This window comes from Pteropus medius, unplaced genomic scaffold (assembly GCF_902729225.1).
Source record: "Pteropus medius unplaced genomic scaffold, Ma_sr-lr_union100, whole genome shotgun sequence".
Lineage (NCBI taxonomy): Eukaryota > Metazoa > Chordata > Mammalia > Chiroptera > Pteropodidae > Pteropus > Pteropus medius.
The window spans coordinates 400,025-530,694 of NW_024344197.1; the positions used below are offsets into that span (position 1 = coordinate 400,025).

The 130,670-nt window shown below is 36.0% G+C and overlaps 2 protein-coding genes across 3 annotated transcripts; both read right to left on the bottom strand.

Annotated features, from left to right (window-relative positions):
* Positions 1–4,884: 4,884 nt before the first annotated feature.
* LOC120607121 (rho GTPase-activating protein 20-like) lies at positions 4,885–102,875 on the bottom strand. The gene is given in 16 exon segments (XM_039868718.1): positions 4,885–5,584; positions 5,586–7,551; positions 8,584–8,698; positions 9,806–9,991; positions 15,954–16,220; positions 17,563–17,756; positions 34,665–34,853; positions 37,504–37,570; positions 40,231–40,308; positions 43,229–43,313; positions 44,265–44,306; positions 56,354–56,503; positions 60,272–60,436; positions 69,076–69,158; positions 98,365–98,503; positions 99,072–102,875. Coding segments are annotated over 15 exon segments (3,690 nt in total). The 5' UTR covers positions 98,377–98,503; positions 99,072–102,875; the 3' UTR covers positions 4,885–5,493.
* Positions 102,876–103,021: 146 nt separating this feature from the next.
* LOC120607115 (alkylated DNA repair protein alkB homolog 8-like) lies at positions 103,022–121,123 on the bottom strand. Of its 2 annotated transcripts, none has more exons than XM_039868712.1 (6): positions 120,842–121,123; positions 118,151–118,407; positions 111,612–111,761; positions 110,073–110,605; positions 107,924–107,981; positions 103,022–103,852 (listed from the first exon to the last, which is right to left on the bottom strand). In XM_039868712.1, exons 2-6 carry the CDS (start codon positions 118,379–118,381, stop codon positions 103,781–103,783), a joined length of 1,044 nt encoding a protein of 347 aa, XP_039724646.1. In that variant the 5' UTR covers positions 118,382–118,407; positions 120,842–121,123; the 3' UTR covers positions 103,022–103,780. The 2 variants fall into 2 exon arrangements, with proteins under 2 accessions (XP_039724646.1, XP_039724645.1); XM_039868711.1 differs by having other exon boundaries at positions 103,022–103,899.
* Positions 121,124–130,670: the final 9,547 nt, after the last annotated feature.

The window sequence follows — 130,670 nt, forward strand, 5'->3', positions numbered from 1 at the left end:
CTTTCTGTTTCAAGAATCAAAGATGACTTATAAAACTCATGAGAAATATTGTCTATGATTATGTACTCTTACTTCTACTTCCTGTCGTCCCTTCTGCTTCCCAATGCTCCAGATTTTCTTCTTTTAGCTTTTAATCTCTGTTTATAGAACTTCCTTTAGCTAGTTATCAAGTGTATGTGTGCAAGTGACACATTTTTAAAAGTTTTCCTTCATCTGAGAATGTCCTTATTTCCCCTTCTTTCATGGATAGTTTCATTGGACAAAACATTCTGGGTTGACAGTTCTTTCAGCACTTGAGAAATGTGCCACTTTCTTCTGGCCTTCATAGTTTCAGATGATAGATCCGATCATGTAAATTGGTGTGCCTTTATAGGCAAGTTGTCATTTCTGATTTCACATTTATTTTTGTCTTTAGTTTCCAAACATTTAATTATGATGTGTTAATCCAGTTTGGGTTTCACTTATCTTCTTAAATGTATAGGTTTGTGTCTTTCATTAAATTTGGGAAGTTTTAACCATTGTTTCTGTGACTACTGTTTCAGCCATACCCTCTCTCTCACCTTCTGGAAGTTCTAAAAAGTTAAAACGTTTGTTATTGTATCACAGGTCACTGAGGCTCTATTTGCTTTTTTTTGGGTCTCTTTTCTATGTTCAGACTGTGTAGATTCTATTTGTCCTTAAGTTCCTTGATTCTATCCTCTGTCACCTCCACTCTGCCATTGACTCCACACAATGAGTTTTTAAATGTGTTGTATTTCTCAGTTCTATAATTTTCAATTTTTTTTTTTTTGTATAACTTCTATTTCTTTGCTGAACCTTTTTTTAAAATTTATTTCAAGATAATTTGTACTTGGTTGTTGACACATTTTTAAGATACATGTTTTAAAATGATTTTTAGTTGTATCCTGGACATTTTGTCTTTTCTGTTAGGAGACTCTGGGTCCTATTTAAATCTTTTATTTTAGTAGATATTCAGCTTGTTTAGCTTTAGCACACAGATTCCTTCCTGTAATTGGTGGTTGTGGGCCCAATGAGTTTAATTTCAGAGGTTTTGTGGTGCAAATTTGATCTGTTCTCTGCTAGAGAGACCTTTTTGTCTCATAGCCTGAGACTGCCCTGGCTTGATGATTTTTGCAATGGGATCTTTCCTGTCCAAGCTATCTGGCCGTCCCAGTGTCTTTGGGTGGGAGAAGGGAGACTTAGGCTTGTTTGGGCAAAGATGCTTCCCAGGTTGAGCTGCTCATTGTGGTTGAGTCCCTTTTTCTTTTATTGCCTGGTCACTTGACTATCTTCCAGTGGGGGAAGGGAATCTCTGGTCTAGCAGGAAAGAACAATTCTCCTCTTGTCCACTCAACTATCCCTCTTGCTGGTGGTACCTGGCTTACCCAACAGTGTCAGAGGGATTCCAACTGCACTGGGGTAGGAATGAGTATCCTTCAGTTGCTAGGTTGTGAAAGGTCAGGCCTAGGTCACCTTCTATAGGGTGAGGAGAAGTAAAATGCTTCGCTACTGTGTTGTTTCTCCAGTCTTGGGATTCTGAACCAATTCACCTTTCTATTACTTCTTAGGATTCTTCTTTGGTTGTCATTTGCATTACTTTGAGGATTTATGATTATACTTAACTGTATTATTATACTTAGTGGGGAGGAGCAGGGAGATACAAATCTGTACCATTTTGTCAGGACAACATTTTCAGCCCAATTATTTTGACAATTATTATACTTTTCTTATTTTTTTTAAATACTGAATGACTTTCTAAAAGTGAAGATACCTAGCGGAGACACAATAACTTGTTAGGTGTGGATTGAATTCCTGTATATACTTGTGTCTGCTTTATCATAGAGGAAGTGTTATTATAATCCTTATTTTAAGGTAAAAGGGTAAAAAAAAGAGGCTGGGGTCACATGTGGTTCTAGCTGAATTTATCCACTATGTAGGGCTATTGTGATCGTTAAATGTAAAAATACATATGTAATGCATTGATCCTCGGTGCATGTAGGCAACAATAAGTGCCCAATAAATGTTACTGTTCCCTTTCCTTTAACACTGCCCATTTTTTCCCTGAGTTGTTTAAAGTCCCTAAAGACAGAGATGATCTGTCTTTTTTCACCTTGTATCTCTAGGATCTAGAATAGTCCCTGACAATAAAAATTAAACTGAATAGCATTTATATCATTTGTAACACCTCCATCTCCTCCCAGCTATGCTCTTTCCATCTTTCGAATTTCACTGACCTCTCTGTGATTTACTTTCTTGCTTGAATTAGATCATTTTTGGCTTTCCTCCCCCTCATTCATTTCCTATGCCTTTAAGCAATAAGTTTCTCTGTGCTCATGTGTTTTGATCATTTTCTGTTTCCCAGTCATCCCAATGCTTGGGCAAAGATGTAAACTGTTTTTCTCCTGAATTTTAGGCCATACGTATCAAAGCCCCTGTGACCTGGCAGACAAGGAATATTTCTTTACAGCATCCATTTTATTTGACCAGCATAATAGGCCTACCTCACAAATACAGGTTTTTAGCCAATCTATTCACTCCTCATAGCAGACTAAGAGGCTGCGAGAAGTTTGAAATTTAAATCTAAGTTATTGTAATGTAAAATCAACCTAGATGAAAACGATAAGCATTTAAATCTTAATGTGTGCCAAATATGTAATGCATGTTACCATGAAAAATCAAACTCCACAAAACATATTTGCTTTGCTTTAATAAATTAAATAGGTTAGAAAAACAGTGAACTGTCTAAAAGTGGTAGGTGCGCTCTGGCATTGCACGATCAGAAAACACACTGTACAAATTAAGAAACAATATACATCCAATATCCACTGTGTGTATTTCCTTGGGATTTCAAAATGAAATTTTCCAAACTCCACCCCAGAGGCTTCTGCCAATTTTACCACATATCTGATGACATTATGCAGAACAGAAGCTCAAGAAATTCACTACATTAAAAATGAAACAAAACCTACAAATACAAATGAAGGATTTATACTCACGAGTGGCTCAGAAACAGAGTCTGACTCATGATTGGGGTAAACAGTACAGAACTCAATAGTATTCTTCCTTTCAGCAGAAAATTTAGCTTATAAGATATCCTCATAACCAAAAGAGATATTAAAGTTAACACTTCACTAAATTTTATTAATATTTTTTTCTCTGTATTGAAATAAGCAGTTTGCAAATACTTCCTCTCAAGTCATTAAAACATGACCAGTAGGAAAAGTTAAGTCTGAAACTTACCACCATAATTTGATAAAGATACATAACATTCTTAGAAATTCTTTTCAACAAACAAATATGCCATTAGCCCGAGGAAACATTAGATCTTTTCAATTCACTGTCATGTCATGTAAAGTAAAACAAAACAAAACAAAACAAAACAAAACCACACTGGTAGATAATTTCTTGAATCCAATGTTTTTATTCAATTAAGACTTTTTAAAAATTAAAATAATCTCTGTATTTCTGTAAAGTATATAGAGAAATTTACATCAGTGTATGTGTATACTGCCCAAATCTAATCGATGATGTTTCTGATACTGAGGTTGTGGTCTTCATTGCTTAATGAGAATAAACAATTTTTTTGTACTAATGTAGTATATATTTTTGAATCTCTTTGAAATAGTTGTTAAACATACATTGAGTGAACCTCAATGAACTCTGAGTAGGCAAAGATGCAACATTCAAGAGAAACCAGTAATATTTAAAAAGTTTATATGACCTGAGAAGTACTGATATCTGGGTATGTATTGAAGTCAACTGGGTACTCTAGTCAGAACGGTTCAAATTTAGGTAAGAGAATCTCGTACAATCAATTAAACTGAGTTGATGGTTCTTTTGATAGGAGAATATAAAAGCACAATAAAAATAATACCTAAAAAAAATGAAGACTGTATCTACAGCATGACTTGTTTGGTAAATGGAAAGATTAGAAAAACATAAAAGCAAAAAAACTCTTTTTCTAGAAAGATGGACCATGGCCTATGACTACACACTCAAAGTTCCAATTGCACATTAATTACACTTTTTGAAATTTCAAATGTTAAGCAGACACTGAGGTCATTAACCAAAACAATTCTAGAAAGGAGAATATTGCTCCGATGAGGCTGTTAACTCTGGAGGGTGGTATTTTATTTCACAGACAGCATCAGTTTATATATATTCATTATCAGTGCCTTCATAACCAAACGATTTAAAAGTTAGCAGCAGTTTCTGCAAGTACAAAAATACACATGTATTATGTAACATATGGTGGTAAAATTTGTCAGGACATATTATACAAACTCAAAGCTTTTTAGATAAAGCATCAATCTAATATATTATTATAGATTAACAGAGTATAATAAAGTGACATGTACTCTGTGTTCAAATAATACCATGTAATACTTCACAGCAATACTAACAAATACTTCACATTAAGTATTGCAAGAGTATCTAAGGGAACACAGAACATCGGAATGGTTAATTCAGAACTGCAACACCTATTTTCTTCTGTGCTTCGAATTGGTTGGGTGTTTTTCTTCCTTTTATTTTTTATTTTTTTGGTGATTTTTGACTCATCAATGTGGAAAAAAAAAAGGCTAGAATGTTATTTTGTTAAGTAGAGAAGAAATTTATTCCAGAAAGACACTCCAAATCATAAGAGCTTCATTCACATCTTTCAGTGCTGACAGTAGTATTGCCTTAAGGATAAGGGGAATCCCTGGCCTTTATATATTACACTGCAAAAGATGCATATGGAAACTTAGGAATCAAAATACAAAGTGAAGTCTACTTCACATCTGTAACTGAGATGGTTAATATCATGAAGGAGTTCTTTGGACTCAGAGTTCTAAAAGCTAGTTGTAATGCTTAGGGCAAACACAGCCATGTACCTTTGAGGTAGGTAGCACCTATAGCTAATACTGAAAGGACTTCTTAGATCTTACAGAAAACATTTTTTTCCTCTCCAACTGAAAAATGCAACCTTTAGAACAACAGGGAAATAACATTTGACATGAAGTTTCCTGGTGGCTCAGAAAAATAATTTTGAATAAACTAGTTTGTGGGCCTATGGTAGTTTGTGATGTTGAGGACAAACATTCAATCAAAGCCAGTTAACCACAATAAGAATCCAATGTCTACAAGAACAGAAACTGAGCTAATAATGGACATAAAGACAATAATTATTATGACCTTGTTGTATAAAATATCTGGAAAAAATAGCATAAAGATAATCATTGCTAATATTTAGGACAACAAAAGAATTTTCTTTATGGAGACAATTTGGCAAAAAGTTTAGACTAAAACTGGCTCTTTTCCTCTGGAATGGGCTTTTCTAAAGCTGCTTTTTTTCTTTCAGAATTAGGTTTATATGATTCACTATAACAGTAAAAAGAGAGAAAAACTCTTTAGTCACTGTTTTCAATGACCAAAAGTGAATATGTGAGTTCAACACCTAACTCCTTTATAGCTCAGTTTCTGTTCTTGTAGACATTGGATTCTTATTGTGGGTTAAATGTCTTTGGTTGGGTATCTGTCCCCAACATCACAAACGACCATAAGCCCTCAGTCTGAGCTGGAAGCATTACTCAGTTGAAGGGCAAGGTGAGGATTTCACACAAGGCAGAATGTCTGAAGAGCACTGCCCACTACTCTGTCCTTCTTCATGTGACTGCATACAAAGCTTGAGGCTGTCTTCCACCAAGTTGAGTGCTGAGCTAAAGCATTTCTCTGAGTCCTGGCTGGGATAAGAGCTACAGCACTCGGCTGCTTGCACAGCTTCAAGTTCTTCAGCTGCCCTTAGGGGAATATCTTCCTTTTTCTCTTGCAGTGACCTGGCTTCTGGAACACCAGAAGCATGTGGAGGTGGCTCTGTAAATCTTTTGAGAGAAACTATTTTCTTTTCCTCTAGTCCGTATGCCTTTGGTTTCTTTCTGAGGGACCAGTTTTTCAGACTGGCCATGCCATTTCTTAACCATGTGATGGGGTGAAGAGTTACAGAATGTGAGGGACACTCTATGGTATCCTTATTTGTATGAGCTAAGTTGTTGCTGGACTGTCTAGATGAGGGACCAGGCATTCCAGAAATGAGGCTGGAACTGCTAAGGTCAGAAGAAAGTTCCTCCTGTTTTCTTTGAGCCTGAAAGGTGCAATCGATTGGTGAGGAAGTATCAGTGGGTGTAAACACGAAGTGTTCAGAAATCTGGGAAAAAGCACTGTCTTGGGAGCTCACCGATGAGCCAGATGGAGAAGTGCCTGGGGAGGACAAACTGGAAGAGCTAGTGCTTGGGCAAGTGTTTAAGCTTGAGGGTAAAAACTTCTCGGTTGTTTGGTTTACGGCACTACTCTTGCCCACCTCGATACCCATGACCAAACTCTGATTAATGAGTTTTTGCCCCTCCATTTGCAAAGACTTGTGCCGTTTGAGATAATCATCTTCTCTGTCAAAGTGATCAGCTTCATAGCTGGTTTTATGTTGTTTCTTTGAATAAATCCCCCCAAGATGGCTCAGTTTGCAGTGTTGGTCATGAATGATGGGCTCTGAGCAGCGCCGGTGTCTCCTCAAACTCTTGAGGGCATCTGTTGTGTGTGCTGGGGAGTATCCAGATGTACCTGAATCAAATGGCACATTCCTGGGATGGTCATATGAGGACACGTGACTATAAGATGCCACAGAAATGGCCACTGGCTTGGATTTAGAAAAAAGTTTCACATGATTTCCTTCATTACCTGACGAGCTTTTCTTCTTAACTATTTTATTAGTGGCATTTTTCTTGATATCAGTGCCTATGCCTAAATTCTGCCTCAAACATACCTTACTCTCTTCCTGTAGGGGTTGATTCTGCTTCAGATAGTCCTCATCTTCTTGTGAGAGAATTGGATCATAGCTGGACTTGAGTTTTTTTTTCCGATAAAACTCCCTGAGAAAGGAAAGCTTTGAATCTACATAGTTGGTGCTGGGCTCTGAGCAGCGCCGGATCCGCCTGGGGCTTTTTGGACCATCTGCTGCAGCTGTGGACAGGCAGCAGGATGTGCTCATGTTAGCTGAGGGCCTGGCACGGCCCTGCAGTGTGGCGTTTCCATATAGTACTACAGCAGTCACTGGTTTGGATTCAAGAGGACGTTCCATTTGAAAGTCTTCATGTTTAAGATGGTCTAAATCAAGTTCCATTTGAATGTCTTCTGGTTTAGAATGATCTAAGTCAAATTCCATTTGAATATCTTCATGTTTAGGATGGTCTATGTCAAGTTCCATTTGAAAGTCTTCATGTTTAGAATTGTCTAAGTCAAGATCCATTTGAAATTCTTCATGTTTAGAATTGTCTAAGTCAAGATCCATCTGAAATTCTTCATGTTTAGAATGATCTAAATTAAAGTCACTCAGGGTTAAAAGACCTTCTACCTCAGGCTGGTCAAGGTCATAGTCACTAAGGGTTAATACAGAGTCCATGCTTCTGCTTCCTTGACCAAGCTTCTTTATCACATCACTGCATGGAGCATCAACATCCTCATTCAGCTCATTTTCTAAGCTGTCATAGGAGGAGTCATTCATCTGGAAGCAAGGGATATCTGTCGAAAAAACCAAACCATGATTAACATTGTTTCTTACCAATACATGCTGACTTGAAAAAATTATGGTGCTTAGTTTAATTCTCTTTTCATGTTCAAATTCCTGCTCTCAAGAAAAAATGGATCTTTCACATTCTTCTCAATTGTTAGCAAAAATGTAAAATAAAATTGTTATGGTATATTAGATTATCTCAGTTCCTGAAGAAATGGGCTTTTCTTAAGTAATATTCCTCAAAGCAATGAGACACATCATAACATCAAAAAATGGCAAGAAACATATAAAAAAATCAGTGCCACGTACACCTAGGTTCTGAATAAGACTGCCATCTTACGTGGGTATACATAATTAACTGTAGTCTCAGGGTAACCATTTACTAACTCCATCAATTTCTCTTTGACAAAGTTCTTTAATATCCATTACTTATTTAATCTTTAAAACAACCATAAAAGTTAGACATTATGGTTATCCATGTTTCATAGATGTAGAATTGATATTCAGTGGCATAGAATAATTGGCCAAAGGTAACATAACTAGTAATTGGTGGTATTGGAATTCATATTCTGGAAGGTTAAATGTCAAGTCTCCCCCCTACCTCGGCCATGATGCTAATTGTTTTTAAACTGTTTCAAAGTGCCCTAGAATTCTGAGGTGTTTCAGGGACCACTAAGAGGAAGGAGAGGAAGAAAAAGACCAGGCCTGCCTCTGGGTCTTCTATTCCAGTTTTAACTACAGTTGTTCTATATGTATATTAGCATTCCTTGTAAAGTTTTATTTAAAAAAAGGTTAAAACCATCATAATATATCATGCTATCACTAACAAATTCTTGAAGTTTGGCATCTAGCCGTATGCCTTTCTTAACCCCACCAGTGTGAACATTAGCAGGCCTTCTCAGGAAGGAGCCCTGGACCCACTGACTCAACTCAGAGGCTCCCTTCACCTGAGCTTCTGGGCTCTGGGACCACCACTGTCCCAGCATCTTCACAGACATGTGTCTCTTTCTCACAAAAAACAACCCAATTATTCACAGTACCTGAGGCATTCTCTTTAGTGTCGCATCTCATTGAAACCTCCCCCGAGAGGGAAGTGATATCTTCTCCAAATATCCCACAGCAATTTTCAATCATAAATTGAATAAGCTGAGACACCTGTATAAAAAAGGACAAAAACGAACTGCTACTTTTCATATGCGTATCAATACATCACATTTCATATATGAATCCTGATTTTAACAAAAAAAGTGCAAAAGAATCCCTAGAAGAATTCATGTCTACTTTAAAATATACAAAACAGTTTTCTCTAAAAAACTATGATACTCTCAAGAGGAATTTGAGTATAGAGATTAATTTTAATCAGTGGCCTAAGTTATTATTTGTGGCCTTGGCCTATATGCTAACATGTTATACCAATGGCTCTGTTTCAAAAATCAGGGTAGTTTTAAATATTCTCTATAGGGCATTTGAGGTGAAGAAATATACTTTATTACTAAAATCTATAAAGTATCATTAGATAAAGACTTATGAAATGGATTTCTTGCGTAAAAGGCAGTTGCCATAAGCTTGGGAAGAGGGCATCCTCTGTGGATTTATTGTAAGGGAGAGAGATAGTGGGAGAGTAAACTTGCATTTTGCCTGAGTGGGCTCTATCTATGAATTTTCACTAACTGGAGGTGCTTAGGGTAGAGGTAAGATTTCGCTAGGGAGGTTTGTGCCTCCACTGAGATGTACTGGAATCCTTCTGCAGTTTTCCCGCTCCAATAGCTGAGGCAAAGGAGCAGGCAGAATGATGGGCACAAAGGGAAGTAATATCCCTAAACCGTATATTATGTGCCAGGCACTACATGAGTGTGACTTCAAGTAACCACTGTTTGAGCTCTGTATTGTCACTACCTCCATTCTTTAGATGGGGACACTCTGCATTGCTGTAACTAATTTTGCACAATTGAATCTTGGCTTGACTGACTCCAAAGTCCTTATTTCTTTGTTTAAACCATGTCGACTGCTTTCTTATTACTCTATTGTTTCAGTCAGTCATAGTGTTTTGCCTCTTTAAAGGGAAAAGAGAAGTAATCCAATTGCTAGCACATTTCTGCTTAAGAAATATCTTTTCTATAGTCTACCAAGATAGGATAAAATACTTATTGAACTCAACTTTATAAGTTACTTAAAAAAATGTATTTAAGAATTAATTCCCAAATTTTAGGTTCAAAATGGGGATTCAATCTCCCGGGGCATAAAAATAAAAAACTTCATTACCTTTTCTGTAAATTCGCTTTCTAATTCTGGGCTGGATGAGATAGGAGGCCAAAGAATGCCTGGAGCGATACACACCGCTAAATTAAATGCAGTCATCTGATTGGATGAGGACTGTTGCTCAGTGTTGTGTAGTACTCCAAAAAGGTACCTTAGGAGAACAACATTGGCTCTTGGGAGCTGATCTAACTGCTTAAGGACAGAAAAATTTGCTCTTCAAGCCAGACGTTTAGTAAAACATGTGTATAAATAGGAAACCCTCACTTTGGTTCCCCATGGAAAGCAAGAGCATGTTCCAGATATGCAAGAGTTTCAGTTAACATGGCACCATGCAAAATGAGGACTGCTTGTATTTAAAGAGAGAAAATAAGCATAAGGACTTTATTTATTTTGTATGTTGTTTTCACTACCCAATGAAAATGAAAAGGAAAGCAGAAAAATGGCCCATACAAAATGCCACCTGAAATACTTACCTGAAGCTAGTACTACATATTTTCACTTAGGCAAATCCTGTAACATTTCAGAATATTCTCAATCCAAATCCCAGAGAGCTTTCTGATGAAATCAAACAACCATTAAACTTATTTCCAAGCAGCAACACAGGAATTGTGCCTCTTGGTGGGAACCCAAACTTCAACTACTAAGACTTCCAGGTCGGTTTTGAGAGCTTTTGCACTGTTCCACCAGCTTTCAAGGTCCATTTTGTCCCAAATCTCTGATCTTACTATTATCACTTTCACATATAATTAAGCTTCTCACAGTATATTTCCAACTGTTCCTATTTTGTAATCAATGAGATTTTTAAATTATTGAAAATGATTTTTACTATCATCTAAAAAACATATATATGTTGATATTAAAGGATGTTGCTTTTTTCAACAAGGATCTGCAAACTAGGGGAGAAAATCAAGTAATCTGATTTCTGTAGCAGAGAGGCATTTCTTCAGTACAATGAACGGGCAATGAATATAGTTTCATAGGGACAAATTGTGAAAAATATTGAAATGGACCAAAAGATTACTGAGCGTATTCAATGGAAAGTAAGGCTTTGTGTATTTAGCACACTCTTTTGGGTTTTATGATTTATGAAGGCCTTAAGCCTTTGAGGTAATTTTACAACTCTAAGCTGTAGATAAATGATAGCCATGTACCCAACCCTTTTTCATAGAACTGAAAATTCTGTCTGGTGGAGAAACACATGACTTATTTGTGCCCTCCCCCTACCTCCCAATGCCCCAGTGGAGAAAGCTAGTTTTGCAGCTATTCGTAAATTCATTTCAGCATTTCTGAATCAACTACATAAGTTGTGATACTTTGAAATCTCCTTTGAACTGCTTGCTACATGTTATTAGTTTTCATTAATTAATGACTTAAATAAAATCTTTCATGTGTTCATTTTATATTTGTATGAGTCATAATTTTACTTTTTTTTTAAAAAAGAAATCATCCTTTAACAGTAGCTTATAAAGTTTTAGACAATGAGCATGAAGTATAGAATCTGATGTTCATTACCTCCAAGTGATTTCCACCAAAACATAGTGGAAGCAGAGACAGTATTTTGTTACATGGCTTTGACTTCTGGTATCTCCAACACTTGTTTTACGTTCTTCTATAAATAAAAGATGTCTATCAATTGTAGTGCATGGATAATCAATCATTCATATTTGGAAGGTGCTCGAGAAAAAACTATACTAAACAAGTATATGGAAAACATGATATTGGGATTCTTGGGTTTTCAAAGACCTAGAAGTATTGCTTTTCATTAATGGACACTTATTCTCTCCTCTCCTATAATGCAGGACACATGGCTGGTTAAGGTCTGCCAGCAACTTCCCTTTGCATCAGTACAGATGATGCATTTTTTGTGATCAGATTAAAATTTTGTAACTCCCTTTTTTCTTGACACTTTTTCAGAGTTAACTGCCTCTCTGCAGTGCTCCCACAATAACTCGTTCACATATCTCTTTTATAGTACTGATTATACTGCACTTTAATTGTAATATTTGCTTTACCTATATACTCTACCTGACTGTTGGTTCCTTGAGGGAGGAAATTTTCTATGTATGAATTTAGTTGGTGAATGAGATATGCAAGGAGTTGTTTGGTTAGTTAAATATTTACCAAAATTGAGATCATAAATCGTCATTTGGGTTTACAGCATTAGCTATCATTAATGGGTTTCAGCTCCTCTCAGATTTAGACGTACAGAAGGTATATGATGGTCAAGTGGTCCATGTTAACAGGGAGAAAATAATAACAATTGTGAGAGTAACTAGTATAAATCCATTTTTAAACTGGTCTCCATGGATATGATTTTGACAGTCATCATTCCTTTGATAGACAAGCTTATAAAATTTAAATTTTTGAAAGTATTTTTGAGACATGACCAAATTAGAATAATTACCTTTGAATTGTATTTTTTTTCTCTTCATCATTTCCTTGATCCATTATATGGATCCAATGATCATAGAGATCTGATAAAAAAAACCAACAAAAAAACAAAAAAAAAAAACAACAAAAAAGCACTTTCTGGAATACTTAATAGAGAATCCTTGCATAGAAGGAAAAATAAACATTTTAAATCATTATTCTCATGCTAAATATGTAATGGAGAAAGTAGATGAAAGGAAATGAGTTGAAATTTGTTGAAATGTCAGTTAATCTTCCCTTCTTTGGAACACACAGATCTCTATGCCACTTTCCACTGATGTGCACACATCGGAATACATTTTGATTTTTTTCTAACAAAAACCAGAGCAATAATTGGAGTCTGGACTAGAGTGGGAAAGATAGAGGATGACTCTTTTGGGCTGAAACCTCCTGTCTGTGTACATTTTAGCAAACTAGTACAATGAGACAGGGCCTAGCAAATCATCCTCAATTCTTTTTTTCTCCTCTCGATCACTAGTTCAAAGAAATGCATGAAGATATTTATGAAGTTCATAATATCATGATGAGTTATCCAATCATTCTATACATATTCACTCATATATGTGAGGCATCGCTTGAGGTGCTAGGGACAGAGCAGTGAATAAAACAAAGTCCTTGTTATTTTCAAACACTATATTCCAGTGGCATTGGTAAACAATTCCATCTAGAGATACTTAGGGTTCCTCCCTGTATTCCCCATAGATGGGTTCTTACAATTTTGTGGGAGAAAGCCTTTCAGGCAATGGCTGGGCTCTGAGAACCTGGGAAAGCACCCCTATGCCTGATGTACACTAAGTAACATGTCCTCAGCACAGCGTCCTTTCTGGCCTTCCTGACCCTATTTTGCTGAGACCACTGGTGGGGCTGGTGCGATTGAAGCAGATTATGACACAAGCAGTATATAGCCAAGGGTGTTTTTTGTTTGATCTTTGTTTATAAAAAAAGCTTAAAAATAAACTAAATTCTGTTCTCATCCTTGCCCATTTCTGTTCTAAGCCAGCCCTCTCTGTTGCTTTTGGCATGGGATTAACAAGGCTAAACTTGCAATGTCTGATCTACACCTCAGTTAACTTTAGGCAGAGCAAATTCAATTTCATGTCTTAACACTATACCCATGGTTGGCTATCATCTTGCATGTTTCTGTTTTTAACATGAAGACAAGTTAAAGTTTGCAATTGAGCAATTTTAACTCTTGCTGGAAAACCTAAGTGGCAACTCTACCTATGTGCTTTTTACAAAAGGCAACACACAACTTATTACTTATATGTCATGTTTACATTATTACCATGAAAACTGTGATACCTCATTGTTACAGCAGGCTGATTACATGTGTATGTTCACCACTAGCTTACAAGCTCCTACAGGCCATGGGGGCAGACCCTTACTTTATTCTGGTTCACCCAAGTGCCAAGCACAGTCCCAGACACAGTAACAGTAGTTACTGAACCACTGAACCATTGTTATTTGTCACGTTGACAAATATTAATGAGGGACAAGGGAAGTTGTACTAATTACAATAGAAATTCTAAGATAATATTGAAAACCTCTTCGTAGTCATGTCACCAATCATGATACAAGTTTTTAAAAGAGCAGTGAACAAGTAGAAAGACGATCGATTCAAAGTCTTTCTTTGTTCTGTTACATGTTCCAGTAGAAGTGTACCTGGATACTCGTGATTCAGATGTGTCTTCACAAAAGTTACTCTTCTTGGGTAAAGCTATTAAATTTTCCTAATTCCAAACTAATTTTAGTTGCTACACCTACTTTAAAAGTCAGATTTAGAATGGGCAAAATCTGTTATTTAAAGTGGGGCAATGACAAAAACTTTCTTTTTAAATCTCAGTGGAAAACATACCTATGATCTCTCATGAAGAAAAACATCATTAAATCTTAAACCTACAGTGGAAAGATAACTCGTAACATCTCAATGAACTGTCCACAGCCAGAATAAAAAGTTGCAATGTACAAAACCACCATCACAGCTGAGAAAGGATGGGAGCGCTGGTTCTGAATTGTAATCAACAAGTCACATACTTAACTGAAAGTCTCCTCCCTCTAAAGCCAGAGCCCAGGTCATCAGCAGAACTCCAAAGTTCATCTGATTTGTGATTCTTGGGGGATTAAAAATGATCTTTCTCTCAAAGGTCTGATGGATCAAAATTACAGTGTCTCTAGAAATTTTCTTTCAATTATAGTTTGAAGAGTTGAGGTCATATTTATGCAAAACCAGCATAAGTAAAAAATTAAAGGAAAACTTAAGTACCACTTCCAAAGTCTTAAAAATAAGAAACAAAACAAATGTTCAATTTTTTTTTTTTGTTTTGCAAAATGTATCTCCTTTCCTGCAACTAATTGGATGAAATGAGAGTAAAATGCAGTTACATGATTAAAAACTATTTGGAACCAATTTAACTAGACTTTTCAATCATTTGGATCAGTTTTTACTTTTGCTTATTTTTGTACAAGTAATATTTATGCTATTTTAAATACAATCGAACTCTTCTAGAATCCTACTTCTGTGTAACAGCCTTGACAATTTAGCACAAAAGTTTAACAAGTGTGGTGCTGTAAAGAATACCAGAGTAAGGAACATTTTCTAAAACAGAGGCTTTAACTTCCTAAATTAAGAGATAGGAGAAAGCCTCATTATATAATTTTAAAAAAAGAAAACTTCATCTTGTATAGATATTCCTGACATATATCTGGAAAAGACATATCTTTATTATATTCCAGGATTGAATTCCATCTTGTGCAAAATAGATTAGATGACCCTAACTCCAGCTCTTCAGCTCTTTTTAGAGATACTTTATTGCAAAAGCCCACAGCAAGGGTTGTTGAAGAGCAGACATGGTCCATTTCTCAAGAGACACTGACTATGCGCAAAGTCATGAAATGAAATTCTGTAATCAGCTGACCGCCCAGCAGGAGTAGGGCTATGCAAGAGTCTTTTTCACCACATTTCCCTTCATTTGGATTTTATGCTCCAGGCCCTGGCATGCAGGCCCTAGCAAGGTACATTCCCACCCTGCTGAAAGCCTGAGCCAGGTCTGCAGAAGCTACTGCTGGGCTCAAAAGCTCTGTTAAAAGTAGGTTTTGACTACGTTTTCGAAAAATGGGAGGCATTTTCAAGAATGTGGTGAGGAAAACATTTTAGAAGATTTCTAACCCAACTTTGGTTGTGACTAAAGGAACCGTGAGCTGAAGGGAAAGGACCACAAAGAATGTCAAATGCGGGAAGCGTTTTATAAAAGAAGACCCAGACGCTGGAGTCACTCGTACTCCACTTTTACTTCAAAAGGCGTCAGTGGACAGGGGAGGCATGAGGACTGCATAAACGAATGAAATTTTCAGTGGTTTCACTGAGCAAGTTTTTGTTTCTGTTACTAGAAAAATGTTAGTTAATTATGGTACACTTCTTCAAAGTTTAATAAAGTTCATTTTTGAAAAATTTGCCTTTATTAGGAACGTACTCAGATTGTGAGGAAATCATCATAATCAGGATGTTTGTTTTGGTAAACATGATCTATGTGTTTTGGTTGTTTTTAATTTAACTTAATTTTTTTTTCTTTTTTCTTTTGCATGGAGTGGTAGAAGTGACGATGAGAGTGGTGTAGGATGAGAAAACACAAAAAGCATGTCTGGCACACATTTATCACTGGCGGTGGCTTTTAAAGGCCAATGTTGGATTTGTGCAGTGCTTTTAACATCTTTAGATTCTAAATCTATTGTGGTTCTTTGCAGATAGGAATAATGTCATAATGAAAGAAACCAGTTGTCTTTCTCCAGAGCTATACCATGCAGTGGATGAAGGGAGAACTTTTCCTACCTTTAAGACAGATGCTGTCACAAAGACAGATTCACAGTCTAGGTCTACTTCAGATCCCGAATTCAGTTTTTCTTTCAGCTCTCTGCAGGATTTTGCATTAGCTGATAGCCTGAAAATGCCCTTTGTGAGGGGTCCTTTTTCACTAAGATAGCAAAGCAAATCCTATAAGGAAGCAAAGAAAAAAATGGCACTTTACACATATAAGCAATCTCTCAGCTGCCATAGGCTGGGGTGTACTAGGGGAAAAGTACTGAAGGACTGGGGATGGAGGGACTGCTAGAAGGATTAAAGTCTATTTGTTTTTTCGTTATTTCTTAATCTCTTTTCTCCTATTTGTTCAACATCTAAAACACTGTACTTTAAACACTTGCTTTAATGGCATTGTCTTGTTTCTATGAACCAACAACCACTTTAAAATCAAATTTCTCTGACTGCTTCAAGGTCTCTGAAAACTGATCTCCTATCTCTCTACTATTTTCCCATTATTCTCTCATACAAATTCTTTCCCTCAAATATGGAAATATTGTTATTAAACTGATTCTCCACTTGCTTGTCCTTCTTTTTATGCATTTTCATACTCCATTCTACTCTCTGCATTTACTTCCATCTTTTAAAATCAGGCTCAAAAAATCTCCAGGAAGCTTTCTCCATTCCACTCCCTTCTGATCAATCTTTCATTTTGTTTTCTTTCTAGCTATATGTTCTTTGTTTTCAGTGCAAGAAAAGAATGGGAGTTGGAGACAAGCAACCCATGAAATTTAAAATCTGGTTGTAGCACATAATTACTGTGTGATCTTGTGTAATCTTGAGGCTTTAAAAAAAAATTGTAAAGTAGGAATGATGGTGATGATGATAACTATCCTCTCTACATTTGATGTAAAGGGTAAGCAATAAAGTGGCTAGGCTAGTGTCTGGCACTTATAGATGCAAATATACCATAATGTGCCATACATCTAGTATAGTACTTGGAGGATACTGGATATTCAAAAAATATTGCTTAACAGTGATCATTTAATATATCAACTGGAGACAAGGCAAACTCAATGTCTTTCATCTGACCCATTCTATGCAAAAAAAATAACTAAACGCCAGAGGATGTATCTTTATGTGTAAACACTTGGAATACAGATAAAACACATGTAAGATTTTTAAAAAGCATAAGACTGAGGAGTCTCTGCTGCTAAAGTTATTAAGGAGACTTTCAGAACAATGCAGAGTTCAAGAAAAAAATGAGAGAAATGTGAGGGGTAACGTGACTCCTCTCATCTACCAAGCAAATTTCAGATGATCTGAGCAGGCTTATGCAGCTCTTTTCTGAAACCAGTAGACTAAATGATCTCTTCTTCTTATGTCTTCCTTATGATTCTGCAATAGCTTAATCAGATAGTTATTCTTTACAGCAATAATAATAAAGTTTCTCAGCAAAAGTCATGCATGTCTGTATTTCCATTTGGGGATAGACCTCTCATTTCCCACTGGTGTTACAGGACAGAAAGAGACTTACCAAAACAGGTTTGGGCAGATTGTCATTCTCACAAAGGTTTGGCAGAGACACTCCAAAGAGCTGTCCTGGCACAGGAGATGTTGGTGGCACAGGAGATGTTGGTGACACAGGCGAATTATCCTGGTGAGTGCGAGAACGCCGCCAAATGGCCCAGTTTATGATAGATCTTCTTTTAGATGTCTTCTGACCTGAATCTAAGGAGGAAGTGAGATTAGAATAACTAGTTTAATTCACTTAACCTTATATCTACAGTTATCATTTTATAGTAAGTTCATTATTATGGCTCAAAGAGAAAAAGTGCTTACAGATATTCTTTACTACTGTTAGTTCAATCTAAGAAATTTCATCATAAAATTTCATAAGTTAAGAAAGAATTAAATGTTTGAGTTATTCTCCTATCCAGTATGGAACATCACTCGTCGGTTTGGCACTGAATTTTCAATGGTGAAAGAAAGTCTCCCTTACTACATTTACTACAACTTAAAGCAAAAAGTGTTTCATACCAACATATACATTGTCTCACTTGAAAGATGAGACTATGCACACAAGAAAGCTGAAGACTCAGTTAGACCACAATTAAATAGTAAGACAAAGAAAGAAGGAGGAGGAGTAGAAGTAGGAAGAGAGCTATCTCTATTAAGATGTTCTCCTGAAACAAGGAATGCTTTATTATTTGATATCCCACTCTTCTACTGAGGACAGAGACAGGAAACTAACGTTCTACATTTCCTCCCTTTCTTTCCAGCTACAAAGACTTTCATGTACCTTTTCAGTTCTCGACTTAAAAATGCATGTTTAAGGCAGTATGCATGGATGCAAACATGAGTGAGACTTGCCCTTGCCATGGTGAAGTTTATAATCTAATGGGGGAGGAAGACTGGTGGTGGTAGGGGGAAGTAAGCATATTAATCAATAAAATGTCAAAAGGAAGGAACAAAGTACCAAAGGCATTCAGAAGAATGACACAGCACATCTACCCATTAAAAGGGAAGGTGTGATCCTGGAGAAGTTTACATTTGATTTAGATTGCAAATGAAGATTTCAGCAGAGCATCCAGCACTGTCTTGCGTTTACTGAGTGAGCACTCAATAAATCAGTCTTGAACAATGATTGAAATAAGGAGAGATTTAGGTAGAAAAAGACAAAAAGACAACATGAACAAAATAGGCAGAAGGAAAAGAGGTCAACGGAGAATCATGATTTTGTGATATCACGGTGCTAAACCATTTTCAATGTCATCTGTCTCTAATTTTAGCATGAAAGTTCATGGATATACACAGGATTTGATATTTAAGAAAGACAGGTCCTTAAGGTTCCATTTGGACTTCTTTGCCACCTTCCCTAACCCCAAAACATAGACGAATAACAACTATGAACTCTGGACAAAATAATGTTTATAAAAGCATCCCTGCAGGCACTAGGGAGGGACCAAAAGAAGGTAAATACTCGAGGTAAAAGTCTAGCATTTGGCAGATGGAAATGATATAACACTAGGTAGTTTTCCTATTCTTATAGCTTTTAGTTTGAGGACAGGCCCCAGGGTAGTGAAGTGATTAAAATATAGAGAGAAACTTGCATTTTACTGGGTCAAAGAACTAGAGAAAGGAGCTGTCTCAGTGGGGACCAACCACCCCAAGGCTGAGTGACAGCAATCTAAGCTGCAGAGGTAGCCTTACAAGAGATCTACTGCTACTCTATTTTCAGTGTGCTGCTACTACACTAGTTAGTAGATCTTCCTCAAGCTGAGGCAGAAATTTAAAAAACAGATTGGGGATGACTATGTTCACTTAAGGTTATTTTGGATAACTAGTTTCCTTAAGCTAACTAGAGAAAGCCTCCTTCAAACATGGGTATTTAAAGTTAAGTCTTTATTCTAGTTGTGGCTTATTTTATGGCATGGGACAAAGAGGGTAGGAAAGAAAGTGACAGAAGTGTAGACTTTAAAAGCACATTAGTGCACCATACAAACAGTGTATTATAGAATTGTACACTTGAAATCTATATAATTTTATTAACCATTTTAACCTCAATACAATTTAAAAAAATAAATATGCATTAAAATTTGATACTCAAGGTTTGGAAAAACATGGAGTGAGAGATGTCCCCAGATCTCTCCCCTTGAAACAACAATAAGCTGAACATCTAAAACTCAACAAAAAACACCCAAACTGCACACCAGCACTTCTGAGCGTGGGATCTGCACCTAAGAGCTACCACAGGTCAGAACCCCAGGTGGTGCCTCAGAGAAACAAAGAAGCTGCCTCTTGCAGCCACCTGAGCTACCTGTAGGAGGGAGAAGAGAGAAGGTGCGGCGAGTTCCCTAAACAGCCCTGCCTGGGAGAGTTGTGAGTTCCACACAGCAGACAGCAGGGCCCAGTCATCAGGACAGAAAGCAAAGAAGCAGACAGCAGAGAAACAACAAATAATTTTTACCAGCCACAGCTGCAAAACCGAGGCTGAGTCTCAACCCACAACTCCCAACCCAGAGGGACCCTCTCCCCATACCCTCCGAGACCAATCACTGTGGAACCCCAGGGGAATCTGAGCAAACACTGCCTAAACTGTCGCTAACACTGACAGGGACTGAAACTGAGGATAGCAAGCGTGATTAACTATCTACAAGAAAATAAAAAGGCATTTTCAAGGTGTTATATAAAGCAGGGATCCAAGAGACAAACACCATATACTGGAAACCAAAAGAAAATGCCTCCTTTGCAGCAGGCTAAAGAGAGACCTTTATATAATAAATCTTTCTGGGAAAACAACAGAATACACTTCCATTAATGCTAAAGTGGAGAAATAGTACATTGCACACCATGAACAACCAAGGTGACAAGGCATTTCAGAAAAAAAGAGAAAAATCTCTAGAAAATAAACTTACAGATATAGAAATATGCAACTTAAATGACAGAGAATTCATTTCTGAAAAAACTCAGTGAGTTCCAAAACAAGTCATATCAACAATTTCAGGAATTGAAAAAACACCTAGATGAGCAGAGCAAGGAGATTGAAACCCTCAAAAATGACCAAATAGAACATCTGGAGATGAAGAACACACTGCAGAAGTTGAAAAATGAAATAGCAAGCTTGGGAAATAGAGTTGACCAAATGGAGGAAAGGATCAGTTTCTAGATTTCTAGATTTCTAGATTTCGAAGACAGAAATCTAGAAATAAATCAGAAGGAAGAAGAAAGAAACTGAAGAATGAAAAATGATGAAAGAGAAATACAAGACCTAGCTAATACCATCAGGAGAGGAAACAAAAGAGTAATGGGCATTCTCAAAGGCACAGAAAAGGAGCAGGGACTAGAAAGCATTTTCAGATACATAGTTGATGAGAATTTCCCAAGTCTAAGGAATAAGCTGGAGCTTGGAATTCAAGAAGTCAACAGAACACCCAATTATCTCAACCCAAAAAGGCCCTCACCAAGACACATTGTATTAAAATTATCAAAAATCAATGACAAAGACAGAATTCTCAGGGCAGCCAGGGAGAAGAAATCGGTAACTTATAAAGGAAAACCCATTAGATTATCATCGGACTTCTCAGCACAAACCTTACAAGCCAGAAAGGAATGGAACCAAATATTTAAACTATTAAGTGAAAGAACTACGAGCCTAGAATAATATATCCAACTAAGCTCTCCTTTAGATATGAAGGAGAAATTAAGACCTTTCCAGATATACAAAAATTGAGGGAATTCTCCACTACAAGGTCTGCAGTACAGGAAATACTGAAAGGGGTCAGTTCACCTAAAACAAAATGACAAAAAAAATAATACATAATTAGGAATAAAGTGACTATCAGGCAAATAGAAGCAGAGGAGTGTAACCCTTATTAATAACAGGGCATTATAAGCTTAAATAATAAGAAGAGAATTGTTATAACAAGATAGTAATGAACGTTCACCATACATAGGGGCAAATTGAGATAACAAGGACTGAAAATGGGAGGATTCAAAGATCCAAATTCTCAAAGGGTAATGGAGATAAGGCACGCGCAGAAGAAAATGGACAACTGTATATATATATATACGTATATATATAACTATCCGTTACATATTTGTAATGGATACACATCAAAGATTCAGAACTGAAACATATAACATAAAACAAGAAGAACCAAAGGCAAAACCCACAAAAGCCAACCAAAATAAAGAAAATAGAAACACAAGGACAAAGAAGTAATGGAAACACCGAACTACCAGAAAGCAAAAGATAAAATGGCTATAAGAAGACCTCATATTTCAATAATCACCTTAACTGTAAATGGATTGATCTCACCAATAAAAAGGCACAGAGTTTCAGAATGGATCAAAAAACAAAACCCAACCATACGTGGCCTCCAGGAGACATATCTCAGCTCCAAAGACAAATATAGACTCAAAGTGAAAGGGTAAAAAATGATATTTCAAGCAAATGGCATTCAGTGAAAAGTGGGAGTAGCAGTACTATCAGATGAAATAGACTTCAAAATAAAAAAGGTAAAGAAAGATACTGAGGGATACTTCATAATGATAAAAGGAATCATGCACCAAGATGACATAACACTTATTAATATCTATGCTCCCAACCAGGGAGCCTCAAAATATGTAAAGCAATTACTAACAGAACTAAAGGGAGAAACAGACCAAAACACGATCATAGTAGGGGACCTAAATACCCCACTGTTGGATATGGACAGATCATCCAAACAGAAAATCAACATAGAAATCACATTCTTAAATGACACCTTAGACCAACTGGACATAATTGACAATTACAGAGCCTTCCATCCCCAAACAGCTGCTTATACATTCTTCGCTAGTGCATGAAGAACATTCTCAAGAATCGACTGCATACTGAGACACAGAGATAGCTTCAACAAATATGAGGATTGAAATCACACCAACCATATTCTCTGATCATAATGCTTTGAAACTAGAGGTTAACTGCAAAAACAAAGCAGGGAGGACGACAAACACACGGAGATTAAACAATGTACAACCGAAGAATAACTGGGTCAGAGAAGAAATAAAAAGAGAGATCAAGAGATACACAGAAACGAATGATAATGATAATATAAATATCAAAACTTTTGCAACACAGAAAAAGCAGTTGTAAGAGGAAAGTTCATATCATTACAGGCCTACCTCCAAAAACAAGAATGAGCCCCAATAAACAACCTAGCGCTTCATCTTAAAAAACTAGAAAAGGAAGAACAAATGAAGCCTAGAGTCAGCAGAAGGAAAAAAAAATCATCAAAATTAGAGCAGAAATAAATGAAATTGAAAACACACACACACACACACACACACACACACACACACAACTATAGAAAAAATAAATGCAACGAAAAGCTGGTTCTTTGAGAAGGTTAATATAAGACAAACTCCTGGCTAGACTCGCTAAAGAAAAAAGAGAAAGGGCACAAATAAACAAAATTAGGAATGAAAGAGAGGATATCACATTACGACTGATATCAGAAATACAAAGGATCATATAAGAATACTATGAAAAAGTATATAACATCAAATTTAATAACCTAGAAGAAATGGACCAGTACTTAGAAAAATACAACCTTCCCAGACCGAATCAAAAAGAACTGGAAAATCTAAATAGACAGAGCAGCAGTATGGAAATTAAAACAATCATCAAAAACTTACCCAAAAGTAAAAGTCCAGGACCAGACAGATGGCTTTACCAATGAATTCTACCAAACATCCAAAGAAGATTTAATAATACCTATTCCAAAAACTCTTCCAAAAAATCAAAGAGGAGGCAATACTTCCCAATTCATTTTTTGAGGCCAATATTACTTTGATACCAAAATCTAATAAGGATAACACTCAAAAAAGAAAACTACTGACCAATATCTCTCATGAACACAAATGCAAAAATCCTAACTAAATAAGACACTAGCAAACCGAATACAGCAACATATTAAAAAGATTATATACCACAATCAAGTGGGCTTCATTCCCGGGGCACGGGGATGGTTCAAAATACACAAATCGATTAATGTGATACACAACATAAACAAATTAAAAAATAAAAATCATATATGATCATACCAATAGATGCAGAAAAAGCCTTCGACAAGATACAGCATCCATTTATGATCAAAACATTTCACAAAATCGGTATAGAAGGAAAGTATCTTAACATTATAAAGCCCATCTATGATAAACCCTCAGCCAACATTATACTTAATAGTGAAAAACTAAAAACTTTCCCTCTAAGATCAGGAAGAAGGCAAGGCTGTCCACTACCGCCATTCTTATTCAATATAACATTGGAGGTCCTAGCAAGCACTATCAGGCAAGAGAAAAATATAAAAGGCATCCAAATAGGAAACAAAGAAGTCAAATTGTCACTATTTGCAGATGACATGATTCCCTATATAGAAAACCCTAGACTCCACAAGAACACTACTAGAAACAATAAGTAAATACAGTAAAGTCTCTGGATACAAAATCAACGTTCAAAAATCCATAGTGTTCCTATACTCTGATAATGAAGTGTCAGAAAAAGAAGTGGAAAAAGTAATTTCTTTTGCAATTGCAACAAAAAGAATAAACTACCTAGGAATAAATTTAATGAAACATGTGAAAGACCTATATAATGTAAACTACAAGACCCTATTAAAAGAAATTGAAGAATATACAAAGAAATGGAAAGATATTTCATGTTCTTGGACTGAAAGAATCAACATAGTTAAAATGATCATATCACCTAAAGCATTATAAAGATTTAATGCAATTCCCATCAAAATCCCATTGACATTTTTTAAAGAAATAGAACAAAAAATTCATCAGATTTGTATGGAAGCACAAAAGACCCCAAATTGCCAAAGCCAATCTGAGAAAAAAGAATGAAGCTGGAAGCATCATGCTGCCTGACTTCAAATTACACTACAAAGAACAGTAATCAAAACGACATGGTATTGGCAGAAAAACAGACCCACTGATCAGTGTAACAGAATCGAGAGTCCAGAAGTAAACCCATATTTATATGGGCAAATAATTTTCGACCAAAAAGCCAAAAACATACAGTGGAGAAAGAAAAGCCTCTTCAATAAATGGTGCTGGGAAAACTGGAAAGCCACCTGCAAAAGAATGAAACTAGACTGTTGTCTATCACCACACCTCAAAATTAACTCAAAATGGATTAAGAGCCTGAATATAAGACCTGAAATAATAAAATTCATAGATGAAAACATAGGAACTAAACTCAAGGACCTTGGACTTAAGATTTTATGAATTTGACCTCAAAGGCAAGAGAAGTAAAAGATAAAATAAATGAATGGGACTACAAAAAACTAAAATGCTCCTGCTCAGCAAAAGAAATTGTCAACAAGGTAAAGAGACAACCATCCAAATGGGAAAATATATTTGCAAGCAATACCTCCGATAAGGGCCTAATATCCAAAATATACAAAGAACTCATACAACTCAATAACCAACAACAACAAAAACCTCTAATGAAAACACTACAGAGATGTAACAGGAAAGACGTGTAACACGTCAAATGAAATGGTTCTGTTACTTGAATGAAGTGATGGTATAAAGTTTGGTAGAAAAGTGAGACCTTAGCTAAAAAGTTTTTGATTAAATGTGCAGTTCTATCATGTAAATCAGAGGATAGCAAACTACGCTTTGTAGGCCAAATTTGGCCTGCTACCTTTCTTTGGTGAGCTAAGGAAGGTTTTTTATCAGTTTTAAAAGGTTGGAAAAAAATCAAAAGAATTATTTAGTTACAAATAACAATTACAGGAAATTCAAATTTTACTGTCCATAATAGCTTTATTGTAACACTGTCACACTCATTTGTTTATGTATTGTCCATGACTGCTTTTGCTTCATATGCAATGATAGAGCTGAGTAGATTTTTTTGAATTTGTTTATTTAAATTATTTTCAAGTATAAAGTACATTGGTTAGACATCTATATAGTTAATAAAACGATCTCCCCAATAGCTCCTTCCCTCTCCTGTCCCTCCACCTAGCCATCATATTAATGCTAACTGTATTCCCTCTGCCATACTCCCCATCCCGTGACCAGCTAACTACTAATTTGTACTTCTTTAACCCTTCACTCCATTCTCCCAGCACCCCCAAACCCCCACCCCTCTATCCATCGCCAAATTATTCACTATATTTGTGAGTCTGTTGTTAATTAGTTTGTTTTTGTTCCTTAGATTCTGCATATAAGTGAAATTATATGATATTTATCTTTGTCTGATTTATTTCACTCCACATAATAACCTCTAGGTCCATCCATGTCGTTACAAATGATAAGATTTCAATTTTTTAATAGCTGAGTAATATTTCATTGTATATATGAACCATAATTTCTTTATCCAATCATCTGTTGATGGGCATTTAGACTGCTTCCATATCTTGGCTATTGTAAATTGTGCTGCCATGAATACTGGAGTGCATAGATCTTTATGAATTATTGTTTTGGTTTTCTTTGAATAAATATCCAGAAGTGCAATTGCTGAGACAAAAGAGAAAAGTTTTTGAGAAACTTCCATACTGATTTCCATAGCAGCTGTACCAATTTGCAATCCCACCGACAATGTATGAAGTTTCCCTTTTCTCCGCATCCTCGCCAACACTTGTTTTTTGATTTATAGATGATAGCCATTCTGACAGGTGTGAGGTGATATTCTATTGTGGTTTTAATTTGCATTTCTCTGATGGTTAGTGACCTTGAGCATCTTTTCATATGTCTAATGGCCACCTGCATTTCCTCTTTGGAGAACTATCCGATCAGGTCTTCCGCCCATTTTTTAATTGGATTGTTGTTTTGTTGTTGAGTTGTATAAGTTCTTGATATATTTTGGATATTAACCCCTTATCAGATGTATCATTAGCAAATACCTTCTCAAACAGCCAGTTGTCTTTTTGTTTTGTTGGTTTCCTTTGCTGTACAAAAACTTTTTAGTTTGATGTAGTCCCATTTGTTTAATTTTTCTTTTGTTTCCCTTGCCCGAGCAGATATACCCAAAAAGAAATTCCTGTTAGTAATATCAGAGAGTTTATTGCCTATATTTTCTTCTAGAAGTTTTATGGTTTCAGATCTTACATTTGTCTTTAATCTATTTGAGTCTATTCTTGTATACAGTGTAAGAAGGTGGTCCAGCTTTTTTTTTTTTTTTTGCATGTATCTGTCCAGTTTTCCCAACACCATTTATTGAAGAGACTGTCTTTGTATATTCTTACTTCCTTTGTCATATATTAAATGAGCATATAGGCATGGATTTATTTCTGGGCTCTCTATTCTGTTCCATTGATCAATGTATCTGTTTTTATGCTAGTAACATGTTTTGATTATTGTAGCCTTGTAGTATAGTTTGATATTAGATAGTGTGATACCTCCAACTTTGTTCTTTCTCAAGATTGCTGTGGCTATTCGGGGTTTTTTATGGCTCCATATAAATTTTAGGATTATTTACTTGAGCTCTTTGAAAAATGCTGTTGGTATTTTGATAGGGATTGCACTGAATCTATAGATTGCTTTGAGTAGTATGGCCATTTTAACTATGTTGATTCTTCCTACCCATGAACACAGTATATGCTTACATTTATTTGCATCTTCTTCAATTTCTTTTTTTAGTGACTTATAATTTTCTGAAAACAGGTCTTTTATCTTCTTGGTTAATTTGATTCCCAGGTATTTTATAGTTTCGATGCAATTGTAAATGAGACTGTTTTCTTAATCTCTCTTTCTGAACGTTCATTGGTGTATAAAAATGCTACTGACTTCTGAATATTTTGTAACCTGATACTTTACTGAATTCATTGACCAGTTCTAAGAGTTTTTTGACGGAATCTTTAGGGTTCTCTATATATAATATCATGTCATCGGCAAATAACAAGAGGTTTACTTCTTCCTTTCCAATTTGGATGCCTTTTATTTCTCTTTCTTGTCTTACTGCGGTGGCTCAAACTTCCAATACAATGTTGTAGAGGAATGGTGAAAGTGGGCATCCTCATCTTGTTCCTGATCTTAAGGAAAATGCTTTTAGCCTTTCCTCGTTGAGTATGATGTTAGCTGTAGGTTGGTCATATATGGCCTTTTTTCTAGTTCTTTTAAGTGTAAGGTTGAGGTATATTCCCTCTATTCCCACTTTGGTGAGGGTTTTTATCATAAATGGATGCTGGATTTTTTCCAACACTTTTTCTGCATCTATTGATATGATCGTATGGTTTTTATCTTTTAATTTGTTAACATGGTATATAACATTAATTGATTTACAGATATTATACCAACCTTGCATCCCAGAAATAAATCCAACTTGATCATGATGTATAATATTTTTAATATATTGATGAATTCTGTTTGCTAATATTTTGTTGAGAATTTTTGCATCAATGTTCGTGAGATATCAGCCTATAATTGTTTCTTTTCTTCTTTTTCTTTTCTCTTCTTTTTTTTTGTAATGTCTTTGTCTGGTTGTGGAATCAAGGTAATGGTAGCCTCATAAAAAGAATAAGAGAGGCTTTCCTCTTTTTGAATTTTTTGGAATAGTTTGAGAAAAATAGGTAATTCTTCTTTCACTGATAAAATTCACCTATGAAGACATCTGGTCCAGGACTTTTGTTTTGGGGGAGGTTTTGATTACTGATTCTTTCATTGGTGGTAATCTGTTCAGATTTCCTGTTTTTTCTTGACTCAGTCTTGGGAAATTGTGTGTTTCAAGGAATGTGTCCATTTCTTCCAGATTGTCCAATTTGTTGGTGTATAATTGCTTGTAGTATTTTATGATCCATGGTAGTTCTGTGGAGTCCATAGTTATTTCTCCTCATTCATTTCTGATTTTATTTGAGTTCTCTCTCTTTCTTCCTTGATTTCATTAATCTTTTGTATGTTTTTCTAAACTCTGTTTTGTTTATTTCAGCTCTGATCTTCATTATTTCCTTCCATCTATTGACTTTAGGCTTTGTTTGCTCTTCTTTTTCTAGCTCTTTTAAGTGTAAGGTTAGATTGTTTATTTGAGCTTTTTTTTTTGTTTCTTGAGGTAGGCCTGTATTGCTATAAATTTCCCTCTTAGGACTGCTTTTGCTTGTCCCATAGATTTTGAGTCATTGTGTTTTCATTTTCATTTGTCTCTAGGAATCTTTTGATTTCTTCCTTGATCTCACTGATAACCCATTCATTGTTTAGTAGCATGTTATTTAGCTTCCATGTGTTTGTGTATTTTCCAGTTTTTGTCTTGTAGTTGATTTCATTTTATACCATTGTGATTGGAGGAGACGGTTGATATGATTTCAGTCTTCTTAAATTTATTAAGACTTGTTTTGTGTCCTAATATGTGGTTTATCCTAGAAAATGTTCCATGTGCACTTGAGAAGAATGTATATTTTGCTGCTTTTGGGTGAAATGCTCTAAAAATATCTATTAAATCCATCTGGTCTACTGCGTCCTTTAGGCCTATTTTTTCCTTGTTGATTTTTTTCCTGGAAGATCTGTCCATTGCTGTCAATGAGATGTTAAATTCTCCTACTGTGAGTGTATTACTGTTGATCTCTCCTTTTATGTCAGTAAAAATTGCTTTATGTATGTAGGTGCTCCTATGTTGGGTGCATATATGTTTACTAGAGTTATGTCCTCTTGATTTATCGATCCCTTTATCATTATGTAATGCCCTTCTTTGTCTCTTATTATAGCCTTTGTTTTTAAGTCTATTTTATCTGATATAAGTATTACTACCCTGGCTTTTTTTTCATTTCCATTTGTGTGAAATATCTTTCTCCATCCCTTTACTTTCAGTTTGTTGAGTGTCCTTTGATCTGAAGTTGGTTTCTTGTAGATAGCATATGCATAGGTCTTGTTTTCTTATCCATTCGGTTACCCTATGTCTGTTGATTGGAGCATTTAATCCATTTACATTTAAAGTGATTACTAATAGATACATTATTACTGCCATTTTATTATTCATATTTGTTATTTCTATTTTCTTTTTTACCCCTTCTCTTTTTACAGAAGACCCTTTAACATTTCTTGTAATGCTGGTTTGTTGCTGATGAATTCCTTAAGCTTTTTCCTGTCTGGGAAGATCTTTATTTCACCATTTTAATCGAAAGCCTTGCCGGGTAGAGTATTCTCTGTTGTAGATTCTTGTTTTTCATAACTTTGAATATTTCCTGCCATTCCCTTCTGGCCTGCAAAGTTTCCATTGAAAAGTCAGCAAACCTTCTTATGGGGGTACCCTTATAAGTAACTAGCTTCCTTTCTCTTGCTGCTTTTAAGATTCTCTGTCTTTGACCTTTGGCATTTTAATTATGATATGTCTTGGTGTAGGTCTGTTTGAATTCCTCTTGTTTGGGCTCTGTGCTTCCCGAACTTGTATGTTTAATTCTTTTGTCAGGTTAGGGAAGTTTTTTGTCATTATTTCTTCAAACAGATTCTCAATACCTTGCTCTCTCTCTTCCTCTTTAGGTACTCCTATGATCTGGATATTTTATGCTTCATGTTGTCCCAGAGGTCTCTTAAACTATCCTCATTTTTTTAAATTCTTTTTTCTTTTTGTTGTTCTGATTGGGTGTATTTTGCTACCTTGTCTTCCAATTCGCTGATTCAATCTTCTGCTTTGTCTAATCTACTGTTGAATCTTTCTAGTGTATTCTTCATTTCAGTTATTGTATTTCTCATTTCTGTCTGGTTCTTTTTTATGATTTCTATGTCTTTTTTTTATGCTGTTGAGATTCTCGTTCTCGTCCATTCTCCCCATAATTTCGTTGAGCATCCTTATAAGCATTATTTTGAACTCTGTCTTTGGTAGGTTGCTTACTTCCATTTCATTTAGCTTATTTTCTGGAGTTTTCTCCTGTTGTCTCATTTGTGGCATGTTTCTTCATTTTCTCATTTTATTAGCCTCTCTGTGTTCGTTTCTATGTATCAGGAATATTTATTTCATCTCTTAGCCTTGGCCACATGGCCTAAAAAGGAAGGTGTCTGTGTGGCCCAGTGGCACACTCTTCCTGATCCCTTATGCCAGGGGCTCTGGACGTGATCTTTATGTGGGTTGTGTGTGATCTTCTATTGTCACCAAGCCTTTATTGTTGTTAGTAGATCAGTGGATGGGATTAACACTCAGGTTGACTAATTGTGGGACTTGGCTGCACCCACAGGGTAAGAGTTGTTGTGTGGGATTTGCTCTAGCATACTTGTGTACTTGTTGCAACCACCCTTTGTGTGTATCACTAATGGGACTAGTCAATAGTTGCTCTGTTGTGGTCTAGTGCCAGCCTCCAGATGCATTGGTTTTGTGGACCCTTGGCAGGGGCTCCTACATAGACCAAGGGCAGCTACTGCTTTTGATTACTCAGGGCTACCTGGTGAGAACTACAAAGTGATCTGTAGATGGTTGTTGCCTATGCTGGATTGGCTATGATGTGACTCCTTTACACTATCAGACGTAGGTGTTATAATCAGCTGGACTCAGTTGATTCTCCATGTTGATTATTTTATAATTTGGTTGTAATTTCAATGAGAACCTGGGAGGAGACAAACCCTGCTTTTACCTAGTCCGCCACCTTCCTGCTCTCTCAGAGCTGAGTAGGTTTGATAGAGACAACAAGCGGTGCTCTCATTACTGTACATTGCTGCTCCGTGTGATAAACTGCAGTTCTTTGAGTGCCATATCACTCATGATACTGCAACATTTAATATTTTCATTACACATCATGTCTAAACAAGAAAAGAAGATAGAAGTGGACTTCTAATGTTGAGCTTTCAACATCAACATTAAATGATACTTTCGCTAATTATGCAATGACATAAGAGCTGTGAAAAAAGAATATAATATGTGTCATCTTGCCAGACTAAGCACTCATCACTATATTCCTAACTCACAGGAAAACAATGATCAGAAAAATTTAGAATATTTAAAATAAAACATCTCAGCACTACAGAATTTCTTCATAAAAATAAAAAAATGAAAACAAGTCTGGAAAAACATGTAAGTTTCTAAGCGGCTCATTTGTTAGCCATGTAAAGAAAGTCATTCACCAGTGCTGAGTTAATTAAATCTCATGTGCTTGCAGTAGGTGAAGAAATTTGTACAGAGACACTAGATTTAAGACTGTCAGCCTTTTGGTTAGAACAGCTGCTTGAACAGTTGAGGACATTAGAAGTAAGATCAATAGTAGACTAAAAACCAAGGCAAATCATCTCTAGTGACTTTGGTTCTTGATTAGCCAATAGATGTTACCTATATTGCTTAGTTGTTTATTCTGGAAGTCAATGCTTTGTTTTAAGTAACTGAAGAATTAGCCTTCAATAGTATGCATAGAACAGCCACAGGTAAGAGTAGTTTCAGAGACGTTGATAAAACTATAATTTGGTACAATGTGAAGTAGAATGGGCTAAAACATGTTATATATGATGATGGTAAATGTGTGGAACAGAAAAAAAGTATAATTTGTATAAAAGTATAAATTCACAGAGCTTGTGAAAATGTAAAGTGTTTAATGCCTACAGTTATTTATTGTATTATTCATCAGTGGTACTGCATGGAAATTATTTGAATCTACCAGGTGATACTGGATCAGTAGTATCAACAATGAACTTCGCTCATCCTTGTGGAGTTAACTGTTGCCAGTTCTGTGAATTTCTGTTAGAAACAGAAGCCGAATAGCTCAGCAGCAGTCAATTCTATAGTGATATTTGAACTTAAAGCTGAGAATGAAAGTTTTATGATGAATTGCCCTAAACCACAATTACCGAATAGTGAATGGCTTTGGGAATTAGTTTTTGCTGACAATTTATGATGTTTCTTAATGAATTCACTCTAAACGGCAAAGAAAAACAGTGCTTATATACAATTTTTTTTCATTTTGAAAACAACTAACATTTGATCACAAGTAATGCCAAGAGGCTCTACACGCTTCTTGTGCTGTCAAGAGTTAAAACAAGAAGCAAGATCTCTAATCCCATACAAATTATAGCAGGAATATTTTCTGAGCTTGAACTACAGTTCCAGAAGTATTTTACTGACCTCAATGCAAGTGCAAAAAAGATTTCCGTATATAAAAACCTATTTAACTGTACAATTGAGGAGTTTCTACCTAACCTTCAATGGAAGTGACTTATCTGCAACAAAATGACATGTTAAATGGCAAATATTAAAAGAAGAACCTAACAAAATTCTACAAATGCCTTTAAAGAGAAATATGCTCAATTAAAATCATATACTTGTAGAATGATATCAGTATTTGGCAGTACCGAATTGTGTGAAAAGATATTTTCACAGATGTACTACATAAAATCTCATTATAGATCAAATCACTTGCAATCAATTGTGATGACTGGAACACTAACTTTGAACCCCAATTAAGCAAAATGTTATCCCACCCAAAGAATTAAACTTTTCTCAATAGTAGACTTGTAAGACAAAATTGTACTCAATTATTATTAGATATTGAATATCATCAATAAAGAATGTGTGGAAATTTGCTCTTTCTCTTGTTATATAAGTACCTAAATAATATCCTTGATTTTATCTTTTGGCCTGCAAATTTTGCTGTCTGGCTATATATGGGAACAGTCTGCTGATCCCTAATCTAAATGAATGGTTTCCAAAGCAGTTGTTCATCAAAATCTTCTGTATTTAAAAAAAAAATGCAGAACTAGTTCACTTGTAATTTTTCAGTAGCACAGGTGATTCTGATGCCCAGCAAGGCAGGCATCATTGGTCTCTGGTTACTTCATCCCTGATCCCATTTACCATGAATCATCTATAGCTGCAAACACTAGTATCCTAACTTACAATAGGGAGGAAAAAAATTTATTAGCAGAGAATGCCTACAATTTAATTAAACAAGTCATTGGCAAAACTGGGTAAAATTCTTGGGATTCTTGATTCCCGCTTATTTGGTCAAATTAATCAAAATAAAATTCACAAGGGACCAGGAGAAATAGTTTTAAAAAACATGCATAGAAAGCTAGAAGAGTAAAATACTAGTCTCCTAGGCTTTGTTATAAAGGCAATGTTCCCTTTGTATCTTTAATCAGAGTAACAACAGAAATATTAATAAATTCATTTATTCAAAAATATTTATTGAGTTCTTTATGTATATCAGGCAGTGTTCCAGGTGCTGGGAATACAGCAGTGAACAATACATATTTTAATGGATGAAAAACTACGACATCTCTATAATATGACTACAGAATGGCCCAAAGATATGAGTAAACAGGCTTAGGGTCCAAAAACTCAGTTTACCATTGTAGGAGAGAAAACAATGAATGTAAATATAAGGTAAGTTTTTACAGTTGGTGTTGGCCAGATGACTGATGATTTCAATACCGGGTAAAGCTGGATGCGCATGTGTGGGAGTGCATGTATAAAAGAGCTGCCACTGTTCACTGGGTACCTCAGTTGGTTCAGAGTCACAAAGGCAGCTACAGAAATTGAGCACCAAGTTTTTAGTATCTCACTCACACTTGTTGGTATCCTTTTTCTTCTATTTCTTATACAATTTTACTTTCAGACTGAGGGCTTAACATTTAAAACTTGCATTAGGGTAAATGATGGTCCTCTTATGTTGAATATCACTTTTGTCATTCTTTATCACAGGGTGGCTAAGAGATGGCTATGTTAACAGGGAATTCAGATTCATTTAGTAGACTAAGAAGAGTTTTCTGTGGAAATCATCTTAGTCTTCACATACTTATCAGTACCAGGATCCAGAGAGGACATCACAGTCTCCTGACACCCACCACAGACAGCCTCCTTTTAAAAATGTGACTATATAGAGGGTACACATAGTGCAATGTATTACAGTACCAAGAAGGCATTGAAACATCTGCAACATTCATTGCCTGGTGCCTCTGACTGCAGCAGGCAGAAGGTTAAAGGAGAAAGAATAATGAAGAAAGAAGGGACAGACTATACTGCTACTAGCTACTGATTACAAGTCAGTCACACCTGCTGCTGGTTTATGAAACTTTCTTCTAAAACTCCATCTTTCCTTTCAAAACGCTTAGCAAATTCAAATGAAAACATATGTCTCTGACTGCAAGTCTGGGTCTTTGCCTTTGGATTAACTCTGTTTCCAGGAATGAAAACTTCTGCTAAAATAAGGGCTCTGTGAAGGAGGAGAAGCAACTCACCACTCAGTTTCTTAGTCTTAGCCAGGCGGCTGGGCTTCAGGATGAATTGGCACTGCATCTCTCGAGGCAGCTCTTCTAGGAGGAAGGGCTCTCGGAGGCTGGAAGGGCTGGTGGAGTCCTTTGATAACTCTGCCAGAAGTGCAGTGTCTCGAAGATGGCTCATTTTAATTCCATAGGGATATTCATGCCCTACACAGATTAAAATCTAAATGTAGACTTTAGGCTGACTGGTACTGTGAGCACATGTGCTACATACTGGAATGCACTACAGTTTGCTCCTGGGACTTTTGTATAAAGAATCCTTTTGTTGACCAAATGATCACCACACACACTCTTACACTTGGAGACCAGAGCATAATGCAGGTGGCCCTACCAGAGTAGTTTTAAGGAGGTGGGGGAAAGGGAGAAAAAAGCCAATCGTTAAAGCATATCATATTTGGAATGTACAGATTATTCTGTGAGTAGTACAATGCTGAGGTTCCTATGTTCGCATCTAAGAATATTTAAGGTATTCTAATTTTTCCTTTGACATATTAACTATATCTATAAATCTACAGCAAATTCTTGTCTTCTCTCAGCTTCAAATGCACGATTTAAAATATTTACCTTACCCATCACACAGTATTATAAGGATCAAATAAGTAAACGTTAGTGGTTAATATTATTTAGATAAGGGCAAAGTACTATATATTTCAAGCATCACTCATTACTTATTCAACACAAGATGTATGTCTGAAAAAGACATTTTATTACTTTTAATTAGTTACATAATCAGTTACTCAAGAGCATCGGGACTGGTTTGCTTGAGTTTTGCTTCCCTTCCACTGCTGCCCTGAGATTGGTGTTCATAGGCAATAATTAGAAGGAAGACTGCAGGGTATTAATAAGAAACAGAAACAAGATGCAAAAAGGAATCTGTAAACTAGAAAAACAAAACCCGGGGCATCTGACTGCAACATGAATTTTTGCTCTTTAAATAATTGCATATTTTAAATTCAATCTGCAAGTACCACTGTGCTGTAAATCTGTTTTTTGCTGACGTTTTGACCTGTTTGCTTTATTTATTTTTAAATAATTTTTTATTTTTCATTTACAGTCAACATACAATATTATATTATTTCAGGTGTCTAGCACAGTGATTAGACATTTATAGGACTTAGGAAGTGATCACCCTGAGTCTAGTACCCATCTGACACTATACATAGTTATTATAATGTTGTTTACTATATTCCCTATGCTGTACTTTACAGCCCAGTAACTGTTTTCTTAACTGGCAATTTGTACATCTTAATCCCTTCTACCTTTTCACCCACAGCCAGCACTCACTCCTGTCTAGCAACCATCAACATGTTCTCTGTATCTATGAGTTTGTTTCTGTTTTGTTTGTTCATTTATTTTGTCTTTTAAGTACAGAGAATATGTTCTCTTCTATTCCTGATTTATCACTGAATGTAACTCAGTGAACTCTTCCTTTTTCCTCCATCTGGCATACACTGTCAATGTTCCATTAATATCATGTACTACATCTTCCAGAGACTGAGGCAAAAAAGAAAAAAAAAGAAGCTACTATGTCAGTAATAAAACAAAGTCAGTTTATCAAAATAGTAAGCAGCTAATCTAAATTGAAATATGTAAGGCCCATTAAAATAGATAAACAATGAAGAAATGCTGCTAAGTAACAATCATATCCCATGCCCCATGGTTTTTTAGTGAGTTAGCAATAAAGCTTGAAGCTTTTCTAAGCCTGAAAGTTACCATCTACACAGTTTTAATTAAAATATTTTACTAAAATTATTTTAACTATTTATTTGATTTTTAAGCACTACTTTTAATTATTGCTCATTGACATTTACGAAAATAATGTTAAAAAATAAACCAGAAATACAGAATTTTGTCCTCAGCTATGTGCATGATGGCTTGCTTTATTTTAACATATATTTTATATGTATTTTAAGAAAATATATATTTTGTAGAAAAATTTGGTTTTAGATTATTGGGATCACTTGAAACATTCTGAATTACACATGAGTGACCTGACAGGCATTTGAAAGGATTACATGAGATAATGCAAACGATATCCTTTGCATAATGTCTGGCAGATAATAAGGATTTAAAGATGATGAACATTACTGTCATCATTTCAAGATCTGTTAAATACTGTCCCGTATTTTAATTGCTCTATTCGTTAACCATGCTGAACAGCCTTAATTGATCAAAAACTGTTTTTTAGCTAAATGATTTAAATAAGGCGAGATATAACCTATTTACCAATAATTCCCCAAAACAAATGTTGAAATATTTGGCTAGAGAAACAGCAAAGTAAATTAGTGACGTATTAGCTAGTTGGTAAGTCAGTGAAGACTTTTCGGAATCTTCAGGTTCATATCATTTTTTTATGATGTCTAGGAGAGTTCTATGAGAGTAAGAGTCATGATGCATTCTAAGTGGTCTTCCATAGAGGCAACTTATTAGGTAAGAATGGGAGCAGGAAATTCAAGAACTAAATATGAAAAATAAATATACAGGGGTAAAAGAATACCCATATATATTGCTTTCTTGGAGAAAAATATTTTAAAAGGTTTGGCAAGATAGCTCTTTTTGTAAAGTATAAAAGAAGAGAGGAAAATTTAAAATTCTCTTCCTAACTATACCACTAGTTACTTGAGTGAAGAGATATTATCTAGCACATAGGAAATGCTTGATAGATATTTATCAAATGAATAAATTTTATGTAAGATTTAATATTTAATCGTATTTAAGCTTAGGACCATATGACCAGTTCTCTGAGACATTTAGACATCCAATTAAAATGCTATCTAAGATTTTCACTGAAACTTACCAATAAGTGGATATGGTGCCTCTTCTTTGCCAGAATTGACCCATAACTGGTAGTCTTGTTCAGATCCCTAGAAAGAAAAGAATTAACAATAATTCCTTCAAGTTTGGTAACTGAATGAAGTCCCCCTTTTTGGCATTTTTATGTTTGGCAAAAAAATTAAAATGGGGTACTATAAATGCCTTCAGATTAATGTGGGTGGTTGTAGCTTTTGACAACAACAATGCTGATTCCTACAACTCTTCTTCCCCCTCTCTCATCCCCAACAGAATCCTCCGGAATCCCGTCCCCGCCCCCCGCTCCTTTTTTTCCTAGTGATGGCCAGGGATCCAAGAACTGCAATGAAATCAGACTCTCATTATTATAGGTAGCCCATAGAATGTGAAATCATGTATATGCCTTTTCATAAAGGAAGAGCAATTTCCTGATTTTCTAAAAAACTAATCCTGATTTCTGCTATGTCTCCAGATTTCTCAGGGCACGTTGGACTAATCTCCAATATGCCTCTGCAAAGACAACTTTGTTATCCTGGAAGCCACAAACATTATTGTGTCTGTGATGGAAAAGTAAAATCTCAAAGGCTGACTTTTAGCTCAGCTGCTTCTGAGCGGAAGTAGAATGACCAGGAGGCTTTGAGGAGATAGGTAGCTGGCATAACCTGCACTGGCTTTATTTTGGGCAAGTCCAGTCCTAGGGACAGAAAAGACAAGATTTCTGTCTAGAGAATAGGCTTAGTGATGGAAAACGATGGAACTGTTCACTATCAGAATTATAACCCAGCAATACTAAAAATTCTACTTGAAAGAAATAATACTAAATTATACCGACTTGGCTGTATCTGGAGAGGAAAAAGCAAAAAAGGTTTAATGAAGCTAAAACAGATTGGCAATATTAATATTCTTACCTTTATCTTCTGATTAAAAAGTATGACCTTGACCTTACAAGGGAAGGTCCTGGCTATGGACAATCCCCTCTCCCCACTCCTCCAATCTGTCATTTTCTTCCCCATTCCCTAGTCAAAAATTTTTATTGCAAATAAGAGCAATGTAACAAAAATCCTTTTGAAGTCTGAAAACATGGTAATAATCCCTTAGAACAGTGAAAAATATTATATTGAATAGAATTATTTTTGGTGTGAGGAGACTGATCACTTTATCCAAGGGAAAAGGATATTAAAAAATGAGTCATGTCATTAATCTCCCTTCCTTCCCCCTTAAACTACTCATTGTCTTCCAAGATATAATTATTTAAGCTTAGAAATCAATGCACAGATGCCTTCTTTACTCAATGCACATAAATCTAGTTACATCTTAAATACATTATTAAATTTAACTAAAAGAAATCAGATTTCTTACCCTACGTTTTGGTTGCCCTCAATTCCCAAAGGCTTACTATAGCACTGTGTACAAGCAAATCTAAATACAGATAAGACTATGGCATATATTAAAGATATGTCATGTGTCACCTCATAGTAACAGCATGTTATAGAGAATCTCACTCAAGAAATGGTGCTGTTCAAGTGCTTCATTTAGTTTCCATCCTTTTGAAAGTCGTTCCCTTTAATATAAGTATTCGATGTATGTTGTTTATATACCGGTAGGTAGGAGATGAGAACTTTCCAATTCTCTTTCTCTTTCATCCTTAAACATTAAAATCTTCTCCATTAATACAATTTCAAAACCTTGTCTTTGCCCCATAAAACAGAAAGAAGCAGAAGCTAAAAGCAAAACGGGAAAATGTGGTGTGCACACTAAAATTCTTTTTTTTCCTCTCGGCAAATATTTTTTCTTTTCTTTTTATTCACTTGATGTAATTTATATAATTTCCAATTTTACATATTTGACTCCTTTTACCCATCTACCCTCCCCTTTCCCCCTCCCTACACTCTGGTAATCACTAGACTATTGCACATGTCTATGAGTCTCTGCTTATTTGTCCTGTTCATTTGTTGCTTTTAGGTTTATAGCCCACATAAGTGATATCAAGACTATATTTCAGGGATCATTTCTGTAGTTTATTATTAAAATTCTTTAAATCTTGTTTTTTTAATTTTCCAGTTCATTAGAGATACCAGCCATCTCATCTTCTGAAACTGTAGCCAGTAAATACTGTTTCTAGCTATGTGTACTTTATGTAAAAATTCTACTACAGAGCAAATCCTTCAGAATTCATTATCATAAGACTTACTGAATCTTGGGATAGTAAGAAAATAATTAGGTAAGGGAGAAGAACCAGGAGAGGATATGGGGAAAGAATGGTAATACAGTGACAAGTGGGAAAGGAGAAGGAGGTTGAACCTTCCTTGTTAAGAATCTTATAGCTAAAACTCTCCTCCAGTCCTGGGAACAGAAAAGATATATATATATATATACACATATATATATACATATGTATATATGTATATATATACATATATATATACACATATGTATATATATGTGTATATATATATATATAAAATAAAAGTACATGTTATTTTATTATCACCCTAAAATTAAGTCTAATCTTATGCTTTTCAGTTTGCACAGGTTTTAAAATAGGAGTAAAAGAATAGCACCCAATGTTAAGCTAATATCAAGGCTTTACTGTCCTTATTGTCTATATTTTGGGGGACAAAATATAACTTTGGTATCTTTAGTAATCAGGTGTCTTATAATAGAAGAGATAATATTTATATGAATCTAAAGTATCAAAGTTTGTTAATTAAGAATATCTAACCAAGTAACTTACAGTTATCCCTAGTATTGATAGGGACTTGTTGATAATTTCGCTCGCTGTATCTGAATTCTTTATTGTTATAGTTTTAGACTGTAGAAGAAAAGAAAAAGAAATCTCACTATAAATAAAGGATTTTAAAACAGGAAGAAATACTTATTGTTAAATGATTAAAGGCAAATCCTGATTTCAAGTGTTGACAGAGTAAAGCATATAACTTAATTAGAACACAAAACTCTGAATATAATTTACTTTCGTTCCATTATATATGCCTTTTAATAAAACATATCTTTAAAAAAAAAAAAAACCACGTGGCTCACAAATCTAAGAACTTAAGCAGAAAGAAAAAGAGTAAACATATTTCAAAGAAAGTACATGGACCACCCTCTGGACCGAACAGAGATCAGTGAAGTTGATCCTTTGCATCATTTCCATAATGCAATGTGTAATAAAAAAGGGAGAACTGGATCAATTTCTCTTTCTTCCTGAGTACTGTCTTCACAGTGTGGGTTTTTATTTCTTTGCATGGAAAAAGTCAGTTTAGGTAAATTCAAAATAAGAACTGGTTCTAAAAGACATTTTAAGTTTAGAATTTTTAAAAACCACTATTTATTGAGCACTTTCTATACATCAGGCACTGTGGCTATGGAGATTTTTGCTGTTGAAATCCATAGAGGCCTTAAAACCCATGAGTTTTGCAAGGAGGACTGAAAATTTTAGAGAGCTCAATTCTGTTACCAACTCCGCCATTGAATAGGGCATCTATAATAGCTCTGTGCTGAACTACATTAAGAAATTACTACTTAAAAATAGGAAGACACTTTGCAACAAACAAAAGGGGTTAACACGATTCTGAGATGGTGATAGTTCACTGAATTCTAACAGTGTTTAAATATAAGATGATGTTATGCTATCAGAAAAGAAATATTAACAACACATACAGTATTTACATGTTATAATTATCAAATAATCAGGAATTAAGGCTCTGTCCTTGATAGGGCTTAAGTGGCACAAATAAGTAGCATAAATAAAAACAAAATGACATAAAGCCAAAAATGACATAAAACAAAGCAAAGTGAAATCCATTGATAATTCATCACTTATCCTTCCATTACAGTATTATTTCTCTATGAGCCAATTACTTGACATGACAAATTGCCTCTTAAGGTTGCTTGTTAATTGATTTCACATTGTGCTCCTCCTAGTTCTAAGGATTATGCAAAAGTGTCTCAGAACCCAACAGGGAGAGCATAGAACACCCAACTAACACAGTGTTTGTCTTCTATCGGAGTGGCAAAGATGTTTTATATACTGGGCTTTAAATTGAGATATAATTTTATGACAGGCTTCTGCTGCTTCTTTTTTTTTTAATCTGTAAACCCCACCATTTAATTTAAAGAAGCTGTCTCATGAAGTCTGTTGTAAAGTGAAGACTACCCTGTAGTACAAATAATCACTCCCAATGTACCTGGTTTCTAAGATAATTTTTCTTAATATTAGGCACATATGTTCAAAACAGTAATTATAGGATGTGTGTGTTCCCCCGCATGCCTCTCTGGTAGACAATACAAATAAATTTCATCAGCTAGTGCCCTTTGGCCAATAAACAAATAAACAGACAAAACTGAAAATGTGGCTATTTTTTTCCATTTAGCAGAATTCACTGATAGATTGCATATCTAAAGGCCAAGGATAAAGAATTCTTCTCCGTTCATGCACTCCTATTTGGAGGGAATCATTCTCTCTGGATGCAGGGCTCCCTGAAAGGAGACTCTTGGCATGAAGCAACTTCAGAGAGCAAAGGACAGTTGTCATATCATTGTTGATTTAACCAGGGTACCAGTGATAAAAAAAAACCAGCACCCAACCACATTGCATGTCTTCCCTTCCAACGTGAGAGTGAGTCACTAGTCCTTTCTCAAGCACACATTTTCCATTCACTGAAAGTGTTAAAAAAAAAAAAAAATAGTTCAAGGGACTTTCTATGAAAATCCCGAATGTAACCAACTGTCACAACAACTGAATCAAAGCCAGCAGTAAAAAAGTGTTTTGTTTTGTTTTATTCTGGGGGCAGGGGGATGGGCTATTTTGCTACAGAAGATCTCTGCAGTGTTCATACCATAAAAATTTGAGTATTTTTCTCAAGCAGTGACATCTGTTACTCATGTGTGAACATCTGCTTTTGGCCAAAACATGATGTTTGTACTACACGTTTCCCACTCAGGAAACTATTCTGTGTGATCTAGAGTTGCTGTGAAGTACAGCAATGCATAGTAAAAAGAAAAAATATTCATAAATTTCCATTGTGTTCATCACTGATAACGTCCTAGCACTAGTACTATATTTTAGTCATCAAATTACACATAATAACTGGACTTAAATAGACTTCATTTTTATTTGAACAATATAATACAAACTGTGAGGTAGAAACATTCTAATCCCTTAAAAATGTCACCTCTTCCAGCTCATTCATTTATTAGCCAGAGGGATTCAATTCCTAAAAACTCAAAGAATGAAGAACTTTCCAAAACCACTTTCTACTTAAGAAGTGATCTAAGTTGGGAAAAATTACTCAGTACTAATAGGAAATAACTCCTCATGGAAATGGCTTTAGTACAAGCCTTTGCAGCTGTTATTGAAAGGGTCCAGAGGAACATCAGTGCCAGAGGAAAGGAAGAGGTGTCTGACCAGCAAAACTCCTTCCACATGTGAATGTTAAATACTGTGGTCAATATGAATTTCTCTTGCTTCATTTCCTCTAGGGTTTACTTTTTATATACACAAAGACATACACATACCCAGGAAAATGCACTTTCCCACAGCAGTATTTCTAATGCCTACCTTGCATAACACATACACTGCCTACCTGCCTCTCTCTCTCTTCTCTTTCCTCCCTCCCTCCCTCTCTCCTCTCCCTCTCTCCCTCTCTCCCTCTCTCTCTCTTTTTTTCATTTGTGGTGTTCTGCCTTATGCTGGGACTTGGAATTTAATTTTCTGGCTTAGAATCACTTACATATGCACAATTCCCAATGTCCTTGGTGAAGATTTTGAGGGGAATGCTCTTCGGATAGTCCTTTTCTTTCTCTGCATTGATGTATCTAATCAAATGCAATGACAATCCAAAACGACACTGAGTCAGATTTCACAAAAATTGCTTATTTTTATATCAATCTATTTTGCTAATATTTTCAATATACTTATATGTTATTTTTAAAAAGACAGATGGAAGGACTCAGCAAAGTCAGATTACATTATGGGTTGGAAGATAAAAAAACATGAGGATATTAGGCATGGGCACACACACAAAAAATGGGAGATCCATTTCAAGTGAGGTTTGTTTTGAGAAGCATGGTCAGGTTTAGGCACTTCTGGGTGATGTTTTATCCTCAAAGTTTCCCTACCTTCTCTGGACAGGCCCCAAATCTGACTTATGTACGGGAGCACATCTAATATTTTACGAGACCGAGCCAAAACAATGGCCCATCACTATTCATTTAGCTCTCCAGTGGAGTATAAATCTTGGTTATCCCATTGCTTGGGAAGGTAGAGATGGAAGAATGGAGAAAAGAACTAAGGGAATAAGAGATGAACCTAATTTGACCATTTTAGCCTGTATGCTCGAAGGTAGGAATAACAATTGATTTTTGAGGTGCTCAGCAGAAAACCCTTCACATATGAAAACTTAATACATGCTTTGAGGAAACTATTAGCTCTAAATGGTAGGTTGGAAACAGAAAAAGAGATTGGAGAAATTATCAACTAATTTCTATCTAAAATAATCTAACCAGACCTCAATGTTCTCCCTACGAGAAAGTAAGAAATACATGTAATGACAGAATATTACTTACAGTATGTAGTAGCTAGTGTACAGTCTAAACAACAGCTTATTTGAGGATGAATAAACAATTTCTACTAAGGAGAGGGGAACAGTTTGGGGCACACATCTTTGCAGAGAAGGGGAACAGTTTGGGGCACACATCTTTGCAGAGAAGAATTTAATTCATTTAACTACAGGATAGAGATTAAAAATATGGATATGGAAAAAATACCTCTGAAGGAGGGAAAGCCATTCATCCTTCTGTTCTGGAAAACTGCAATCAAATAAAATGGGAGAGAAAAATTAAACCACATAAAATACTTATACTATCATGTTCAAGACTGTCAGGGAACTACCCACAGCCTGTTATGGATGTAGCTGCACACTACTGCAACCTTGGCATTCCTGGATTCTGGAGAACTCTGAAGTGAAAGTTCTCATTAGCAAAACTATATACTCAAGTCTAGTTTTAATTAAACCTCTTGGATGGATCCAAGAGAGACCCATTTTCTTGCTTTCCATCTCTCTATGAGTGCTACTATTAGAGTGGAAGGAATACTTAATTTGGAATTCAAACATCGGTTTCAAGGATAGATGCAAAAACTATATGATCATGTGCAAATCATTTAACATCTCCAAGCTTCAGTGTCCACATCTATACAACTGGGCTAATTATCTCAGAGTATTTTTATAGCTTTCAGTGTCACACAAATAGGAAGTATGTTTAATTTGAGATTAAAGAGAAATTTAGCATTATCAGTGGAAATATCCTGGCCTAGAAACCAGTTTGTTGTCAGGAAAAGAAACATTTATTTCTTTATACATATAGCAGCATCATAAATTGGTAAACTTATTCTTAATCACTATAATCTTCTGATTAAGATCAGTTCATTTACAACAAAAGTATATTAATTTTTCTGCTGAAGTCACTGCTACATTTAATTCTTAAAGTTAAAAATAATTTAAAGTTTATTTCTATATGGCCTTGTTCTTCACTAGGTTTTAAAAGATTATTTCTAGAGTTTGGAGAAACATGACAGAGTGTAAGACATCCCAAGATCTATCCTCTTGAAACAACAATAAGTTGAACATCTAAAACTCAATAAAAAACACCCAAACTACACACCAGCACATCTGAGCGTGGGATCAGCACATCTGAGCATGGGATGTGCACTACCACAGGTCAGAACCCCAGGTGTCAGATGATGGACTTGGAGAAACAAAGCTGCCTCTTGCAGCCACTGGAGCTCCCTGTAGGAGGAGGGGGAGGGGAGAAAGTGCAGCGAGTTCCCCGAATAGCCCTGCCTGGGAGAGTTGTGATCTCCACGTGGCTGGTGGCAGGGTCCAGATATCAAGGCAGAAAGCTGAGAAATGGGGAGGGCAGAGAAACAACAGTTGATTTTTACCAGCTGTGACTGCAAAACCAATGCTGAGCCGCAACTTCCATCTCCCAACCCAGAGGGACCTTCCCCCCATGTCCTCCAAGATCAAACACCGTGGAGCCCCAGGGGAATCTGCGCGAATGCTACCAAAATTGTCGCTAACACTGACAGGGACTGAGACTGAGGGTAGCGAGTATGATTAAACAGCTATAAGAAAAAAAAAGGCATTATTAAGGGCTTTATACAAAGCAGGGATCCAAGAGGCTCAGATGCCACCTACTGGAAACTAAAAGAAAAACACCTTCTTTGCAACAGGCTAAAGAGAGACCTTTATATAACAAATCATCCTTCTGGGGAAAAAAAAAAGTAGAATACACTTCCATTCATGCTCAGGTGGAAAAATAGTCCATTAAACACCATGAACAACCAAGGTGAGAAGACAGCTCAGAAAGAAAGAGAAAAATCTCCCGAAAATAAGCTTACAGACATAGAAATATGCGACTTAAATGACAGAGAACTCAGGATGGTACTTCTGAAAACAGTGAGATCTGAAACGAGTCATATCAACAATTTCAGGAACTGAAAAAACAACTAGATGAGCAGAATGAATTCTTTAGCAGGGAGATTGAAACCCTCAAAAGAAACAGAACTTCTGGATATTAAAAACACACTGCAAGAGCTGAAAAATGAAACGGCAAGCTTGGGAAATAGAGTTGACCAAATGGAGGAAAGGATCAATGATATCAAAGAGAGAAATCTAGAAATAAATCAGAAAGAAGAAGAAAGAAATCAAAGAATGAAAAACGATGAAAGAGAAATACAAGAACTAGCTAATACCATCAGGAGAGGAAACATAAGAATCATGGGCATTCTCGAAGACGAGGAAAAAGAGCAGGGGCTAGAAAGCATTTTCAGATACATAGTTGACGAGAATTTCCCAAATCTAAGGAATGAGCTGGAGCTTGGAATTCAAGAAGTCAGCAGAACACCCAATTATCTCAACCCAAAAAGGCCTTCGCCAAGACACACTGTATTAAAATTATCAAAAATCAATGACAAAGACAGAATTCTCAGGGCAGCCAGGGAGAAGAAGGTAATAACCTATAAAGGAAAACCCATTAGATTATCGTCAGACTTCTCAGCACAAAATTTACAAGCCAGAAAGGAGTGGAATCAAATATTCAAAAAATAAATGAAAGGAACTACCAGGCTAGAATAATGTATCCAGCTAAGCTCTCCTTTAGATATGAAAGAGAACTTAAGACCTTTCCAGACATACAAAAATTGAGGGAACTCTCCACTATGAGACCTGCATTACAAAAAATACTGAAAGGGATGAGTACACCTAAAACAAAATGACCAAAAAAAAAAAAAATACATAATTAGGAGTAAAGTGACTATCAGACAAATAGAAGTAGAGGAGTGCAACTCTTACTAAGAAAAGGGCATGGTAAGCTTAAACAATAAGAAGAGATTTGCTATAGCAAGATAATAATGAACATTCAGCATACATAGGGACAAATTGAGATAACAATGACTGAAAAAGGGAGGATTCAAAGACCCAAATTCACAAAGAGTAATGAAGATAAGGCACACAAAGAAAAAAATGGACAACTGTATGTATATGATTATCATTTACATATTCGTAATGGTATCACATACAAAAGATTCAGAACTGAAGTGTATAACATAAAACAAGAAGGACCAGAGGGAAAACCCGCAAAAGTCAACCAAAATAAAGAAAACAGAAACACAAGGACAAGTAGCAATGGAAACACCAAGCTACCAGAAAGCAAAAGATAAAATGGCTATAAAAATACCTCATATTTCAATAATCACCCTAAATGTAAACGGATTGAACTCACCAATAAAAAGGCATACAGTTTCAGATTGTATTAAAAAAAAAACTATATGCTGCCTCCAGAGACACATCTCAGTTCCAAACACAAATATAGACTCAAAGTAAAAGAGTAGAGAATGATGTTTCAAGCAAATGGCATTCAGAGAAAAGTGGGAGTAGCGGTACTAATATCAGACAAAATAGGCTTCAAAATAAAAAAGGTAAAGAAAGATAGTGAAGGACATTTCATGATGATAAAGGGAATCATGCACCAAGAAGACATAACACTTATTATTATCTATGCTCTCAATCAGGGAACCCCGAAATGTAAAAAGCGATTACTCACAGAACTAAAGAGAGAAACAAACCAAAACACTATCATAGTAGGGGACCTAAATACACCACTGTTGGATATGGACAGATTATTCAAACATAAAATCAATATGAAAATCACATTCTTAAATGACACATTAGACCAACTGGGCATAATTGACATTTATAAAGCCTTTCATCCCAAAACAGCTGCTTATACATTCTTCTCTAGTGCACATGGAACAGTCTCAAGAATCGACCACATACTGGGACACAGAGATAGCCCCAACAAATATAAGAAGGTTGAAATCATACCAACCATATAAACAAATTAAAAAATAAGAATCATATATGATCATATCAATAGATGCAGAAAACGCCTTCAATAAGATAGAGCATCCATTTATGATCAAAACAATTCACAAAATCGGTATAGAAGGAAAGTACCTTAACATAATCAAGGCCATCTATGATAAAGCCTCAGCCAACATTATACTTAATGGTGAAAAACTAAAAACCTTCCCTCTAAGATCAGGGACAAGGCAAAACTGTCCACTATCGCCACTCTTATTCAATATAACATTGGAGGTTCTAGCAAGTGCTATCAGGCAAGAGAAAAATATAAAAGGCATCCAAATAGGAAATGAAGAAGTTAAGCTGTCACTATTTGTGGATGACATGATTCTTTATATCAAAAACCCTAAAGACTCCACAAGAACACTACTAGAAACAATAAGCAAATACAGTAAAGTTTCTGGATACAAAATCAACATTCAATAATCCATAGCGTTCCTATACTCTCTAATAATGAAGTGTCAGAAAAAGAAATGGAAAAATAATTCCTTTTGCAATTGCAACAAAAAGAATTTAAAAACTAGGAATAAATCTAACAAAATATGTGAAGGACCTATATAATGAAAACTACAAGACCCTATTAAAAGAAATCGAAGAAGATACGAAGAAATAGAAAGATATTCCGTGTTCTTGGATTAAAAGAATCAACATAGTTACCTACAGCATTATACAGATTTAATGCAATCCCCATCAAAATCTCATCGGCATTTTTTAAAGAAATAGAAAAATCATCAGATTTGTATGGAAGCACAAAAGACCCCGAATTGCCAAAGCCATCCTGAGAAAAAAGAAAGAGGCTAGAAGCATCACTCTGCCCAACTTCAAATTATACTACAAAGTGACAGTAATCAAAACGACATGGTATTGGCAGAAAAAAAGACACACAGACCAGTGAAACAGAATCGAGAGTCCAGAAGTAAACCCATATTTATATGGGCAAATAATTTTCAACAAGCGAGCCAAAAACATATAGTGGAGAAAGGAAAGCCTCTTCAATAAATGATGCTGGGTAAACTGGAAAGCCACCTGCAAAAGCATGAAACTAGACTGTTGTCTTTCACCACACACCAAAATTAACTCAAAATAGTTTAAGGGACTGAACATAAGACCTGAAACAATAAAATGCATAGATGAAAACATAGGAACTAAACTTGTGGACCTTGGACTTAAAGAAAATTTTATGAATTTGGCCTCAAAGGCAAGAGAAGTAAAAGCTAACATAAATGAATGGGACTACAAAAAACTAAAAAGCTCCTGCTCAGCAAAATAAACTGTCAACCAGGTAAAGAGACAATCTCCGAATGGAAAAATATATTTGCAAGCAATGCCTCTGATAAGGGCCTAATATCCAAAATACACAAAGAACTCATACAACTCAATAACAAAAACAAACAAACAAACAAACAAACAAACAAACGATACAATCAAAAAATGGACAGAGGACCTGAACAGACACTTCAATCCAGAGGACATACAAATGGCCAAAAAATATTTGAAAAGATGCTCAACATCTCTAGCTATTAGGGAAATGTAAATCAAAACCACAATGAGATACCATCTCACACCTGTTAGAATAGCTAGAATCAACAAGACAAGTAATAACAAATGTTGGAGAGGATGTGGAGAAAAAGGAACCCTCATACACTGCTGGTGGGACTGCAAATTGGTACAGCCACTATGGAAAACAGTATGGAGGTTCCTCAAAAAACTAAGAGCTGATCTATCATATGATCCAGCAATCCCTCTACTGATTATTTACCCCAAAGACTTGAAAACCCATATCTGAAAAAATATGTGCACACCGATGTTCATAGTAGCATTTTTCATGGTGGCCAGGACATGGAAACAACCGAAGTGTCTTACAATAGACTGGCTAAAGAAGCTGTAGTACATTTATACAATGAAATATTACTCAGCCATAAGAAGAGATGAAATACTGCCATTTGTGACAACATGGATGGACCTCGAGATAATCATGCTAAGCGAAATAAGCCCGACAGAAAAAGTTGAAAATCACATGATATCACTTAAATGCAGGATATAAACCTAAAAGCAACAAATGAACAGGACAAACACACAGAGACTCATGGACATGGACTATAGACTAGTAGTTACCAGAGGGTAAAGGGGAGTTTGGAGGTGGGAGGGAGACAAGTTATAAGTGGTCAAATATGTGGTATCAGAAACAAATCTAACTATGCAAGGTGAACACACAGTGTAAACATATATATGCCTTACTGTTAAAATGTACAGCTAAAAATTATTGAATTTTGTTAACCAATGTCACCTAAATAAATAAATAAAATTTATTTCTAAACTTCTAATAGAAATAGGAAACCATACTTATTTTCTCATTCCAGAAAAATACAGTTAACAAATATTTGGAATTTGTTTCTAACTTTGTTGCTTAGCAATTTTCTCCATCAGCCATCTCCTGGATTGGTCATCAGAAAGTGTATTACATCTCTTTTGCTAATGGCCATGCAATTTTCATCTTTCACAATTCCTTACTATCTTTTGATGTATTCCTCTTTCCTAAACCGATTTTCTAAATTCATTTATGTTAAATCTTGGATTTATTTAGCAAAAATCTATGTTGAAAAATAGGTAAGTTTTCTTTAGACCTGTTAACTTTTTTCAAAGTAGTTAAAGAAAACTGCCCCTTTAATATAGTATTTTTTTAGCTTTTAACTTTTTATTGACACAAGATACGTAGAGAAAACCGTACAATATGTAAGTGCACAGCTTGAAGAATTTTCACAAACTGAACATACACATGTGACTAACACCCAGATTATGAAACAGAAAATCAATTTGGAAGGTCTTTTGTGCTCCTTTTCAGGCACTAGTTTCCACTATTTTGACTTCTAACAGAACAGAATAGTTCTTCTTTTAGGGTCTTTATATAAATGTAACCATACAGTATTACTGTTTGGTTTCTGGCTTCTTTCAGTCAACATTCTGTTAGTGAGACTTATCCATATTACTGCATGTGACTTTAGATTGTTCATTCTCATTGCTGTATAGTGATCCACTGTTTGAATGTACATAACACATTATTTTGTTCAGCACACATTACTTTAAAAAGAAACAGATTATGAGGTATGTCAGGTTAATTTATTGAGATTGATTTGTGTAGTCTTCTTGTATTTTCCTCTTTCTCCTGCCCTTACAAGAAGAGAAGACTTCTCTTCCTTAGTAATTCTTAAACTCAGGCATTTTTACAGAACTAGAAACAGAAGTATTCCAAAATCAAGGTTACCTTAGAGTTTCATAAACACTCAAGCTCATCAATAGGAACAAGGAGAAGAGAAAGCAGTATATCCTAGAGAAAGGGTAAGGGCAAGGCAGAGTCAAAAGATTCCCTCAGATTTGGGAGGGGATAGATTCTGTCATCCCTGGCAGTGAGCTGGGAACTATATGTCACACTGTTGAGGTGCTGAAGGAAACAGAAAGGCCCCAGAGGAAATGGTTGTGAGAAGCAACTAGGGAGGCTTGTTGCTAGGCACCAAGGTTTTCATAATGGCAAAGACACCTGCACCCCACTTGTGGCAAAGAATGTGCATCTCTGAATGTAAAAGGGCTCTGGGCATAGAAAAAATTATGTCACTGTGACCACAATAGACTGAAAGTCAGAAGCCCTACACCTATTTTGGAGACATCAGAGAAATCTTCTGTATTCTGGTTCTACCCTAAGAAAACAGGGGTTCCAGTTAAGAAAGAAATTTGATTTCCTAACAGCCTGGCAAAATAGGCTCAAGATGGGTTGTAATTTGATCAATAACTAAACAGGCTTTTCTTGAATAAATACCTGTTTGTAGACTAAGATTTGTACTAGGTACTTAAAATATTTTTCTGATTCCTCTTGTAGATAGTGCATCGTCAGATTTAAATATTTCCCGTGTCTTTTGAATAACGTTCCCATTTTACTATACAGCAGGTCCTCAAATAATGTCGTTTCATTCAACACTGTTTCATTGTAATGCTGATGAGAAAAAAAAAAAAACGATTCCTGGTTGGGACCACTGTGTGTGGATTTTGCACATTTTCCCCATGTCTGCATGGGGTTTCTCTGGGTACTCTGGTTTCCTCCCACATCCCAAAGATGCACATATTTGGTTAATCGGTGTTTCTAAACTGTCCCAGTATGAGTGAATGTGGGTGTGTGTGTGTGTGCTCCCTGTGATGGAATGTAGTCCTGTCCAGGGTTGTCGCGCCTGGGACACTCAAATGAAATAAGCAGAATGAAAAACAATTATCTCAGTTGTCTTCATTACTCTTTCTTAAATGTATGTATAGCTCAGATTTATTTCAATGTTTAATAGTAGAAGTGTTTGGGGTCTTTATTTGGAAGTTTGGTGATTTTTTTTTTTTTTTTTTTGTGACCAGAAATATGCTCTAGGAACTTAATTCTTGTTTATATCAATTAGCTGACAGCAAAATCAGTTTTGTCGTACATCGTTCTGCTTAAAGTCACAGTTTCCAAGAGCCTATCAATGACATGAAATAAGCACTCAACTGTACAGTTAATCTGTAAAATTGAGTTGCAGTGCCTATTTTTCCAGTAGATGTAGATTCTCAATTTGTAAATCAAGGTACAAATAGTGATAGAGATATGAAATTAGTTTTGCCTTTTTTGCGAGGTAATGATCTCTCCAGTTTCCCAAGTTAAAGAATGGAAAGTTCACACTGATTGTTCTTCCTCCAGTTCGATTCAATTAGGAATTCATCCCAGATTCTGGCAGTTGTTTGTCAGTCTTGTATTTCAAAGCTATTAGTCTCTTTTTGTTTCTTTATAGATATCATCGTGACTGACTAGGAGAGACTGCTTCTTGAGCTGCTAGCCTGATGGCATTTTAAAGTGACTGTGACCTAGAGTTTCTTAATATTTACCAAGATCTGTACCAGTTCTGATGTTCTTCAACCACCACCTAAAGATCTGAGCTTTCCTCCAATATCATCACACTTCAGGCTGCGAAACTATCAGCACTTTTTTTTTTTTTTTTTTTTTTGTAAGTTCAGTTCTGCATTTCTCAGGGATAATTTTGCTGGAGACAGTATTCTGGGTTGCAAGTTTTTTTCTTTCAACACTTTAACGATGCCATTTCACTGTCTTCTAACCACCATAGTTTCTGATGAAAAACCCACAGTGATGCAAATTGTTGTTCCCCTATATGTAATGTGTTGCTTTTCTCTGGCATTTTCAAGATTTTCTCTTATTTTAAGTTTATAGCAGTTTGTCTATAACATGACTAGGTGGTTTTCTTCATACTCCTGTTTGATGTTCACTGAGCCTACTAAATCAATACACTTTATGTCTTTCATCAAATCTGAAAGGTTTTCAAAGCATTGCTTCAGATAGTTCTTCAAATATCTATTCTGACTCCTCATCCCCTTGCTCTCCTCCTTCTGGAATTCCAATTACATGTATACTATACCTGTTGGTATTTTCCAACAAGTCTCTGATGCATTTTTCACTAAAAAAAAATATTTTCCTATCCTTCAGATTGGAAAATTTATATTGATATATCTTCAAATTCACTCTTTCCACTTTCATTTCCATTCTGCAACTAAAGCCGCACAGAAGATATTTAAAGTTTAAGATGTAGTTTTTAGGTCTAGAATTTTTATTTGGCTCTTAATTTTATATTTTTTATTTCTCTGCTGAGATTGCCCATCTTTTCAGTTATTTCAATAGGTCTTTCCTTTTATCTACAGAGCATAATTACAAGAGCTGCTTTAAAGTTCTTTTTTGCTAATTCCAACACATGGATCACCTAAGGGCTGGCCTCTTTATTCTCTTTTCCTTTTCCTGATTATTGGTATGTAAAGAAGTTTTAGATTGTATTCTGGATATCTGAACATTTTGCCTGATTTCTGTTGTGTTTGTAAAACAGTGCTGATGTTTTTGTTTTAACAACTTGATTAGAGTCAAGCTGCAAACTCTGTCTCATCTGTGGTGAGCAGTGCCTCAGCTGAGTTCTTTTAGCCTTAGCTTTAAGCTCCTCTGAGTCTGCTTCATGTGTGTGCAGTCAGCAATCATCCACAGGCTTGAGCAGAGTCTGTACATAAAGTTTAAAGCTTTCTTTCTCTGATACTCCCCTTTTTTGAGATTTCCTCCCTCATTTTGCTGTGGCGGTGGCTGACCCAGACTTTGTCCTCTGGTTCTTCAGCAAAAAGACTGCAGGTTTTTGTCAATTCAGTTGCCCTCCACCATGATGTGATTGTTGCCTGCCCTCAGCCTAATACCTTAGAAATAGGAAACTCACTCAGAACTGGTGCTTCCTTCAAAGTTTCCATTCCTCTCCAAAATCTCCCAACTTTTGTTCACTTTCCAGAGCCTTCAGGTAGGTGGCTGTATTTCATTCAGAGTTTACAGCAGTTATCTATAGCAGGGGTCCCCAACTGGGCCCCACAACAGAAGATGAGTGGCAGTGAGTGAGCGAAGCTTCATCCGTAATTGCAGCCACTCCCGGGCACTAGCATCACCATCTCAGCTCCACCTCACATCATCAGGCATTAGATTCTCATAGGAGCAAAGGTTGGGGACCGCTGATCTATAGGGCGGTCAGTCTATTAAGACCTCACTCTGCCAGTACCAGAGGTAGAACTCTTAAACCCTACTTTGTTTAAAGTAATCTTTCAATTTTGAAATAACTTCAGATTTTCAGAAAAGTTGTAAAGATAGTACAGAGAGTCCCTGTATATCTCTCACCTAGTTTCAGCTTCTTCTAATGTTATTCTCCAACAATATCATGGCACATTTGTCAAACTAAGAAACCAATATTGGTCCATTACTATTAATTAAACTCCTGACTATGTAGATTTCACCAATTTTTCCATTAATGTTCTTTTTCTGTTCTAGGATCCAATCCAGGATACTACATTGCATTTAGTTATCATGTCTCCTTAGTGTCCGACCTGTGACAGTTTCTATATCTTTTCCTTTTTTTTTTTTTTGATCTTGACAGAAGTGAAGAATACTGGTCAAGTAACCTATAGACCAGCCCTCAATTTGGGTTTGTCTGATGTTTTCCTCATGATGAGACTGGGGTTATGTATCAAGGGGTACATGATATTCACATGATATCACCAGTGATGTTAACCTTAATTAAGTGGTTAAAATTTTCTATTTTTTGAGGAATACAACGTATATAAAACGCGTTTCCACATTTTCCCTTCTCCTTAAAAAACGTTTCATGGAAACCTCTTGATTAAGGATATCATGTAGTCCTGTCCCTCTCGTGAAATTGCTTCCTTTCATCAGTAAGTCCAAGGAGATTAAGCAATTGGAAATGATAATATCTAGAGAAATCTGTCATGGAAAAGAGGATGTGCAGAGAATGATACAAACATACGTTTCTTCTAAATAAGTTCTTAAAAACTTGTGATGGCCAATAGTGCATAACAGAATTTAATGGCATGCCTTTCTTTTATTAGAAGATGAACAGCTTGGAAAATTTCAGTTATCTTGTTTTAGGATAATGCCTGAGGAGTTTGGTGGTAGTGGGGAGGGGAGAAGCAAAACACAGAACATTGTGTGCATGTGATAAACACCAATTCTTTAAGTGGAAAACAAATACTGGCCTTGAGGGTACAGTTGTTCAAAATCAAAGTTATAAGTTTCAGTATGCTCATCTTAAACTGGAAAGTGCCAGTTTAGCATGCTGAGGATAAGAGCACAAAGGTTCTCTATTCATATACTTTCCAACCCTATCCTAGCCCAAGAGTGAGTCTCAGAAAACTAACTTTCATTTCTTGAATCATAAATTTGGTCTTGATTGTCACATCTCTATAGATACCAAAATCAGAACCTGATGTACAATTTAGCCATCCCATTATATCATGACAATAATTTTATTTCTATAGTTAAAAACAATTTCTTTAGAAAATTTGGGAGTATAAAAGTTATTCAAAGTAATTCAAACTTAATTGGACTATTTAATATAATTTCTTTCAGTAAAGGTCTATTTCAGTAGTTTGAAAAGACCAACTCCAAAGCTCAATGTGTAAAACAATACCTAAACATTAGGGAAGGGAATGTTTGGTGGTGGAGGTGGTGGGGGGTCCTGGCACTCTGATAACTATCACTCCTCCATAGTCCTTGAGGTGTTTCAGTAAGCCCCTTTAAAAATCTCAAGTCAACCAGATAAATGACTCCCAAAGTTCTCAGTATTAACCATTACCTTTCACATATTTTAATAAAAAGCTTCTTGGGAGAAACATATGGCATGCAAATGTCTTTATTGAGGGTGTGCCGAAAGATGAGTTACTGCCTGCAAAATAACTCAATCAGAATAAAATATTTTCCTTTAAAACTTAGGAGGACAAAATTTAATTACCGTTTTTTTCTCTCTGTCCTAGAAATTACATAGGTGCCTGTGTTTCACAGTAGCTAACCCATGGAAATACAGGACAAGCTATGGTTCTCACCTGAAAGTGGCCACAAAGTTCACCGTGGGCCAGCCCAAGACAAAGGATTTCATGCTATCGGTGTTACCTCCTTCCATTTCACTGACACAGCTTGCTGTCCACATGTCACTTAATTTTATTTTATTTTTCATCTTAAAGTTGTTGTTATACCTAAAAAGATAAAAACCAAACAGGACTTCTTGTTATTTTGATTTTTAAATTTTATGAGCGTTTCTGTACTTGCGATAAGAGGACAGTTTAAACTAATCATGTGCAAAGAATGTCATTCATTTTTTTCAAAGTTTCTGATTTATTCATTTATTAATATTTGTCTTTTTTAATTTATTTTTAATTCTTTAATGCCACCACATATTTGAACCCTTTTACCCCATCTACCTCCCACCTCCCTCCTCTCCCCTACCCTCTGGTGTTATTCATTGTTTTTATCTTCAGTGCCTACCAGAGTAAACTGTAACATAGTTGGCTACCTTGGCCCAAAAAGACCTTTAAAACATTTGGTGCCTCATGCCTGCATTTACGGCAGCAAATAGTCATAAACTGGTTATTTTACTTTTCTATATGTTGAGCATTGCATTAGGATCAAAATCTTAATTTTAAATTTACTGCAGTTATAAAAAATTAATTCATTTACTATTTATAATTTGCTTACTTCCAAAAAGATTTGACTGCCTGAACAAAAGATTAAATATGCATATTATTTATTAAAATATTTATAAAATTTTCACCTTAACAAAGAGAGAATGGTTACAAGATTTTCTAGTCTTTAGAAGCAAAGGTTATTTAAATTTCCTATCTTAAGATTTTGTTTCCACCATTTCTCCTTATATTCTGGCTGAGAAAAAAAAGAGGCCAATAAGTATTATATTTAAGTAGAGTTGACACAATTAATATTTATCTCTAGGGACCAAGAAGGTGACCTATTTTAAGTCGGCAATGAAATTGCTATTTGACAATTTCTACCTAATTCCCCTTAGAACCCTAAAATTGATACCACCATCTCTCTTGACCTAATCACAGATTTAATGCCCATAATGGACTTGAGGCTTAAATCGGTAGAAGGCACAGAGGAGGATACAGAGAATGCTCAAGGTAACCTGGGTACTTCCTATCATTTGGAACCATTTGTGAAAACACTAAAAGCTAAAATGAAATCAAGTTATTCCAAATGGAAGAATTCCTAAAACTCCTCGCGGAATATTTAAAGCTTAAATTCTTCAGTAGAATTTATAAAATGAAAAAAGATTTCGCAGGAACTACACATGAAAGATAATTTAGATTCAGAGTATCATTTATGCTTCCTGTAGGACACACTTAATATGAGTGTAATAGAAAAGCACATGGTGGCTCAGTGGCTTCTTTCTGTATTTCATTTCAATATTTTCCACCTAATTGTTATGGATCTTTTCATTTTTTTTTTTAATGAAATGCTCAATTGAAGAAAAAATCTTTCTTTTTTTTTTTAAATCTGATTTCCTGATGGTAATTGGGAAATATAAAACTGAAACTACAAATCTTTTGGAAGAAAAGGTATGCTTCCATTTCTGTTTTTACACACTTTGTATTTTTTAATGCATTTCTCTTTCCATATTAGATACTTCAGATACAATGTAAGAACTGCCACATCTGTTGACCTGGAAAGTGTCACTCCAATTATTCTTTCTCAAAATCAAAAAAGTGTCTATATTATCTACTTCCTGATACAAAAAAAAAGGAGGTGTCTAAAGGTGTAAAAAATGACTTCCCTTCTAATGGCTAATTGGCTAATATTTACTGAAAACTTATCATGTACCAGTAAGTGTTATAAATACTTTACACATATTTAGTTTAATCCTCAAGCATTTTAGAGATAAGGAAACAGAATCATAGAGAGATTACCAAACTTACCAAGAGTCAAACAGCTTAACTAGCAGAGCTAGAGTCTTGAACTTGAGCAGGGCTGAGTCCTGAGCTTCTTTATACTCTTAACCACTATAAATCAAAAAACCCTGAATGGGAGTACCTTTCCATGAAGTTTCCTTCAGTGTTTCTATCGTCAGCCTTACTTATTCATCTCTGTATACCTACATGTTCTCTCTCTCTCAAGGAAGTTGTACTCATTACCCTCCACCCACCAAATTAACTTAGATGACTCATACTTTTTAATATCATCAGTGAATGTAGAGATAACTTAAAATAATCTTTTATGAATTGAATCTCTTAAATAAGCACAGCATTAAATCAATTGATATAGATCTTGGCACATCATAAAAATATTTAAGTGGGTTATTTAATTTCCAAATGTATTTAAGTGGACAAAAAGAATGATCTCCAAAGCAGTATGTGGAAAAAAATGGTGTACACCATATGTGAGAAAGAACAACCAAAATAAAAAGTCAGCTATAGAAGTAGATCATAGGCCCAGATTTTGCCAATATAGAAACAGCAATTTTCTAGTGTTAAAGAAACTGTATTTATATAAAAGGTTTTTAGCAAAACAGAATATAGGTTACATGAGACCACTTAGATGCTAGCAATATTCAGAACAATAAATGACTTTGGGTAGGGAACAAAAGACTTCTACTCTAAATATTATCATAATTAAAATAAGCCAGACAGAAAAAGTTGAAAACCACATGATATCACTTATATGTGGGATATAAACCTAAAAGCAACAAACGAACAGAACAAACAGAGACTCATGGAGATGGACAATAGACTAGTGGTTACCAGAGGGTAGGGGGTGGTAGACCAGGTAAGGGGGTCAAAAATATTGTGTTGACAGAAAGAAATCTAACTATGGGAGGTGAACACACAATATAAATATATATTTGCCTTACTGTTAAAATGTACAGCTGAAACTTACTGGATTTCGTTAACTAATGTCACCATAAAAAAAATGATAATAATAAATTTAAAAATAAAAAATAAATAATTTCAACATACGAATAATACTCGTGACTTCTTTTGTAACCTATGGGTTATGAGCAGCCCTGTGGAAAGACCCACATGGAGAGGAACTACAGCCTCAGGTCAGTAGCCAGTGAGCAACTGAGGCCTGACAACATTCACAGGGATGAGCTGGGAAGTGGATTCTTTGGCTTCCATTAAGCTTTGAGATGACTATAACCCTGGTCTACAACTTGACTGCTTTTGAGGGCTTTTGAGCCAGAAGTACCAGCCAAGCCAATCCCAGATTCCTGATTCAGAGACACTGTATGAGATGTTTTTAGTAATAAACTGTTGTAATAATAAACTGTGTATAGTAATAAACTGTTTTGGGGTAATTTGTTATATAGTAATAGGTAATAATTAACACAGCCTACAACCTGATCCTTGTCTATTTCTCCAATATCAACTCATATTACTCTCCTCCTGCTCATTATGCTCTAGTTACACACATAGGCCTTCTTTTAACTCCTCTAAAGGGCCTAACTTTCCCCACTGCCTTTGGACCTAGTGTTCCCTACATGTAGAATGCTGATCCTCTAATATCTGAATGGCTGGCTGCTTTTCAACCTTCAATCATTTTTCCCCCTCGCTACACCTACCTAACATATATCCCATATTTTACTTCATCCAGTACCCTATTTTCTTAGCACTAATCATAATCTATAATTTCTTCCTCCCCTGCAAATTAGAATGAAGCACCAAGAAAGCAGGAACCATCCCATCACATTCTTCATTCATTCTCTGTATTTATTCAGAGCATGGCACAGGGTGAGACCTAAATGAACACTTGGGGAATGAATAAAAATTGAAACTTTTTTTTTTTTGCAAAAGCAAAAACAAAACAAAACACAAACATAGAACTTACTTCAGATATTAGATGGTAATAGAGGCCAGACATTCTTACAGTAAGCACTGAATAGAAAAATTATCTTTGTTAGTGGAAATACAGTTTTGTAATGATAACCAGAGGAGAATGTAGAGTATACTTACTTAATTTGGGCCACAACAAAGAGATCATTGAACAGGAAAAGATGTCGCTCCTGTCTCTCTCGGCCTCTTTTGAGTTCTACCCTGCCATCAATTAGCAGAGTCCTATTAGAGCACATAAATGATGACACAAATGCACATATGTCCATGCTGGAGGAAGGACTTTGCCTGTAATAGACCAAACACCCAGATCTTTAGTCAAATGATCAAATTATAGTTAAGAAATATAAAATTCTGTAATTTTTTTAATGCGATGGCATCATTTCCTAACAGGTCCTCAGTCTATCTCCACACAGTAGTCTTTCACATTTCATTACAAAAATTTCAAACATAAAGCAAAGTTGAAAGTTTTATAAGAAACACAAGTATACCCTAACCTACATTCTACAATTAAAATTTTACTATACTTGCTTTATCATATATCTATCAAGTATCTACCCTTCTGTCTACCCATTAATCCATTTTGTGGCATTTCAGTGTAAACTGCATACAGCAGTACATTTCCCTTCAAATACTTTAGCATGCATATCATTAAGTAGAGTTCGATCTTTATAATTTTGAAAAATGTATGCACAAATCTCAAGTATATATTCCCAGACAAATGTATTCACTTGTGTAATCTAACCCTTATCAAGATATAGAACATTATCACCACTCCAACAGATTTCCTCTGTCCCTTCTCAGTTGTTACATAAATTAGCTGAAGATGGCCTCTGTGTATTGGGCCCTGGGTTGTTTATTTTTTCACTGCAGGCTGAGACTCACTAGCTCAAAAGTCTGCTGAAACTCAACTCAAGTTTTTATATACCCAAGTATTTCAAAAATAGCCCTAACAAGCAGATTTTCAGCCATGTATAACTTGCCTGCTTTGCATACTCCACAAAACTATGACCAACATCTGCTAGCCATTGATAAAATATAGCCTGGTGGTTGTAAGACCCTAAATCACTACCACCCCTTGGAGATCTATGACTCACAGACTCCCCACATTGCTACTGAACAACTTCACCTAGACATGTAATGTCCACGGACACCTTCCCCAATCTCCATCACCTCGGGAGTTCCCTTGCCCACATCTCCTGATGGATGATGACCTTTGTCCACAAGCCTCTATGACAGTCACTCTCATGCTGTGAGGGACCTCCTTTCTCATGCAACTCTGTCCCAATGGTTATGTCTTTGTCCTTGGTCAGCCCCCAAATCCCTCGAATTCCTTACAACAGTCAATCTCCATCCTATTACTCTCAAGGCAATGACTATTCTGACTTTTTTCCCCCACTGAAGATTAGTTTTGCCTCTCCTAGAATTTCACATAAATGGAACCACAGAATGTGTCAGGGTCTCCATCAAGGTATATTGTATAAGAAGCCATGTCTTGTCATCTCAAGTATCTGGTTCTCATGGCAGCCACACTAAATGAAGATTTGGGCTTATTAATGTTTCTTGGGTTTGAATAGTATTGGTCAGAGTGTCTGATCTCCCCTGGGTATACTAAAAGGCCAAGGACCATACGCTATCCTGATAACTCTCTGAGGTAATGCCTGAGTGGTCAGCCATTCTTTCCTCTATTACAGTTGTTCGTAAACCATGGTCCCTGGCAAGCAGCATCAGCATCAACTAGGAACTTCTTAAAAATGGAGTGTTGGCTCAGTATTCTGTATTTTAACAAGCCATTCAGATTCGAGTGCATATTGAAATTTGAGACCAACTGCTCACTCATGACTCCATAACACATTCTGGATCTAACACTCTAAAATTCTACAACTCTGTACCCAAAGTAAGTAGAAGTAGCATACATTTCTGCTTCAAGTTAGGTGAACTTCTGAGAGTTGTTCCAACATTCCTTGTGTTTTTCAAGCTACAGTTACTTTCCTAATATGTAAATACTATTATGCTCAGTGATTACTAATTAAGTACATACTATGTATAATTTAAAGAGATGTATAAGTGAATAACAAGGCAAATAAATCAATCAGGGTCCTTTGAAAGAAAAGGGAATAAGAGTTTCTATGCTTGATATTATGGATTGGAATTAAGTAGAGAGAAAGGCTCATATTCACCATCGCAGAGAAAAATCTTTTCTATTTCAAATTCTTTTGGGATGGGGGAGCAGGAGTGAGCATAGTGGAATTTTTTATTAGGTAGTGATTTTCAAATTTATAGAAAACAAGAATGAAATTTCACTTGTTCTTGTGAAAACTGAGCAAGGACAAGGTTAGTAAACAATGAATGGATGAAGGAATGGCCAAGTTAACATTTTATATAGTTTTAGTTTCTTAGCTGCCTGACAGGAAAGCATTGCAAGGTGAAAAAATCATTGTTTGCATTTTGGTTTTAGGTATTCAATAAATAACTGATTTTTGATCATAATGATAAACCATTAGATAGCAGTATGTATGGTTTAAACTAGGGATCCCCAAATTATTATTCAAAGGGTACAAAAGGAAATATATTAGGCTTTGTGGGCCATATGTTCTCTGCTGTCAACTACTCAACTGTCAATTTAACAAAAAATCATCCATTGACAATATCTAAATATATAGATGTAGTTGTGATCCAATAAAACTTTATTTACAAAAATAGGTAGGCCTGTCTGGGCTATGGTGTGCTGACCCCTGGTTTAAGTAATATTTTTAAAACATTTAAATGCTTAGAAATAACAGTGAATCTGAAGCAATTAGGGAATTAAAAAAAATATATTTTTTGGTTGGGGTTAGCAGAGGCCAAAGGTTAATTAGGTTATTTTATTTTAAATGGCTTACATCCTACTAAATCAATATTTATCCAAGTTTTAAATATTTATCTTTTGACTTTAGGAATTTTTCCTGCAGCTATACAAAACAAGTGAGAAAGATATTTGTTTATGGACATTTGCTGCAATATCATTTCTAAAACTTCCTCTTTATTAAAAACAGTAATAATATAAATATCCATCAATAAGAGACTAGTTAAATAAAATATTGTACCAATGAAAGTTGCCATGAAAAAGACTAGGGGTAGATCGATATGCATTGACCTATATGTACTTTGGAATGATAGCTAAGTAAAAATATTTCAATTTGCAATTATATATATGTTTCCATTTGTGGGAAAATACCTATTACATATTTGCTTTGTGCAATTATGAAATTTTTCTGTAATAATATACCAGAATCATTCATGGTTACATCTGCTGAGTAAAGAAGAACCATATAATAAATACGTGCTTTAAGATATTAAAAAAAAAAGACACCAATAAGTAGGTTGAAATCTCTTAAAGAAAAAAAATCATTAGAGGCTTTGAAATAAAATTTTAAGGACATTTCTGGTTTGATAAAATTATTTTGAATTAAGTCATTTGGGAAATCAAAGAGAAAATCATTTTTTATGAATGCTCAATAGAAAGAAATATTAAAATAATATTTTAATCCAGTATGTGGTTTTTCTATATTGAGATGGCTAAACTATTTGATAAAGTTTAACTTTTATTTTTAAATCCCAAATCATAGTCCAAATTTACAAATAATTTGCTCTGTTACTTATATATTAATGATTGTCTACAGTGCATTAAGCACTATTGAAGGCACTGGGTATATAACACCACATCATGACATGAAATACTTTTAAAAGAAGTAAATATCATCTGTTAGCTTGCAATAAAATATTCTCATTCATCTCTTTTTAATAAAAGTACTTCCAAATTTAGATAACTGAGCTTTCTAGATAACCTGGTTATTTATTGTACTGTACCATAAATGTCTGTATCCTGGTATGTTAGCAGTATCTGACATTTAATAGGCGTTATCATTATTTGTTGACTGAATGTACTACAAACGTGCTACTTAGTACTTAATCATATTATTATCTTTTATGGTCTCTGCTTATGTTGTATCCATATGCCATGTTTTCCCAAGTGGATGGCAAGCTCCTACTGAGCACTTTAATTACACTGTGTAACAAGGCAGGATCCATGTCTTATTTCTGACCCCGTTACTAGAACTACGCCTTGCACAGAGGACTCAGATATTTGCAGAATGAAGAGCTAAACAAACAAAATGATGTCATTAGTTTCTTCTCCATTTACAAAAGTAAAGTGGAAAAAAACACTCAATTTATCACTCAGAATCCAAAACCAAACCGTAAAGGCACTTCACTCTGAATCTGTGTTGTTAATAACACCGGAGTAGGGCACAGGTGGGAAGGGAGGGTCTCTCTTTTGGTGGGTGATTATCACAGGTCCAGTGGAGCACAGGGTAAAGCAGGTAACCAAGTTACTTGAGGGGAGGCTGACCCATTTGATTAGTTGCTCCTCCCGTTCTATACCTAACTTTATGATTGTAGCACCTTTACATCCATGCCACTCCATTTCTAGAATTATTTTCCATTATTGCTCCTAAATAAAATAAAAGAGGAGGAGAGGAGAATTCCAGAAAGATGAATATTTGACCTCATGCAACTTAGTTCATAGGGGCGGAGCTTTGTTCAAGGGATCAAAGTGTTTCGAAAAGTGAGAAAAAGCTAAAAGCTATTAAAAATGACCTGAGCCAACTGTTTCTCTTGCCCTGGTTAACGGATTCTAACTTAGACTCTCTCCTCTCAAAGACTCGGTTTTGTGCACATGTACAAAACCATGTGCAAAGATGCCCAGAGTGGTTTTAGAATTCTAACCCCTGATACAAGGGCAAATCTTTCAGTTTTGCTCCTTACAAAATACTCAACAAATGTTTGCTGAACTGAAATCCAACTAAAGATAAACAAGAAGCATTAAGGCACTCACATTGTAAGTGTGATATAAGATTTTTGTTAAATACAATTTTTAAAAGTATATCAATCTTTATGCTGCCCTGTCACATGATGTCTAACTTTCTCATGTTGAAATTATCAAGCAATCAATCACATTGATCATAAATTAATGCTAACTAACAAATGTCTTAGTTTCTATTTTGTTCAAAGTCTTTTAAAATGTTAGTAATAATTGAACTACTTATAAATAACTGCTGGTGCATGTTAAAGCATGAAACCCACATATTAAAACCTAGACAAAATAAACTCAACTAAAACCAAACCACATTTTGAGTCATTTTAACATAGCTAAAATGACATCATTGCCTTAACAAAGCAGAAAGCACGCACTGCATCTACGGTGGTAGAGCTGAGTACACACACATGTGGCCTAATTTAATTTCAGACTGTGAAAATTTTAGTGCGCTGCTGTAAGGTGTTTTTTATGACCACCATTCAGCACAAGTGCTTAAAGCAATATTCCGTGTCATAGAAGCTCTTCTGGAAAGAGGAGTTAGTGGAAAAGTACTCTACCATTGCCATCATTCTCAATATAATTATAGTGGAGATACATTCCAATGTCCAAAGACACAGCAGTGCAGTCTTCTCTGGTCACCTGAGCCGGGAGTTCCAGGTGTGTACTTTGTATAGGTTGTGTGTGCTCTCTTATTGAGGTTGAGCCTTAGCTGCTGTTTTAACGTCAATGGGAGGGATTGGCCCTCAGGCTTATTGCCTGTGAAGACCGGGCATCTCCATAAGGTTATTCAGAACATGGCTTCCGCCAGAGCAAGTGCTCAGAGATACAGAAAGAGTGTGAAGAACAGTCGAGACAGAAGCTTGGTCTTTTATGACTTAATCTTGGAAGTGATACCCATCATTTTTGTCATATCCTATTGGTTACACAGATCAATCCTGATCAATACGGGAAGGGATTAGACAAAGGCGTGAATACTAGGAGGTGGGATTCACTGAGGCCATTGTTGAGGCTGGCTATCAAAATGACATTATGACAATAAACAGGCCAAAAACCCCACATAAGCAAATGCTCGACCTCTGCCCTGAGAGGGGATAAAAAGGATACTTATTTCTCAGCAGTGTGACAGACACACTCTTGGAGGTGTTTTAAGAGTAGCAGTAAAAGGGTTTGCAATGACTGTTCATACTGTTTCCCATTCTCCTTATGACTGAGTTTGGGTTAGCATAAAGAAACAAAATTGAAGAGTTGGGGCTGGTGGAGGAAGTAAAGGATTCATTTTATATGATGGAAGTATTAGATTCATATTTTACAGAGGAAAACAATGAACTCAGAGATTAGGTAATTTATCTAATGCCATGCAGAAAACCAGGATGGAGACCCAGCACTTGAACAGTCAAAGCCCAAGCATTTCTGCAACATCACAATGCATCCCTGGCATTGTCTTTCTCTCTTCTCAGCAGCAGTAAGCAGAGATTTAAAAGAGAATATATTTTAAGTACCTAGTACAAAGTCTTGAAAACAGCAGGGACACAGTAAACTAATTTGGAGGTGAGGATGGAGATAGGTGAATAGCAACTTAAAAGTGCTAACAGAATGTAATTTTAAACAAAAGTGGGTACATTTTTGTGTAATTTCTATAAGGTGGGCTGAATACCATATCAAAACAAGTGAATTTCTCCCTAAGTTATTAATGAAGAAATATCACAAGAATGCCAACATACGTGGTATTTCCAGGCCACATAAATGAGTTCTTGTGGTATTTTGCTACATGAAATAACTTCCTAACAATAACTCAGAGTCGTTTTGTTAAAAAGAATCTCCCTTTTTCCCAACCCAGAGTTTACAAATAATACCAAGGAAAAGGAAATTATCCTGTTGGCTACTTAAAGGAAGGCAGGAAAGTCAGAAACTACTGTGCTAACTTATTAAGTTCCTATTTTGGTTTGGAAATGGAGTCCCTTGTTCATTTACTATTCATCCAACAAATAATAACTGAACACCAGGTATGTACCAGGCGTTACTTTATTAATAAATGGCAAGGACATTACAGGGAACATGACATAGTGATGCCAATGCAGTGGGATGAGTGCTATGATTATGATGAAAAGATACACAAGGTCCTACAGGAGCATAGATGCTATTTATGAAGGTTTAGAGGATTTCTCAAAGGAAATAACTTTTGAGCCAATGTTACAGAGTATAGTGTGTTTAGAAAACTGCAAGCAATTCAGAATGATTAGAATTCAGAGTATTTGTAGGGAATGTAGTGAAGTCTTTTGATTTGATTTTGACAAATCATAATTATGTAGCTACAGAACTAGAAGTAAAAGGATTTTAACAGATCATAAGTTCAACACCTCGTTTTACTTTTAAGAAAACTAAACCTTCTAATATAGTACACAGAGTCTAACCATGAAGACAATTACTACATGAGGTCAGATTGTCCTTAAACGCAGAAATGAACACCATCGTGTTTGAGAGTTAAAGCCGCTGAGTGCAGCCATGTTGAAAAACCACTAACCTTAGCATGAAAGATGTCACCTGCTATACCAAAAAATATAATCATTACTTAGAGAAATCACCTCCAGCTGATCGGATAGTGTCTACATACCCAAAAAAATAATGCGAAATCTCTAAACTGACTCTCCTTATATAATCTATGGGTCGATCAAAGAACACTGGAGATAAAACTGTGTTTAACACATAAACACAGTTAATTCACCAGTTAACTTTCCCCCTCTTTTAAACCTAGCTCTTATTCATTAAATTCAGTAAAAATTGAAGTACAACACAGCTGTTAAATTAAAGGATTCTTTTAAATCCCTTGCCTCCTCTCTTTACCTCCCCTAAAAAATACATCCTCCTGAGTTTTCTAGGTAATCAAGGTCAAACTGTGAAGATATAATATTCTCTTTTATCCACACTTAATGCAAAAATACACTAATTCAAATAATTCAAAGGTTATTTATATATGGCAATGAAATGTATTACTGTATTATTTACTTGGCAGAATATCTTTCTAATTAAAATTTGATTAGGCTTCTATTAAAAGTCATTTACATCTCCTGATCAACCCAATGACTAAAGCACGTGTCTTTGGGGTAGGGTAGTGGGGCTGCCAGAGTCTGAGAACTTGCTGAGTACTAAGAATGACCTAAGTACTAAGTATTTTGAAAGTTTCATTAACTGTAATTTAGTTATATAATATATTTTGGCATTAAAATAATGCCATGCCTTCATATAGATTTTATGTTAAATCAGCACACAGAAATATCAGATATATCCTCACTTTAAATAAAGGTGATAAGGATTTCTCTTTACATAAAAGGATTCACAGATTAGGGGGAAATCATCACGAGATTCCTCTGAACATAAACTCCTCTGAGTTGAAATGCCATTTGAAAATTAATAAATAAATTAATTATTGAATATCTATTTAATTTCTATACATTATGAAAGATTTCCTTAAAATGTCCATTGAAATAGTATTCAGCTTCAACAGGTGTAATGGTCATGTCAATAGATATTTAGCTTGTTTTTCCATTTCAAATTTCACTAATTAATTCACTAATTAATTTAACCAATAATGCCTAAAAGAAATCAACATTCCACTTTTTCATAATCTTAATCTGAGTATCTTTCTTCAAATCTAAAACGAGTAACAACTTGCCTGTACCCATGCACAGGTATCACCTTATGATAAAAAATAGGCAAACGTTTGTGTATAATCATTTGTGGTGGTTAAAACAATTTAAAAACAATTTTAGTATTATGATTTCTAATTCTTTCTATAAATTTTAACAGTATGTAGAATTTACATTTTTGTGTACTACCTGGTGTGAGAGCCAATTCTGAATCAGTTTTAAAACAATAGACCATACTTACCAGCTCTAAAAGGCTTTATGATTCGCAAAAAGAATAGGCTTTATTAAATAACCTCAGGACAGAAGTCATATTTCCTACTATTAAACAGAGGGATCTGGTGCTGATAAAAAACAAACAAACAAACAACCCACATATAAAAAAAGGTAGCACATACAAAATGTGTAGTATAACGCTTTTCACTTACCTGTTACTAGGCTGTTTTTGTAGGGCTCTATTCAGGGTTAGAGATGGAGCACTCCTCCTCCTTTCAGATAGTGTTTTTATTTTCTGTTGGGGAAAAAAAATCAAAATGAAGACCACATAGCTTATAAAGAAAGTAAATGCCAATTTTCAATCCAATTCAGTAATTTTTCGCCTATCTCTGCCTATGAAAGAATTTGCAATCTCATTATGGAGATAAAATAATAACATCTAACAAGAATACTAAGTGTCAAAAAGTGATATAGACAGAAAATAAGCAGGTTAAAGACTGACCACAGTATTTGAGAAGAGCAATATCACAATTATTATCATCTTTGCAGCTAACATAAATATTGCATATTATGTGTCAGGCCCTGGGCTAAAGACAGAACTGTGTGATCTCATTTATACTCCAAAATGCATCAAAGTCAGTTCCATTATCTCAGGGTAAGCCCCGAACTGGGCTTCAAGAAAAGACAGCATTTGAAGAGAACAAGTAAAGGGACAAAAAAGTTAAAGCAAAGGATGGAGACTAGACTCTAACACATTTAATAGATTTGTAAATTAAATTATTTATACTTTTGTGAATCACTCCTTCAAATAAATATCTTTGCTATAATTATTAAAAAAAACAACTTTTTTTTCTTTTGTAAGTGGTACATAAACATAGAATTGACTAGATATTTCTGGTACTCTGTATCAGAAGACTTCAAATTTGTGGTAAAGGCGGTAAAACAACGAAGTTCTGAATTTAAGACATGTTTTTACTTTTGGCTCACTTTCGTCTTTCTGTGAGACATCTACTTTGAAATAAATAATAAACGAGAGCATCACTGTAATGCAGCAGACTGGGCACATGGCTAGTAGACATTCGACCTACATGCCGGACCCTGGTTCTACTACTTGACCCTTCAGAATCGTCTCCATAAAACTGATACCCATGACAGGCTATAGCAACTGAGAGAATGTCTAAGAGTCATGGCTGAACCTCTCCCCTGTTCTAACTCTATCTCTAAGCACAGAGAAGCCCATGGTCAGCAGTTCCAATCTTGACAAGACTAGCTGTAAGGGGGTGAAGCCAAGGTGACTCTCTGAATGACCTCCCGAAGATTAAAAAACTCTTTCGGATACAATTTCCATGGGAAATAACAGTTACCAGGCCCATGACTGTTCAAAGCTGCTTCGCTGCAACGACTGACGCACCATTAACAGCTGCCACACTGCCACGAATAAACGGACCAACTGACGGTTCAACACTACGTTGCCACGACAACGGCCAAACATCATCATAAAGAAACAGTGCATGAAGCCTTGATCCCAAGAACGAGCCAAAGCCCCTTGCCCCAGAAAAAACCATGAAGGTTCCTACTCCATGTTTACCGAAACCACGTCTTCGTTTCTACTATCCTATTTTAGCCACCTCTCCACCGCTAAGGGAGGAGACGTTGATCCGTGAGCCGCGCCCCCACTTCTCTGTTCTCTGGGTATAGAATAAAAACGTGATGTTAACGCTCACGTTCGGTTTCTGATTGGCTTCCCAACACACCCAACAGAAAAAGAACCCCATCTTGAATACTAAAAGAGGGGTCTTTCGCCCACTGGTAACAAAATGACATAACGGTCCCACCTACTACAGAGAATCGTACTAAGATTATGTGAGAGTCCACTGACATGAAAAGCATAATGACACTGTAAAATACAGAGTAATGCTTTAGAGTTGCATAAATACTGGACATAAATCAACATGCAGATAACAGAACTCCCCTTACATATGATTCTTCTATTTATTCCTAATTCTCCCATCTAGAATCAATCTGCGATTTAATTAAAACAAATTGCCCTGACAACAAGGAAAACGGTAAAAGAACGAAAGTTCTGAATTTAAATGTTTTTAATTTTGGCTACCGTTCGTCATTCTGTGAGACATCTACTTTGAATTAAATAATAAACGAGAGTATCGATGTAATGTAGAAGAATGGGCACGTGGCCAGTACCCATACGACCTACATGTCGGAACCTCGTTCTACTGCTTAACCGCTAAGAATCCTCTCTGTAAAACTGTTACCCATGACAGGCTATTACAAGTGTGAGAATGTCTAAGAGACCTGGCTCAGCCTCTCCCCAGTTCTAACTCTATCTCTGAGCACAGGGAGGCCCATGGTCAGCACTTCAGAAATTGACAAGACTCGCTGAACCCGGGTGAAGCCTAGGTGACAGTCTGAATGACCTCCCGAAGATCGAAAAACTCTTTCGAATACAATTTCCGTGGGAAATGACACTTACCAGGCCCATGACTGTTGACTGCTGCCTCGCTGCCACGATGATCCACCATTAACTGCTGCCACACTGCCACGACCAAACCGACCAACTGACGGTTTAACACTGCATTGCCACGACAACGGCCAAACATCATCATAAAGAGACAGTGCATGCAGCCCCGATCCCAAGAACGAGCCAACGCCCCTTTCCCCAGAAAAACCATAAAGGTTCCTACTCCATATTTACCGAAACCTCGCCTTCATTTCTACTATCCTATTTTAGCCAACTCTCCACCGCTAAGGGAGGTGACGTTGTTCAGTGAGCCGTGCTCCCACTTCTCTATTCTCTGGGTATAGAATAAAAACATGTGATGTTAACGCTCACTTTCGGTTTTTGATTGGCTTCCCAACACACCCGACAGAAAAGGAACCCAATCTTGAGTACTAAAAGTGGTGTCTTTTGCCCACTGGTAACAAAATGACCTAACGGTCTCACCTACTACAGAGAATCGAATTAAGATTATGTATGTGAGAGTCCAGTGAAATGAAAAGTCTAATGACACTGTACTGTACAGAGTAATGTTTTAGAGTTGCATAAAAACTGTACATAAATAAACCTGCAGATAACAGAACTCCCCTTATATATGATTCTTCTATTTAATCCTAATTCTCCCATGTAGAATCAATCTGCTATTAAAAGAAGGCCATGACAACACAGAATAAAATAAAAGAACGAAAGTTCTGAATTTAAGACATGTTTTTAATTTTGGCTATATTTCGTCTTTCTGTGAGACATCTACTTTGAATTAAATAATAAACGAGAGCATCAGTGTAATTTAGAAGAAACGGGACATGGCTAGTAGACATTCGACCAACATGTCCGACCCTCATTCTACTACTTGAACGCTGAGAATCCTCTCCGTAAGAAAGTTACCCATGACAGGCTATTGCAACTGTGAGAATGTCTAAGAGACCTGGCTGAGCCTCTCCACTGTTCTAACTCTATCTCTAAGCACAGGGAGGCCCATGGTCAGCACTTCAGAATTTGACAAGACTAGCTGAACCCGGGTGAAGCCTAGGTGACTGTCTGAATGACCTCCCGAAGATCGAAAAACTCTTTCGAATACAATTTCTGTGGGAAATGACACTTACCAGGCCCATGACTGTTGACTGCTGCCTCTCGGCCACGACTGATCCACCATTAACTGCTGCCACACTTCCACGACCAAACCGACCAAACCGACCAACTGACGGTTTAACACTGCGTTGCCACGACAACGGCCAAACATCATCTTAAAGGAACAGCGCATGCAGCCCCGATCCCAAGAACGAGCCAAAGCCCCTTGCCCCAGAAAAAACCATGAAGGTTCCTACTCCATGTTTACCGAAACCACGTCTTCGTTTCTACTATCCTATTTTAGCCACCTCTCCACCGCTAAGGGAGGAGAAGTTGATCCGTGAGCCGCGCCCCCACTACTCTGTTCTCTGGATATAGAATAAAAACGTGATGTTAACGCTCACGTTCGGTTTCTGATTGGCTTCCCAACACACCCAACAGAAAAAGAACCCCATCTTGAATACTAAAAGAGGGGTCTTTCGCCCACTGGTAACAAAATGACATAACGGTCCCACCAGAGAATCGTACTAAGATTATGTGAGAGTCCACTGACATGAAAAGCATAATGACACTGTAAAATACAGAGTAATGCTTTAGAGTTGCATAAATACTGGACATAAATCAACATGCAGATAACAGAACTCCCCTTACATATGATTCTTCTATTTATTCCTAATTCTCCCATCTAGAATCAATCTGCGATTTAATTAAAACAAATTGCCCTGACAACAAGGAAAACGGTAAAAGAACGAAAGTTCTGAATTTGAATGTTTTTAATTTTGGCTACCGTTCGTCATTCTGTGAGACATCTACTTTGAATTAAATAATAAACGAGAGTATCGATGTAATGTAGAAGAATGGGCACGTGGCCAGTACCCATACGACCTACATGTCGGAACCTCGTTCTACTACTTAACCGCTAAGAATCCTCTCTGTAAAACTGTTACCCATGACAGGCTATTACAAGTGTGAGAATGTCTAAGAGACCTGGCTCAGCCTCTCCCCAGTTCTAACTCTATCTCTGAGCACAGGGAGGCCCATGGTCAGCACTTCAGAAATTGACAAGACTCGCTGAACCCGGGTGAAGCCTAGGTGACAGTCTGAATGACCTCCCGAAGATCGAAAAACTCTTTCGAATACAATTTCCGTGGGAAATGACACTTACCAGGCCCATGACTGTTGACTGCTGCCTCGCTGCCACGATGATCCACCATTAACTGCTGCCACACTGCCACGACCAAACCGACCAACTGACGGTTTAACACTGCATTGCCACGACAACGGCCAAACATCATCATAAAGAGACAGTGCATGCAGCCCCGATCCCAAGAACGAGCCAACGCCCCTTTCCCCAGAAAAACCATAAAGGTTCCTACTCCATATTTACCGAAACCTCGCCTTCATTTCTACTATCCTATTTTAGCCAACTCTCCACCGCTAAGGGAGGTGACGTTGTTCAGTGAGCCGTGCTCCCACTTCTCTATTCTCTGGGTATAGAATAAAAACATGTGATGTTAACGCTCACTTTCGGTTTTTGATTGGCTTCCCAACACACCCGACAGAAAAGGAACCCAATCTTGAGTACTAAAAGTGGTGTCTTTTGCCCACTGGTAACAAAATGACCTAACGGTCTCACCTACTACAGAGAATCGAATTAAGATTATGTATGTGAGAGTCCAGTGAAATGAAAAGTCTAATGACACTGTACTGTACAGAGTAATGTTTTAGAGTTGCATAAAAACTGTACATAAATAAACCTGCAGATAACAGAACTCCCCTTATATATGATTCTTCTATTTAATCCTAATTCTCCCATGTAGAATCAATCTGCTATTAAAAAGAAAGGCCGTGACAACACAGAATAAAATAAAAGAACGAAAGTTCTGAATTTAAAGACATGTTTTAATTTTGGCTATATTTCGTCTTTCTGTGAGACATCTACTTTGAATTAAATAATAAACGAGAGCATCAGTGTAATTTAGAAGAAACGGGACATAGCTAGTAGACATTAGACCAACATGTCCACCCTCATTCTACTACTTGACTTAAATCTGAATCCTCTCATGAAAGTTACCCATGACAGGCTATTGCAACTGTGAGAATGTCTAAGAGACCTGGCTGAGCCTCTCCACTACCCAATTTATCTCTAAGCACAGGAGGCCCAGTCAGCACTTCAGAATTTGACAAGACTAGCTGAACCCGGGTGAAGCCTAGGTGACTGTCTGAATGACCTCCCGAAGATCGAAAAACTCTTTCGAATACAATTTCCGTGGGAAATGACACTTACCAGGCCCATGACTGTTGACTGCTGCCTCTCGGCCACGACTGATCCACCATTAACTGCTGCCACACTTCCACGACCAAACCGACCAAACCGACCAACTGACGGTTTAACACTGCGTTGCCACGACAACGGCCAAACATCATCTTAAAGGAACAGCGCATGCAGCCCCGATCCCAAGAACGAGCCAAAGCCCCTTGCCCCAGAAAAAACCATGAAGGTTCCTACTCCATGTTTACCGAAACCACGTCTTCGTTTCTACTATCCTATTTTAGCCACCTCTCCACCGCTAAGGGAGGAGAAGTTGATCCGTGAGCCGCGCCCCCACTTCTCTGTTCTCTGGGTATAGAATAAAAACGTGATGTTAACGCTCACGTTCGGTTTCTGATTGGCTTCCCAACACACCCAACAGAAAAAGAACCCCATCTTGAATACTAAAAGAGGGGTCTTTCGCCCACTGGTAACAAAATGACATAACGGTCCCACCTACTACAGAGAATCATACTAAGATTATGTGAGAGTCCACTGACATGAAAAGCATAATGACACTGTAAAATACAGAGTAATGCTTTAGAGTTGCATAAATACTGGACATAAATCAACATGCAGATAACAGAACTCCCCTTACATATGATTCTTCTATTTATTCCTAATTCTCCCATCTAGAATCAATCTGCGATTTAATTAAAACAAATTGCCCTGACAACAAGGAAAACGGTAAAAGAACGAAAGTTCTGAATTTGAATGTTTTTAATTTTGGCTACCGTTCGTCATTCTGTGAGACATCTACTTTGAATTAAATAATAAACGAGAGTATCGATGTAATGTAGAAGAATGGGCACGTGGCCAGTACCCATACGACCTACATGTCGGAACCTCGTTCTACTACTTAACCGCTAAGAATCCTCTCTGTAAAACTGTTACCCATGACAGGCTATTACAAGTGTGAGAATGTCTAAGAGACCTGGCTCAGCCTCTCCCCAGTTCTAACTCTATCTCTGAGCACAGGGAGGCCCATGGTCAGCACTTCAGAAATTGACAAGACTCGCTGAACCCGGGTGAAGCCTAGGTGACAGTCTGAATGACCTCCCGAAGATCGAAAAACTCTTTCGAATACAATTTCCGTGGGAAATGACACTTACCAGGCCCATGACTGTTGACTGCTGCCTCGCTGCCACGATGATCCACCATTAACTGCTGCCACACTGCCACGACCAAACCGACCAACTGACGGTTTAACACTGCATTGCCACGACAACGGCCAAACATCATCATAAAGAGACAGTGCATGCAGCCCCGATCCCAAGAACGAGCCAACGCCCCTTTCCCCAGAAAAACCATAAAGGTTCCTACTCCATATTTACCGAAACCTCGCCTTCATTTCTACTATCCTATTTTAGCCAACTCTCCACCGCTAAGGGAGGTGACGTTGTTCAGTGAGCCGTGCTCCCACTTCTCTATTCTCTGGGTATAGAATAAAAACATGTGATGTTAACGCTCACTTTCGGTTTTTGATTGGCTTCCCAACACACCCGACAGAAAAGGAACCCAATCTTGAGTACTAAAAGTGGTGTCTTTTGCCCACTGGTAACAAAATGACCTAACGGTCTCACCTACTACAGAGAATCGAATTAAGATTATGTATGTGAGAGTCCAGTGAAATGAAAAGTCTAATGACACTGTACTGTACAGAGTAATGTTTTAGAGTTGCATAAAAACTGTACATAAATAAACCTGCAGATAACAGAACTCCCCTTATATATGATTCTTCTATTTAATCCTAATTCTCCCATGTAGAATCAATCTGCTATTAAAAGAAAGGCCGTGACAACACAGAATAAAATAAAAGAACGAAAGTTCTGAATTTAAGACATGTTTTTAATTTTGGCTATATTTCGTCTTTCTGTGAGACATCTACTTTGAATTAAATAATAAACGAGAGCATCAGTGTAATTTAGAAGAAACGGGACATGGCTAGTAGACATTCGACCAACATGTCCGACCCTCATTCTACTACTTGAACGCTGAGAATCCTCTCCGTAAGAAAGTTACCCATGACAGGCTATTGCAACTGTGAGAATGTCTAAGAGACCTGGCTGAGCCTCTCCACTGTTCTAACTCTATCTCTAAGCACAGGGAGGCCCATGGTCAGCACTTCAGAATTTGACAAGACTAGCTGAACCCGGGTGAAGCCTAGGTGACTGTCTGAATGACCTCCCGAAGATCGAAAAACTCTTTCGAATACAATTTCTGTGGGAAATGACACTTACCAGGCCCATGACTGTTGACTGCTGCCTCTCGGCCACGACTGATCCACCATTAACTGCTGCCACACTTCCACGACCAAACCGACCAAACCGACCAACTGACGGTTTAACACTGCGTTGCCACGACAACGGCCAAACATCATCTTAAAGGAACAGCGCATGCAGCCCCGATCCCAAGAACGAGCCAAAGCCCCTTGCCCCAGAAAAAACCATGAAGGTTCCTACTCCATGTTTACCGAAACCACGTCTTCGTTTCTACTATCCTATTTTAGCCACCTCTCCACCGCTAAGGGAGGAGAAGTTGATCCGTGAGCCGCGCCCCCACTTCTCTGTTCTCTGGGTATAGAATAAAAACGTGATGTTAACGCTCACGTTCGGTTTCTGATTGGCTTCCCAACACACCCAACAGAAAAAGAACCCCATCTTGAATACTAAAAGAGGGGTCTTTCGCCCACTGGTAACAAAATGACATAACGGTCCCACCTACTACAGAGAATCATACTAAGATTATGTGAGAGTCCACTGACATGAAAAGCATAATGACACTGTAAAATACAGAGTAATGCTTTAGAGTTGCATAAATACTGGACATAAATCAACATGCAGATAACAGAACTCCCCTTACATATGATTCTTCTATTTATTCCTAATTCTCCCATCTAGAATCAATCTGCGATTTAATTAAAACAAATTGCCCTGACAACAAGGAAAACGGTAAAAGAACGAAAGTTCTGAATTTGAATGTTTTTAATTTTGGCTACCGTTCGTCATTCTGTGAGACATCTACTTTGAATTAAATAATAAACGAGAGTATCGATGTAATGTAGAAGAATGGGCACGTGGCCAGTACCCATACGACCTACATGTCGGAACCTCGTTCTACTACTTAACCGCTAAGAATCCTCTCTGTAAAACTGTTACCCATGACAGGCTATTACAAGTGTGAGAATGTCTAAGAGACCTGGCTCAGCCTCTCCCCAGTTCTAACTCTATCTCTGAGCACAGGGAGGCCCATGGTCAGCACTTCAGAAATTGACAAGACTCGCTGAACCCGGGTGAAGCCTAGGTGACAGTCTGAATGACCTCCCGAAGATCGAAAAACTCTTTCGAATACAATTTCCGTGGGAAATGACACTTACCAGGCCCATGACTGTTGACTGCTGCCTCGCTGCCACGATGATCCACCATTAACTGCTGCCACACTGCCACGACCAAACCGACCAACTGACGGTTTAACACTGCATTGCCACGATAACGGCCAAACATCATCATAAAGAGACAGTGCATGCAGCCCCGATCCCAAGAACGAGCCAACGCCCCTTTCCCCAGAAAAACCATAAAGGTTCCTACTCCATATTTACCGAAACCTCGCCTTCATTTCTACTATCCTATTTTAGCCAACTCTCCACCGCTAAGGGAGGTGACGTTGTTCAGTGAGCCGTGCTCCCACTTCTCTATTCTCTGGGTATAGAATAAAAACATGTGATGTTAACGCTCACTTTCGGTTTTTGATTGGCTTCCCAACACACCCGACAGAAAAGGAACCCAATCTTGAGTACTAAAAGTGGTGTCTTTTGCCCACTGGTAACAAAATGACCTAACGGTCTCACCTACTACAGAGAATCGAATTAAGATTATGTATGTGAGAGTCCAGTGAAATGAAAAGTCTAATGACACTGTACTGTACAGAGTAATGTTTTAGAGTTGCATAAAAACTGTACATAAATAAACCTGCAGATAACAGAACTCCCCTTATATATGATTCTTCTATTTAATCCTAATTCTCCCATGTAGAATCAATCTGCTATTAAAAGAAAGGCCGTGACAACACAGAATAAAATAAAAGAACGAAAGTTCTGAATTTAAGACATGTTTTTAATTTTGGCTATATTTCGTCTTTCTGTGAGACATCTACTTTGAATTAAATAATAAACGAGAGCATCAGTGTAATTTAGAAGAAACGGGACATGGCTAGTAGACATTCGACCAACATGTCCGACCCTCATTCTACTACTTGAACGCTGAGAATCCTCTCCGTAAGAAAGTTACCCATGACAGGCTATTGCAACTGTGAGAATGTCTAAGAGACCTGGCTGAGCCTCTCCACTGTTCTAACTCTATCTCTAAGCACAGGGAGGCCCATGGTCAGCACTTCAGAATTTGACAAGACTAGCTGAACCCGGGTGAAGCCTAGGTGACTGTCTGAATGACCTCCCGAAGATCGAAAAACTCTTTCGAATACAATTTCTGTGGGAAATGACACTTACCAGGCCCATGACTGTTGACTGCTGCCTCTCGGCCACGACTGATCCACCATTAACTGCTGCCACACTTCCACGACCAAACCGACCAAACCGACCAACTGACGGTTTAACACTGCGTTGCCACGACAACGGCCAAACATCATCTTAAAGGAACAGCGCATGCAGCCCCGATCCCAAGAACGAGCCAAAGCCCCTTGCCCCAGAAAAAACCATGAAGGTTCCTACTCCATGTTTACCGAAACCACGTCTTCGTTTCTACTATCCTATTTTAGCCACCTCTCCACCGCTAAGGGAGGAGAAGTTGATCCGTGAGCCGCGCCCCCACTTCTCTGTTCTCTGGGTATAGAATAAAAACGTGATGTTAACGCTCACGTTCGGTTTCTGATTGGCTTCCCAACACACCCAACAGAAAAAGAACCCCATCTTGAATACTAAAAGAGGGGTCTTTCGCCCACTGGTAACAAAATGACATAACGGTCCCACCTACTACAGAGAATCATACTAAGATTATGTGAGAGTCCACTGACATGAAAAGCATAATGACACTGTAAAATACAGAGTAATGCTTTAGAGTTGCATAAATACTGGACATAAATCAACATGCAGATAACAGAACTCCCCTTACATATGATTCTTCTATTTATTCCTAATTCTCCCATCTAGAATCAACCTGAGATTTAATTAAAACAAAGACCGTGACACACAGAAATCAGTAAAATAATGAAAGTTCTGAATTTAAGACATGTTTTTAATTTTGGCTATCTTTCGTCTTTCTGTTAGACATCTACTTTCAATTAAATAATAAACGAGAGCATCAGTGTAATGTAGAAGAATGGGCACATAGCTAGTAGACATTCCACCTACATGCCGGACCCTGGTTCTTCTACTTAACCCCTAAGAATCCTCCCCTAAAACTGTTACCCATGACAGTCTACAGCAACCGTGAGAATGTCTAAGAGACCTGGCTGAACCTCTCCCCTGTTCTAACTCTATCTCTGAGCACAGGGAGGCCCATGGTCAGCACTTCAGAACTTGACAAGACTAGCTGAATCCAGGTGAAGCCAAGGTTACTGACTGTCTAAATGACCCCCGAAGATGAAAACCTCTTTCGAATACAATTTCCATGAGAAATGACACTTACCAGGCCCATGACTGTTGACTGCTGCCTCGCTGCCACGACCGATCCACCATTCACTGCTGCCACACTGCCACGACCAAACCGACCAACTGACGGTTCACCACTGCTGTGTCGCCACGGCAACGGCCAGACATGATCATAAAGAAACAGCCATGGCATGGAGCCCTGATCTCAAGAACGAGCCAATGTCCTTTTCCCCTGAAAAACCCATGAAGGTTCCTATTCCTTATTTACCTAGTCCTCGCCTTCTTTCTACTATTCTATTTTAGCCACCTCTCCACTGCTTAGGGATGAGAAATTGATCTGAGAGCTGTGCTCCACTTCTCTCTTCTCTTGGTATAGAATAAAAACATGTGATATTAACGCTCACTTTCGGTTTGTGACTGGCTTCCCAATAAATCTAATGAAAAAGAACCTTTTCTGGGGTACTAAAAAAGAGATTGTTCACCCATTGGTAACAAAATGACACAATGGTCCAACCTAATACAGAGAATCAAATTAAGATTATGTATGTGAAAGTCCTTTGACATGGAAAGCACTGTGATAGTGTAACATACAGAGTAATGCTTTAGAGTGCAGAGGTACTATGCATAAATAAAATCAGAGCGGAACTCCCCTTATATGTGATTCTTAGTTTCTCTACCTCCATCAAACCCATGCAGTGTTCTGGAGTTATAGCCATGGGCCTTCAAGTTGGCTGGACTTTCTTCTTTGGCAAAGTTACCAATTTCAAACTCTGGTCCTAATTCCCTTTCCGCAGCACCTTGGAGTAAGCAAGGTCAACGCTCTCTCCCTCAGAACCCTTCCAGGGCAGGGCTTCACTACATTTTTCATATCATAGACTGTACAAGGTGATATTATTTGTACATCCATGGCACACTATAATGAACAAAGGGGCTCTCTGGTTGTCCCAGTACCTATCCATCTTCCTGAAGGCTAAAGGTCTGAATGAATCAGACACACCTGCAATGGTTGCCTACAGCAACCTCTCATGCAGTGCGGAAGAGTATGGTGATCAAATCCCAAAACCATAATTGTTAAAAACAGAGTGTGTCACATGAGGATAAAAAACAGGCCCACATCTCTCCAGGTTCAGACAGAGTGTAACCTAGTAATGGCTACTGTTGAAGCTGAGGTTCAGGAGGGTGAACATAACAGTATAAGAGGAAATAACAGACACCCTCTGAGGTGTAAATCAGAATGCAGATAAACAGGGAAAGCAAAAGCCACAGAGCAGCTGGGTTTTTCAGATATTTGAAACGTGAGCTGATGTGGGTACATTCCATGATCAGAGTCCACATATTAGTGATCAGACATCCAAAAACAGCTTTTACCTTTCAGTTGTACCATATGACAGCTGTCTGACAAAATTAGGTCAAGGCTGCTCGGCACAGCACTGACATAAACAGTGCTGATATGGCTATTTCTGCTGTCAGTTGGATGTTTCTAATCTAAACTTGTCCTAGATAAAGAAAGTCAGATTGAAACAAAATTATAAAATAAACTGAGCGGTCTTGCCTACCAGCCTCATTATTGGTGGCTGAGAAAAGGCAGTTTCCTCTGCTCTCTTCCCAGACTTCCACATTGTGGCTAAGACTTCAGTGAGTAAAGAAAATCTAAACATCATCCCCATCCTAAGTTGCTTCAGAATACTGCAGTTGTCATTACCAAATTGATCATTCATCCTGCAGGCTTTCTGCACACATCAGGACCTGTAGAGTCCAGGTGATTCTAGAACACTGAAGATAGCCACATAAAGAAGAGCAATCTTTGCTCAATGAGAGTTTATTTTAGAGGTAGTCAGTCAGCTCAGGCTACTATAAAATAACACAGACTGGGGGGCTTGAACAACAGACACTTATATCTCACAGTTCTGGGGACTGGGAAGTACAAGGTCAAGCTGCCAGGAGGTTGGGTTCTTGGTGAGGGCCCTCTTCCTGGTTTGCAGACAGCTGCCTTCTTGCTATATCCTCACATGGGGGACAGAGAGGGAACAAGCTCTCTGGTAAGAGCACTCATACCATCACGGAGATTCTGCCTTCCTGACTTCATCTAATATAATTATCTCCCAAATGCCCCCACTGCCAAATACTATCATATTGGGGATTAGGGCTTCAACATAGGAGTGCAGGGGACACATTCAGTCCATGACAGAGGTTTTTGCCAAATGCTCTGGAGACATGAGGGGTATGACTCAAAAACTCTATCAAAGCACAATAATAAAATGTACTTATAATTCCTCAAAGCACTGTGTATATGAGTGTATGTATATATAGGTGTGTACATAGTTTATAACATTTTTCAGTGGCATTTTAAACTGAAATCTCATATATTTTCAGTTACAGATATCTTCTTGGAAGGCAAGCTTTATATTCACATATTTTGTTAAGTGGTGCGTGGTTCTATATAAGGCACAAGATGTCTTTACTTTGGAAAGACATCTACCAATTCCTGGATGGCAGGATAAGAACTGTGAAAGAATTCAGACATCTAAATGATTGGAGTTGACGTTTTCATTTTCTGCAGGTACCATAAGTTGTCTTTTGTCTCCCAGTTCATTGGACATGTTCCACCTTTTGCCCTGCAGACCTTTCACCAAATCATAACCTGGGAAAATGTCGAAATCATGGGTAAAATAAATTGCTTCACAATAATCTTCACTTCACACAAAAGCAATAACTTCACTATTTAGGTATAAGTGACTTGTGAGTTTTCAATCTTTAAGTCACAACAGGGCTAAATAGTCAAAATAATTATTTTATGCAAAAGTGGAAAAATAAAAGACTTTCTAACTTCCATTTTAAAAAAAGTCACAAAAATTAATTTTCCTTTTGCTATGTTAAAATGCATTACTGTGTTCACATTTTAAGTAAAAATAACTATGGAAGAGTCTTTTCCTACACTCGAGATTCACTCTATAAAATATTTACTGACGAGAAATTTTTAGCTGGGTTTTCCACATACATGACTTTCCATGGTAGAATCATCTGAGATATAGGATTCAGTGCACCCATATATAACTTTGAAATATAGTTTTATGAGTTTGGAGAACATGCCAAGCGTTCCAACTTTAGAAAGCTGGACTGAAACATCAGCACGGAAAGCAGGACTGGCTAAAGGTCTCCTGAAATAGAAGTGCCTTACATGAAACATCTGAAAATGACAGATACCAAGGCATAAAAATCACAAATTTCCAAAGTAATTAGACCAGTGATTGTATCATCGTTACTATTCATTAATATTTACTGGGATGGTTAACTTTATGTGTCAGCTTGACTGCACTGGGGTGTATGGATTAAACCTTATTTCCAGGTATGTCTGTGAGGGTATTTCTGGGTCAGATTAGCACTTGCTGGACTCGGTAAAGCAGACTGCCCTTCCCAAAGCAGGTAGGCATCATTCATCCCTAGGGGGCTTTTCTAGAACAAAAAGTGGAGGAAGGAGGAATTATCCCCTTCCCCCCGACCCCTCACTGTTGAGTTGCAATGTCTCATCCCATCCTTTTTTGCCCTCAAGAACAGAGAGTAGTAAATTACACCACCAGCTTTCCTGGGTCTTCAGCTTGCAGACAACAGATCACAGGATGTCTATTGGTCTGTTTCTCTGGAGAATCCTGACCAATACATTTATCTAATGGTGACTGTGAACATAACAGTCAAAGGTAGATGGAGAGGGTAGAGACTCTGCTCCCCAAAAAATAAAATTACTTCTCAAATGTGCTTTACTCAGTTGTTCCATTTAATTCAAATCTACTCTCTCCTATATCTTACATTGCTAGTAATAACAAATACATCTATAGCCTAGTTGGAAAGAAAAAAAAGTTGGGAGATCTGGGTTTAAAGTCCAGCTCAGTTGAGAATTTTGGCATCTAAGTTCATGAGAGACATTTTTCTGTAATTTTCTGTTTTTGTACTGTCTTTGTTTGCTTTACTTTCAAAGAAATATTGGTCTCATAAAATGCATTAGAAATGTTTCCTTTTATTCTATTTTCTAGAAGACATTGTGAAAAATTGGTGTTAATGTTTCTTTAAATGTTTATCAGAATCCTCCAGTGAAACAACTGAAGGCTAGAAATTTTTCTTCAGGGGTTTTAAATTGTGATTTCAATTTATTTAATGATTATAGGACTGTTCTGATTATTGATTTCATCTTAGTTGAGGTTTGGTAATTTGTGGTGTCTCAGGAATTGTTCCACTCTTTTAAGTTGTCAAAGTATGAGTGTAAAAATTATTTGTAGTGTTTCCTTATTATCATCTTAATGACTGTAGGATCTATAATGATATCCTGTTTTATTCCTGATATTGGTGAATTGTGGGCTTTTTTTGCCATCAGACTTGATAGAGGTTTATCAATTTTATTATTTTTTTCAATGGACCAACCTTTCTTATTATTAAATTTCTCTACTGTTTGCCTATATTCAAGTTGAGATTTCTGCTCTACTCTTTCCTTCCTTCTATTTGCTTTAGGTTTATTCTTCTTTTTCTAATTTCTCAAGGTAGGAAGTTAGTGTATTGATTTGAGATCTTCTTTTTATATTTTATTATTTTTTTTTATATTATTAGTTTCAAGTATACAGGTCATTGGTTAGACATATATATAGCTTATAAAACAATTCTCCTAATTGTTTTTCTCTCCTCTGGCTCTCCACCTAGCCATTACATTAATGCTGACTGCATTCCCTATGCCATGCTCCACATCCCTAAGACCATCTATCAACTACTAATTTGTACTTATTTAACCCTTCACCCCACTCTCCAAGTCCCCCAACCCCTCTCCCTTCTGGCTGTCACCAGATTGTCCTCTCTCTTTATGTCTGTTTTTGATTTTTTCCTTTTGTTCCTTAGATTCTGCATATAAGTGAAATCACATGGTATTTATCTTTCTCTGTCTGACTTATTTCACTCTGCATAATAACCTCTAAGTCCATCCATCTCATTGCAAATAGTAGGATTTCATTTTTTTAGTGGCTGAGTAATATTCCATTGATATTTTCTTTTTAAATATAAGCATTGTTATAATTTTTCCTCTCAACACTGCTTTAGCAGTATCCCACATATTTTGATGTTGTTTTTTTATATTTAGTTCTAGGATTTAAAAACATTTTCTTTTAAACTTCCTCTTTGTCCAAGGGAGTTAGAAGTTTTCTTTGGTTTCCAAGGATTTGAAGATTTTCATTATCTCTCTGTTACTGATTTCCAGTTTGATTGCATTGTGGTCAGAAAACATACTCTGTATGACTTCAATTCTTTTAAAATGCTGATGTTTGTCCCATAACCCAGGATATGGTCTATTTTGGTTTATATTCCACGGGCAATTGAAGAGAATATGTTTATTTCTATTGTTGAATGGAGCGTTCCATAAATGCCAGTTACATCCTCTTAGTCCATGAGGTTAAGTTCTATGTCATTGCTGGTTTTCTCTCTGGTTCTATCAATTGTTGAGAGAGGAATATGGTGATTTTGCTTATTTCTCCTTTCAGTTGTCATTTATTTTACTTTACATTTTGAACCATTGTTGTCTGTGCATACACACTTAGAATTGTTATGTCTTCTTGGTTGATTGAGCCTTTTATTGTTCCTGTCTGTGGTAATTTTCTTTGCTCTGAAGTTTACCATATTCATTTTTAATATAGCCACTCCTTTCTTTTGATTAATGTTAGCATGATATATCTCTTTCTTTTACTTTCAACCAATCTATGTCATTGAATTTGAAGTGTTTCTTGTAGATAGGAATCATTAGGTAGGTTTTTTTAAATCCACTGTCAATCTTTGTTTGTTGATTGGTATATGTAGATCATTTATTTTTAAGGTAATTTTTAATATGTTAGAGCTTAATTATGCCATTTATTATTTGTTTTCTGTTTCCTCTGGTTTTTGATGCTCTCTTTTTAACTTCCTGTAGTTTAACATTTCTTTAAGGTTCCATCTTGACTTACTTATGGTGGTTACATTCTCCAAATGTATAGTGTCTGTTGTTGCTCTGAGTATTTAATATACATACATAGCATATCACATTCTACTGGTATCAACTTTTTACCACTTAAGTATGAAAATCTTGCCTCCATTTAGAGTCCTTTGTTTTTCCCACTTTAAAATATCATTTTCTTGGGTATCAAATGGTGTTAGCCTTTCTGTTTCAAGAATCAAAGATGACTAATAAAACTCATGAGAAGTATTGTCTATCATTATGGACTCTTATTTCTACTTCCTGGTGTCCTTTCTTCCTTCCCAATTCTCCAAATTGCCTTCTTTTAGCTTCTACTTTCTGTTTAAAGAACTTCTCTTAGTCTTCAAGTGTATGTGTGCAACATTTTTTAAAGGTTTCCTTCATCTGAGAATGTCCTTATTTCCCCCTTCATTCATGGATAGTTACATTGGTTATAACATTCTGGATTGACAGTTATTTTAGCACTTGGGAAATGTGCCACTTTCTTCTGGCCTCCATGGTTTCAGATGATAGATTCAATCATGTAAATTGGTGTGCTTTTAATAGGTAAGGTGTCATTTCTGATTTCAAATTTATTTTTGTCTTTAGTTTCCAAACATTTCATTATGGTGTGTTAATCCAGTTTAGGTTTCACTTACCTTCTTAAATGTGTAAGTTTGTGTCTTTCATCAAATTTGAGACATTTTACCCATTGTTTTCTCTGAATATTGTTTCAGCCATTCCCTCTCTCTCAATTCTGGAACTTCTATAAAGTTAAAACATTTGTTATTGTACCACAGGTCCATGAGGCTCTGATCACTTTTTTTTTTTGATCTTTTTTCTCTGTTCAGACTGTGTAAATTCTATTTGTCCTCAAGTTCTCTGACTCTATCCTCTGTCATCTCCACTCTGCTATTTACTCCACACAATGAGTTTTTAAATCTGTTATTGTATTTTTCAGTTCTGTAATTTTCATTTGGTTCTTTTGTGTAACTTCAATTTCTTTGCTGAGACTTTTTTTTTTTACTTGTTTCAAGATAATTTGTATTTGGTTGTTGACACATTTTTAAGATGCCTGTTTTAAAATCATTTTGATGTGTCAGTTGTCTTTTCTCATATAATTGTGCTTTTCCTGGTTCTTGGTGTGACAGGTGATTCTCAGTTGTATCCTGGACATTGTGTCTATTCTGTTAGGAGACTCTGGGTCCTATTTAAATCTTTTCTTTTAGTAGGTATTCACCTTGTTTAGCTTTAGCACACAGGTTCTTTCCTGTATTTGGGTGTTGTGGGCCCAATGAGTTTAATTTTAGAGGTTTTGTGGTACGATTTTGATCTGATCTCTGCTAGAGAGATCTCTTCGTCCTATAAGCTGAGACAGCCCTGTCTGGGTGTTTTTTGTGGTGAGATCCCTTCTGTCCAAGCTATCTGGCCATTACAGCATCTTTGGGTGGGAGAAGGGAGACTTAGGCTCGCTGGGGCAAAGATGCTTCCTAGGTTGAGTTGCTTTTTGTGATTGAGTCCCTCTTTCATTTATTGCTTGGTCACTAAACTATCTCCTAGTGGGGGAGGGAAGTCTCAGGCCTAGCAGGAAAAAATAATTCTCCCTCTGGCCACTTGTTAGTAGGGTACTCATCTATCCCTCTTGTTGGTGGTACTTGGCTTACCCAACAGTGTCAGAGGGATTCCAATTACTCAGGGGTAGGAATGAGCATATCTGGGCAGCATTCCGTTGTTAGGTTGTGAAAGGTCAGGCCTAGGTCGCCTTCTATAGGGTGAACGGATGTAAAATGAGGGGATGTAAAATGCTTTGTTACTATGTTGTTTCTCTGGTCTTAGATTCTGAATCAATTCACCTTTATTTTATCACTTTTTGAGATTCTTCTTTGGTTGTCTTTTGCATTGTTTTAAAGATTTATGATTATACTTAACCATATGGCTATACTTAGGAGCAGGAGCACACAAGCCTGTACAATTTTGGATGGACAAAACTTTCAGCCCAATTAATTTTACAATTATTATAGCTTTCTGAATTTTTTCTGGTACTGAATGATTTTCTAAAATTGGAGATACCTAATGGAGACACAGTAACTTTTTAGGTTTGGATGGAACTCTTGCTTGAATTAGCTCATATTTGGTTTTCCACCCCTTCTATTCATTTTCTGTGCCTTTAAGCAATAAGCATCTTTGCACTCATGTATTTTCATGATTCTCTGTTTCTCAGGCATTCCAATGCTTGGGCAAAGATATAAACTGTTTTTCTCCTGAATTTTAGGCAGTAATAATCATAGTCCCTGTGACCTGGCAGAGAAGGAGTATCTCTTTATATCATCCATTTTACTTGCTCAGAATAACAGGCCTACCTCACACATACAGGTTCTTAGCCAATTTATTCACTCCTCATAGCAGATTCAAGAGGCTGCAAAAAGTTCCAAATGTAAACCCAGACATCAGAAACATGGCAGAGTGAGAGATGTCTCCACTCTCCACTTGAAACAATAAGCTGAACATCTAAAACTCAACAAAAAATACCCAAACTGCGCACTAGCACGTCTGAGTGTGGGAACTGTGAATAAAAGCAACCACAAGTCAGAATCATACAACCCTGCCTGGGACAGCTGTGAGCTCCATGCAGCAGCAGTGCCCAGGGATCAGGGCAGAAAGCAGAGAAGTGAGGATGGCAGAGAAGCAACAGTTGATAATTACCAGCCACAGTTGCAAAACGTGAGGCTGAGCCTCAGCTCCCCTCCCCCAAACCAGAGGGCACCTCCCCCAATATCTTCCATGACCGAACATCATGGAACCCCAAGGAAATCTGAGCAAACGCTACCAAAACTGTCACTAACACTGACAGAGACTGAGAATGAGGGTAGCGAGCGTGATTGAATATTTATAAGGAAAAACAAGGCATTGTTAAGACTTTATATAAAGCAGGGCTCCCAGGGGCTCAGATGCCACCTACGGGAAACCAAAAGAAAAATGCCAGCTTAGGCTAAAGAGAGACTTTTATACAATAAGTCTTCTTTCTGGAAAAAAAGGCAGAATACAGCTCCATTAATGGCCAGGTGGAGAAACAGTCCATTAAAAACACCATGAACAACCAAGATGACAAGGCAGCTCAGGAAGAAAGAAAAAAATCTCCAGAAAATAAGCTTAAAGAAATAAGAATTATGCGAGTTAAATTACAAGAGATTTCAGAATGGTATTTCTGAGAGAACTCAATGATTTCCAAAATAATTCATATCAACAATTCCAGTAATTGAGAAAACAACTAGATCAGAAGAATGAGTTTTTTAGCAAAGAGATTGAAAGCCTCAAAAATAACCAAATAGAACATGTAGTGATGAAGAACATATTGAAAGAGATGAAAAATGAAATACCAAGCTTGGGAAATAGAGTTGACCAAATAGAGGAAAGGATCAGTGATATCAAAGACAGAAATCTAGAAATAATAAGAAGAAAGAAGAGAGAAACTGGAGAGTTAAAAATAATGAAAGAGAAATACAAGAACTAGCTGACACCAACAGGAGAGGAAACATAAGAATAATGGGCATTCTCAAAGGTGAAGAAAAGGAGCAGGGACTAGAAAGCATTTTCAGACACATAGTTGACAAGAATTTCCCAAATCTAAGGAATGAGCTGGAGCTTGGAATTCAAGAAGTCAACAGAACACCCAATTATCTCAACCCAAAAAGGCCCTCACCAAGACACATTGTATTAAAATTATCAAAAATCAATGACAAAGTCAGAATTCTCAGGGCAGCCAGGAAAAAGAAGATGGTAATCTATAAAGGAAAACCCATTAGATTATCATCAGACTTCTCAGCACAAATCTTATAAGCCAGAAAGAAATGGAATCAAATATTCAAACTATTAAATGAAAGGACCTACCAGCCAAGAATAATGTATCCAGCAAAGGTCTCCTTTAGATATGAAGGAGAAATAAAGATCTTTCCAGACATACGAAAACTGAGGGAATTCTCCACTACGAGGCCTGCATTACAGGAAATACTAAAATGGGTCAGCTCGCACAAAACAAAATGACAAAAAAATACATAACTATGAGTAAGGCAACTAGCAGGAAGATAGAAGCAGAAGAGTGCAACTCTTATTAAGAACAGGGCATGGTAAGCTTAAACAATAAGAAGAGATTCGCTATTGCAAGAGAGTAATGAACATTCAGCATACATAGGGACAAACTGAGACAACAATAACAGAAACGGAGAGGATTCAAAGATCCAAATTCACAAAGGGGAATGAAGATAAGGCACACATGAAATAAAATGGACTATTATATATACAACTATCCTCTACATATTCATAATGGTAACCACACGCCAAAGATTCAGAACTGAGGTATATAACATAAAACAAAAAGGACCAGGGGGAAAACCCACAAGGGCAAGCAAAATAAACACACACACACACACACACACACACACACACACACACACACACACACACAAGGAAGCAATGGAAACACCAAACTACCAGAAAGCAAAGATAAAATGGCTATTAGAAAACTCATATTCAATAATCACCCTAAAAATAACAATAATAATAATCACCCTAAATGTAAATGGACTGAACTCACCAATAAAAAGGCACAGACTTGCAGATTGGATTAAAAAAAAAAAAAAAACAATCATATGCTGCCTCCAGGAGACACATGTCACTTCTAAAGAAAAATATAGACTCGAAGTGAAAGAGTGGAAAATGATATTTCAAGCAAATGGCATTCAGAGAAAAGCGGGAGTAGTGGTAGTGGCTGAAATAGACTTCAAAATAAAAAAGGTAAAGAAAGATACTGAGGGACACTTCATAATGATAAAGGGAATCATGCACCAAGATGACATAACACTTATTAATATCTATGCTCCCAGTCAGGGAGCCCCGAAATATATAAAGCAATTACTAACAGAATTAAAAAAGAGAAGCAGACCAAAACACTATCATAGTAGGGGACCTAAATACCCCACTGTCAGATATGGACAGATCATCCAAACAGGAAATCAATATGGAAATAACATCCTTAAATGACTCATTAGACCAACTGGACACAATTGACATTTCCAGAGCCTTTCATCCCAAAACAGCTGCTTATACATTCTTCTCTAGCACACATGGAACATTCTCAAGGATTAACCACATACTGTGAAGCAGAGATATAGCCTCAACAAATATAAGAGGGTTGAAATCATACCAACCATATTCTCTGATCATAAGGCTTTGAAGCTATGAATCAAATGTAAAGAAAAAGCAGAAAGAAACACAATTACATGAAGATTAAACAACATGCTACTGAAGAATAACTAGGTCAGAAAAGAAATAAAAAGAGAGATCAAGAGATACTTGGAACTGAATGATAATGATAGCACAACATATCAAAACTTTTGGGACATGGCAAAAGCGGTCATAAGAGGAAAGTCCTATCATTACAGGTATATCTCCAAAAACAAGAGTGAGCCCAAATAAAAAACCTAATGCTTCATCTTAAATAACTAGAAAAGGAAAAACAAATGAAGCCTAAAGTCAACAGAAGGAAAGAAATCATCAAAATTAGAGCATAAATAAATGAAATTGAAAACAAATAAATAACAACAACAAAAAAAACATAGAAAAAATAAATGCAACAAAGAGCTGATTCTCTGAGAAGGTTAATAAAATTGACAAACCCCTGGCTAGATTCACTAAAGAAAAAAGAGAAAGGACACAAATAAACAAAATTAAAGATAAAAAGAGGAGTAATTACGACGGACACTGCAGAAATACAAAGGATCATATAAGAATACTATGAAAAAGAATAGAACACCAAATTTAGTAACATAGAAGAAATGGGCCAGTACTTAGAAAGATACAACTTTCCTTAACTGAATCAAGAAGAACTGGAAAATCTAAATAGACCGATCAGCAGTATGGAAATTCAAACAATCATCAAAAACCTACCAAAAAGTAATGTCCAAGGACAGAATTCACCAGTGAATTCTACCAAACATTCAAAGAAGATTTAATACCTATTCTCCTAAAACTCTTCCGAAATATCGAAGAGGAGGCAATACTTCCTAACTCATTTTATGAGGCCAATATTACTCTGACACCAAAACCTGGTAAAGATAACACGAAAAAAGAAAACTACTGACCAATATCTCTCATAAACACAGATGCAAAAATACTAAATAAGATACTAGTGAATTGGATACAGCGACATATTAAAAAGATTATACACCATGATCAAGTGGGCTTCATCCCAGGGACACAGGGATGGTTCAACATACACAAATCGATTAACGTGATACATCACATAAACAAATTAAAAACTAAGAATCATATGATCATATCAATAGATACAGAAAAGGCCTTCGACAAGATACAGCATCCATTTATGATCAAAACACTTCACAAAATCGGTATAGAAGGAAAGTACCTTAACATTATAAAGTTATGACTTTATAATGTTAAAGTACTTTCCTTCTATATGTTAAGGTACTTTCCATCTATGTTAAGGTACTATGTTAAGGTCTAATGTTAAGGTACTTTCCATCTATGACTTTCAGCCAACATTATACTTAATGGTGAAAAACTAAAAACCTTTCCTCTAAGATCAGGAACAAGGCAAGGCTGTCTACTATTGCCACTCTTATTGAATATAACCTAGTCAGTACAATCAGGCAAGAGAAAGATATAAAAAGTATCCAAATAAGAAACAAAAAAGTCAAACTGTCACTATTTGCGGATGACATGATTTTCTTTATAGAAAACACGAAAGACTCCACACTACTAGAAACAATAAGCAAATACAGTAAAGTTTCTGGATACAAAATCAACGTTCAAAAATCCATAGGCTTCCTATACTCTAATAATGAACTATCAGAAAAAGAAGTGAAAAAAATAATTCCTTTTGCAACTGCAACAAAAAAAAAAAAATACTTAGGAATAAATCTAACAAAACATGTGAAGGACTTATATAATGAAAACTATAAAATCTTACTAAAAAAAACTAAAGAAGATACAAAGAAATGGAAAGATATTCTGTGGTCTTAGATTGGAAGAATCAACATCGTTGAAATGACCTTATTATCCAAAGCATTCTACTGATTTAATGCAAAATATACTACAAAGTGACAATAATCAAAACAGCATGGTATTGGCAGAAAAACAGATGCACAATCCAGTGGAACAGAACCAAGAGTCTAGAAGTACATCCATGTTTATATGGGCAAATAATTTTCAACAAAAAGGCCAAAAACATACAGTGGAGAAAGGAAAGCCTCTCCAATAAATGGTACCGAGGAAATTGAAAAGCTACCTGCAAAACAATGATACTAGACTATTGTCTATCACCACACACCAAAATTAACTCAAAATGGATTAAGGATCTGCATATAAGACCTAAAACAATAAAATGCATAGAAGAAAACACAGGAACTAAACTTATGGACCTTGGACTTAAATCTTCAAAGGCAAGGAGAATAAAAGCAAAATAAATGAATGGGACTACATCAAACTAAAAAGCTTCTGCACAGCAAAAGAAACTGTCGATAAGGTAAATAGACAATCATCCAAATGGGAGAAGATATTTGCAAGTAACGCCTCCGATAAAGGCCTAATATCCAAAATATACAAAGAACTCATACAACTCAATAACAACAACAACAAATAATAATAATCCAATCAAAAAACGGGCAGAAGACCTGAACAGACACTTCTCTCAAAAAGACATACAAATGGCCAACAAACATATGAAAAGATGCTCATCTTCAATAGCTATTAGAGAAATGCAAATCAAAACCACAATGAGATACCATCTCACACCTGTTAGAATAGCTAGAATCAACAGGACAAGTAATAACAAATATTGGAGAAGATGCAGAAAAAAAGGAACCCTCATACACTGCTGGTGGGATTGCAAATTGGTACAGCCACTATGGGCAACAGTTTGGAGGTTTCTCAGAAAACTAAGAATTGATCTTCCATGTGATCCAGCAATCCCTCTACTAGGTATTTACCCCAAAGACTTGAAAACTCATATCCGAAAAGATATTTACACACCAATGTTCAAAGCATTATTCACAGCGGCCAGGACATGGAAGCAACTGAAGTGTCCTACAATAGATGATTGGCTAAAGAAGCTGTGGTACATATATACAAAGGAATATTATTCAGCCATAAGAAGAGATAAAATACTGCCATTTGCGACAACCTGGATGGACCTCGAGATAATCATGCTAAGCAAAATAAGCCAGACAGAAAATGTGGAAAGCCACGTGATATCACTTATATGTGGGATATAAACTTAAAACCAACAAACAAACAGGACAAAGAGAGACTCATGGACATGGACAACAGACTAGTGGTTACCACAGGGTAAAGGGGGGCGGGGGCAGGAGGGAGGTAGATGAGGTAAAAGAGGTCAAATGTGTGGTGACAGAAAGAAATCTAACTATGGGAGATGAACACACAATGCCATATATATGCCTTACTGTTAAATTGTACACCTGAAACGTACTGGATTTCGTTAACCAATGTCACCATAAAAAAATTGAAAATAAAATAAATAAATAAAAATTGAATACAAAAAATAAGGTACAAACACACACAAGAAACTGTGAAGAAGAGCAACTGGTGGGAGGGGAGGTGACTAGACTTATCAGATATTATAAATCTTCAACAATTAAAACTTTACAGAACTAGTACATGAGTAGACTGAGAAATAATGAACAAATTAGAAAACACAGAAATATATCCAACTATGGTAAATGTGACACCTCAAGTCAGTGGGACAAATATAGATTATTTAATAAATGGTATTGGGTCACCTGGGTAGCCATCTGGAAAAGATGAATAAATTTAATTTTTATGTTACACTATGCACAAAGATAAACTCCAAATGGATCAAAAATTTAAACACAAAGAATAAAGCTGAAAGCTTGCTAAATTTAAATTTGAGGTGAGAATGGAGATGAAAAGATCCCTTCTTATCTTGAGGTTAAAATAATCTAAGTTTGATCCAAAATCCAGAACCATTAAAAAAAAAAAAAAGATCAAAGCCCCATATATGGCTAACTATACCGTAAGCAAAGTGAAAAGAGAAATAAAAAGCTGGGAAAAATATTTGAAACTCATCTCAATCCCTAAAAATCAAAGATAAAAACTTAATAGAAAAACAGTCAAAACACATGAAGAAAAAATTCACAGAAATTATAATTGACTGAACACATGAAAATGTTTTTAACCTCACTCATAAGAGAAATCTAAATTTAATGCCCTGAGCTAAGATTTTCCACCTGTCATGTTAGCAAAATTCAGCATTTTAATAACAAATTCAGATGGGGAGTTATTCTCATATATTGCCGGTGAAACTGTAAGTCAGTATGAATTCTTTGATGACCAATATGAAAATATCAAACAAATTTACAAATACATATTCCCTTTGAAAAGGCAGAAATCCCTCACTTCGGAATTGTTCCCTAAATATATTACTTATGCATATGAAAATTTATAGATGAAGATACATATTTTTATTATGTATTAGTTACCTACTGCTGTGAAACTTACATTTATTATCTGTTTCTGTGTGTCAGGAATCTGGAAACAGCTTGGCTGGGTCCCTTGCCTGTCTCCCACAGGCTGCCATCAAGATGTGAACCCAAGATCTGCAGTCTCATCTGCAGCCTCAACTGGGGAAGAATCTGCTTCTAAGCTGATTTGGTGACTGTTGGCAGCATCAGTCCCTCAAGGGTTGTTGGATGAAAGGCCTCAGTTCCTCACTGACTGTTAACAAAAGTCTGCCCTCAGTTCCTTGTCCCGTGGCCTCTCCCACATGGCAGCTGTCATCATCAAAGCATGCTAGCCAACAAGGAAACAGAGAGTCTGCTAGCATGACAGAAGTCAGTCTTTGATAACCTAATCATGAATGTGACATCCCATCATGTGACATCATAACAAGCCATGAGGTCCAACTCACCCACAAAGGAAGGGGATAATATAATGGCATGAACACTGCAAAGCAGGGATCACTGGAAGCCATTTGCTACCACAAGTGAAAAGAGCAAGATGTTGGGAACTGGACATGTAGATGACAGGTGTTGAATAGGTATGATACACTTAAAGGGTTCAAAAATTTCTTAATAATAAAAAGGTTTTCAGTGAAAAGCTATTCAATGGTGAAGTTACTAAATATCTTTTTGTATTTCAAATTTTTTGAACCATGAGAATATATTCCTCATCAAAGGTTTTAAATTAAAAATGTAATTACTTTTTTGGTAGTCTCATCATTCTGCAGGAGCTCTCCTGCTTTTATTCTCTATCAGCAAATCCAATTTATTTCTTTAGAGCACTTACCAGAATTTGCAATTATATAATTATTTGCATATTAATTTGTTTATTGTTTGTCTATCCCATAATACTTGAAGCTTTAGGAAGACAAGCACCAGGTCTGTTTCATTCACCAGTGTATTATCCAGGACCAGCACAGTGCCTGGCACATAGCAGGCATATTGAACAAATCACTGAATGATGCAAACACTGAGTGACAATGTATCCTCTTTAAAAACCAGCAACATGATATAGTTCTGATCTCATTAATGTAGTGACCTCACCTTTAGAAACAATAGGTCAAGGATAAGACATGGTACGTGCTAACCGCCATGTCTCACTTCTAGCTAGTTATCTGCTAAAAATTTATTAACTAAAGGGATTTACTGGCCGGATCACTGCCTATAGGTACAAAATATTTTAACAATGACGCATTCTGCTTCTGTACCCCTGCTTGCTTACCCACCTCTTAGTTATCAATTAATGAATGGAGGAGATATAGTCTTTTGTGTAAAGACTTAGGAGCTGGGGGATGGGATCGAGGGCTTAAAACCTTTGTGCCCCTGCGTCTCGGGGCTGCTCCTTTGCAAGGACAGCCGCCGGCTAATAAACTGTCTCTTGGACTAGAGCACTCGAGTTGGGCCTGGTTATTTCGGTCACAACAATTAATATACCTTTATCATACTAGATTTCTTTTTTTACATATCTGTGAGCTTCTTAGGAGATAATTAAACTTGATGAAAGAAGTATAATAGGCTCCTATCTGGGGTCACTCCTGTCTCGCCCCCATCTGCAGGGTGGCAAAGAAGCTACACTGTAACCCCCTCAACCCCCACGAACATGGTGCTGTGAGCAGCATGGAGCATGTGGGGCTGTGGCCTGTAGCCTGCAAGCAGCCTGGGTGCCCACCATGCCCCACCCGCCTCAGCTCTAGGGCCTGAGGGCAGGCGCCATCCAGATATTGTGCACGGGCCCCCATCTGCTCTTGTGCATAAATTCACAGAGAAACATGAATGGATAACAACAGAAAATGGTATCAGAACAGTGGGCATCAGCAATTTTGCATCGAAATTTTGGGAGATGTTTACTGTAGTTTGCCTGAAGTTGGGACAAAATTGAACAAACAAGATGAGTTTGGTGCTTTAGAAAGTGTGAAAGCTGCTAGTAAACTCTATTCTCCTCTATCAAGAGAAGTAACTGAAACGAATGAAGCCCTTGCAGAAAATCCAAGGACTGTCAACAAATCTTGTTATGAAGATGGTTGGTTCATCAAAATGACACTGAGCAACCCTTCGGAACTAGATGAAGTAATGACTGAAGAAGTATATGAAAAATACATAAAATCTATTGAGGATTGAAAATGGAACTCCCCTAAATAAAGCAGTATGAAACAACTTAATCTAGCATAGTTGTCTTAAATTAGCGGCGAACAGGAGATTTAAAATAGCAACTTTTAGCAATACCAGTGGAAAAAGAAACCACAACAATGCTACTGGAAGAAATACCCCTTAACTTTCTAATGACTGCAGATAAACACAAATATGCATCTTTTTCACAATACCTAAGATTTTTAGGCTAGGCTACAGTTACAATATTCAGAATTCCTGAAATTATTTGTGGTAAAATTATGTTATAAAAATTATGTAATTCAAAGATAACATTGTTATCTTAAGCTTTATATAACATTGTAACTTGCTTACATCCATCTCTGGATTTGGGTCAAAATACTTAATGATCTTTCCATTGGAAATAACTGGCAGTGGAGAAAAGTTTTTGTTTGTTGTTACAGTGTCAGATGACAAACAATTCTGTCTTCATTTTGCAATACACTGTGTTTGCTGGTGCTATTTTTATACAGTGAAGCAACAGCCCTGTAAGAAAACAAAGGTTAATAATAAAACATTCATTTTTAAAGTTATAATATCTAATTTATTAATATTTCCTTCTCAAACATTAGCTCTAATATCTTTAATGATGACATTCATTCAACATAATTATTTATTCCCTACTATATATCAACAGGGTTCTTATTCTTAGCAAGCTTACATTCTAAAATAAAGAAAATAATTCATATACACAAGTGAATATAATAAGGTACAAAGGAATAAACAAGAGTATTCCAGATAAAATACTTTGGAGGTCAGAATAAAAAGAAATTATTCCCATCTGAGGGAATGAGAAAAAGCTTCATGGAGGAGATAACATTTAAAGTAGGTTTTAAATGATGAGTAAGACTTGAGTATGTGAAAATAACAGGGACGGACATCTTGGGGGTGGGATGAGCAAGAAACAGTAAACAATACAGGGAAAATGTGAGGCATATATGAGGAGCAAATAATTTGGTATGGATGAAGCTGTGGGTGTGAGGTAGGGAGCAGAAAGATTTAAGAGGGGAGACTTAGGAGAGGACAGTTAGAAAGAGTCACATTTGTTACTTACAGAACTTCGGATTTCATTGCAAAAAGTCACTGATGGAGTTCAGTTAAGGAGAACAATCTTCAGATTTTATAAAACTTATTTTGGCAGCAATGTAGAAAACCACAGGTGAGGCTTAAGATGGGAGAAATCAATGCAAGAAATATTTAGAAGCAGGAATCAGCAGGACTTAGTGACATAAAATGAATGCAATAAATGACTGTGAACAGCATAAAACAATCAATTCACAGTACTAAATTTTGAGGTACAGGCTGTATGTAGTATGGAGTTCAGGGTAGGAGGTAATTAATATTAGGGCTGGAGAGGACTGGGAAGATTTTTGAATATCTAGTTATGAGGTTGTGCCTTCTGTGAGTCCCTGATAAGACGCTGCTTGCTGCTAAGTAAATCACAATTTCAGTGTTAAAGAACTAAGCTTTGGATTCAAGTATAGATCAAAAATCCAAAACGTGGCTTACACTTCATTTTTAAAAGAGCTAAATAATTAAATATTTTGAACTATTCAAATAATACAGTATTTACTAATCGAAGTAAAATGAATTGGAAATGTATTTTGGTAGTTAATCCATTTGCAAACCAGATACCCGGTGGATGGGTTAATTTGTTCAAGGAATTAAACCGCATGTAAAATAGCAGCTGCAATTGCAGTCACCATCTGGTTAAGTTTACAATAATCCACTGTCATTCTCCAATTTTGAGGATAGCATGGTAGGACTCACCACCCTTTCATCCTTTAAGTCCTTAATGGTAGCATTAATCTCTACAATCCATTCAAGAATGTGGTATTGCTTTTGGTTTACTATTTTCCTTAGGGAGGTAGTTCCAGTGGCTTCCATTTGGCCTTTCCTACAATAGCCCTTTCTCCACAAGGAACCAGTGCAGGGATTCTGGCAGTTGCTGAGTACATCTACCCCAACTATTCATTCTGGAACCCTAATTATTATTCTGGAAAATAACCACTAAATAAATTTGGGGACCCACTGGGCCCACTATGAGACAGACCTAAGCTAAAACTCTATTAATCATCTGACCTCCATGAGCCCCTGTTCTGACTGGTGGATCACAGTGATGTCATGGGTTTCCTGGAACAAATGTCACTTCAGAGCCAGTGTCCATTAACCCCCATAAGGTATAATTATTTCCTCTTCCCCAATGCACAGTCACCTGGTTAAAGGCTGTATGTCCCTTTCAGGAACGCTGGGAGAAAGATTCACAGTATAAGTTTTTAGCAGTTGTACCAGGGTCCTTCCTCAAGGGGACTCAGCCTTCCCTTCATTCAAGGGGTTCTGCATCTATAAACCGGTTCTTGCCTGGGAATTCATTGAGGGGCCATGAATTTGTTTTGGTGATTCAAGTTATACTTGAACTATAACTTATCTGCTTATACTGATCAAATAAAGATTTAGTAGATTCTCATCTAATTGTCCTTTAGAGACACTATACTCAACTAGCTGGCATCATTGGTCTCTGGGAGTCAGACTGTTCTGATTGCTGCTTCCACTCTGCTGTCCTTTACAGTAACCACGCCCACACTGCCTTTGATGGTTAAGTGCAGCCACTTAGCCCCTGCCACCCAAAAACCTAATTATCTCCATTGCATTTGGGATCCCAGTTTGTTGGCAGCAGTTCCCACTGTGATTTCAGTGAAGAGTAGTCATAGAGCTTTTCGAGGATCCTAGGATTTCCTCACAAATTTGAGATCTCCTTGGAGGTACCCTGCTGCCAACCCTACTCCCAATGTCATTGCTGTAAGGGGGATTAAAGTCCCTCTCTGGCAACTACTTAAAACCAAGACAGTCCCTATTGTTCTCCCTATCATTGTAGACATTGCTATTAAACCTATGTGTATATGATCCTGGCCAGAATATTCTGCTACATCATTTCTGCCCTACCAGAAAGCCTCATGGTGTCAATGCTGCAAATCTGTATAATGTAGGCTCATTTGTACCTTTTGTAGAGGGGATCATTCCTGTCTGTCTGTCTGTCTGTCTGTCTCTCTCTCTCTCTCTCTCACGTGCACACACACACACACACACACACCACACACACTGACACATGTTTGGAACAGTCATGCAAGGAAGATGTATGCATGCACCTGCCCACAAAGATTTGTATACAATTATGGGTCATTCACAAACCCTCTGAAGCTTATTTATGAACCAAAAGAATTCCTTCCTTAGCTCTACATAGCTCTCTTAACTCTTTGTGCTGATCCTTTAAAACAGCTTTTAAAAGCCTTTATTTCCTGAAATGCCCTATTTTCCTTGCTGGAAACTACAAAAGGCACAACAGACATTCTTTAAAATTGCATTTGGTGCTTATTTGCCATTTCTTATTAATCAATAACAAACTCCAATTGCTTTTGCAAGGGTGAAGACAATGAGACTGCACTTTATATATGTTTTTTCTTTTTCTTTCACACTTTCTTTTCAGGTTTTCTGAGACCTGTAAATAGAGCCACAAGAGAAAATAAGGCAACAATAAAGCTTTTAACTCCCTCTTTACATCACCATTTATTCCCTGCCTTGCTTCTTCGAAGGGCATTTGAAGGTTATGCTCACACATGCCTGGCTACTCTTGGGGAAAACTTTCCTCTTTAGTGATTTACTAAAAATAAAGTTCCATCAGTCATCTGCCTTTCCACTGCTTACAATTATTTGGAATCCCTGGATGAGTATGTCTGTCTTGGTCTAATGATCCCTAAAGAAATTTATGATACACAATCTTGCATTCTGTGTATTTCTATTTTTCACACACTGACTGAACATATAGCTGCTCAGTAGTGCATGGACTATCTGAGCTCAAAGTATCTACTGGATTTATTTGCAAATGTATTAACAGGAAGGGCATAGTGGACTCAAACCTAAAAGCAAGGAGAGGAAGAAAAGGCAAACCATAATTGCATTTGAACTGAAGGGTGGCAGCCCCACGGGACAAATCCTAAGAACTGCAGAGAAGTTCCACACTCAGAAGTGTGAAGACATCATAGATTTCTCCTATTCAACTACCCCCGACATAAGAAATCCTGATGGTTCTATATTCAGATTACCTATCCCAAAGCCTGTTATTTCTCACCACCTCAACTACTGCCACACTGTTGCAAAGCCAATCATCATCTCACATCTGGATCATGGCAGATCATCCTCTTGTCTAATCTCCACACAGCAGCCAGAGAGAGTATCCTTTTGGAAGAGAACTGAGACTATGTCACCTATCCACTCAAAACCATCCAAATAGCTCACCATCTGAGAGTAAAAACCAAATACTAGACTTTCGGGATATCCTGTGCAGTCTACGTCACCTCCCCAATAACTGACTTTATCTCCAACTACTCTTACTCGCTGTGCTCCAGCAACACTGACCTCCTTGTGGCTGGTCCTTCATCTCAGGCCTTTCACTTTAGGTCTTTCCATTGGCCTTTTCTTCTCAGTATTCTTTCCCAGATAAGTACATAGTTAACCCCTCCACTTTCTTCAAATTTTTACTCAAATGTCATTCTCATGTGGAACCATCCTATCTACCCTTTTAAAAACCGGAATCCATCTGCCATCTCATCTTAACTTCTTTTTCTACTCTACCTATTTTTTTCTCTCTGGACCAAAAAAAAAAAAAAAAAAAAAAAAGCATCACTTTAAAACATAATACATGGTATACTTATTTATTATGTTTATGGCTTATTGTCTATTCTACCACATTCTATCACACCACCCCCTCCAATTAGATTGTAAGCTCCAAGGGGGTAGGATCTTTTGTGTTCACTGATATGTCCATTATTTAAAATAGTACGTGACACATAGTAGGTAATCAATAAATATGCAATGAATAAATTAATTAATGTCTATGTCAAAGGACACCACACACACACACACACACACACACACACACACACACACACACAATTAGAAAAGATAAACACTAGAGTGCTCTCAAGGATACAATTAGGGCAGGGATGGTGAAGGAATAAGCTGGTATTTATTGGACATCTATTATGTAATAAGTGCTATGCTTGATATTTCACATGCTATCATACATAATCTACCCAACAACTTGCACAGTAGGTATAATTATCCTCTCTTTACAGATACATATTTCCCCCAAGTTCCCATAGCTAGTGAGTAGTGAAGTTGAATTTTAAATCCATGTTTGACTTGAAAATGCTTTATTCTAATTTGCTTCAGGTCAGAAGTACATTAAGTAAGAGTGTTTAGCAAGGCAAATGCTAAAAAAATAAGCAGGCATAGTTGCGATCATACTCTGCTAAATACAACTAATTTTCAAAAATTTAGTTATAATTCTTAAAGCATATAAAATATGATTTAGGTCATCATAGCTCCACTATTTCTTACACTTTTGTCTTATCCAGTGCTTATTTGAACAGATTATCTTCTGTACTGTAAACAAGGTTTTGAAGTCACATGTGGGGAGCTAATATTTCTAACCTAATAACCTCTACCCTTAGGCTCCAGATATTTTCATTCAAAAGCTGATCAGACAGTAGAGGGAGGAGTGAAGAATTATGATACACACTACATCATGGTCATGTACCAGCCCTTATTAAAACTTAAGATTCTTTCTCTCACTAAAAAATAATTCTTCCAAATTATATAGTCTTGTCTGAGAGAATTGGAAGTCATATCTTATATTCTCTCTTCCTTTATGGGAATTATTTTATGGCAAAATCAAGACTTCTATTAGAGAAGGCCAGCAATATTTTACCTAGAAGTTTCCTCTTCAGCTTCAAGGGAAGACAAATGACTCAGATATAGCCAGGCATCAGGAAGCAGCTGGAAATGAGTAGTGTAGAGAGAAGTAATACATTCTCTGTCCACTTCTATAAGTAGAAAACATTCAGTAAGTTGACTTAACACCCTGACAAGAGGAATGGATTTACTGCTTAGTAAATTCTTGATTGACAGCCAAGGTTGAGATTTCAAAGCAGAAAAGCAATGAAGGGAATAATGCAAAGAAAGAATTTTTCTCATTTTTTTTTTTAAATGTCAAGGACTAGAAAAATATTCAAAGTAGCAAAAAGAAGAAATAATACATTTTAAGAATTTTTATCTTTATAATCAGTCCACATGGCTTATGGCTTTACCTATCATCTCAGTTCTCAAACATAATATTCACACATATTTAGGAACTGGCTAAGATTATAATTCTTTAATATATAAGCAGTATCTTATTTTCCTCAATAGATTTGTTATAGAAAACCTGCATAATTGGATTGCCATTTCAAGTAATCCTACTGCAAATATTTATGAAAAAAAATTTTTAATTGAATAATAAATCTTTTTCAAACAAGTGTTAGTCTTGAAAAATAGATACATGAGAATCTATCCAGTCTTATTGATTGTATTTTGCAATTACAAAAAATCACAGAATTTCTCCCTGGTCAACTCAGTCTGGCTAAAAATTTATCAATTTTATTAATCTCTCCAAGAACATGCTTTTGGTTTCATTGATTTTTCTCTGTTGTTTTTGTTTTATATTTCATTGATTTCTGCTCTGATCTTTGTTTCCTTTCTTCTGCCTACTTTGCATTTCATTTGCTCTTTTTCTAGTTACTTAAGAAGAAAGTCGAGGTCCTTGGATTTGAGAACTTTCTTCTTTTCTACCACAGGCATTTAGTGCTATTAGTTTTTCCCTGAGTACTACTCTAGCAGTGTGTTGGGAGTCTCCAAGCCCACAGGTTCAGTGATTCACTAGGATTCACAGGACTCAGCATATAGTGATACCTAATGCTATGGTTTATTACAGCAGGAGGACAGCACAATCAGCTAAGGAGTATATGGTATGAAGTCCAGAAGAAACCAAGCACAAGCTTCCAAAAGTCTTCTCCCTGTGGAGTCACAGAGGACATGCCTAATTCTCCCAGCAAGAAGTTATATCAAAAAGTGTAAAATGTTTTCATCCAGGGAAGTTGGTGAGAGACAGTCCCCATGTAGGCATCCTCTGCCTGACATGCATTCAAATTCCAGACTTCCAGAAGGAAAGCAGGTGTTCGGCATAAACCATAAGGTCTACATAAACAGTTTAGAAACAGCGAGCCACTCTTATCAGTTAGGGTGATGGGAACTGCCCAAAATCCAAGTTTCCAGATCTATAGGTTATTATCCTGAATCTATAGGTTATTTATATTCAAAATTATTGAGGATTTTTCCAGAGATCTTTTTGTTATTAATTTCTAATTTATTTTCATTGTGGCCAGAGAGCATATTTTGTATGACTTTAATCTTTTTAAATATATTGTCTTGTTTTATGACCCAGAAAGAATGTTCAGTAAATGTTCCTGTGTACTTAATAAAAATGTGTACTCTGCTATTTTTGGCTAGAATGTTCTATAAATGCCAGTAATATTAAGTTGATTGATTGTGTCATTCAAGTCTACTATTATCGTTACTGATTTTATTCAAGTCTACTATTATCGTTACTGATTTTCTATGTATTTGTTCTTGAAGATTATTGAAATCTCCAACTCTAACTGTGTATTTGTCTACTTTTCCTGCAGTTACACCAGTTTTTGCTTCGTGTAGTTTGAAGCGGTTAATTGTATAAAAGAACAAAGTTGGAGGCCTTACACTACCTGATTCCAAGACTTATTAAGCTACAGTAACAAAATAGGTTGGTATTGGTATAGAAACAGATATGTAGATCAAAGAAAAAAAAAACACCTATGCAGAAATATATCAACATATATATGCTCAACAGATTTTCCACAAAGGTGTTAAGAAATTCATTTGGAAAAAATAATCTTTTCAAAATGATGCTTGAACAACTGGATAGTCACATGCAAAAAAGTGAAACAACCTTTACAACATCTCATATACAAAAATTAATTTGAAACAGATCACAGACCAAAATATATTAAAGGCTAAAACTAATGACAATATAAGAGAAAATCTTAGTGATCTTTAGGCAAAATTTTCTTAAAATAGGTCACAAAAAGCACAATCTTTTAAAATTAAAAAAAAAATTGATAAACTACACTTCATCAAAAATCTTAAAAGTTGGGTCTTCAAAAGACATTGCTAAGAAAATAAAAAGGCAAGCCACAGATTGGGAGAAAATATTTGTAAAACATATATGAGAAAGCACTTTTATCCAGAAAAAATATAACTAGTATAACTCATTAAAAAGATAACTCAATTTTTAAAACTTAACAAAAGAATTGAACTGACACTTCATCAGTGTATACAAATAGCAAATAAGCATATGTAAAAAAGCCTAAAACCACAGGTGTTTAGAGAAATGCAAATTAAAAATGCAGAAAAATACCATTACACATACATTAGAAGGCTAATATTAAAAAAAACTGATAATACCAAGTGTTAGCAAGGATGTGGAGTCACTGGAACTCTCAAACGTTGTTGATAGGAATGCAAACTGGTACAGTCACTTTGGAAAACAGTTTGGTAGTGTCATATGGTAAGTTATAAATATACACTTACCATATGATCCAGCAATTCAACTCAGAGATGTATACCCAGGAGAAATGAAAACATGTAGATACAAAGACATGTTCCTAAATGTCATAGCAGCTTTTTAAAAAATTATTAGTTCTAACCTGGAAACAATCTGAATGTTTATCATCTGGTGATTGGCTAAACAGATTGTGGTGTAGCTATGCAACAGACTACTCAGCAATAAAAAGGAACAAACTATTGATATATGCAAGAAATAGGCAAATCTTAAAAGTATTGTCTTGTGTGGAAAAATGAGACATAAAAGTCTACAAAGTATATGATTCCATTTAACTGAAATTCTAGAAAAGGTAAAAATATAGTGATAGAAAGCAGATTAGTCTTTGCCACGAGGAGGAAACTGATTGCAAAAGGGCAGGAGGAAACTTTCTGGAGTGATGGAAATCTTCTTGATTGTGGTGATAAGTACATGACTCTATGTATTTGTCAAAACTCATTAAATTATACACTTAAAATTGGTGAATGTTGTATGTGAATTATACCTCATATAAACTTATATAAAAATATATTTAAAACATTTACCTGTGTATTATTTCAGAACTTTCTTTTACAAATTGCTTTAAATTTGAAGTTTATATTACACATATATAAAGGTATATAAATCTTACATGTAGAGCTCGGTGGATTATCACAAAGCAAACACCTATGTAAGCACTATCCAGAGAAAGAAAGAATGCTGTGAAAACCACAGAAGACCAACTCATCCCCTCCTTTCAAAAATTTATGCACATAAGTGGTCCGAGTGGTATCAGCTTGACCTCCAGAGGGGCTAGAGACTAAAAGTCAGACACATGGGTGGTCAACCGTATCTATGTGATTGAATTCCCCAATAAAAACTAAATACTAAAGCTCAGGTAAGTTTCACTGGTTGGCAACAAACCATGTGTACTGTCATACATTGTTGCTGAAAGATGTCAGGTCTGTCCACAATTTCACTGGCAGAGGACAACTGAAAGCTCCATGTGTAGAACACTCCTAGATGGGGCTCCAAGCACCTCTTCACTTGGCTGACTAACCTGTACCCCTTTGCTGTAATAAACTGTGACCATGAGTATAACAATTCAGTGAGTTCTGTGAACCCTTCTAGCAAATTATTGAATCTGAGAGTTATCTTGGGAACCCTGAACTTGTACAGTTGCTGTCAGAAGTGAAGGTGTTGTTGGGGACTCCTCAACTTTGTAACTGGTGTCAGAGGTGAAAGTAGTCTTAGAGACACCTGAACTCTACAAAAATCATATAGTGTTATTTTGTGTATGGTTTATTTTATTCAGCATTATACTTCTGAGATGTGTTCATAATGTAGCTTATAAATATAGTTTATTCACTTTCATTGCTTCTCTAAGTAACATAATGAATTGACCATTATTTACTCACTCCACTGTTGATGGACATTGGGATTTTTTCCAGTTTTGTACTATTATTATTGATAGACCTAAAAAGAAAAATAAAGAAATCCACAATCATAGTGGGAAATTTTGATATATATGTTGCAACTGATAAGAACAGACCAAAAAAAAATTAGCAAGAACTTGGATTTTTATTACACAATTAACAAATTAGATCTGACATTGCTCAGTACTTAAAACTCCTATGAGCTTTCTTTGGGAGTAATACTAATACTTCCTAAATTCATACTATATTCTTATACTATTTTAAGAGCTCCAGAGGTATTATTTCAGTTAATTTGCATAACAACTTTTCTAATTTTATTGTTAAGAAAATTGAAGCATAGAAAAATTAAGGAATTTGTCCCAAGTCTTATAGCTAAAAATGGCAGATCTAGAATTTAACTTTAGAAAATCTGATTCAAAAGCCAAGAATTCCTATGCTATTTTTCAATATCTTCAATTTTCTATTTCTGAGTTAATTTTGATATTTGCATCTTCCTAGAAAATCATCTATTTCATCTAGATTTAAAAATTTATTAGCATGAGTTGAACTTCAAATTGTGATGTAAAGTCCTAGAATTTGTGTCAGAAATAAAACTATTTTTAGCCCTATATTTTTTCTTCCTATATCATAAACTTTATATTAACTCATCTGGAGGGAACAATTATAATCTTGTACTGAAATAGCATGACAAAAATAATCATTGTCTCATCTATAAAACTATTATTGATCACTACAGGTTTCTGAAAGCTCGATGCCTGAAGGTAAGCATCACTAACATTTAGTAACAAGATATATAATGGTTCTAGGCAGCTATCATTCACAGAAACAAAAATCAATTTTTCTTTAAGTAATCTTAAGCATTACTACTACAAAGCAATGCATGCTGGGAGTAAAGTATTTTAAAAAATAACATTTTCCCTTCTGCATGATACTTTGACCTATGGTTAACTTTCTACCTTTGTTCTCCTTGGAAATTTGACCTAAGTGGTAAGTTAACTGGTAACTATGAAACATTTGTACGTAAAAAATGACCCCTGAATGCACCTGGACTGGAACAAACTATGAATAGACTAGAAATACCCAACAATAACACCATACTTTTGGCTGTAAGGGCTTAATTAGATCTGAATGACAATTCCAACTTTTTTATTTAAATAAAGGAGTTAAAAGAGCATATTTGGGTTGCTTTTAGCACCTAGATCAATGCATTAGGAATACTATTTAGCTCTTGGTAATAAACTACAGTCAGGATGAGCAGTTATTCAGCCCCTTAAAAATAACCTTTTGTTGCAAGGTAAAACCCCACTCCTGTTTTATTTTTTTATTTTTCATGGCATTTATCACTATCTGCCCCGTAGCATCTATTTATTTATTTGCTTATGATCTGTCTTCCCATCTAGAATATAAGCTCCATGAGGGCAAGGACTTTGTTCTTTGTTGGGCACCGCTTCCCTCCAGTACTTCAAATAATAACTGGTACCTAGTAGGCGTTCAATAAGTATTTGTTGGATGAAGTTCCTACTAACGTATGGGCGTTATCTGATTGACTAAAATTTTACTGAGTACCTACTATGTGTCAAGTCCTATGATAGTAAGGTTTGATCAAAGAGTGGTTATTGTTCATGATTTTATGGAGATAACAATCACAGATAAAAATTTCAGATAGTTTTCTGCTGAACAGGAATTTTTTTTATTAAAATGCTTCACTCTGTGTGTGTGTGTGTGTGTGTGTAGTAATGAAGTAAGATTACTTCACTACAACTCTGCATAATTTAACTCATTTAATACTATTTTATAACAAAAGTTTACCTTCGAAATGCTGTACTCTCACCCCAGGATCCCAAATACTTCATGAATTACTTCAATCACTAAAAAACCATCCCTGTTCCTCCCTAAAGGAGAAGCCTACATTTATGGATAAAAAGAGGTCAGCAATAATAGTACACTAAATGTTTCATAACTAATTTCTACTTCCAAATTTCTCTCAGGCGCACTCCTTTAATATTTTTCCACAGATTTTCTCTTTGTCTAAAAAGACAGTTAATGTAGTCTTTAAAAAATAAAAAGCTGAGCATTTCTTCCCTATATATATGTTCACAGAGATAATCAGACTTTTTGAAGAATCACACACCAGTTTCCCTGATCGTAGTAGCTTTGTAGAATACTGACATTATTCAAAGTCTGACAAGCAGCTTCCAATTCTCCCTCACAGAACACATGGTAGTAACGATGAAACACAGGACTTGGGTCATGGGATTCTACTGGACCAAATGGCTCAGTAGGTTTGTCTTTACCAGGGTTTCCTTTAAGGTGCCAAGGAACCAGTAAGTCTTGAGAATGAAAAGAAGTCCTGTTAGTGTGAATAGGCAGCTTGGAATTAGTAACTTTCCTTGAATTACAACCTCCCTTCTGAAAATCATTAACAGAGGGGGCAGAACATGCTGAATCTTGATTGCCTACATCAAGCATTTGCTCCACAAGCAATCCTTGCACTGATGTATCATTGCTGATGTCCTCTTTCCTTCCTTGGCTAAGTCTGTTTTCTCTGAGATACTTGGACTTCTTCTTATTGTATTCTTGTTCCAGTGCCCAGACATATATAAGTGCCTTCCCACCAGGACGCAGGAGTCGAACAAGTTCTTGGAGAGATGCCATTCTACGCTCCTAGCAAAAAACATGTTGCCATTTATCAACCAGGAGGAGATACAAAGAGAAAACAGAAAAATATAACTGAGTATAGAACTGTTTTCAATTAAGATGAACAGTGCAGAAAAATCTAACAAAATGTCTTATATAACACAAAAAAGGAAAAAAGAGGGAAGGGGATTTTTTCTGTGATTGAGGGGTTAAAAAAAGTATTAAAGGAATAGAGAAAAAAAATTTTATTTCTGTTAATAAAACAGAGGCACAGAGAGTTTTCCATTTTGTTTCATTCTGAATTCAGTTAAGGTCATAAGGCATACTGAAACTGCAGATGACTCTAGCACAGGGTGATCTATAAGGTTATTGCTCAGATCAGGGGAGAAGTCACTGACACCCAGAAAAAATAAGATTTTTTTCTATAAGAAACATATAAAATTCATTTATTTTAAAATTAAGAACATATATGACTGATTAAAGATGTTAGTAACTTTAGATAAAGATATTAGTAACTTTAATTAGTAATTAAAGAAATTAGAAGTAGATACTACTACCAGCTTAGCACCTAAGTTTTGAAAAAAGGATAGGAAAAGAGGAAAAATAGAATGAGAAGGAAGTGAGATCCAGGTGTCAGGGATGAGAGTGAGAGTTGAGAAATAAAGATAAGAAACAGAAACAGAGAAGAGGCTCAGAGGCTGAGGAGAGAGTATACCCAAGAAGCACAGGGCTAATGATCTCTTAAAGTCTCTTACAGCTAAAATTTAAAGATGAGCAAGACTCAAGGTAGGAAAAAGGCAGAAACATGCAGCAATAAAAACATGGAGTCCCATCAGGCTTCTGTTTAGGTACAACTCCCAAATAACTCATCTCCATTCCACATACTCTCTTAACAAATGGGGCAAATTATATGACAAGAAAGGAGAATGGAAATGAAAGAAAAGCTAACACAGGGTCCAAACCAGTAAAGTCTATGAACACTTCCTGCTACTTTAGTTACAAGTTCTTAAAAAAAGAAAAAGAAAACACTTACTGCTGTAGCAAAATGATGAATAACAGCAATGGAGATGCAAGCATCACAAGACCCACTGCGGATTGGTACTGCCAATGCATCACAGACAAAGGCCTGAAATTGCCTCTCTCTACAAATGTCCACAAGCTTTTGGCTACGATCACAACCAATCTATAACAGAGAATGAAAAATTTTCATAACATCTTGTTTAAATGTCATGAGAAATTAAGGTTTATTCCTTATCATAGAGTTAAGATAGATTTCATATTCATTGTGAAATTGTCTAAGATCATATTATCAGTTCTTACAGTCAGTACAAAGTCAGAAAATACAATTTACAGGGCAACATTTATTACCTTAAGAAGTATCAAACAAAACTTGAATTAGTGAGTAGAAACAAATAACCACAATAAAAATTACCATGGTGAAAATGGGAGGTCCTATTGGCATCTAATTGATCATCATTTAGAATCTAGATCTTTTTGTAATATTGCACTTAAAAATGTAAATTATCCCATAAACATAAACACATAGTCTTTTGGGGAGGAACCACAAATAAGAGAACCTAAGGTATCTCTCATTACTATAATCTGATGGCCCGGGTAACAGGAAAATAGCTTTTTTTCTTGCTTCTTTGTACTTTTCAATGTATTATTTGTACAATCAGAAAGTAAAATCCCCAAACAATAAAAAGTAAAGTATTTTTTTCCCATTTTTAAAGTTATTGATTCTTGTTCTGCTAAACACTAACCTAGATATATTAACAATAAAGTGCTGAATTCAAAGTTTGTAAAGTGTGATATTTAATTAAACCTTTTAGTATAACTAAACCATCCTATGGGAATGAAAACACTGAAGGCAGCTAGCAGCACCCTTTCATCTCCCCAAGCAAGTGAGGCCTAACATGCTTTGTGCACGTTCTGTGTGAAGTGTTTGGGGTTGGGACTTCCTATTTTCCCTCTAGTTTTTCGTTGCTTTTGTACAGCTTTGCTGTTTAGTTCTAAGAATGGCGTGTGTGTGTGTGTGTGTGTGTGTGTGTAGAGCACACATGTATGCACATAATGTGTATATGTAAACTGAGGAAAGAATGAGAGAGTTTAAAAAATATTAAATCATTAATTATTATCCCAAATGTTCATTATTAACCCATTATCTACAACGAAGATATGTACGAGTAGATTTCATCAAATAGAAGTACCACCTCAAGCTTATATTTACTCATTTGAATTTTTGATATAGTGAACATTGATCATTTGGGTTTCCTCAATCCATCTGAGAATAAAGAATATGAATATTCATGTCAAAACAATTCTGAGTTAAGTAATGATAGTCATGATAGTCATGACTTAATATGATAGTCATACTTGATAGTCATAAGTAAGCCATGATAGTCATACTTAATATGATTTGCTCAATTTCTAATTATTATTGAACAGTTTCTATATTCTATCCCAGAGCTGCACTAATTTAGAGGTATAACAGGATACCAAGCTAGAGGTAAAGTATAGCAATTTCCCTTTAACATAGTTTAAGATGGGAAAGTACTAAGGGCTCATTAATAACAACAGTGGTATGATTCCCAACTAATTACTCCCTTTGCCTGTGTGAGATACATAAACTTTTATTTAATTCCATCTATATTCTATGTCACTGGGCCAAAAGTCACAATGTCAAGATAACAACACCACTCAAGTAACACGCATATTGTATTTTGGTGCTAGCCAGCTTTTGTTGTTACAATAAAAGTCAGGGCATGGAATGAGAAGTTTCAAGTATGCCCAATTCTGACAGATTACTATACCTTGCTGAAAGTCAACAGGAAGAAATCCAACTTGCCTATAAAACAAATCCGCAGAAATACAGTTCAATAGTTACTCAGAAAAGGAAAGTTACTATCTGAGAACCACAGATAAAACAGAGCAAGAACAGCTGCCAAACAAAATCAGAGTAAATGTCCTTTTCCTTCCTGCCAGGCTCTTAGAGTTATTTATACAGAGCACTTGTTTTCACCAAGACAGCAGGGACAACTCTAGTCATAAAGTACCAGGTCTCATGTAGGCTCCCAACTGACCAATGACCTGGCTCAGTACTTTCAACTTCCACTTATTTTGCCTGAGCCTCCCATATACTATACAGATCCTCACTAATTATTTCCTCCTCCCTTTTTATTTTTGAATTCCCCTAAGTTTTTATACTGAGGGTAGTATCAAGTATTTGAAATTCTCTCTAATAGTATTGCATAATATCAATAACAGGACAGAAAAAGGATTATTTATAAATACTCACAGATATTAAAAGACTCAGATAAAGCTATACATACTGCTGTGTGTTAGATGGAGATCAATGACATAAAAACATATTGGTTGGGCTTAAAATACTTATAATCCTATATAGTTATAAATCTTCAACAAAGCATAGCATGTAATTTTCTGGAAATATAGGTAAAAATAAAACAATATTCAAACAAGTTATCAAAGGTAAAAACTAAAACAAGTTTCCATTTTTCTCCAATTAAAGTATCAAAAAATTTAAAAAACAAAGTATACCACAGTGATAACGATGTGATAAAATTTACTCTCATAAAGTGTCAATGATAGTACAAGTTGCCTCAACCAACATAAAAGGGCAATTTGTCAAACCATTTTTTAAGGAAGATAAAAATGTTCACTACTTTTGAGCTAATAATTATTCTTCTAAAAATTTATCCTAAGAAAATAGTTCCAAATATAGAAAAAACTAAACAGGCTAATAAAATTTCCTTTCACTGAGCATTCACTATGTATTATAGTAGATTCTTCGTATTAACTTTCATAACACACCTTGAGGTACGTATTATTACCACCACTTTACAGATGAAGAAACTTCGTCTCAAAGAAGATAAAGTATTTGCCTCAAGTTGAACAGTAGTTAAATGGTGAAGCAGGGATTTAAACCAAGGTCTTTCTCACTCCAACAATCCATGTTCTTCCTTTTTGTCACATTGTTTCTCAATATACATGTTGATTACAGTGTTATTTATAATAGCTCCAAACTGAGCACAAGCAAATGTCAAGTAACATCAATCTCTTAGAAGATTATAAAGTCTAGGAACTATATATATAAAACTACATATCAAAATGGAAATATTAAGTGATATAAATGAATTATCAAATTGTACGTACACTCGTAAGGATATAAAAATTTCATAGGAAAAATACTGGAAATACATTCCTCATAATAAACTGGTTTATTAGGGTATTAGGATTATAAGTAAATACCTTATAATCCTAATATTTTCTGAATTATGGCTATATTATTTTTATTTCTTAAAAATAAACATTTTTAAAACTATTAAGGATATGCAATTATAGAAAAATCAGACTGGCAGCATACAGTCGAAAGCATAGAGAAATAGGAAAAAGTAATAAAGTACGAAGAGCACAATCTAGAGCAAAATCTAGATTTGGATTCTGGCTTCAGCAATAACTAGCTGAACAACCTAGGAAAGCTACTTAATATCTCGGAGCTTCTTATTCTTCATCATAAAAATACCTACTTCTCAGGGTTAATATGAGAATCAAATAAAAACGATGTATAATAAATACTTCATTAACCATAGAAGTGCTATGCAAATGTTAATTAGTAGTAGTATATAGAAGAAGGGATGGGCAAAAACTCTTGTCCTGGATTCTAGATATGAAGAGGCATCCATGTATCCTAAAGGTACCTCACTCTGAGTTAAGGCCCACCCATTTTGAGGTTGCACATTTCCTTCAAGGTTGCAGAACACAGCACTGCATATATTCTGTTTTCATGTAAGAAATTGAAGGTGAATTCACAGTTTTGCCCTTCACCATTCAACGAACCACTAATAAGCTTCTATTATGTGCCAAGGGAGTGAACAACAACAACAAAAACATGATTCTTATAATGTGTGAGTTTACAACCTGGTGTTCTCTGTCACTGCAGCTAGCCTTTAAAGTTTCTCTTAGCATGGCACCATAGCGCATGGACTCTGGAGTTGGAGACAAGATTCTAATGTTTGCCCTGATACCACTTAACCCTGGGCACGTCAGACCCGACTGTGCATCAGCTTTCCCACTTGTAAAATGGAGACACTAATACCAATCTAACAGACCATATCTGTGAAAAAACACAGCACAGAATTCTGCACACAGCAAGTACTGGGCATTGTTAGTTTCCTTTCTGTTCTTTCTTTTACTGGGCTGGTCAATCGTTTAAAAAAAAATGTACAGAAGAGGCCTGCATAAACATACCTCCAATTCTTACAAATAGACTCCAGGCATTATCATTATATTTATAACCCTAACTACCTATAGCAACCAAGAATGTCCATACCATGTACTAAGTAATTATTTATCTAAGAAACACATTTGGAATGAATGTACTTTGAGATCAATGCATAGAACAATCATTTAGAGAATAAGGCAGGCCATGCTCTGGGTATGTACATCTCATCTGTTATAGGTACTATTACAAAGGCAATAAGTCTCTTGAAGGTATAAAATCTTTGCTTATAAAATTTAACACTGAAAATAAAGCTAACAGCTAGCTGATAGAAATGAAGAGTAACTGAAGTAGTCTAAAAAAGAAATGGTTCTTAGCCAGAATGTAAAAATTTGAAATTCAAGAAAAGAGCAAGCTCAGGCACGGTTGAGATCAGATAAGAACAAAATCATCACATACATTTCTTACAGAAATGAAAAGCCGTTCATAAAACTATTTCCATGAAAGCCCAAGCTGGTATTTTAAAAATGCATTTTGTTAAGGAAATTATAGGTAAAGTGATATTAGTAATTTTTTAGATTGTGGGACTTTCCTACACTTGAAGATCTACAATGACTGTCTCAGGTTATGTTCCCCCATGAATGTCAAAAATGCACATATTTTCATGTTCAAAGATGGCTGCTCAAAATACACTAAAGTGTCATTTTTCCATTCAGGTTAGAGCCTCAGCAGCTTAAAGAAGCAGATATCCCTTTTATCATAAATAATTCCATTTCTGGTATAATGAAAACCAGAACTACAATGAGACAAGTTGTTTTCATTCATTCATTGAACCAACACTTACTGAGTCTTCCCTAGAGATCAGATGAAGATAGTAGGCTCCAAAAATAACAGTTAGGAAGGAATACATGCATATTGCTACTGATAAAATGAATGTAGATAATGGAGAGTGAGTGTGCTTGTGATTTTCCAATCCATCTAAATATATTCCTTCTTGAATCAGCTTCCTTCAGAACTTTGGTTGTTACTTATTTATCAAGTAATCATTTTTCTCAATTGTAATGAGAAAATGTTATTATTTTGACTTAAGTCAGTGATGTTGACTTCAACTTAGTTTCACTGTCATAAATGATACTTAACTAGATAAAGCCAAGGGTTATCATCAAGAAAGTACAAAAGCAGAGCTTACTGAGAAACATTTTTGTACAGTAACTTAAACCACCAGAAGATATCACCTTGTTTTGAACTATGCTTAGAATTGTGATTTTAAGTGACACATCAAAAACCTATTTCTTTTTCAACATGGCTCATTAGATCTTATTCCTTAAAAACTAAAATTTAATTATAAGCATGTCAATGTATGTCTTATCTTGATGAAAAGCTATTCTTTTTTCTGAATGCGCAAACTCTACCTTTCCTCAACTGCAATCGTAACTTTCTTCATATAAGTACACAACATCTAAAACGAGGTAAAAATAAATTATAAGCCATCTGACATACCACAATAGCCCATGAATGTAGACTGCTCTCATTCTCCTTACCTACTCCTCTTCTCTAGTCTTTCTTCTCTAATCTCGAGAAAGGGAAGCTCCAGTCCTTACAGAGCAGTGCTGACATGAGTATGTACAACAATGCACCAGTACAGAGAGAACGTCCTACTTCCTAGCACAGCAGGAAAAAAGAGTGAGTGGTCCATAGAAAAGAAAATTATAGCAACTCAAAACAAAAACTCTGGCATCAGACAAGAAGGTTCAAATCCTGGGTCTCACACTATAAATTTGGTCAAATTTTTTAATCTGCTTTAGCCTTAGTTTCTTCAAAAGTAAGACAACGATAAATAGTAAACTTTTTTTTTTCTCTACTATGAATAAAAGAACACTAGGTTTGGCGTCAGAAGACATGGGTTCAAGTTTCACTTATGTTCCCTAATTATATATCAAGAAAGTAATATAACCTCTGTGAATCTCAATTTCTTCATTTATAAAAGATGGATGACAATATCTGCTTTATCTTTCTCATACCTAAGAGGATCTAAGCAAAAAAAATGGTTTCTATAAAAATTCCTTCTACTGTGAAAAGAATTTTTATAAATATAAGATAGTTTTACTGATAAAATAACCTCAGAAAGCAAAATCTAAAGGAAGGAAACAAAATACAAACAATGGCATGCCCATAAATTTCCAGGGGAAAAAAAAAAAAAGAGAGTGTTCATAACTTTTGAATTTGTTGGTTATAACTGTTCTATAGTCTTACAAAACTATCATTATATCATGAGGAAGAAGGTGATAATAACTCTTACAATACAGTAGAAAGCCAGAAGCAACATTACTTGCCATATATAACTCCTTATTGATGCCAAGATACTTTCCATTTCCACATCCGATATCGGCCACTAATGAACCGCTTGGCAAAGCTTTCAAAAACTCCACAATGCGTGGCCAAGCGCTATGTCTTGTGCTACTGAAGTGCCCAGCAATCTCTTCATAAACTCGATGGACATATTCTTGCTCCAGTTGTGCGGCTTCTTTATCACTCTCTGGAAATGATGGGGGAGGCTCCTTCATCTGGCTGTCACAGACTAAAGGGTAACCTAATGAAAAAATAAGGCAATTTTAACCTTTTATTTTCATAAGGTCTCATGATTTCTTAAAAGAAAAAGCAAATAAATCTAAATTGGGTGACTAGGGACAAGTAGGCTCTGATTTATCAGTTTTAAAAAAATAGCTCTTACCTAGCAAGTTCAATTATACCTGTGATGGATCTACAATAAAAGGAAGGTGGGAAATCCATTTGCGACAAAACATGACTGCAATTCTGCATGCCTTATAATGAGGATGCCTGTTTCATCTTGGGATTAAGGGTCATCTTATTCAGGAAAGCATCTTGATGGGCCTGGCCTAACCAGAAAAAATTTAGCTAAATTAATAAGATTTAGGGTTTTACTCTTGGTGAGTGAAGGGGATAGGAGCTGTGGGGGGCACCAGGACTCTCATAAGAGCAAGACCTAGAAGCAAAATGTCATTTGATAATAATCACAGAATTTAATGAATACCTTTTGAAGCAGTTTATATGTATTGTCTCACTTCTCAAAGTAACACTACAAGATAGGTACTAATTATACTCATTTTACAGATGAGGAAACTGAAGCACAGAACACTAAACAATACCAAAGTGACAAAGTCACAGAGCCAAGATTTAAACCCAAGCAGTGGAGACTCCAGAGCCCACATTCTCAATGACTAAACTGCTGCCTCCTTCAACAGAATGAGCAATTCCTAAGCAGAACACCACCAAGTAATGAAGATGACAGAGGAAATTTAGGACACAATGTCTCAAATTAATTTTTCTGTTCCTTGTTCTCTGAAATAATGCCTCCTACTCATTTTAAATCCTTTTCTGTTCTCTGCTATGCTATATTCCCGTCTGTCTTCAGCCAAAGTTTGTGACACATATCTTTTCATGAGTAGTATTAAAGAACAAAAGGAACAGTGTTCCCAGAGAAACCACAGACAAGACTAAAACAATAATTAGAAATAGAATTGGGCTACAGCATTGATGGCTTCAGAAACTTTTCCTAAATATAACTAGACTATGTCAAATCTTGAGAAAGCCCAGAATGGAGGTGGGAGCATCTAGTCCCTACTAATGTGTGAAATGAAGCTCTAAACATTTTAAGTGGACATTTAAGAAAAGGGTAGCCCCCTAAAACTTAAAGACTCTAAAATATACATGGTTACAATTTATTGCTTAAATCAGAATTACAACTACACTACAATATACATTACAATTATCCTATACTGGTCTTAGTAAACTTTTACTCTCTTGGAAATTATGAACGTCTAAATTATCTAAAGAGAGTAACAACTGTTATCACTTAAAAATAGATGATTTTGACCAAAAGTATCCAAAAGATGGCCTTAACTTTAAAAAAATCTATAAACTGAATATACAGAGCTTCTAATAGCATCCCTTCTACTTAATTAATGCCCATAACAAAGAAACATTTGCATAAGAAAACTAGCTTGTCTCTCCAACTAGACTCAGGTTCCTTAAGAACAAGAGCCATACTTTATTTTTCTGTACCTTGTAAAGTTACTGGCAGTATTAGACCAAATATTTAATAAACATCTTATAATCGATAAAAAAAAAGGAGGTTTTAAAGCCTCAATGACTCTTTTAGCAAGAGAAAAACCTATCTGAAGCTTCACTAACATCAATATATCAAATGTTAAAAAAAAATTTTTAATAAAAATTAAAAAAAGATATCAAATATAGAGATTTCAAGTTTTCTAACAGGATAACATCTTGTAGATATAATAAGGGTTTTTAATTTAAAATGTTTTTAAGATTATGACTAAATCCAAAAGCTATTGCTAGATATCACCCATGACTGAAACCCCCAGGACAGAAAAAACACTTTAGTATCACTGCCATTAAAAATGTTATTTATAAAATGAAAAGGGTTTTTATTCATCAAGTCTAAGAAATACAGGTCATGATATGTTGACAATTCAAAGTAGCATCCTCTTAACATGTTTTTGACTACTTATTTCCTTCTAGGTTTCCGAATTGATATAAAGCACTGTTTACCTCCCTAGAGTTATCTACTTACTGAAAACAAATTTGTTATCTCCAACTTCCCTGTTAGGTTAATGAGAAGTAATTTAGAAACTTGACAAGACTTTTTCAACAACATCTAGTTTTGTACAAGTGATATTTTAATGTCCTATCACAGTAACAGTAACTGTGGCTTCGATAAAAAAAATATTTATTTAGATTCAACTATGCTCAAGTATTATGTTTGGGGAAAATAAAGATGAATAAGATGCAGTCCCTGCCTTCAGGGAATATAAATTCTAATGGGGGTGCTTAAAGAAAGTATATGTAAGTATAATACCAGGCAAAATGTAGGAAATACCATTACAGAAGTTAAAAGAAAGCTCTCCTTAGTTCCAATGAGACTTTAAAAGATTTTCATACAAGATTTATTCTATTTTACAATAAAACCAATATTATATACTTACTACAGTTACAAGGTGTTTGCCTCACTTTCCTAAATGTAAACGATGTCCGTATTGCCCTCTTGTTTAAAGTTAAGTCTCCAACATCTTTGGTAATAATTCCACCTTTGTGACTCTGGGATGCTTGAACAGTATCGAATTTTCTGGGTGTGATTCTAAAAACAACAGTCAAATAATTTATTTAACACTGTATTCATAAAAATATTTCAGGTCCTTTAAAAACATTAAGGGAATTGAGTAAATCTAGAAGAATTTATTGTAAATATCTACTGGATTCTCTGAATTGTTAAGCATTGCAGAAAAAACAAAGAAATAGAAGTCTTTTTATCTTTTAAAAAGTTACCTTCAGGGTAATCACATTAAAAGAATGCACAGCTAACAAATTATTCAAGGGAGTAAAAATGGAATAATAACAAATATTTAAGTAATACCAATTCTAAAGAAAAAAAAAACAAGAAACAGATGTAGCAAAGAAAAAACAAATAGATGATAAATTTAAATTAAATGTCAGTAATTAGGTTAAATGTACAAGGACTAAAAAGTTAAAAACAAAGATTTTCAGATTTTATTTAAAAAAAAAAAATCCACTATATGCTGATTACAAAAGAAACATCTTAAATATAAGGACAGAGAATGGTTGAAAATAAAAAGATAGAACAACAGATTACGAAAAACAGGTACTTTACACATACCAAGTAAAACCGAAAGAAAAGTGGCATAGCTATACTAATTGGACAAAGTAGATTTTAGGGCAATAAGTATTATTAGAGATAAAAAGGGCATTTCATAATAAAACACGGTTAATCTAACAGAAAGATATTAAAGTCCTATATATTTTTATATGCCTAATAACACAATCTCATAATAAAGCAAATAGTGAAAAAAAATCTGAAAAAAATAGATAAATACGTAACTATCATTGGAGTTCCAAATCCATCTTTCTTAGTAAGTGAAATATAGTTGAGGGTCAAGGATATCAACGTCAGTAAACAACAAATGGAACAAAAGAGTGCATGATTAACTCTTAAATTTTGTAATATAAATACAATAAGTAAAAAATACAAAGATTGAAAAATAAAAAGAGAAGTACAAACCATTACGGATTGCAAGAAAGTTTAAAGGGGATCTTTGGAATAAGATAAAATTTTCAAATGGGAAAAAGGAATCGTTTGGTAAGAAAATATGACTTTTGTTTTTTTTAACTTTTAATTAAGTTTATTGGGGTAACATTGGTTAATACAATTACATAATTTTCAGGTGTACGTTATCATTTGACATCTGTATATTCTATTGTGTGTTTACCACCCGAAGTCCAGTTTCCTTCAGCTACCATATATTTGATCCCCTTTACCCACTTCACCCTCCCCTCTTAAACCCTATATTTGACCCCCTTTACCTCGTCTTCTTCCCCTTTCCTCCCCCACCCCACCAGTAACCACTACTCTATAGCCTTCTGGTGACTACTAGTCTATAGTCCATGTCCATGAGTCTCTGTTTGTTTGTCCTGCTCATTTGTTGCTTTTAGGTTTATATCCCACATGTAAGTGATATCATGTGATTTTTCAATGTTTTCTGTCTGACTTATTTTGCTTAGCATGATTATCTCGAGGTCCATCCATGTTGTCACAAATGGCAGTATTTCATCTCTTCTTATGGCTGAGTAATATTCCATTGTATATATATACCACAGCTTCTTTATCCAATCATCTATCGTAGGGCACTTCAATTGCTTCCATGTCCTGGTCACCGTGAATAATGCTGCTATGAACATTGGTGTGCAAATAGCTCTTTGGATATGGGTTTTCAAGCCTTTGGGGTAAATACCCAGTAGAAGGATTGCTGAATCATACAATAAATCAATTCTTTGTTTTTTGAGGAAACTCCATATTGTTTTCCATTGTGGCTGTACCAATTTGCCGTCCCACCAGCAGTGTATTAAGAGTTTCTTTTTCTCCACATCCTTTCCAACACTTGTTATTACTTGTCCTGTTGATAATAGCTATTCTAACAGGTATGAGATGGTATCTCATTGTGGTTTTGATTTGCATTTCCCTAATAGCTAGTGATGTTGAGCATCTTTTCATATATTTGTTGCCCATTTGTATGTCCTCTAGGGAGAAGTGTCTGTTCAGGTCCTCTGCCCTTTTTTTGATTGGATCATTTTGTTGTTGTTATTGAGTTGTATGAGTTCCTTGTATATTTTGGACATTAGGCCCTTATCAGAGGTGTTGCTTGCAAATATATTTTCCCGTTCAGATGGTTCTCTCTTTACCTTGTTGACGATTTCTTTTCCTGAGCATAAACTTTTTAGTTTGATGTAGTCCCATTCATTTATTTTCGCTTTTACTTCCCTTGCTTTTGAGGTTAAATTCATAAAATCCTCTTTAAGTCCAAGGTCCTTGAGTTTAGTTCCTATGTTTTCTTCTATGCATTTTATTGTTTTAGGTCTTATATTTAGGTCCTTAATCCATATTGAGTTCATTTTGATTTGTGGTGATAGACAACAGTCTAGTTTCATGCTTTTGCAGGTGGCTTTCCAGTTTATCCAGCACCATTGATCGAAGAGGCTTTCCTTTCTCCACTGTATGTTTTTGGCTTCTTTGTCGAAAATTAAAATATGGGTTTTTTGAAGTTAAATTTACAAATGCACAGATCGTAAGTGTATAGTTTAATGAGTTTTGACGAATGTATACAACCATGTAACCACCACCTCAATGAAGATATAAAACATCTCCATCATCCAAGTCTGTCTTTCCCCACCTCAAAGTAAGCACTGTTTTCTTTCATTATAGCCTGTTCTTGAATTTATTTATACAAAGTCTTCTGCTGACAGATATTTTGGTGTCTCCAGTTTGAGACTTTACAAATAAGCTCTTCTGAATATTTTTATACATATATACACATGTATATATCATGTTTGTTTATATTTATTATTCTTTGGTAAAAACCTAGGAGTGAAATTAGTGGGTCACAGGGTAAGAAACTACCAGCTTTCCAAGGTGGCTGCACACAATTTTATACTCTCACCAGAAACAGGAGTTTCAGGTTGCTTGGCATTCTCAACACTTTAATTATCTGAGTTTTTAATTTTAGCCATTTTAAAGAGTGGGGTGTGGCAAGAGGTATAAAATTGTGGTTTTAATTTATATTTCTCTGGTGACCATTAATGCTGTATATCTTCTCATGAGTCTACTAGCCATTCATAGATCTTTTTTTTGTAAAGGATGTGTTCAAATCTTGTGCCCAATCCTTTGTTAGATATTTGCAGTATGGATACTTTCTCCCCCCGTGCAGCTTGCCTTGTAATTTTCTTAATGGTATCTTTTGATGAGTAGTTTTTAATTCTGATGTAGTTGCTTTTTTCTTTTAAAGTATGTTCCGAAATCTTTAAAAAACTTTGCCTAACCCAAGGTTGCAAAAATATCTTCTTGTATTTTCTGCTAGACGTCTTATAGTTTCTGCTTTTAGACTTAAACTTATGATCTACCTCATATTAATTTTTGTGAATGGTGTGAAGTAGATTAAGGTTCAATTCATTCCCACATGAATATCCAGCACCATCTATTGAAAAATTTCCTTTTAACACTGAATTGCATTGGTATCTTTGTCAAAAATCAACTCACATTATTATGTGTAGATATATTCTGTCCTGCTGGCCTATCTGTATACCAACACTGCATCTTTTGATTTTGTAGCTTCATAGTAAGTTTTAAAAGTCAACTAGAATAAATCCTCCAACATTCTTCTTCTGTTTCAAGATTAATTATTCTAGATCCTTCACATTTCCTTATAAATTTCAGAATCTGTTTATCAATTTCTACAGAAAAGACTTTTAAGACTCTGATTGGAATTAAGAAGAATCATTAGATCAATATGAAGACAACTGATATCTTAATATTAAGTTTCCTAACCATGATCACGGTATCTCTAACTATGATCATGATCATAGCATCTCTATCTCATGGAATTTACCGTGGTCTTTAATTTCTCTCAGTGACACTTCAAAATTTTCAGTGTATATATACATTGCAAATCTTTTGTTGAATTTATTCCTAAGATTTAAATCTTCTGAGGCAAGGTGTTCTCTTTGACTCGAGCTAAAGACAACTTTGGCTACAGGCTCTAGAGAAACTTCTGCCCTTCCCTTTAACTATCTGAAGAATATAAATTAGGGGCCTTATAGGGCAGGGCAAACTTCTTTTTACTAAATATCCATTCTTCTTATCATCCTGCAATAATCCTTTCAAGCCCCCAAGGTGTATTACCTCATCCCTAGCTCAGGATGTCATATATACGTTAATCTCCCTTTCTATCCCTGAACCTCTGGTGCATGCAGGGTCTCTGACTCTCTCATGTATGTGGGGTTCCCATACATATATATGTATTAGATTCGGTTATTTTATCTTGTTACTCTGTCTCATGTCTATTTGATTATTAGACCAGCCAGAATAACCTTGAAGGCAGAGGAAACTGTTCCTCCCCCACAAAACCAAAATGAAAAATCGACCTATAGAATGGGTGAAAATATGTACAAATTAGACATCTGAAGAGGAGTCAATATCCAAAATATATAAAGAACTCATACAACTCAATGGCAAAAAAAATTCTGATTTTAAAAATAGGAAGAACATCTGAATAGATATTTTGTCAAAGAAGACACAGAGATGGCCAGCTGGTACACGAAAAGGTGTTCATTACTAATCGCCAGGGAAATGCAATCAAAGCCACAATGACATTATTGAGGTTCATTTTATCTCCACATGAATATCCAGCACCATCTGTTGAAAATTTTCCTTCATACTTGTTATAATGGCTATTACTGAAAGACAAGAAATAACAAGTGTTGGCAAGGATATGGAGATAAGGGAATCCTTGCACACTATTGCTGGGCATGTACACTGGTGCAGTCAGTATGGAAAATAGTACAGAGGCACCTCAAAAATCTAAACATAGAACAACCATAAGATCCAGCAATTCTCACTTCTCCCAAGAGGACATACAAACGGGCAACAAATATATGAAAAGATGCTCAACATCACTAGCTATTAGGGAAATGCACATCAAAACCACAATGAGATACCATCTCACACCTGTTAGAATAGCTAGAATCAACAGGACAAGTAATAACAAATGTTGGAGAGAATGTGGAGAAAAAAGAACCCTCATACGCTGCTAGTGAGACTGCAAATTGATACATCCACAATGGAAAACAATATGGAGGTTCCTCAAAAAACAAAGAATTGATCTACCATATGATCCAGCAATCCCTCTACTGGGAATTTACCCCAAAGACTTGAAAACCCATATCCAAAGAGATATTTGCACACCAATGCTCATAGCAGCATTATTCACGGTGACCAGGACATGGAAGCAATTGAAGTGCCCTACGATGGATGATTGGATAAAGAAGCTGTGGTACATATATACAATGGAATATTACTCAGCCATAAGAAGAGATGAAATATTGCCATTTGTGACAACATGGATGGACCTCGAGATAATCATGCTAAGCGAAATAAGCCAGACAGAAAACACTGAAAAATCACATGATATCACTTACATGTGGGATATAAACCTAAAAGCAACAAATGAGCAGGACAAACAAACAGAGACTCATGGACACAGACTATAGACTAGTGGTTACTACAGGGGATGGGGGAGAGGGGAGGTGGACAGGGTAAAGGGGGTCAAATATGTGGTGACAGAAAGAAATTTAACTATGGGAGGTGAACACACAGTATAAATATATATATGCCTTACTGTTAAAGTATAACAACTTATTGGATTTTGTTAACCAATGTTAACCATAAAAAAAATTAAAAAAAAAAAAAAAAAGATCCAGTAATTCCACTTCTGAGTATTTCTACAAAGGAAACAAAAACACTAACTTGAAAAGACACATGCGCCCCTATATTTGTTGCCACATTATTTACAATAGCCAAGCTATAGAGAAAAACCTATGTGTCCATTGATTGATAAATAAAGAAAATGTCACACACACACACACACACAGTGGAATATTATTCAGCCACAAAAAGGAAGGAAATTCTGCTATTTACGACAATATGGTTGGATGCTGAGAGCATTACTCTAAGTAAATAGGTCAAACAGAGAAAGGTAAATAACAAACGATCTCATATGTGGAAGTAAAAACAAAACAAACTTATAGAGAACAGATTAATGGTTGTGAGGTGGGAAAGGGGATTGTGGGGGTGGGAAGGTGTGTGAAATGGGTAAAAGTGGTCAAAAGGTACAAACTTCCAGTCATAAAACAAATAAGTCCTAGAGATTTAATGTTCAATATTGTGACTATAGTGAAAGAATACTGTGTTGTACATTTGAATGTTGATAAGACAGTAACTCTAAAAGTTCTCATCACAAGAAGAAAATATTTGTAACTGTGTAGTGATGGGTAATTACTACAATTATTGAGATGATCATTTCACAATATATACATATAGAGAATCATTATGTCGTGTCTGAAACTAATACAATGTTATATGTGTGTGAATTAAATCTAAAAAAAAAGAATCAGAATTCTCAGGCATCATAGCTTTTTAAACTACACCATAATTAATTAATTAATTCAGAGTACTGAAAAGAAGTATTTTACAGGTCTTAATATTTTTAAAAGCATTTTATTTCATTTCCAAAAATTTTTGAATTTTGATCTTGTACACTACCACCTTGCTTTATTCACTTATTAGTTCTAGCACTTGTTTTTTGTACATTACCTAGGATTTTCTATATCCACAATCATAAAGAGTTTTACTTCTCCCTTTAAAATCTGCATGATTTTTGTTTTTTTTTCTTGACTTATTATACTGGTTAAGACAACCAATATAATATTAAACAGAAGTGGTGAGAGCAGACATCCCTGCTCACTTCAATATCTTAGGAAAAAGTATTCAATATTATGGCATTAAGTATGACATTAGATGTGGCTTTTTCATAGGTGCTCTTTATCAGACTGAAGAAGTTTGCTTCTTGTCCTAGTTTGCCAAATTTCTAACACGAATGGATGCTAAGTTCTGTCAAAAACACTTTCTGCATTAATCAAGATGATCATCTATTTGTTCTCCTTTGTTCTTTTAATGTGGTGAATTACATTGTTTGGTTTCCAAATGTTAAACCAATCTTGACATTATAATCATGTAAATCTTCACTTCTTTAAAAATGACTTTTTCTCTTTTCTTTCTTCTTGATTCAAACTAGCCTGTACTCACTTGCTTCTTTTCTTTCCTTCTCCTTCCACCTTTGCACCATACTACATAACCACTCCCTTAACCATTAAGCCCTTAGGACATCAGATTCTGGTCAGCATTAAATAGCCTTAGGTACAAAGCCTCAGGTATGTTGACCACAAAAACAGAGATTCAGTCAAACTAAAGATAACATCTTGACCTCAGCTGAGTTTCAGCTCCAGACCATGAAGCAGAATGACCCTAGCATCTCCTGGAAACCAAACAGAACAATGCCATGACTGACATCAGGACCTGATGCAATGATCAAATTGCCTCCTACCCTAGCGCTGAGCAATCAGGAGAGCCCATGACCACAACTCCCTTAGCTACCATGACTAATGATTCTTCCTCTATATAACCTATCTCCTAGAGGCCGGCCATCAGAGAACCAGTCCTATGAGTACTAGCTCACCAGTGTCTCCAAGCTTAGCGCCATTTCCTTAAATAAACCTTTACTTTCTTTGTTGCAAACTCCAGTTCATGTCTCTTTCGGCTTTAAGGCACACAGGCAAATGATTCCCTTTAGTCTGGTAACACAATCCTAGGATAAATTCCATTCAGTCTTGATATATTTTCTTTTCCATATATTGCAGGACTGGATTTTCTAATATTTTGTTAAGGACTTTTTTTCATGTCTGATAGATAATGGTCTGTAATTTTCTTTTCTTGTCATGTTCTTGACATGTTTTAGTGTCAGGGTAATGCTGATCTTATAAAACAAGTTGTAAGAATGGCTCTTTTAAAAGAACTTTCCCCAAAGGCAATTTTTTAGAAGGAAAAGCAAGCAATCATTGCCAGAATTTATATGATTGTTACCCTGATAGCTGAAGATGATTAAAACTATGGTGCTGAAAAAAGTCAAGATATTTTAGAACAATGAGTTTCTTGAAACTCTTATTAGCAAACGAATTCCTGCCTTGGAGACTAAGTAGTTCTCTTTTATGACTCAGAAGTCAATTACTTCACTTACCTAGAGTTAAATCTTAGGCAAAGGTCTAGCCGTACTTAAGTGCTTTTGGCACCAATCTCAGATTTTTGGAAAGAGGTAATTTGTGTGTTAAGAAAAATGAATTCTTTAAACATCTCTGAACATCTTTTCCCCCTGCACTCAAATTATAATTTAGTTGGGAAAATATTAAAGAAAAAGATAAAAATATTTTTATATATTAAATAATAGTTCAATACAATAGAAAAGATACTGTAAGAGAGTAGGAGACAATACAGTGTTTTAGGAGTTAAGATACAGGAGAAATTATTTCAGGCTAATGTAGTCAGAAAAGCTTTACAAATTATAAAGGAAGTAAAAGTTGAGCTGCATAGTATCTTTAAAAAAAGTAAATAGGAAATTTACTGCATTAAGAGTTGGCAAAAGTGTGAAACCTAGAAGGCATAAGATAAATTCACGAGAAAAGGAACAAACAAATTTAGCTATAATATTAAGGTTAAGAACACAGATCCTGAAGCCAGACCTCTGATCTTGGTTCGGCCGCTTAATGGTTTTGTGATTTTGTACAGGTTATATAACCTTTTTATGCTCTAATTTCCTTTAAAAATGAGGACAAAACCATGGAAGAAACTTTCCACTCCAACTATGTAACTTAGATGAATTAATATATATAAAGCTTTTAAAACAATTTCTGGTACAAAGAAGATGCTCCAAAAATAATTTAAAGTGTTCACATAAACTTCCTGAGGCCAGTCAAATAACATAAATGAGTGAAGTAGATGGATTTGTTTAGAAATATATTGTTTGCCATTAAAAACATAGTAATAGTCTTCATTTAAAAAAAAAAAAAGTGTTCTCTTCCTTTTTTTTATAATACACATTCCCATTCATTCTAGCTTTCCATTTCCTACTTTTAATACAGCACAAGTTCAAGAAATAATTTTTATTTAACTATGTTGTAAGATAAAATCGATAGTATAAGCAAGTGATAAATGACAAGTGATACTCAGCCTTAGTTCAAGGAGTCATAAAAAGTGGTAGGAATTGTGGAGAACTTGAAAATACAGGCCTCATCAAAAGAAGGCCATTGATAGTCTCAGCTACTGATCCCAAATGATACTGTGGCCCAGTGCTGTCAGATCTTCTCAATTTTCAAAAGAATCTGAAAATTCAGATTTTTATGTGAAAGTTTCTGATTTTTATATGTAGGCAATTTTTTTAAATGCTACCATGTGGACCACCACCACGGCCCCTGCCAAACAACCTGACTGCTATATTTCACCCATGTGCTACCAGTTGGCCACCTTTGATTTAGGGCATGGTGCCTAGAATGTAAACTTGAGCTAGATCAAATTAAAAGTGCTTGTAATTAATATTATAGGGCCATGTTAATCAACCTTCTCCAATTCATATGCCTCAACAGTGCTTTCTAGTGCTTTTTAGCACAGAGATCAAAATTTTTTATCAAGGTTTATTTCATATATGTGTGTGTGTGTATGACTCTTGTAAGCACGTCCCCACTTGGTAGATTGTTACTTGGTAAGTCTCTGTTCCTGTTTCTATCTGTGCCCCCTCCCTCCCTAACACTCCCCCTCCTTCTCACTCTCTTCCTAATACACACACACACAATCACTTACAGGCA

Coding starts and splice junctions, on each gene's coding strand:
- LOC120607115 (XM_039868711.1), bottom strand. CDS start 118,381: ATGAAGGAGCCTCCCCCATCATTTCCAGAGAGTGATAAAGAAGCCGCA. Junction 111,762..118,150: donor TCAATAAGGAGTTATATATG/GCAAGTAATGTT, acceptor TCTCTGTTATAG/ATTGGTTGTGATCGTAGCCA. Junction 103,900..107,923: donor CAATGTCCATCAACAGTGGA/GTGAGTAAATAA, acceptor TTCTACTTATAG/AAGTGGACAGAGAATGTATT.